Source organism: Nicotiana tabacum, chromosome 6 (assembly GCF_000715075.1).
Source record: "Nicotiana tabacum cultivar K326 chromosome 6, ASM71507v2, whole genome shotgun sequence".
Classification (NCBI taxonomy): domain Eukaryota; kingdom Viridiplantae; phylum Streptophyta; class Magnoliopsida; order Solanales; family Solanaceae; genus Nicotiana; species Nicotiana tabacum.
Window position 1 is genome coordinate 217,478,151 of NC_134085.1, and position 144,179 is coordinate 217,622,329.

A 144,179-nucleotide genomic window follows, 5' to 3' on the forward strand; every position below is an offset into this window, starting at 1 on the left:
GATTTTGTAAGATATGCTCCGAGCCTGTGTCATTGACTTTGGAGGTTCGTGGGATCAGTTTTTGCCTTTAGCAGAGTTTGCCTACAACAACAGTTACCAGTCGAGTATCCAGATGGCTCCTTATGAGGCTTTACATTGCAGGTGGTGTCGATCTCCAGTTGGATGGTTTGAGCCGGGAGAGGCTCGATTGTTAGGTACGGATCTGGTTCAGGAGGCTTTGGACAAGGTCAAGATTATTCAGGATAGGCTTCGTACAGCTCAGTCCAGGCAAAAGAGTTATGCAGACCGCAAGGTTTGAGATGTGGCTTTTATGGTTGGAGAGCGGGTATTGCTCCGAGTGTCGCCTATGAAGGGCGTGATGAGATTTGGGAAAAAGGGCAAGCTTAGCCCTAGGTTCATCAGTCCGTTTGAGATTCTTGATCGAGTGGGAGATGTGGCTTATAGACTTACATCGCCGCCGAGCTTATCAACCGTGCATCCAGTGTTTCATGTGTCTATGCTCCGGAAATATCACGGCGATCCATCCCACGTGTTAGATTTCAGCACTATCCAGTTGGACAAGGACTTGTCTTATGAAGAGGAGCCTGTAGCTATTCTAGACCGGCAGGTTCGTCAGTTGAGGTCGAAGAGTTTTCCTTCTGTTCGTGTTCAGTGGAGAGATCAGCCTCCTGAGGCATCGACCTGGGAATCCGAGTCTGATATACGGAGCCGTTATCCCCATCTTTTCTCCGACTCAGGTACTTCCTTCTTCTGTCCGTTCGAGGACGAACTGTTGTTTTAGAGGTGGAGAATGTGATGTGTTTTAAAACAAAATTCCGTATTCTGAGGCCTTGAAAACCTCATTTAGAGTCACCTCGATTTACGTGCGCAGTCCGAGCGCGTAGCCGGAAAGCTTAAATATGATAATCTGTGAAAAATAATAAGTTTTGATTATAAAATGAGCTAATTTGACTTCGGTCAACGTTTTGGGTAAACGGACCCGGACCCATAATTTGACGGTCCCGGAGGGTCGTAGGAAAATATGGGACTTGGGCGTATGCCCGGAATCGAATTCCGACGTCCCAAGCCCGAGGAATGAATTTTCAAAGGAAATTATTTTCTGAAATTGTTTAAAGAAATTAGAAATGAAATTTGATTAGAACATGATGGTATCGAGCCCGTATTTTAGTTCCGGAGCCCGGTACAAGTCTTATATATGATTTAAGACGTTTCTGTGGAATTTGGTGAAAAATGGATGTCATTTGACGTGATTCAGACTTAAATTGCAAAATTGATGTTTAAAGAAGTTTTGAGAACATTTCATTGATCTCGAGGTTTAATTTGATGTTCATGATGTTATTTTGATGATTTGATTACACGAATAAGTCCGTAGGATGTTTTTGAGGTTTTGTGTATACTTGGTTTGGAGTTCCGAGGGCTCGGGTGAGTTTTGGGTAGGTTCCGGGATGTCTTAGGCTTAAAAACATAGGTGTTGCAGGTTCAGAGAGGTGGAAGGCCTCTGAACCGACCAGTGCAATCCGCACAAAAAGGAATGCTGCCGCGGAGGGGCTTGTGCAGCCGCACTGGATTTTGTACGGACCGCAGTGAGGGCCTGTGCGGCCGCACTAGTTTTGGTGCGGTCCGCGGTGAAGAGCAATTCACTGGTCCGACTTTGGAAGCCTATATCTTTTGATCTACAAACAAGTTTGAGATGATTTAAAAATAAACGTTGTAGCCCTTCGTGTCTAGTTTCCAGAAAGGTAAAGAAATCATAATTTGGACATCAGTAGATAAAGTTATGGCCAAAATACTAAGACCTGTCAATGCAGAACACAGGAAGCCTGTGCGGCCGCGGTTGATTTTGGGCGGTCCGCACAGGGCATCTGAGGGCAGTATATTTAGACGGGATTTTCAGTTATTTTTCATTTTTTAAGACCCCAAAAATATAAGAGGCAATTTTTCAAATAACATTTCTTCTCCAAATCAATTGTAAGTCGTTTTTAACTAGTTTTCTTCAATCATTAACATCTTTTAACATGATTTCAACTTCAAATCAATGATTTTCATGGGGGAAATTGGGTGTTTTGGGTAGAACCTATGCTTTTCAAAAATTGGGGATTTGGACCTCGATTTGAGGTCCGATTTCAAAACAAATTACATATTTGAGCTCGTGGGGGAATGGGTAATCGGATTTTGGTTCGAACCTCGGGTTTTGACCATGTGGGCTCAAGGGCGATTTTGACTTTTTGGGTAAAACTTTGGAAAATCCATTTCCATGCATTCAAATTGATTCATTTAGCGTTTATTAATGTAATTAAGTAACTTGTGACTAGATACGAGCGAATTGGTGGTTGAATTAAGGGGTAAAACTATAATTGAATCGCGAATTGTGTTCGTGGCATCGAGGTAAGTGTTTGGTCTAACCTTAGCTTGAGGGATTAGGAGTTGTGTACTATTTTCTATTTGCTTCTTGTTGAGTACGACGTATAGGCATGGTGACGAGTATCTATACATTGGTGTTAAGCATGACCGTGGGTCTTATATTGTGATTTTCATGACTTCGTTGTATTATTCATGCCTTGGTGAAGATTTCTATTTGTTGTGTAAAGTTGTGGAAGAGAATTGTGACCTATGAACATTGAGGAACGTTGGCTACAGTTGTATAACGAATTGTGAAAGTATAAGTGATAATTGAAACTCTAAAATATTGGTTCGAGTTGTGAAGTGAATTGTGAAGTAAAAGTGAGAAAGAGAAGAGATCATTATGTTGCCCCCTTGCCGAGCTATTGTTGAGTTGTGGTTCCCTTGCATTGTATTCTTAATTGATATTACGGATGTTTAGGTTGATGATTCTTGTGTTAGGTGGTAACAAGCTTAGTTATAGCTGAGGTAGTTAGGTGTCGTAACAAGTTTGGTTATAACTGAGGTAGTTAGGTGTCGTAACAAGTTTGGTTATAGCTGAGGTAGTTAGGTGTCGTAACAAGTTTGGTTATAGCTGAAGTAGTTAGGTGTCGTAACAAGTTTGGTTATAGCTGAGGTAGTTAGGTGTCGTAACAAGTTTGGTTATAGATGAGGTAGTTAGATGTTTTAACAAGTTTGGTTATAGCTGAGGTAGTTAGATGTTGTAACGAGTTTGGTTATAGCTATTTCTCCCTTGCTGGGATATTGTTTGTTGATATTATTGTTCCCTTGCCGGGATTCCTTGTGATTATTATTGGCTTGTACATGAGAGCGGGTGGTACGCCTACCACAAGATATAATAAAATGGGAGCGGATGGTACGCCTACCACAAGACATAATAAAATGGGAGCGGGTGGTACGCCTACCACAAGATATAATGAAATGAGAGCGGGTGGTACGCCTACCACAAAACATAACGAAATGGGAGCGGGTGGTATGCCTACCACAAGATATAATGAAATGGGAGCGGGTGGTATGCCTACCACAAGAAATAATGAAATGGGAGTGGGTGGCACACTTGCCACAAGATATAATGAAATGGGAGCGGGTGGAACGCCTGCCACGAGATACAGGAAATGGGATCGGGTTGCACGCCTACAACAAGATATGAAAAGAAATTGAAATCCGCCTTTGTTTTCCTTATTCTTGTTAGTGGTTGGATTTTGATTCCTTATAGTTCTCTTGATATTCTGTTTTTACCTGTTATTCCCCGAAGCATGTTCCCCCCTCCCATCTTTACTTATTTATTTCCGTATTCCTTTTCCACTATATATATTCGAAATACACAGGTTTATCTGGAGTCTGGTCCTAGCCTCGTCACTACCTCGTCGGGGTTAGGTCAGGCACTTACCAGCACATGGGGTCGGTTGTGCTGATACTATACTCTGCACTTTTTGTGCAGACCTCAGTGTTGTAGACTTTGGACCGTAGTGAGATTGCTGATTTTTGTTCATCAGGCGACCCGAGGTAGCCCTGCACGCGTCCGTAGGCCTTGGCGTCTCCTTCCATCTACTTTCCTATTTCTTACATGTATTTCCAGAGACAATGTTGTATTTAATTCTTTCAAACCTTTATTTCTAGTATTCTTAGACCGTCTATGAAACTGTGACACCAGTTCTGGGTAGTCGAGACTTAAACAGTTGTATTAGACATTCATGTTCAGATGGCTTATTGTTTTCGTCTGCTTATATTATATTCCGTTGTTTAAATGTTATTTCTTTGTAATTGTTAAGAGAATAAAATTGGTAAAAAGATAGATGGTTCAATAATTGGCTTGCCTAGCTCACATTAGTAGGCGCCATCACGACCCCCGAGGTGGGAAATCCGGGTCGTGACACGCTTGGCGATGACTGGGGGTCGCATGGGTGTGAATTCGAACAAGGTCGAATTGTGACCTATGATAAGTTCGAGCGAGGTCAAACGTTGATTTGTTAATTCGAACGAGGTTGAATTTTACTTTTACTTGGCGATGGCCTGGGCCCACATGGGTGTTAATTCCAACGAGGTCGAATTGTGACCCATGATAAGTTCGAGCGAGGTCGAACATTGATTTGTTAATTCAAACAAGGTCGAATTTTACTTTTGCTTGGCGATGGCCGGGGGCCGCATGGGTGTAAATTCGATTGAGGTCGAATTGTGACCCACGATAAGTTCGAGCGAGGTCGAACGTTAATTTGTTAATTCGAACGAGGTCAAATTTTACTTTCGCTTGGCGATGTGCGGGCTCGGTAGAGTGGTAAGAATGTTGCATACTACCTTGCTTCTATTGGATAATATTACTTGTTGATGCACAATTAATCTATGCGTCGGGGTGAGTCCCAGTTTATCTAGTCCCTTCATTATTCGGCATGGAGAGACCGTTGATGGGACGGGCGATGAATTTATTTCCTGGGCTTCTGGGCACCTTGGGACTTGATTAATTCGAACGAAGTTCAGACGTGATTCATAATACTTAGTCGACGGAATTGTAATAGGATTTCCATGGAGAGCATACGTGTAAACTCTTCGTGTTCATGTTCTACCTGTGTTGGAGAGACTGTATGTTCTATGGGCTCATAGCCCAGTCCCAAGTTGTAGAGATTATTTCTTAATAATGCCAGCTTGTTCTGTTATTTGCAGTATGGTATAGTGTGGGGGTTTTTCTCGACCGTTGCCTGCGTGATGATATGGTGCGGAACGTTTTCCTGGTGTGTCGTTTTGGTAGCATTTGTTCCTTGTTCGCGCACCTGGGAGAAGGCTCATGTTTCTATCCCAATCCAAAAAAGAAAAATAACAAGTTAAACCCAAACGAAATCGTTTGTTACCTTGGCCTGATTGGTTGGCGAGGGGGGAGGGGCGTTGTAGAATGACTCATTTCGTCCCGTACTCGAATGACGGCTTCAGGTTTGATAGCCTCGTGTTTAGCTTCGCCGTTAGTCGCGTCTAGGCTTCTTATGGGCTGACAACTTAATTTGCCTGTTGGAATCTCGAGCTCGAGTCCCGGTCCGATCCCGTCCTAGGTGCACAAAAAGAAGGGAAACAGAAGTTATACTCCGTACATAAGTTATACTCTGTACATACGGGTACAAAAATAAGGCAGGACAAGCTTCTTATTTCAAAGAATCACACAATAGGCTATAATCCCTTCCTAAGAGAGAGGGGGTGATGTGCACGAAGTATAGATCGGTATCTAAAGTTAGTATAGCAAATATGATTGCGGACGTGCTCAGTGCGTAGTGGCCATAATGCCGCTTTGACAACTCATACTCGCTACGTACCAAATCTATCGCTACAACAAGATGTGGATTTTGTATAGATATCAGACATAATTTCGATTTTATGCAAAGATCTGACCTTGGTTGGTTCGGTTATTTCAAAATCTTGCCTACAACTTTCTTAAGTTGGTGTTTATAATAAGAGGGTGAGGCTACAACAACTGGGCAGTGAAACTCTGGTTGATTTTAGATCTAGAGGAAACTAAAATTTTGGCTAGAAAATCCCCACAGACGGTGCCAATTGTTTTACCAAAAAAGTGTTAAACCCTTTCGTAAACGAATTAATAAGAAAATAGAAGATAAATCCTAGTCAAGGATAATTAGCTCTAGATCAAAGAATATTAATTAGGAAAAATAGGATATGATTAAACTCATGAACCCTTTAAGATTATAAAAGATATCAAATGTAGATGACAGGCTTGCATTCTTGATGTTGCTATTCCGTAATGTAAAATAAGGAAGAAAAATAAGGTGCACCATTAACAACTGCGGGATCTATCTTTATTGATTCCATATTGATGATTACAAAGATCTGCAACCAAGTTCTAAACCTTCTCTTGTTTTTCCTCAGAAACATTCTCCCGTTCTTCTGTTGTTAAGAGAGGAAGAAAAGTGCTCCTTTACCTTCTCTTACCTAGTATATGTATAATAGGTATTATCCTTTACCGAACAATCCTAAGCCAGGTTACCCTAATCTGCCAACTGCACTTTAGGTCGACTTCCCTAAGTGTGACTTCCCTAAGTGCCATGGCGTGTACTTCGCCATACAGGCTTTCTGATGGTTCGACCTCAACCGTGGCCGAGATGCTCGTCGTCATGGTGCCTTATGAATACAACCATAGCTTAATTGATCCCTCGCCGTTCCTTTTTATGCTGATTCTCGTGTGATCAGATTTCGACCCATACAAGCCCTCCACAAACTAATCGTTTTGGCATTGGTTGGTCTATCTCATTTTTCAGGACGGCAAAGGTATGGTGGTGACAACATCACCGACGATCTTCTTTAGCCAGTTGAGACGATGAAATTAATTGAAACTTTTAGGGGTGGAAGTAATAGGTGCTTAAGGAGGTTTGTTAATTTTTATTTTGACGAGTGTCGTCGTAATGCTATTCTTTCGAGGGAAACCTTGTCGGATTGGTTTTGATATTTTTTGAGAAGATCTGATGGCTTGTTTGGACTAATTTCTAGACTGGGATTTGGTTAAGATATGTACTAAGATATGAATTGATCAGATTTGAATTTTTACTATTGGAAAGAGTGGCTGGGCGAGGGAAGGTTTTGGCGCAGCTATGGTGAAGTAGAAAGGAAAAAGAAGAAATATTAAAAATTTGGTAAATTGGTTTTAAAAAAGATGGGACCCAAAAATTACAAATGTCAAATAATAAATGGTCTTAGTATCTGATGTGGTATTCATGTCAGGCAATTGAGATACACGCTCTAAGGGATGAGTTTATTATAAGTAATCGGTTGAGTTGAGGTGCTAAAATGAGAAAAATCGAAAGTTCATATAATGGCTTTGAAATCCAGTGCAAGTTTAGGTGGCCCAGAGGCCATTTTGGCTAATATACTTGGGGATATTCAAGGAAAAAAATAATTGCGGATATTTTGTTTTAATAACGCAGAAGATCAGTCATTTTACTTTTATTTAAATTGTAAGTGAGCATAAAAATTATTTTCATATATATAATCATCTATAAATAAAAATAGTATTTTAGTAGTATGAAAGAAATTACGACAATTTCCTATTATAACATATTAAAATAATTGATAGTATAAAAATCATATACATTATCAATATATAAATATAATCAGAGGAAATATCCATTAAGCCCGGTAAACGTGTTAAGCTTCCGTGGCTCAAGATGCCACAATTGATCCCTATTAATGTGGAAACATGTCTCATCTATTCCCAAACAATTAACAAATGATGCTTGTGGGTAAACGAATCAAATAATCACTTTTTGTATGCATTGGAATATCCTTTCTTTGTTCTATAAAAATACAACAACAACAACCCAGTATAATCCCACTTAGTAGGGTCTGGGGAGGGTAGTGTGTACGCAGACCTTACCCCTACCCTGGAGTAGAGAAGCTGTTTCCAAATAGACCCTCGGCATCCTTCCCTCCAAGAACTTCCAAATAATCCAAGTCTTATATAAATAGAATTTACATAATGAGAACAATTATATACTGAAACTAAGGAAAAAACGTTTTCACTCCATAATAAGTTACCCCAAGGATCGAAACTTTGTTACATGTATTCTGATCAACAAGTACCCAAAGGCTATAGCTTTGGCGAGCGTAAGTGACGGAGAGTTGTTGCTCCGGAGATTCAATGGCACAAAAGAAATGTTGCATAGAATGGGGTCTTGTTTTTCTGTTTCTACATGAAGTTTAACTCAACCTCATTAATAACACTAACTTAGCTAATACACACTAATTATGTTTAACTTCAAAGTCAAGTAGTTACCAGTCAATATAAATTGATAAACGACAACCAAACTACTGTTATAGTAGTACTACTAATTATTCTGTAGTCATCTGACCGTCAGACTAATTTTGTGTGTTAGGTTACAGTCTTGTAGTCGGTGGATTGGAGATTGAATCAAAAATAGAAACGAGAATAATGTACAATTTATTTGGGAAATTTGAACATGTAGTTTTGTTTGCACATTTTCACTCATGGAACCTAGTTGACAAGTTATACCTTCACTCCTCCCATTGATGTCAAATGGACGGAGAATACTGTTGGATATTTGGACTACAAATTCTTGGGAAGGGAAGGGACGGTCTAGGATATAGAATATTATTCTCATTTCACTTAGCTGAAATACTAACGGATTTTACTTCTAGTTATTTGGCATGGTTGGAAGAAGAGTAAAAGTAATACTCCTATATTCATTCTCTACTACTAGGGGTGGCAAATAGGCGGGCTGAGCTGAATTTGGGCAGGTCAAAATGGGTTAGATCAATAAATGGATTATTGTTCAACCCAGCCTAAAGTGTACTTGGACTAAGATGGACTGGGTCAAGATGGACTAAACAGGTCATAGCTCAACCCGCCCAACTTGACCCATGTTTTAAAATCATGCTCATCTTACATAAAGAAGCCTTTTATCTTAAAATGTGTAAGTTGAAAAATATTTTTCGGGTGAGGGTGGGTAGGTGGTGCATAAAAACGAAAAAACAAAAACAGAAAATTGAAAATAAAAAAAAAGTAAAAAAAAAAAATTGAGAGGGTTTGCGCGGGGGAGGTGGGTAGGGGGTAGGGTGGGTGAGTGATGCAGAAAAACAAAAAAAACAGAAAATTAAAAATACAAAAAAAAAAAGTAAAATTGGGGTAACTAAGTAAATTTCTATATAAGTTAGGTGCAAAAAAATAGAAAATTAAAAATACAAAAATAAAAGTAAAATTTTTTTTTGAGGGGGTTAGCACGGGGAAGGAGGTAGGGGGTAGGGTGGATGGGTGGTGCAAGAAAAAAAACAGAAAAATAAAAATAAAGGAAATCTTTTTAAGGGGTTTTTGCAGGGTGAGGGTGGGGGTAGGGGTAGGGTGGGTGATGCAGAAAAAAAAATAGAAAATTAAAAATAAAAAAAATAAAAAAGTTAAGAAAAATTTGGGGGTTAGCGGGTTGAGGGATGGGTGATGCAAAAAAATAAAAAAATAGAAAATTAGAAATACAAAAAAAAAAAAAAGTAAAATTGGGACAACTAAGTAAATTTTTAGATAAGTTGGATTGAGATCCCTATGTTTTGGGTGAGTTTCATGGGTTATATTTGGGTTGCTTAATGAGTCAAAATGAGCTATAAAAAATAATGGACTAACTTGGTCTCAGCCCAAATAGACCTATGAGCTAAAATATTTGTCGCTCAACCCATTAATCTTTGGGCGGGTTGGGCAGATTAGGCGAGTTTGAGCTCAAATTGCCACCCCTGCTACCTACGACTAGTTCTAGAAAGATTGAAAGTCGACTTGAAGAAGTATCCAACTCCTTAAAGTAAACTCCTTTACTATATATCTTACATCCTTTGTACTTCCCTAACTTAAAACAACCTTTATCCCTCCATATTTAATTCCACTCTTGGAACTTCTCTTTACGCTCAACAAAACGAAGTTTTACATAGAACAACATACAATGCTGAGAAGCACCAAGGGGATTCCAGCTTGCGATACCAAGCACCTAAAATCAATGACTGATTCCTCTCTGTACAACAACAATGTACGAGGTCCGGGGCAAATTTTTTTTGACTACCACAGATGACAGAACTGACCCTTGGAATTCCAGCTTCATGTCGCTCATCGTTTTTAAGAACTGAAATTCCAAGCTGAACTTAAGTTCCAAAACATCTTCTGAACTTAAGAAGCAAACACCATTTGCTATTAAAACAGAAGCCAAATTACAGAATAAGGAATATGCTTCTGCCTTATCTGTACATCTGAACAATTTGGGAGGCATAAAAGCAGGTTAAAGTGACTCCATCCTTGTATCATCTATCAGGAGAAACCATCTTTAAAATGGTGAGAGTGCCTCTTCTCCAATCATTCTATCTCCCTTACAATCATTGTTGGAACTAACTTAAAGCACATTGTGGTAATTTGTGAAGTGCTATCCTATAGAAAAACCTTGAGTTATCAACAAAAAGAACCTGAGTCAAGGGACAACTGTGTTTTAGAATCCCATGTACCCATAGAGAAACAACGCTACTATTCCTCTAGGGAAATATGCGAGATAATGGCTTCCGTAAGAGGGAGAGGTCATTCCGTCATGCAATAGTATTCATCTAACTTGTCCTTCCTTCTCGTGTGCTAGATGATGGAGGCAGGAGTTCCTTTTGGTCATGGTACTAGGAAATAGAATCCTAAAGAGTTTCTTGCTGAGCTACCTCAATTTACTCTTAACCCTCTCTTCAGTTGCTGAAGCACCAAATCTTCTCAGGTATTAACCAACTCAACTTGTTCCCTTTAGTCATATCTATCCTCACTATAGCTCTTACGGCTTGGAAAGCATATCACCAACAGCGAAGTTATAGCTTTTACCTCCTATTTCAATCTGACTGCAGCCAATTTCTTTTTGCAAGCCCAACTCCTTCATCTTTTGCCTCAATTGTCTAACAGAATCCCAGTCCCCATATCTAGCAAAAGTTGGACACCAAAACATATATTTCTGCTCTTTTTGGCTCTAATTCCAGCAACTTCTCAGCACATTTCTTCCCAAGATTTAATTGGACATGAACCATACATGAACTGAGCAACGAGCTCCAAATTGTCGACCTTCTTCAATGAGCCCGGCATGGTTACATGCCATTAAAATAGAGACATATGTCAAGCTCGTAGGCGTGAAGCCCGATTTTTGCATTTCCAGAAATAGCTTGATGACCTCCATTCCAAGTCCATGAACTGCATATCCTGTAATCATAGCTGTCCATGCTGCTATATCTTTGACCGGAATATGGTCAAAGACATACTTGGACATCCCTATGAATCCAGATTTAGCATACATGTCTATGATTGAGCAATGAACAAAAGTATCCTCTATAAGGTGAGTTTTTAGTGCAAAGCAGTGAACTTCTTTCCCCAGCTTGACAGCAGACAATGTTGAACAAGCCCCCAAGACACTTATAACAAAAATTTCTTCAGGTTGTCATGGTATTCAAGACCATTTCTAAGCGAGTAGTCATGCAGTTCTTTCACTATCAACTGCTCTGATTCTGTTAAGCACACATGCAAAACATTCAACAGAGTGACATCATTGCCTTCACATATTCACTGGCACTTTGCATCCTTCACACAAGATGAAATGTTCCTCTAACATCTCCTTCTCCTGAATAACCCTCGATAATGGAATTCCAAGAGACCACATTTTTGCTCTCATTTTTCTCAAACAGAATTGGGGCATCAGCAAAGTACCCAACTTTGCAATACATATCCACTAAAGAATTAGTCAATGTTAACTCGTTCGCCAGTTCTAGCTTTTCAGTTAAACCATGAATAATCTTTCCCAACCCCACTTCCTCTTTTGCTGCACATAATGGCAGCATAATAACCATGGTAGTTGCGTCTGGAACAACTACCGATCCGGGCAGGAGCTACAATCAACGAAATTTTGATTGAAACTACTTTTTCATAGTACCACTCCCAACAACGGTAGTAGTAGAGCCATCAGCAAATTTTAGCTCACCCAATGATGTTGATGGGTTAAGTGAAAGGAGCACTTAATATGCAGTTCATGACCCAATGGAGCATCATATAGACAAGACGTCTCCTCTTTCCAGTCATTTAAATTTGAATTTGGTCGATCAGTGCTTGCAAATTAGGTGTAGTACAAGCCTAGCAAATGTCAAGAGATTGAAGTTGTATGTTAAATAGTTACAAGTTCAGCTCCACAAGGAGACGAGGAAAGAAAAACCTAATCAGTAAGAGAAGGAAAGAATCCTTGTTTGGATCTAAGTTATTATTTTTATTTCATGAGCCCCTAAATTGATAAAAATTCAGGCACCAAAAGTTACAGTATCGCTATCATTTTCTTTGTTTTGTTTCCTGGTCTCTCAGGCATAGAAAGATATTTTCCAAACTCCAATGATTGCGATGATATTTTATTTTGAAGGACTTTAAGAAAAAAAATTAAAATTTGTAATCTTAAACATGTTATAACATTTGTGTAGCTATAATTTTTTTAAAATTCATGGTATTATACATGAGATAATATTTATGTGATAAAATAAAAGTGTAAAGTTAATTGTTTCTAATTTAAAGTGTGTCATTCTATTTAAAACGAATTTAAAAGTAAAATATGTTGTATAAACTGAAAGAGAGTTGCACAAAAACTTTCTTCACTGGTTTACACTTGAAGTGCAATAACAAGTAAACCTGTACTCATCGGCCATCGCTAACTTTGTCTGGGAACACGGTAGCAAGATGAAATTCCTCTCAAGTAAGGAGATATTCATCTTTAACTACCCTTTTCGCTCCCTTGACTTGTAGGAGATCTCGGATTCACATTTCCTCCCAATCTCCTGGCCGTGCGTTGGAGGGCTGCTAGTTTCTGGCGTTGCCTATGGCTTTTCCTTTGACTGCATAGTAAAAGTAAATTTACATTGATGAAGATGATGATCACTCTAATGGGCTAAGAATCATTCCACATGATTGTACAGCTGGAACTTGGAAAGTAACAACATTCTAAGACTACATGCCACACCAGAGAGTTCATGAAGCTTCAAATAAGATTCTCTTTATTTTATAATTACTAAAAGAGAGTGGCTTCACCTGGTAAATAGAAGTCCTGCTGTAAGAACCATGCCTCCTACTGCCCAAGATATTCTCTCTTTAAATGTCATGTCCTCCACCCATTGTTTGAAATCTTCAATGAATCCAGAACTGTCCGTTTTTTCTTGCACCTTGGATTGTGAAGCCCTCCATGAATCAGCAATAAAATCCACACTAGATTTTCCACCATAGCAAGAAACTTCTTCTGGATCATCAGACAAAGACTTCACAGAAAAACCTGCAACGCGGCAGAGCTCTGTCCCATTAGAGATCCATTGGGATGCTCTACCACAAACAAAGTCGCTTACACCACAGGGTGCTAGAACCTGACATGTAATTTCTAATCAGATGTGAGATATGTCAATAACTGATTCAATACAAACATGATGAGAAAATAATTGAGGCTGTTGGCATTGAGCTCAACCAAAGGGGCCAAAAGCATCTTCATTGAGACACACAGACTATACGATCCAAAATACAAATCATAACATCCAATGCAAGCTTATTGTTTGCTGAATTTTGATACACCATTGCTGAATAACTCATCTGAAAAATCTGTTAACAAACTGAACTCAAACAAACCTGTGTCTTAGCATCCATGGAGAAGTACGCGTTGGAGCAAGCTTGGTATACTTTGTTACAGAAAGAGGTGCATAAAACAGGGGGTCCCGCCTGCACACCAACACGTGGATCACAGATTGAACATTCTAACATTTCCCATAAGTGCAAGCACTCTTGACTTGCCTCTCCAGTTGAAGCAAGCTTCCTAATGGATAGCAAAGCAGGATGCGTCTGCGTTACATCGCAGCAAGTTTTTCCGCGAAATATCCTGCAGAGGTTCAAATCTCTTGGGCCCTTTTTCACTTTTTTTGGAGGTTTTCCTTCATTTGAAAATCGAGGAAAGCGACCACCAGGTGAAATGCAAACTCCATTATCTTTACCTGTATTTAAATGATTTGGTGACTCATTAGTAGAAAAGTAGATGTTAGAGCACAATGCCTTGAGCACCCCATTATCAAAGAAATTATAATCTTTTCACGAATCTACAATCAATCAAAAATTTGACGATATCCTTATTCCCTACAACTATGCTTCAATCTCAAACTAGTTGGGGTCGGCTATACAACAACAACAACCACCCAGTTAATTTCCACAAGTGGGGTCTGGGGAGGGTAGGATGTACACAACCTTACTCCTACACCGGGGTCACTATACAAATCCTCATTATTCATCTCGCTCCATTTAGACCTGTCTCAATCCATATTTTATAACTTAGACTTTCTACATTTGCTATTGACATTTTATTGCTCTAAAAGAAAATAAAAAAGACTCCTCGCCAACATCTGCTTTAAAGTAAGTATTTTTTAAAAAACTTAATTCAAATTAATTGGCATTGCTATATGGATCTTTTTCTTCGATTGTGCATATTTCCAGCTAAGCCTGCATGGGTTACATAGGAGTCAGCTATGAAACTTAACAGAGCAGATTTTCAACAAGGTCCAAATATTCTTCTAGCTCATAGCCATAAAATGCTGCCTAGACTAACTATATCATCAATTCATAAATGTATAGAAGAGTTCAGAGAGGAATTAACAAATTATGCATGCTTTTCTCCTATGTTATAACTAATAGTCTCATAAGGAAGTTGCTACAACAACTGACCTTTATCGTCAAAGAATGTTCTCATATCTGGGTGAGGAAACGAGTAACTTCATATCAAGGTGAGGAAAGGAGTAACTTCAAGAGTCTTTGAGTCCTTTCTTTTGTGACCTCATAGAGAGTCTTAAAGTCCTTAATAAGCAGTTTTTTCCTATATATTTTTATATTTCTATTGAGGTCCAAATAAATTATTTCGAATTCAAACTCGAATGACTAATTTTAGAATGAAGAAGTATTATTAGTCTACCACGATCAGAAAAGGTGCATAAGCTTTACATCCCACAAGGCAAAAATTACAGTAACTTGGCTTTTCTTGAGTTGAGTCTAACAGCCTTTCTATCTTTACAATGTAGGAATAAAGTCTGTGTATACACTAATCTCCTCAGATCCCATTTATATTATTACACTGGGCAGGTTGTTGTTAAGGCAAAAATCTTTGTTTTAGTAGCTTTTTAATGTCTAAAAACACTTCTTTTTTCTTTTTTTCTTTTATGGAAGATTCCTTTATTTACATACCCGCAAAAGAACAAAAAATAGTAGTTGAATACTCTTCAAGGCTGGCTAGCTGGCTTTCTGGCTTTGCTCTAGACATTTTTTTCTTATATGATCATTTTAACGTTTTGTATTAGAAAAGGACAATAATCTGCTTCTTTAACTGTGAAGTTTCTCACGTGACTTCTAACTTTATAAGATATTTTAAAGTAAAAGAAAGTACACTATACATTGAATAATTGAGTCGAGGATGCTTTATGTTAATATTTCTTAAAATCTGTGGCTAACCCAGTGTTAGATTAAGTTTAGAAGTCTAAACTTTTTCCTCTAATCTCTGGTCTAAAATTCTGTGGATGATTTGTATTCCTAAGGCCTGACCATTGTTAAATTCAATAATACTCTCTCAGAGTAGTAATTGAATCATAATAGTGTGGTTTTCTTTTCCACGCGTATAATAAGTTCTTATAATCAATAGTTACCAATTCAAAAAAAATAAGTTCTTATAATCAAGTTACAAAATATATGTTGTGATATCTTTGCTCTTCAGGCTAGTCTGGTATTAAAAGTTTTTGTTGAAATCTCTTGGTAAACTGGAAATTAGAAGGTTAAGAAAAGGAATTGAGCAAGTAGTGTTATAAGCTATGTTGCTCGAACTCTCCGAAAATGTAGCAGGATACGTGTCGGATCCTCCAAAAGTAGTGCATTTTTTAAGGATCCGACACGGGTGCGGCTACATTTTGGAGAATCCGCACAACATAGGTTATAAGCATCATCCCAGTAAAAATAAAGAACCATTTTGGAGGCTAAAAATCAATTTTTGATGTTTCGATAGCTCAGTACAAAACAAATACCTAGATCTTCAGATGATAACAGCAATCTTTTGAGGAACGAGCATATTCATGCCCACGCTCACCCACACCCTTTTCCCAAACCAAATGTGGTTCTAGCAACTTACATAACCCACTAGTGCTTCTTTGAGGACAGCTGAATTGCAGCACTTATATTAAATAAGTTTGGTGATGCTGATATGTTAGCCCCAAATTCCTGCCCAAAAAACCTCCTTATTATCCATTATACAAGATGTGAGGGCATCTCTTAAAATGCACATATATTTTTGGTATCCTTTTCAACAAAAGGTCTTGAATATTTCCTTTGCAAAGCTAAGCACTGTCTTTATTGATGCTTATAACAAGCATCTTACCTAAAAACAGGACATGCGATTCAAATTTCACGTAAATTCTCACTTAAAAGCAATCCAGTTAGCTGAAAATATAACTTCTAACTCGTAGAATGCATTTGCAACCCCTCTCCTCTACCCAACATTTCTGGACATTGTCACAACTACCATTACCCATCTGACCCCAGCATGATGGGAAATTCCCCCTTTATGTGATGCCTTGATCAGGTTTCTACAAGACTTCTTTAACGCCATTAATGAATTATCACATGATCTAGGACCACGATAACAACCACAAAACACTTCCAAACACTAGGCATTTCTTTCTAATTCGCTAATAATAATATGAATGGCATCTAAAGCTTGAATCTTGTGAGTTTGGTGGTTTTGTAGATCACTATAGCGGTATGTCACTTGAGAAAAGAATTTACTATGTTAGCATTCTGATTTGTTTGCTAATGTTCAGACATGTACTTTTTATTTGACTATCATATTCACATGCTAAACCAAATCAAGCTCACACAGTTAAACTATAGATTGAATTTGAGCAAGATACACTATGGGAGGCTCATCCAAGCTTGAGCCCCATATTCCAAGTTCATTCTAGCCCCCGGGCACTTATTAGAGGTGTAATATGAACAGCTAAACACCTGCATCCCTAGTAAACACAAATATACTAGAACGATGAACAACGGAAAAGGAAAAAGGAGTTTCTTTTGGAAAGGAAAAGAGAAGCATTTAATATTTTATTCTATCGAAAAGAAAAGAGAAACATTTATCGAAAAGAAAAGAGTAAAACAGTGATTCAGGGGCGGAAAAGGAGAATCAGTGATAAGAGCGTCAAGATCAGGGGCAGAGTTACCCTTTCCCTGGGGGAGTCAACTGACACACCTTAGCTGAAAAAATAAACTATGTAGATAGGTCAAATTTTGTTTGTGTATATATTATATATTGAATCCCCTTGGCTTCTTTGTGTGTATACTTCTTTATATTTTGGATTCTCTTTGTGAAAATCCTGACTTTGCTACTCGTGAAGATCTTCTTTTCGAGAAACATTCGCACTCTACACTCTACTCAGTTAATACACTTTTACTGACTGATCCACCGCTGTAAACCGGAAGTAAATATATCCAAAATTTTATTAGATTATCTAATGAATCACAACCCAATATAGTTCAATCGGCGAATTAGCTACCTAATTGCTAAAAGAATAAGATTCGCTTGCCACAATCATTCATTTATCTCAGGTTTTCTTAGAGAGTAGAGAACATTAATTCAACAAAATAATCTGAACAAGATTAAATAAAAGGTGAATTTAGGATTTTACATAAAATCATCAATAAGGGGTTTGTTTACAATTTGCACCTAGGGCTAGACTTAATGGTTGTGCACGAGCTAGAAAGAACAGAGGGATGGTACCTGAGACGTACGGTAGTTGAAGGTAAACGGAGGTTGTGAGCAGCAGCATCAACGAGAAACGCCATTTCAATTCCATCCTTCATTCCACTTTTCTCACTTCTCCAATCTTTCCTGTTAAACAGAAGTAAGTCAGTAATTAAGCCAGCGTTTGGCCAAACCGTAAAAAATTGTTTATTTTGAAAAGGAATTTTGTTCAAAAGTATTTTTTGAAAAGTACTTTTATAAAATTGTAGTTTGTGCTTGTCTAATTCGTTTGAATAGTGCTTTTTGTAAGCTCATTGTATTTGGCCAATATTTTAAAAATGTACTTTTATGAATTAAATTACGAAAAAAGACAGTAAAAGTTTAATTTGCGATTAATATTATTTTAAAAAGAAAAATAAATTTAAACATTTATTATAAAAGAATTTACTTAAAATATAAAACGTAAAGTAAACATATAAATTAAAAAACCAAATCAATATAAAATATAGGTTATCCAAAGCAATAACATTGAGTGTTGAGTATTACTAATTATTTATATGATAATTTAAATATATTAAAATACATCATTGAATATAAATTTAAAAATATACTCGTAGAGGAGAAAGAGAATAAAAATATACCAAAAAAAGTAAAGAAATGTATAGTAGAAATAAAAAGAAAGAGAAAAAGGAAAAAAATATTAAATTAATGAGGGATAGTATGAAAAATATAAATTTATTGTAAGGTTATTTTTGTCTTGAATAAATTAATTTTCTGCTTATGTTTCTGCTTCTTAGAAGAAGCTAGAATTTGTAGCTTCTCCCCAAAAGCAGAAAATTGCTTCTGCTACTGCTTGAAAGTACTTTTTCATTTTGGCCAAACACCTTAAATTTTTCGAAAAGTTTGACCTCCCAAAAGCTTGGTCAAACAGGCTCTAAGATCCGGAACTAGTAATACTAACTGGGTTTAACTTGAAACCGTATTAGCTTATTTAACAGATAAGTTGATATAATTGGGGGTATTCAAAGAAAAAATAATTGCGGATATTTTGTTTTACTAACGTATAAGATCTTGCGTTGCTGGTGTTATATCTTTCTGGATTCCTTTGTTGTTACTGATACACTATCTCTTTCCTTCTTGTATCGAGGATCTACCAGAAACAGCCTCTCCACTCCTTCAGAGTAGGGGTAAGGTCTGCGTACACACTACCCTCCCCAGGCTCCACTTGTAAAATCTCACTGGGCTGTTGTTGTTGTTGTTGTAACGCATACGATCAATCATTTTCTTTTTTTTAAATGGTAAGTGAGCATACAAATTATTTTCCTATGCATAATCATCTATAAATAAAATTAGTAATATGAAAAGAAAAATAAGACAGTTACCTATTACTATAACATATATATATATATATATATATATATATATTAAAATAAATGATAGTGTAAAGATCTGATAGCCAAAGTTTCAATATATATAAGTTAGAGGAAATATTTAAGCCCGGTAAACGTGTTAAGCTTTCGCGGCTCAAGACGCCACAATTGATCCCTATTAATGTGGAAACATGTCTCATCTATTTGTATGCATTGGAAGACCCTTTCTTAGTCTTATAGAAATAAAATTTACATAGTCATAAAATAGCTACTAGTATATATTGAAACTTAGGAAAAAACGTTGTCACTCTCTAATATGTTACCCCAAGGATCAAGACCACTGTCAGAAACTTTGTTACATGTATTCTGATCAACAAGTACCCAAAGTCTGTAGCTTTGGCTGGCGGAAATGCTGCATAGATTGGGTCGCGTTTTTCTGTTTCTGCACGAAGTTAAACTCAACCTCATTAATAACATATCAACTTAGCTAATACACATTAATTATGTTTAGGTTTAAATAATCAATTAGTGACCAGTCAATATAAAGTGATAAACAACATCCAAACTACTGTTAAAGTAGTACTATTAATTATTAGTCATATGACCGTCAGACTAATTTCTTACTTGGACTCAAGTTACTTGGTATGGATGGAAGAAGAGTAAAAGTAATGTATAATTCATTCTCTACGTCTAGTTTTAGAAAGACTGAAAGTCGGCATGAAGAAGTATCCAACTCCTTTACTATACATGTTACATCCTTTGTATTCCCTAACTAAAAACAACCCTTATCCCTCCATATTTAATTCCACTCTTAGAACTTCTCTTTACACTCAACAAAACGAAGCTTTACATATAACGACATACAATGCTGTGAAGCACCAAGGGGATTCCAGCAAGTACCTAAATCAATGACTGATTCCTCTCCCTACGACAGAAATGTACAAGGTCAGGCGCAAATTTTCTTAGACTGCCGCAGAATTGACCCTTGGGACTTCCAGCCTCATGTCGCTCATCATTTTTAGGAACTGAAATTCCATGCTGAACTAAAGTTTCAAAACATCTTCTGCCACACTGCTCTTCAAATTTTGAAAAGTAAAACATCTTCATGGAGTGAATCGTTCTTGATAGCAAACACCGTTTGCTTTTAAAACAGAAGCCAAACTACATAGTAAGGAATATGATTCTGACTAATATGTACATCTGAACAATTTGGGAGGCTAAACAAAAGCAGGTCAAATTGACTCCATCCTTGTATCATTCATCAGGAGAACCATCTTTAAAAATTGTGAGAGGGCCACTAATTTAAAGCAAATTGCGGTAATTAGTGAACTGCTTTCCTTGAGGAAAACCTTGAGAAGAACGTTAGTCAAGTGATTAATCGTGTTTTGTAATCGCAATGTCATCTGCCAGTAGGGAAACTCCAGGGAACATGATGAGCGAGATAACAACTTCCATAAGAGGGAGATGTCATTCTGTCATTGCAACAGTGTGCATCTGACTTGTCCTTCCTTCTCTTGTGCTGGACGATGGACGCAGCAGTTGATTTTGGTCATGGTATTAAGAAATAGAATCCAAAAGGTCTCTTGCTGACCTACCTCAATTTATCCTTTACCCTCTCTGTTCAAATGCTGAAGCACCAAATCATCTTAGGTACTAACCAGCTCAATTCTTTCCCTTGGTCACATTTACCCTCACTATAGCTCTTACGGTTTGGAAAGCAAATTGCCAACGGCGAAGTTATAGCTTTTTCCTCCTATTTCAATCCGACTGCAACCAATTTCTTTTTGCAAGCCTAACTCCTTCATCTTTTGCCTCAATTGTCTAACAGAATCCCAGTCCCCATATCTAGCAAAAAAATTGGATACTAAAACATATATTTCTGCTCTTTTTGGCTCTAATTCCAGTAACTTCTCAGCACATTTCTTCCCAAGATTTAAGTGGGCATGAACCATAGATGACCTGAGCAACGAGCTCCAAATTTGAGTATCTGGCAGCATAGGCATCTCAGCCATAAGATTTAAGGCATCATCAAACTGTCCAGCACGACCCAGCATGTCAATTACACATGCATAATGTTCCAATTCAGGTTTTAGACCATGGACCTGCATCTCTCTAACATATTGTCGACCTTCTTCAATGAGCCCGGCATGGTTACATGCCACTAAAATAGAGACGTATGTCAAGCTCGTCGGCGTGAAGCCCGATTTTTGCATTTCCTGAAATAGCTTGATGGCCTCCATTCCAAGTCCATGAACTGCATATCCTGTAATCATAGCTGTCCATGATGCTATATCTTTGACCGGAATATGGTCAAAGACATACTTGGACATCCCTATGAATCCAGATTTAGCATACATGTCTATGATTGAGCAATGGACAAAAGTATCCTCTATAAGGTGAGTTTTTAGTGCAAAGCAGTGAACTTCTTTCCCCAGCTTGACAGCAGACAATGTTGAACAAGCCCCCAAGACACTTGTAACAGAAATTTCTTCAGGTTGGAATCTAAGAGATACCATATCACGAAACAAAAATAAGGCTTTATCCGGTAGTGCATTCTGCAAGTAACCAGCTATCATCACATTCCAGGATACAATATTTTTGTCTTCTATCCTGTCAAATAGAAGTTGTGCCAGTTCAGGTTTTCCACAATTCATGTAAAATGAAACTAGGGAAACCCCTGTAGACATATCTGTTTCTAGACCATTTCTAAGCACAAAACCATGAATTTGTGTACCACACAGTAGCTGTTTTAAGTGGGAACAAGCAAAAAGAAGGCTACCGATAGTGAACCAGTCAGGAAGCAAACCAGAACCCATAATTTCAGAGGACAGAGTCAAAGCCTTGGATGGATCATCGCTCTGAGCATAGCCACTTATCAGTGCATTCCAAGAGCTTACTGTCTTATTTTCCACTCCACAGAATACAAGCTCAGCATATCTGAGCAATCCACACTTTGCATAGGCGGCTATAAAAGCATTTGTTAATAACTCATGGTATTCAAGACCATTTCTAAGCGAGTAGCCATGCAGTTCTTTCACTATCAACTGCTCTGATTCTGTTAAGCACACAGGCAAAACATTCAACAGAGTGACCTCATTTGCCTTCACATATTCACTGGCACTTTGCATCCTTCTCATAAGATGAAATGTTCCTCTAACATCTCCTTCTCCTGAATAACCCCCGATAATTGAATTCCAAGAAACCACATTTTTGCTCTCATTTTTCTCAAACAGAATTTGGGCATCAGCAAAGTACCCAACTTTGCAATACATATCCACTAAAGAATTATTCACCGTTAACTCGTTCGCCAGTCCTAGCTTTACAGTTAAACCATGAATAATCTTCCCCAACTCCACTTCCTCTTTTGCTGCACATATTGGCAGCATAATAACCATGGTAGTTGTGTCTGGAACAAGAACTTCATCTCCTGTAAATATATTTCCGAAAAGATCAAAACTCTGTTCAATATACCCATTTGAAGAGAATCCAGAAATCATTGAATTCCACGAAACCAAGTTCCTCTCAGGCATATGATCAAACACTTTCATAGCTTCTTCAATAAGACCAAATTTCCCATACATAGCAATTAACGCATTGTTTACAAATACATCCCTAACTAAACCCATTTTTGATGCCATCCCATGAATGGATTCCCCTAAACCAACATCAACAAGCCCTCCACAACCCTTAATAACACAAGGAAATGTAAAATTATCGGGCCTATCCTGGGATGAAGTCATCAGCTCGATGAACAAAAAAATAACATCAAACCAAAGTTCATTCTTTGTGTATCCACTCATAAGAGCATTCCATTGGTACAGGTTTTTGGTTCGCAGCTGATCAAAAACGGAGCGAGACGCAGAAGGATACCCACACATAGAGTACATTGTGATGAGCCGCGTACAGAGTACAAAGTCATCTTTGAATTGGGTCAATGAACAAACCAACTCGTGGACCTTACGGCCCGTTTCAATGTCCTTTTGGTTACCACAGGCCTGTAAGAGTACGCCTAAGGCCTCGGCTTTTTCAGACGAGTGGTAAAAGCCACTGTTTAGGTAATCTTGAAATGTAGGTAAAACTTCCGACAAGGTTTTGGATTCGGAGAGTTGCGCAATCTCTTCGGACAGTGTTAATGGATTCTTAATCTGATTCTCTAAAAGGTGTGTTATAGTTATAGAACCTTCATCAGGTGTTGGAGTACAAACCGAACCTGCCGATTTTGGAAGAGAGGTAGTTGCAAAAGTGCCTTTGTTGATTTTTGGACGGAAAATGACGGTCTGAAAATGGGGCTGTCGATGGCGTTGGTGGCGACAGCATGAGATCGGCGACGGCGGCGCCAGAGCCATGGGGAAGCTCGCCAGTGTGAACATCAAACGCGCATAGTAAGGCTAAGTCTTCGCATCCCTTATCCTATTCCAATTTAATTTTATAGCAGGAATAGTAAGTATATGGGCATTGTAGTTTCTATAAATTCAATCTTATTCAGTAAAATCTTATCCAAACTTATATAGTCTCATAGGTAAAAAAAAAAAAGTTTTTGATTTCCCACTCGGAATTCGGTATTCATAGAATTCGACTATTTCTGGATTCACGCCGAATAGGGCCTCATTCGAGGTAGCGCTCCCTCCCAAGAATTTTTTCATACCAGAGCTCGAACTCGAGACGTCTGGTTAACGGATTAGCAACCCCGTCCATTACACCACATCCTTTGGTGGTATAGGTAAAAATTAAATAAATAAAAAAAATACGTATTGTCACGTAACAGAAAGTCAACTTTCAGTCAATTCTCGTACTACTTCATAGAAAAGAACTTTTTATTGCAAATGAACCCAAAATTTTCCGGCTAGCCGGCCGAATTGACTTTGCCTTAGCAGTAAACTAGTAGGGGAAGCCCGTGCTACGCCCGGGCCCAACATAATATTATGCCAAATAAAGTAAAATTATAGAGAATCGTTAATGTTCAAACTAAATACAGCACCTGTATCAAATCTAACAAATTGCAAAGAAACATGATATGAAGAGCTAATTTACACAAAGATTTAACAGTTTTGAGGTTACACCTGCAGTAAAAGTAACAGTTTAAAAGTCAGAAAACATAAGAAAACTTATGGCGGAATATCTGGCAGTTTTTTAACAATATGGGTAAAAGCACGTCAGAAGAGTTTATTCAGAGGAAGATTTATCAATTAGATTGACTTTATTTGAATGTTCTTATAGGATGGTTGAATTTTGAAAGGCAAATGGCGAAAAATTAATTTGATTGAGCATATATCAATTCAAAACCTCAGTTAGAATCCCTCTAGCTAGCAAATAATTCATATAGATATACAATATGCATGCATTTATCGGATAGAATAAGATCAATTCAGTTCAGCACACCAATAAAACTTGAGGAGCATCTGGGAATATATACAAAATCAATTTTCCAATGCAGAGGTTTTTCTATAGTGTGACATATGGATTCACGTGAATTCGATAGCATATATATACACACTAAATACAATCTTGATCAGAGCAAGTTTACAGAATCTTATTCATCTTACTTAATATGTACTCAATGCCTTCCTGTTATTTCAGAAATATTTGGACAAAAGGAGCATTACACAACACTTTTGCATTAAGAATTTAATGATTAACTTGTTAGCATAAGTACACACCTTTGGGAGTAATTCATTTTCAGTAGTGAAGATTCCATGTTTCTCGAGTTACTTCACAATATAGTTGGTAGTGAACTGTATTTTTAGCCAGAAGATCAATAGTCAGTAAAAATCGCTAACATGACGCACACAACTCTTTTGGCCTTTTAGTTAAAGATGTCCATCAACCAAGAGAGGCGCTTTCATGAAATAGTTCAAGTCCATTTATTTCTAGTTAGTTATTTTCATCGGATAACGTTAACAATTACTTGCTTAAGTTACCTTATTACCCACATTAAGCATCCAAGTTGATTGAGCACAAGATATAGTAGCAAACTTTAATATATTTATACCATGTGCAGAAGGCACAAATATATTATCTGCTAAAACCATCTTCAAGTAGTAGACACATAGTACCCCAAAATATAAACATTGTTTGTATCTTTAAGTACAGCACAAGCATATCCTCACCTATCTTCAGTAATGAGATAGAGTTAAACTCCCAAGCCTAGTAGTCATTTTTTTGCATTCCAAAAATCATAGCATAGGGAGATTTTGATGTACTCTGAAATAGAAGATAAATAACAGTCAATTAAAGAAACTGGAGTTGAGAGAAGTAGAAAAATAAAATCAAAGCTCATAGCAAGATCTTTAGCGAGGATAGACACCCACAGGTATAGCAAGATCTTTAGGAGGATAGACACCCGCAGGTATCTTGAAATTCAGTTCCTTCAACAGAGTGTTAGTCCGTATACAAAAGAGCAGTGCATACATAGAGTTGGCGAAAATTTAGGAAAACACATATCTAAAATATTGCCATTTGCATAAATTTGGCTGGAGATTGCCAAAGTAGTACAGTTGACATTTGTGGAGGTTAATGGTATACTATATGACAGGGTTTTTTCTAAGACCTACAAAGTATCACACTTTGGTGAAAATTCACGGAGTTATGCTAAACATAAGTACAGTAACAAAGAAAAACATTGGAAGAAATCGAAAGGTGCATGCAATACAGTTGATGGATGTCGCAGTTAGAATTTGTTAATTGATCTAAGTGGGAGAATTATTTATCTAGACTCCAAATGGCTTAGGAAATTAGCATGCTCTAAAATCACATATTTCAAACAATCAAGAACATATATGTCTTGTGGTAAAACAAAACTACAAAAGAACATATGGGAATCTTCTTTGGTAAAATATTTGTGCAGAAAATTGTAGAAGAGGATAAACTTTTTAAAGACTTCCTAAATGCTTGAAGTATCAGTGTAATGAAAGCACAAAAAAATGACAGTTGATTTAGCATATCTACTAAAGATTTCATCTTTCTTCATTTTAAAAGGTGGCATGGAATAATCTGCGTGATCTTAGGAACATGTTGCAGTAGTTCCTTTACCAAATTCCAGAATATGAAGTACACATCAGTGTAACCCAAATCAACATTGCATTCACACGTAATAGCAGAGGCCGAAAGATAAAACACATTATCGAAATAACACTCTCATCTACCATAACGACACTTCAAATACTAACATTTTATAAATCTCAGAACTCATAGAAATAAGAAACGTCAAATTTAAGTAGATGAAAATATCTACTTAGATCAATTAATCTTATGTGGTTAAGGCGAAAGTTATTTATAGGAATTTATCGGAAAGTGGTAAATTGTTCTATCTGTAAATCTGGAACATTGAGGCAGCAAAACCAGTGCATGATCGTTCACCACTATCCAGGGAGACAATACCATTCATATCAGGATGCCAAAAAGTATTTTGTGCAGTAACGCAAAAGCCCAAATCCCAAAATAAGTTGCTACTTCCTATTAGGAGCGGATTTACCCTTGTCGAAGCGGTGTCTATATATAAGTAATATGCAAAAGAAAAAAGGCGTACAAGTAAAATAAAATGACAAAACTTAGTCAAAGCAACATAGTTAGTTCACTAGTAAATTCCCTAAAATTTAAGGCAGTGGTCATCGGTTCAAGGCTTTTGCAACTTCATTTTTGAGCAATATGGTTTCCGTTTTTCCAAAAGCATCACATTTTACTAATTAGAGAATAGATGTCATGGTCGATCTTCGCTTTCAGTTTTAGAATTGCATTGTGATGTCCGAGATCATGATAAAAGTTTTTCAAGTCTTAGGGAACTTGGTAATCTTTCCATAAAACTAGTGGAGACAAAAAAGCATGTGACTTTTCTTCTTTGTTTTTCAACTAAAAAAATTTGCTTTGCTTTTGCCAATTACTACCGCTACAGAGAGCTTTTTCGGCAATGAAGTTGATTAAGACCGATTTGCAGAGTTGAATGGATGATGAGTTTTTCAGTAGCTGTTTGGTGCCTTACATAGAAAATGATGTATTTAGTCTTATTCCTAATGAGGTTATGAATACCTTTCAAAATATATAACTCATCTAGGAGAGTTATAGTAAGGTACTTTTAAAAAAATAAATGATGTCGTTACTATATTTGTTTCTTTGTCTACTTCTTTAAATGTCGACACCACTTATGAAAAATCCTGCGTATGCCCCTACTTCCTATTCGCAGGTAGAAGTGGGAGGAAATAAGCAAATGTAAGCAACATTATGTTTGAATCAAAGAAATTTAGAATCTATGAGAAAGAATCAAATCTCAAGTACAGATATGCAACGCAACGAGACATGCCTTTTACTTTCTTTTTGATGGTGTGGATGGTTCTAATTTCAGCTCGACATGGGAATAGTCAGATTCCACAACTGTTGTTTCCGTTTCTATTTCAGTTTACCCGAGAGGTTTAACCTTCTTTTTGTTCCTCTCACCAATGCTGGGTTGAAAGATGTGCTCTTTTTCGACATAGGATAAAACGGATAGACTTGCATGCATGCTGCTATAACCATTCCAGGATGATTTTCTCAAATTCTGTCTGAAAGCATGTTTTGGACATGCTTAATGGGCAAGAGTTGCCTCTGGAAGTAGAAGAAGTCAATCCTTAGGTCTAAATTTTAGTTATTACTTCATCACTCATAGCTTTTGGTTCGATTTCCAAAATTTTCATTTACTTTTTCTTTTCACCTCTTCCGTACCTGTGATTTAGGGTTAATTTTTTCGTTTTTCTTTATTTGTTCTTTTTATTGCACTAATTCCTTGGCGATGAATTTTGATGGATATCTGCTAATTAGTTTTTCTCTTATTTTAAAAAATTATGGTTCATGTTTTACGTGCATATCACTATTTTTACCTCTTTTCTTCACATAGATGTATGAAAATAAATACTTAGGTGCATGGTGTGTTATGTCAATTAGACTCAGAGACACACTCATCCATAAATATAAAAATAGACAAACTTTTTGAGTTTTTTCCTTCGATTGTATCTGCAAAGAATTAGTACAATCTTTATTGCATGACTTAGTACTAAGCAAAACTTTGTAGCTCTAAAATGTAATGTTTAATAAAGCTCATACCAGAGACAATATGGAACTTACAAGTTACAACTGAGAAATTTACAAGTTTAAAAAGAAATCCCGAACTAAAGTTAAATCTTGACTGAGACTGCCAACTTCAAAAGAAGAGAGAAAGCAAGCCGGAAACTTCTAACTCCATTATCGGACAGAATGCCTTCCTCTGATTCCTGGAATGAGAGTGCCAGACTATAAGGACAAACAATCAACAAGAAGTAGAGAACCTGGGTGGGGTTATTTGTCAGAAAGAATCCGTTTTTCCTCCTTAACAGGCTATGCCGGTTGTATCCTCAGATTTAGTAGCTTCTACAAATAGTGAGGACTGAAGAAAGCAAGACACAGAGCAGTTCGTAGAAGCAACTATCAAAAGATATACAAATACTAACCTGCATGTAAAAGATCCAACAGGAAAAATTCAAAATATGAAAAAAAACCAAATCAGATCTATCAAAATCATATCATCAAAAAAATGATTGCAAGAAAGAAAGAAGGAGAGTGAAGTAAAATCTAGCAGAAATTTACAAGTACAATAGTTAGCTTATACAGTTTCACAATTTAAAAGATTGAAGAACAAAAAAAGCAGAAGAGGGTTGAGAGACTCACTGAAAGATGATCTGCAAGTTGTGAAGTACAGCTATAGATTATAATAAATATAAGTGTAATATACATCATTTGCTAAAAGTAGGTGCCACACGTGTCCCTCTTAGCAGACATGCAATTTATACTTAATTTACATCTAAGCTCTAAAGTGGCAGACGCTCTAAGTCTAAAGTGGCAGACACTCACAAATAAAGAGGGTCTTCTAATTGTAAATTGTGAAGTAATGCCATAGATTTATAGTTAAATAACTGTAAGTGCAGTACATATCATTTGCTTAAAGTAGGTGGCACACGTGTTTCTCCTAGAAGACATGCAGAATTATCTATTTATACTTAATTTACACTTAACCTCTAAAGTGCCATTTCTAAATACGTAGTGAAGAAAATCCTAAATGTATCCGAAGTCCGAACAACGTTCGTACACCTAAAGTGTCGTTTCTAAATAGTAGTAAAACCTTGGAGAAGTATGTAGAAGTTGTAGTTTGTGTATGGACAATTTTTAAGGACTGGTTCGGCCATAGATTTTGCCAAAATTTATTTGGGTTTGTTTTTTGGTAAATACATATTTGTTCATAAAATTTATCCATATTTTGGCAAATTCCCAAAACCCAAAGAGTTGGTTTTGGCCCAAAATATTACTATTATATTTTTTAAAAAATTATCCCAAACTTTTATATTTTATAAAAGAGCCCACGATTTATTATTTTATAATAATATTGTTTAGTCTTCTCGGTCATCTGATAGTGTATTATGTAGTTCAGTATAAAAATGATAATTTTGTACCAAATTTATTTATGTTCAGGACTATGGTTTGCGATAATATAATGAATGTTATTGATGAAGGTACGGTTGGGTATTTGTGATAGTTTTTAGAACTTGTGGGTATACATCATGTTTTATGTTTTTTCAAACAAAAAAGTGAAATATGTTTTGAAAACTGATATCCAAACACATTTTCATCTTCAAATCAAACTTCATCCAAATTAAATTTTTCAAAACAAATTTGAAAATTTATAGCCAAACGCTAGCTTAGTATTCCTAAAATACTTACAATCTTCTTCTTAATTCAACTCTATGTTAATTCAATTTACCAAGTAGCTATGAGTTTAAACTATGTAATGTCGTAGAGTGGAGGGCCAAATAACGGTAAATTTAAGCTTTGTAAGTTTAATATTCTTTATATGGGATCTATACAGCCTTGGTAATAGATGCACTGACACACCATATTCAAGGGGATGTGCCATGGTGTATGTTATTTGTTGATGACATAGTCCTAATTGATGAGACGAGGGTCAGTGTTAACGAGAGGTTGGAAGTTTGAAGACAGACCCTCGAGTCTAAGGGTTTCAAATTGAGCAGGTCTAAGACGGAGTACCTGAAGTGCAAGTTTAGCGTTGAGTCGAGGGAAGTAGGCAGGGACGTGATGCTTGGATCACAGGTCATCCCCAAGATAGATAGCTTCAAGTACCTTGGGTCGATAATTTAGGGAGACGGAGAGATCGACGAGGACGTCACTCACCGTATAGGAGCGGGCTGGATAAAATGGAGGCTTGCATCTGGAGTCTTGTGTGACAAGAAAGTGCCACCGATACTCAAAGGTAAGTTTTATAGAGTTGTGGTTAGACCGACCATGTTGTATGGGCTAGAGTGTTGGCCGGTTAACAACTCCCATATCTAGAGGATGAAGGTAGTAGAGATAAGGGTGTTGAGGTGGATGTACGGGCACATTAGGATAGACAACATTAGGAATGAAGATATTCGGAGAAAGGTGGGCATGACACATGTAGATGACAAGATGCGGAAAGCGAGACTCAGATGATTTGGGCACGTGCGGAGGAGAATCCTTGATGCTCCGGTGAGGAGGTGTGAGCGGTTGGCCGTGATGGGTACGAGAAGAGGTAGAGGGAGGCCTAAGAAGTATTAGGGAGAGGTGATTAGGCAGGATATGGTACGATTGTAGATTTTCGAGGACATGACCCTTGTAAGGAAGGTCTGGAGGTTAAGCATTAGGGTTGTAGGTTAGGGGGTAGTAGAGTTTACCTTACTTCATACCCGGGGTGAGGCGGGGTTGGATTAAGGTTGATCTTAGATGGCTTGCAGTTTATGTTGAGCCCTCACTATCCTTGTTGTTTATCTTAGCCCTAGGTCTTGGATATTGGTTACTGTTGTTGCACGTCATTTATCTTTTGGTTGTTATGCTTCTGTTACTATTACGATTTCTACTGGAGTTACTAATGAATTGTCTTTTCTTGTTTTATTTTCGTCTTTCTGAGCCGAGGGTCTATCGAAAATAGTCTCTCTACCCTATCGGGGTAAGGGTAAGGTCTGCGTACACATTACCCTCCCAAATCCCACAAAACTAGGTAGTTGTTGTTGTTGTTGTTGTTGTTGTTATATGGGATCTATACACAAATAGCTATTTGGATTCATCATTTACTTTTTCTAATCAGTATATATAAATTATGAATTGATTATACATGATTATACAAATATTATATATGAATTATACATATATTATATATCCTTCTGTTATTTTTAGTTTAAGTGGATGATTAAGCGGCTAGTTGGGTTAATTTTTCTCTTTAATATATTTATATGTAGAAGTGAAGTTCAAGAATCTTTATAAGTACAAAACAAAAGGTAACTAATTTTTAGTTCAAGAAAGTAGTAGTTAGTAAAATTTATAAAAGAGCGTAGTCCTTGAGGCCATCTCCAACCTTACCCTATTTTCTCATAATGGGGGCAATTTTTGAGTAATGAAGTTTCAACCTTCCCCCATTTTGCCTCCAAAATGGGGGATGAATAGTGTTCCCTCAAATATGGGGTACACTATTCATCTCTCCCATTACTATTCATGTATATTTTATTATTATTTTATTATTTAATCTTTTAATTTATCTCTTTATATATACCTAATTATGTTTATGTAATATCTTTATAATATTAATTTTACATTTTAACTTTGGCGTATAATTTTGATAAATTAATTTTCGTGCATTTATTATTTTTATGTAAAATTGTAAGTTAATTTTATTATAAGTTATAATTGTACAAAAAATATATAATCATCTCAAAAAATGAATGGTACAAATATAAAATATTAGATGTCGCTAAAATTGAAATTAAAGGTGCGAATATAAAATATTAGATGTTGCTAAAATTAAAAAGTGAAAATTGAAAATACATTAAATGAAAATACACTAAAATTGGAAATACATGACATTTGAAAATACATTAAATTAAAATACATAAAAATTGAAACTACGGTAAATAGCATAATAAAAATTGAAAATCAATGATTTCAAGAATTTTTAGCTCTACATAGAAGAATTAAGGACAAAGATGCTTATTTTGCACTTCGTAATGCATTAATAGATCATTTATGGGAGAATACTAGAGGTTGAAGTTGAATATTTATGTAGTATTTCGAATGAATTTTATCGTTATGTAATATGTATTTAATTAATCTTGTATAGCAATGATTTCACTTTTATTTGAATTATTAGTTAATCTATAATAATTGCTTACAAATTATAAAATTTTATGAAATTGTTTTAATGGAAATTATAAATTAATGAAAAAATAAAAGATGAAATTTGTTTAATGAAAATTAAAAAATAAAATTGAAATAAAAAATAATAATATAATATAAAAGAGAGAGAAGAATATAAAAAAATTTGGGAAAAAAAATGGGGGAATGGTTGGAATAAGTTGTCTCCCCACTGGGGAACCAAAAATGGGGTAAAGGTTGAGATGGCTAAAGCATTAGACAATTCCTGAAAACATATATATTAACCTTTGTCGTCTTCTCAGGGAAGAAGGAGAGCAGGCCCTAGGTGGTGATTGTGGTTTTCTCCCTTTTTTTTTCCTTCAACGTGAAGCGGGGAGATGGGAAGATGGTTATCTTTCGTCATGCTATGAAAGCTTTCTAGCTTCTATTAATTCACAAAGATGTGCTTGAATTGGTACCCAACTTGTTATACCATAAAACCGAGCTCTACCTGTATGCATAAAGCTTGGGCCTTATTGAAGCAACAATAGTTTCGGTTATGATGGGGTTTTCTTGGCGATGTACGCATTGACGAGACACATTCAAGGTGAGGTGTCATGGTGTATGTTATTTCCTGATGACATAGTTTTAATTGACGAGATGCGAGGTGATGTTAACAAGAGGCTGGAGGTTTGGAGGCAAACCTAGAGTCTTGAGGGTTTCAAGTTGAGCATGACAAGACGGAATACTTGGAGTACAAGTTCAGCAAACGGTACCCAAGAAGGAGATATGAAGGTGAGACTTGATACGCAAGTCATCCCCAAGAGAGGTAGTTTCAAGTATCTTGGATCTATAATACAAGGTAAAGGGAAATTGATAAAGATGTCACGCATCGTATCGGAGCAGGATGCATGAATTGGAGGTTCGCTTTCGGTGTATATTGTGATAAGAATGTGCCACTGAGACTTAAAGGTAAGTTCTAAAAGGTTGTAATTAGACCGACTATATTGTATGGAGCAGAGTGTTGGTCAGTCAAGAACTCTCGTACCCAGAAGCTAAAAGAAGAACTCTCATACCCCAGAAGCTAAAAGTAGCTGAGATGAGGATGTTGAAGTAGATGTGTGGGCATAACTGGTTGGATAAGATTAGGAATGAAGTTATTCGGGAAAAGGTAGTAGTGGCCTCTGTGGAGGATAAGATGCAAGAGGCAAGGTTGAGATGGTTCGGGCATGTTAAAAGGAGAAGTATAGAAGCCCCAGTTAGAAGGTGTGAGCGGTTAGCCTCGATAGGTAGCAGAAGGGGGTAGAGGTAGGGCTAAGAAGTCTTGGGGAGAGGTTATTATGCGGGACATGGCGCAACTAGAGTTGACTGAGGACATGGCCCTAGACAGGAGGGTGTGGAGGTCAAAGATTAGGGTAGAAGGTTCGTAGTAGCGAGCGTTTCTCTTTGTCTTAATCAGTTCGCTAGCATTAGTGTTTATATGATATCTTTTATTTATAGATGGTTAGTACTGTCTAGAATTTAACTGCATTCTTGGATTCGATCTTATTTTATCTTGTTGTTATTCCTAGTTGTTGCAATTACCTTTTTTTCCGTCGTTCTCTAACTGAGGGTATATCGAAAACAACCTTTCTGCCCTCCCATGAATAAGGGTAAGGTTGCGTACATCATACCCTCCCAGACCCGCTTGTGGGAAACTACTGGGTATGTTGTTATTGTTATTGTAATAGTTCGCATCCCAAAAGAAAGAGTTGGAAAAAGAGATAATGAGAATAATCCACTACTAAAATCGTAATACATCTGTATTTTACACATGGCCGTTGGCACCCCATGGATCTGTCTGTACGGAGATGATGAATCATACGGAACAGGAATTACAAAGTGGAACCTTTTCGAAGTTACAGTAGTTATAACAGAATGTCAAGATACCAATTCGAGTGGTATCTCCATACCCTTATATGTGATAATGAATTTGAAAGTTGATACCAAGAAACTGCTCAACCTGAATTCAAATCAGCAAGAGCTCATATATTTGAACCTGCAATCACTGTAACTTTTAGTAAATAAATCAAATATTAATTTTTTACAAGAATCAAATACTCCTATTTTACCACTATCGACTTTAAGGAAGCAATTTCTTTTGAGGAAATTCAATCTATTTTTTACCACCTATCCATTTGTTTTACTTTCTCACAAACCCAAAACCTAAAACTAAAACAAATCGAAAGTTCTATACTAAATACAAGGAAAAGAGGCAATTACCTGATCTTTTACTTTCTGAAAGGAAGCAGAGAACTAATGTTCCCAAATTCCGCATCCCCAACAAAAAGTAAGATCCATGTATGAATGTTTTGCTCCAGCAAATAATAAAATGAGATATTTCTGATGCAACAGTGTGCATCATTTTGACTTTATAAGGAACTGAGGCAATCTTTTATCAACATAAACAAAGGATTGGTGTAAGCGGCTCCTCCTAGTTTCTCAAACATGACCCCGTCCATACGGGCTTGGATTCCATCAGATGATGCCACATCATTTAGCAACTCTTTTAAAGTTCTATCTGCTCCGGCTAAAGAGCTCCCTATGCCGCTTAAAACTTCCGGTAAGGATGCGGATGGCCTTGACAGCTCAACAACAGAAACCTGCAGTTTTAACAACTTATTAGGAAGACTAAGAAATTCATCTCCATTACATCAAAGTGATAGAGAAAGAGACGACAGTACAAATAAAAAAGGAGGAAATTAACTCACGAGATAGTTTCTACTCTTCAAAAAACATTTTTGCTTTTCCAGTCAAAGTTTCTCACCTCTTACTACATTTTCAGTTACTAATAGTAGAAAGCAGCTTCCAAGCTTTGTTAGGTATTAGTAACATTAAGTTAGTTGGCCATCAAACATCATCATGTATTTCTTTTTATTTTATTTTATAAGTGAGCATTTTATAAACAAAAGAAGCAGAAAGAATGTGCAGTGGTCACATCATGATCCTTACAAGTATTTCAAATTCCATATCCAGGAATCTTCCAAAAACTCAGTTCCTACATCATCATGTATTTCTTTTTTCTGAATAAAACACAAAGGGATGAGTACCATACATGGTTCACATCTGACTAATGAAAACAATAACTATTGTTTAGATTTCCAAAAAATGCTATCATTAAACCCATTATAATTTGGCAACAATGAAAGGTGGCTCAGAGTGCACAAAAACAAAGCTAAATCTGCTGCTTGACAGCAGCACACATTAAAGTATCTTGCAAGAAAGTCAGAGCAGACCGCGTCTACGATGTAGTGAGCCTTTGTCAAGCTATTCCCTTTTGCTACAATTTGACTTCTTTTTATCTCAAAGTTGTGGCAATTATTGATGAAAGAAGCAACTGAGATGATCTAGAACCCGGTTTTGGCAGGAAAATTCACCAGCTCTCTATTAGAAGATCAAGAGATTCAGATCCTGAGGTTCCCAAGAGAGTTCCAGAATTTAACTAGAATGACAGTTGACAAAGATCCAAGCATAAACTGAAATATAGACTTGAGAATCATGCTTCAGAAAGCACAGCACTACAATCTATGTGCTCAAACTTGAAATAGCTGTTTTTAACAGCAAAATAAGATTTGCTTATGCCGCACCTGTTTTTCCTGAGGTATATTGGCCTTCTGTTTTGCAATTGCGACAGCACGAGAGAGACCACCGATAGCATCAACTAGACCTCGTGAAAGAGCATCATTTCCAGTCCAGACTCTCCCTTGTGCAACCTCCTCCATTTTCTCCACCTAAAATGCAGTGCTTCGTATTTTCAATCAACTGATAAGTAAAGTAATGACTGTTCCATTCTAAGCTGTACTCTTCACCAGTAGCATACCGTCATTGATCTTGAAAGGGCAGCCTTGTCCCGGAATTGGGTATATGCATGCTGTGCAGATTTGGCAAACAGCTCTGCTTCCTCAGGCCTGCAGATGAAATTCTATCTGATAATATACTAAATCAAAATACAAGACAGAATTGGGTATATGCATGCTGTGCAGATTTGGCAAACAGCTCTGCTTCCTCAGGCCTGCAGATGAAATTCTATCTGATAATATACTAAATCAAAATACAAGACAATAGTTGGATTTCCACTTGTAGGCATTTAAAACAGCAGCTAAGCTCAAAATCCACTAAGTACAGAAGTGGAAGTTCTGATTTTGGTGTTCTGCGTAAGTACAGAAGCTATCCTACTTTTTACGAGCAAACTTCAGCTGGCTTATAGAGGCCCCAAAAACGGAGCAGTAAGAACAGAATGATGTAACGTGAAATTCACGACTTAAGGTTATGTTCTTATAAAATGGGGTTCAAGGTGTAATGGACCACCCAGTGACATGTATAACCTCAAGGAAGACGGAAAAATTTCACCTGAATGGTCGTTGTTCAGCCGCAGTAAGCTCTGCATATCTTCCCCTTGATATTATCTCCTTATTGAAGCCAATTTTTTCATATAAGTTTCCCAAGTTGAATTTTCCTGCCAAAAACATGTAATTTTAACATATTGAATCTGATTAAAATATTTGCACGGGGATATATGTGAAATGGGAGTCCTAGCTCATAAAGCCAATTCCACTATGGAAGACCTCGTACAAGTACATTTTGTGAATATTAAGGACCAACGAAACTAAATACAAGGGGGCATGAAATGGCAGAACGAAAGACTTCCAGAACAGCATGGATATCAAAGGAAAACCCAGAGGAACCAAGGAACGGAAAAATTGAAACTATAAAGGATTGACACTCGTGTGGAAGCAAATACATGGACCGGCATAATTGCCTCTCCCACAGGCCAAAATCTTGGAGGTTTCATCAAGACACACATCAACTCGACCCAATCTCCACTACTTGCAGGCACACCCACCCACCCACCTGCACACACACACACACCAAAGAGAGTTGTCATCCCAATTTTACTACTATCAGTTCAAGCTCAAATTGTCAGTGTTCTAAAGAATTGGGAGCAACGGGTGGGTGAATGACCGAGTTGGGATAAGGGAAGGGGAGGGCCTAGTGAAGAGATAGAATGCAAGGGCTCTAGCCTCTACCTGTGAACTACCATCTCTAACTACATAACCTATCTGTAAGATACAATTTATCCTCCGTCTTATATTTTGGTTATTCATGTTATTTTGTGGAAAAAATCATTAATTTCCACATCAGGCTTGTTATATGGACAAAGCACTAACATAGCCTCAACCCGAAAGATATTCAATTCTATAGTTGGACTTAACTCCAAATACTTTCTCCAAATAAAAGCTTGGAAAAAATTCGGCTATTCCATTCAATATAGAACTGTCTAGTTACACTTCAATATATTCTGAGATGGTAAGTAATGGAACTAAATTTGGTATACATTGTGAAAGACAGACTGTTGGGACAATTAAAGGAACCTTGCCCCCTCACAATCCAGTTCTATGGACTAATCTGGAGGGCATAAAAAGAATATCTGTACAATCAACCTTGTAAGAGCACCAAATGCGATACAAGAACATACAGTTCAGGCATGTGCGCTGAGTTTTCGTAGTAGTTGGGACTGATTACTCCTATGGACGGCATTCAAAGAGAGACATTTTGATTTTGATTTATCCTCTGGTGAAGATGGTATAAGAAAGAGCTTGGAATTAGACAAGATCCGCTTATGCAAGGAATCATTGACCAATCATGCATTCTAGCAAAGCAGCACAAAGGCTTCAAACAAGTTGTACCACACAAGGAAAAACACCTGGCATTCAAGATCGAGATTTTCCCCCCTCAATATCTTCCTTTAAAAGGTAAAAGAGTGTGGAAAGTTCAACTGGGTCTAACATGAGTAGAAACCTTCATCAATTTGGAGATATAAATAAATCTGGTCAATCAATTACCAATCCATGCTTCTGCACCTTAAGTGTATCCCTCAGCTCACAGACAGGTGAACGTTTTACTTTTTACTTTTTTTCTTTTGATAACGTAAAAGTTTATTAGGTAACCTACAGGCAAACTAAAAGCAGTCGGACCAACTAACGATGAATAATTCAACAAACATAAAATTATAAGGCCAAAGGATTACGGACAAACAAAAGCAATATTGATTGCATAGTAACCACTTGGGTTTTATGATTTTTCTTCTAAAACAACTAGGATTAAGGAGTTTCTGAAGAGCACAGGTCATTCCAACTTAAGTAAAAACACTGTCTAACCATCACAAGGAACATAGTTCACCTGCATGGTGATGCTTTCAAGCGGTTGGGAGCTATTTCTAATTCTTAAAGGTGGATGGTAAATTTACCTACATTTCGGTTCCTGAATTATGTTTGGATCAAGATATGCAACAGTAACTGCAATTCAAGATATCTCTTAATCAGTTACAAACTTTTGGGAGCTGATAACACCTGCACAGAAATTATCTTGCTAGTGCAAATTACAAGTCCTAAAACACAATACACACACTTGTGAAGCACAAGGTTCTGCGGAAAATTATTCCAGCTCTGACATTAGCCCCAAATTTAGTGTACCACTCAATCACAGTTTGTAAGGAGCTAGAATTTATTCTAGTAGCTAGATTTACCTGTCACCACACCTATTGAACCTGTCAGTGTAAGGTTCTCCGCCACAATAGCTTGTGTAGCCATTGCCATATAATATCCTCCACTGGCTGCCACATCAGCCATGGATGCTATAACAGGCTTAGTTTCTGCCAGCAGTCTGATTTCTCTCCACATTCTGTGGAGAAAAGCATCCTAATCAATCAACAGAGAACTTGGTTTGAAAAAAATAAAATAATGTTCGTCAGAGTCTATTACAGAAGCTTTTATATGTGGAAAATATATTGACTGCTTTGAAGACAAGGAAAGAACAATATCACATTCTATTTTACAAGTGATTTAGCTGAAGTATCATCGAAGAACTCAAAACAGGAGATTAAATGAAAATAAAGAGTTGAGATTTCCATTGTACAAGACAATCAAATAAGCAGTTAGGATTTTGTGTTACTTTACCTATAAAAAACATGGAAGAATGTAAATGCAACATTATAGAAGTTAAAAGGAAAAAATTCAGACAGCCAAGTGGCTCCTAACATAGTGCATACAAAGGAAAGAGCCACCATATAACAGGACTTACAGATCAGAAGCAAGAGCGTCACCTCCAGGACTATCAATTCGAAGGACGACAGCTTTATACCTTTTCGACTCTGCATAGCATAGCCACACATGAAATACAAAAGAAAGAAGAAAATTTCACAACCACAAGAAAGAAGCCAAAATAAGCACGCAATCACCTAAACCTATCAAGCTTTTTCCTCCATTCATCTTAAATCAGCACATATGAAGCATCCAAATCTGCTGCAATTTAGAGTGTACAACACATGCAACAACAACACCAACAATATACCCAATATAATCCCACAAGTGGGGTCAGTATGTACACAACCTTACCTCTACCTTGTGCAGGCAGAGAGGTTGTTTCCGATAGACCCTCGGCTCAAAGCAAGCATTCATACAATTTACAACACATGCAGGAGCCTTAAAGGACATCTTCATTGACTTCCTACTGGTTACCTGAAAATTTTACATACCGTTCTTCTAAAATAACTTTCATAGCTGATAGCAACTTCATGCATTACATGAAAAAATAAGCCTGCAACTAACAATAACCAAGCTGGCCTTACCATCTTTTAGGTTCACTATTAAAGTCTGAAAAAGAAGAAACATTGAATATGAGTGTAGCACTTTGATTATTCAAGTACACCACTAGCAACGTAACACTAACACAGTCCTAGCAAGAATTTTTCTCCTTCATACTTAGCAAACGCTTTTCAAAAATACAAATCTCTCCAGAATCTAAGTTGGAAAGAGAGGAAAGAGCACTAAGCAAATTGGAAAAGAAAAAAAAAGGTAGCCAGAACTGTACAGAGTGGATAATGCCTTGTTTCTGCAAAATGTCTTTTTGAAACTAAAAACTTGGTATTCATGATTTATGGCTAATCAAGATTCACTGTGTAACGACCAACTGTTTTCACATATCTTGACCACTTAATGAATCATTCACGAATTGTGCACATACAAGTACAGTTCATACCTCGTACACTACGAATTTTCTCAATTAACTGCTCTGCTACAATTCCTGAACTGGATGAACTAAATCGACCGCGTGTGCGACTAATGCTCCCAGAGGCTCGAATCACAGCTATCTGTTCTTTATAACCTGTCAGACCGAGAGTCCATCTCCTAACTCTTGAATACTTCCTGCGTCAGAATATAATAACCACAAAATGATTTTAAATACAAAAGGAAAATAGTGCATAACAGATGAAACAAAGAAATTTGGAGAGAGGACACTAAAATACAAGACAATTGATGGTTGACAAAATCCCAAGTCAAACTGAAAAAAGTTATGACACATTCCCTGTTTCGCAGTAGCCACCCGGGATATTTTGCAGAATTACACAAAATAATATTTTTTTCCCTTAGTTTTGATACTCTCTGAAAATTCAAGGGCCATAGATTAGTCCAAAAACAACAGTAAAGTGCAAGGCCAAATTCCAAAATATTGCATCTTCACTTCAATTAATAAAGATCATCAGTTGATCTCATGAAAAGAAACGTACAAAATATTGGTGCAAAAAAGCAATCCTGAGAAAAACATATCCAGGTGACTTGAAATTCAAAAAGAAAAAACCTGTAATCAACTGCAGGGAGATTTTTGTCCTTCGGAATTTCCAAACGCTCTTTCAACATTGACATTACCTGAGTGTTGAACAATCAGTGATCCCTTCATTAACCATGGGAAAAAAAGTGATTTTTAAGTTCTTATGAACATGTCAAGTTCATGAAGCAAGTTAAACATTTTTATGCAGAGTGACTAAATTCAGATGGCCAGATGCATAAATGACACAGCCTCTATCAGCTTAGTACAATAAAAGAGATTACAGTGTGTGCCACTCTTGTTTTCTAGGCAACAATGCTAGCATACAACTTAGTTGCTCTCCTTATAATCACACATAGACCTGCAATGCGTATGTCATCTGATGAATACGGACTGTTTACTTATTATAATAATTTTTTAACTAGAAGTCAACGAAACTGATCTACAACTTAGTTGCTCTCCTTATAATCACATATAGATAGACCTGCTATACGTATGTCGTTTGATGAACACTGACTGTTTACTTATTAAATGAATTTTTAACTAGAAGTCAATGAAACTGATTTCCAAGATTTCATCAATGGCATAAGCTAACGGGTAAAGTTGCTGCCACGTGACCAGGAGGTCACAGGTTCGAGCCGTGGAATCAGCCTCCGGCAGAGATGTAGGGTAAGACTGCGTATAATAGACTCTTGCGGTCCGGCCCTTCCCCGGATCCCACGCATTGCTGGCGCTTAGTGCACTGGGCTGCCCCTTTTTTTTTCTTTTCATAAGCTAAAAATATATAAGAAAAGGGTGAAAACATTGGATACTGAGGTCTGCTCATCATAAGACTGTAAAAGAGTACAGAGATTATGATAACCTGTGCAGCTATAAAATTTGTATATAAAGTTCAGTCCTCATAAAAGTTTGGTATGCATCCCAGATTAGAAGACCTGCTTTTGCGAGGTCCCTTCGGGTACACCCGATAAAGTTGAAATCATAGAGAGGCCTAGTTTGGCAAGCAAAGAGATCAGACACAATGTTGAAGAAGTGTAATAGATTACTCCCTCCGTTACAAAAAGAGTGAAGGGCTCAGAGTATGAGAGTCAAAATGTCAAATCTCAATTCGGACATTGATTTCTTAATCTTTTTAAGCTAAAATTTGCAACAAATGTAAATTAGATAAAGAAATACTATAGTTACAACTTTTTTTATAAATAAAAACATTTCAAAAATATATGAAACATTTGTGGTCAAAGAAAAAAATGTTTGATCACATAAAAAATAAGTGTCATCTAAACCGGAATAGAGGGAGTATTATTTAATATGAGAATATCTCAACATTCCATGAACAAAACATTTATATCATATATATAAAGATGAATTCTTGATTTAATTTCTAATGCAGAGAGAGGTAAATCATCCTAGAATCACCTACACCAGAATGGTCAATTAAATGGCACATACTAGTAGTTGACTACATTTTTTTCCCTTCATGATATCTTAAGAATCGACTTTCCGTGGAAAAGAAGTAAATCCATTACCATTCCCAATTTATTTGAAAAGAACCCCCCGACCCCACCCACAAAAAAATAAAAGGAAAAAACTCAGCCATTAAATCAGTTGAACTTACAAATAATCACAGAACTGTTTCTATCAAGTAATGCCTCAAGACACCTAGCAACTTACTGTACCTCATCATCGTACTTTATATCTGTTATCCAGCTCTCTTCCTTTAGCCTTTCAACTTGGTAAACTCCGTCATTGACGAAATGTTCAATGTCTTCTTTTTTCTTCCCTAAGTAAGAAAATCAGATCATGAAAATCCCCACTGGAATAGCTTTATATCTCCACTTATGAACTTCAAATCTGAAGTCACCTTTAGTGAGAGCAACTTTTTCGAGCCAATTTCCATAGATATTATCAAGTAATGCAGTTAGCATCTCTCGATTTTCATCAGATATACTTTTACGCATTAGTTGATCTCCAGCACTCTTATATCTACCAATTCTTTCCACTTGTGGCTCAATTCCAACTTTCTCAAAGACACCTGCAGAGCAACATATTTGCTGCAGTTAAGGGGTGATCGTAAGCAATTTAAGATCACATTTGCACTTTTGTTAAACAATTGAGGCTGCATTCACCCACTCACTGAAACCCCAATAACACTGGCCAGCAAATTCCAGTAACTCTGGAGTGAAATAGGTTTATACTTTTTGCACTTTTGCATAAATTGGAATATAGAAAAAAGTATTATTGCAATGATGACTAACTCAATATTCCGAAAATGAAGCTCAGCCAGCATTCCATACATCCAAGGATCAGTAAGAATTTAGCACTTCCGGGATAGTTAAGGGAAACTTGTCTCGCCAAGATTCTATTTGTATCAGCTGGGAGCTAAAGAACTAACCTCCCAAAAATGATGCTTGAACTGATAGACCATACAAGGCAAAGTAAGCACTTGGAGGGGCATAAAGCTCTTGACAAGCACAGCCGATGTAATACTCCTTTTCACCACAAGCAGGTGCATAGCCAACTATGAATTTACCTGAAAAATAACAAAGATTAATGCTCTTCTTTACTTTCTTTTTCCTAATTCCAGAAAAAGTATCTTATATTGAACTCTTTCAACATGAGAAGCTTAATTAATCCAAGTAATTTTTCAGTCTATGCAACATTATACTCATTTTAAATTCAGACTTGTTGCGCAATCAGTTACCTCAGATGCTACTATGAAGGAAAATACTTCTACATAATGATCAAAAATAAAGAGATGTACGTATAATTCTAAGACTTTATAAGGAAGTAATATTGCTATTCTTTTAGCATTTTTTTTTTACTGGAAAGGTAAGAAAGATATATTTTTCTAGCATTGCTTCTTAATCAGTCAAGCATTGATAATATTTTCTCTTCAAAATTGTCTTGAAAGTTTAGATTTCTTATAAGATAGTTTCTAGTCTAATATTCATCTCACCTGAGACATGGCATTACTCCAATTTCATAACATAGGAAGCACTGAAATACGCACATACTTCAAGATGCCGGACATACTTGAAAACTTCATCACATATGAGACGTACAGAATGAGCACAAGAATTTTCCATTCATTTGCATTGAGGAATTGGGACTAGTAGGCACACAGATAAGATGGGGAAAGCAGCGACCACTTCTTGTAGTCAATCGTAGTGAACGTGGAAAATGTTGTGACTCTATTGTTCTTCAAAGCGATAAACAAAGACAGAAGGGCGTACTTGCCTTAGAGTCTAGTATGGTGGATCTTACATAATTCTGATAATGTCCAGATAAAACAACTCCCAGGGACCTTGAAATTTCCATCACCTCTCAAATTAGTTCACAACAACTTTTGACATTGATCTCCAATAGTCACTTATCTTATTTTGTGGTCTTGGTCCAAGAGGGCAAAGAATATTTCCTCCCTTCCAGTCCCTCAACCTAAAAGTTCCTATAGTACTAAAGGCTTATATATATGAATGCCTTCATCTATTCATTATGTCCTAGATTTTTTTTGTTCCTACTTGGATTAAAATATTTCTCTTCCTTGGTTCAAATTCAACCCTTACAAGCTTACAGCGACAGATATAACAAAATGTCATCTTTTTCCTCTTTCCCAAGTAAGTTACATAATCAAGTGACAAGCACATGAACATTTTACAGCTTTCAACATTCCACAAAAGTATAAAGATGAAACCTTGCCTGATTTCCTGAAGTCCAGTATATGCCTCCGAATTTCTTCAACTTTGCCCCAGCCACAACTCAAAGGTTCAATGTGGAGAAAAACACCAGAGATTCGAGGATCATACGCGGCCTTTATGAAGTTCTCACAAATTTGAGGTAGAGATAATCCTGAAGAGAAACGGCTCTGTAACTGATCAGATATCTGACATGACAAACAGTACAAGAGTTTCAACTACTTCAACTAAACAGAAAAGAAATAACTAAATAAGCATTAGCAAAATAAAAGTATTCTATGTTATTCAATCTGTATTACTATAATAAATAACAAAACAGTAAACTTTCTGAAACAGAAACAGAAAGTTAGCAGCAACAGAATGTCGAAATAATATATGAAAAAATAATTTCGGAATAAATCGAGTCCATTGAATGCACAGTGTGTCCTTAAGGAAATTATTCCCCTCAAGTACCCGAGGTGCTGGAATATTATCCTCCAGGATAGAACGATTTAACTCACCGGTGTATTGGTAACCAAAAACCACAGTGTCAGCGAACCACTCAATGGTAGTAAATCACAATGGAATAGATTTGTGCAGAAGAAGAAAAAGTCTTGAAGTTCAGAAAATTCGTAAGGAAAAATATGAGGAATCAAACGAATTTATAGCCAATGGAAGTACTGTTTCTGAAAGTTTACAACCCTTCAGAACAATCACTTAAAAACGGGAGAGAAATTTAAATAAAAATCCGGGAAGAAAATGAATCGGGTGGCGCACGGATCCGGTTCGGGTTGGATATTTGGCTAATTTAATTAATATTTTATTACATAATTAAAGAAAGTTTGTCCAAAAAGATTAATCAATCAATCTTTGACCGAAGCCGAGCAATGACTGCGCGAGGCTTGCTTCTTCTTAACTCTTTAAGAGCTAGAAGAAGAGCAATTATATATATACCAATCAAAAGTCTTTTCCAATATGGGACAATGTCCCTTTGTCAAGGTGATGCAGCCGTAATGGAACAGTAAAAGAAAGGCAAAGGATAAGCAAAAAGGAAATAAAATTAGGGTAAAGAAATATTCTCTTGATTGATTTCCTCAGCTGCAAAGGTACAGAAATATATATAACTCACTATCATTAAAGGACAAAACTAGATAACCACTGTAAGGGACCCAAAGTCCTACTAAGGCCTAATTACAGGGGTCCAATTGCAACCTATGAAAGTATGAAATAAACTATAAGGGAGGACTTAAGTGTCACTACCCAAAACATATAAATTCCCGTCTATTAATTGACTCCAACGGCTAGGTACCATTGCGCAAACTCAACGTACAACTCCACTAAGCTTCTTCATTTTAACTGTGCATCAGTTCTCCCCTGTTGAAGTCTTCCTTGTCCTCAAGGAAGAAAAGATAGAAAACATATCTTCAATGCTGAATAGTCTTCCCATGTTGCTAATTCTGATGGAAGCTCCTTCCACTTAACCAACACTTGAGCCACTGCCTTGTTTCCTTTTTGAATCAGCCTTCTCTCCACTATTTCCTTTGGTTGTGGACAATAAGGGCTAGATAGCTCGATAACAGGAGGATGGGTTATAGTAGAAGGTAACTCATGGCAAGCCTTAAGCTGAGAAACATGAAAAGTTGGGTGCAATAAGAGCTGGGCTGGGAGTGACAACTTGTATGCCACTGATCTTATTTTCTGCAGCACTTGGTAAGGGCCATAGTACCTTGCTGAGAGCTTAGTAAAATGTCTGCCTGACATGGATAGCTGCATGTATAGCTGGATTTTAAGGTAAACCCAATCTCCCTCCTTGAACTGCCTATCAGATCTGTGTTTGTTGGCTTGTTCTTCCATCATTTGTTGAGCTCTCTTGAGATGATATTTCAACAATTGTGTCTTAAATTCTCTAGTCAATGGGCTTCTGTCAACTTCCTCCACTTGAGAATCCCCAGCCATGTAGGGTAGGTGTAATGGAGGTGGTTGTCCATACAAGGCCTCATATGGTGTGCTTTGTATAGAGGTGTGGAAGGTTGTGTTGTACCACCACTCTGCAGCTGCTAAGAACTGTGACCAGTCTGCTTGGGAGTCTGAGCAGAAACACCTTAGATATGTCTCCAAACACCTGTTCACTACCTCTGTCTGTCCATAGTTTGAGGGTGATCGGCAGTAGAGGTGTTGAGGGTTACTCTCATCATAGAGAACAGTTCTTGCCAAACCTTACTTGTAAAAATGGGATCCCTATCACTGATGATATTCTCAGGCACTCCATGTAGCTTGTATATGTTTTCCATAAAGAGTTTGGCAACATCATGGGCAGAGTAAGGATGGGAAAAGGCTAGAAAGTGAGCATACTTGGTTAGTCTGTCCACCACTACCCAGATCACTATTTTTCCTTTAGATTTAGGCAGCCCATCTATGAAATCCATGCTGATACTGCTCCAAGCTGCCACTGGTATTTTGAGTGGCTGCAGTAATCCAGGATAAGGGGCATTGTCATACTTGTGCCTCTGGCAAACATCACATGCCTTAACCAATTCTTGAACTTCCCGTTTCATGTTCTCCTACTGTTGAGCTATGCCACAATTTCAGTATATCCTTCCTAAGTTGAAGATCAGGTCCAACTACGAGCTTCTCCTTCTTCCTGAGTTGGCCATGTATAAAAGTGTACCCCTTTGTATTATCTCCTCCTTGTTGTATTGACGGAATGATGGTTTTCAATTCTTCATCAAGCTCCTAGCTTTGCATAATCATTTCAAGCAAGTCAGTCCTCACAGTGGATAGGGTCATAGAAGCAAATTGGATCAGTGGAATTCTAGATAAGGCATCTGCTGCTTTGTTTTCCTTTCCCTTTTTATATTCTATTTCAAAGTCATATTGCATTAGTTTGGTGATCCATTTGAGCTGAGTACCAGTGTGAAGCTTGTGCTCTAGTAGAAACTTTAGGGCCCTCTGATCTGTTTTAACAATGAAAGGCCTCATTGTCAAATACTGAGACCATTTGTTGACTGCCATTACTAGTGCCAACAATTCCTTGTCATAGACAGATAAAGACTGATGTTGTGTGGATAATCCCTTGCTGAGAAAGGCAATAGGGTGTCCCTTCTGCATCAAAACAGCTCCAATGCCTACATTACAGGCATCAGTTTCAACTACAAAAGCCAATGAGAAGTCAGGAAGGGCTAAGACAGGTGTTGTGGTGAGTGAAGTTTAAGTTGACTGAAAGCTCTTCTAGCCCCTTCAGTCCATGTGAACCCATCTTTTTTTAGCAAGTGAGAGGTTTGCTGATCACTCCATACCCTCTTATGAACCTCCTATAATACCCTGTTAACCCCAAGAATCCTCTTAATTGTGTCACAGACTGAGGCTCAGGCCATGATTGAACAGCTTCAATCTTTCTTGGATCAGTTGATACCCCTTGAGCTGAGATGTAATGACCCAAGTATTCCACCCTTTGTGCAGCAAAGACACATTTGTTCTTCTTTGCTAAGAGCTGGTGTTGGAGTAACAAGCCAAAGACCATTCTTAAGTGTTGCAGATGCTCTTCCAAATTTCTGCTGTAGACTAGGATATCATCAAAGAAGACTAAGATGAATTTCCAGAGATGCTCTTGGAAAATGTGGTTCATCAGACTCTGAAAAATGGATGGTGCATTGGTCAACTCAAAGGGCATGACCAGGTATTCATAGTGCCCAGAATGAGTTTTGAATGCTGTCTTATGAACATCATTTGGTGCCATTCTAATCTGATGGCACCCCGCTTTGAGATCTATCTTGGAGTAAATCTGTGACCCTCCCAGCTCATCTAGGAGTTCTTCAATGATGGGTATAGGAAATTTGTCCTTAATTGTCACCTTGTTGAGGGCTCTGTAGTCAACACAAAGCCTCCAGGACCCATCCTTTTTGCTTACTAGCACCACTGGAGAGGCATAGGGGCTGGAACTGTACTGTATGATGCCTTGGTTCATCATTTCCCTCACCATTGTCTCAATGACATCCTTCTGCACTGGTGAGTATCTGTAAGGTCTGGAGTTGACTGGCAAACTGCCCTCCTTCAAAGGGATATGATGATCAAACACCCCTCTTGAAGGAGGTAACTGTGTTGGCTCTTCAAATATTCCTGCATACTCAGCAAGAACCACTTTAAGTTCCTCTGATTACTCACCTTTTTCAGGTTCTGTCACATTAACTTCCTTGCATTCAGCCTCTCTTACCTTAACCATGAAGAACTGTTATCCTTCAATGGTCATTTTGCTGATAGCTTTTGGTTGAACTGTTTTGAATCTTGGCTGAATCCCTTGCAAGGTGAGCAATTGCCCTTTATACTCAAATTCCATCATAAGCTTTCTGAAAGTGAACTTGATATCATCTAGAGGGTAGAGCCATTGTATTCCCAGTACCATATCACTTTTGCCAATTGGGAATACTAAGAAGTCATCCTGGAACACAGCCCCTTGCATTAACCATTTGAACCCCTTACAGATACTATCTGTAGGCACTTCTCTGCCATCAGCAACCTGTACTAACTTAGGCTTAGTCTTGCTTATTTGGCATCCCAACCTTGTTGTTGTTCCTTCATCTATGAAATTATGTGTAGAGCCACAGTCAATGAAGATTTCCAAAGGCTTTTGTTCTGTGAACCCTCTTAACCTCAAGGTTTGGTAGCCTAAGGTTCCATTTAAAGCCTGCAGGGATATAGCACAATTCTCAGGAAGCTCTGTAGCTATCTCCTCTCCTTCCTCTTCTATTTGCTCCTCTTCCTCCTCTTCTATTGGTACCTCACCTACTTCCGGCTCTAGTGAGAACAATTGCCTCTTGGCCTGGCATTTGTGGCCAGGTACAAACTTCTCATCACAAAAGAAACACAATCCTTAAGCCCTCTTTTTCTCCATCTCTGCTAAACTCAACCTCCTCCTTCTGTTATTGTCAAACTTAGCTGTAGCTGGTTTCTTGAATGTATTCAAGTTGTTCCTGGGCCAATTGTTTTGACCCTGACTTATGTGCCATTCATCTTTCGGTTTTTATGTGTATGTTACTATTACGGTTTTTATTGGAGTTACTAATGAATTCTCTCCTCTTGTTTTTTTTTACTTTATTTTCGTCTTTCTGAGCCAAGGGTCTATCGGAAACAGCCTCTCGACCCTTATCGGGGCAGGGGTAAGGTCTGCGTACACATTACCCTCCCTAGACCCCACTAGGTGGGATTTTACTGGGTAGTTGTTGTTGTTATGTTCCCCCTATGCACAGCTGACATTGAGTTGCCCACCTTTATGGCCTTACTCAGGGCTGCAAAGCTGGCTTCATGCAGTCTAGCCAAGTAGAAGGCCTGGGGTAGTGTGCAAGGGTTGCCAATCGTTACAGCATTGCTGAGCTCTGGTTTTAGGTTGTTTAAGAATATGCTGATGGCATGCTCTACAGCTATGTTGAGTCTAGTCATAACATTAGTAAAGGATCTTTAATAATCCTTTACTGTCCCTGTATGCTTAATGTTCATGATCTCAGTTATTTCCGCCATTAATCTACAGAGCGAGGTCGTGCCCTGATACCAAATGATGCAGCCGCAATGGAACAGTAAAAGAAAGGCAAAAGATAAGCAAAAAGGAAATAAAATTAGGGTAAAGAAATATTCTCTTGATTGATTTCCTCAGCTGCAAAGGTACAGAAATATATATACCCCACTATCATTACAGGATAAAACTAGATAACCACTGTAAGGGACCCAAAGTCCTACTAAGGCCTAATTACCGGGGTCCAATTGCAACCTATGAAAGTATGAAATAAACTATAAGGGAGGACTTAAGTATCACTACCCAAAACATATAAATTCCCGTCTATTAACGGACTCCAACGGCTAGGTACCATTGCACAAACTCAACGTACAACTCCACTAAGCTTCTTCATTTTAACTGTGATCACAACGAGGGAAATTCAAATATTTCATTTTTCCTCCGTTTCCCATTCACTCTTTATTTTAAGCTAACCAAGCTTAAACCTAACATTCTATACCAATCAATAAATGTGTGACTTCCCCACCCTTCGTCTCTCTACTTAGCTACATTTAGAAGTTGATTCACTTCCCACAAACTCTATATCCAATTGAACTCCAGAACTAATCAGGAAAATACTTTTCTTCGAAAAAAATGTTACTTATGATTACTATGACCAAATCGGGTGGACATTGTCAATATGATTAATCAAAATTTCGAAGTTAACCTGGCCGCGCAATTTCATAGTGAGAACACTGCCTTTGCGGACGCGCTCCCAAGGAAATGCAAAGAGCATTCTGAACTTCACTAATAAGCTCTTCCAAGCACCGTACTCCTCCAATTCAAATTCTCCGCTCGGATATTGATCCTCCTTGGTAGAATTACTTTTCGCACTATCATCATCGCCGTTGATTTCAGAACCAAGCTCTTCCTTGGTTCCATCTTTGGAAGACGACGATACGTCGTCGTTTTTTGTATCGAAGGCTGAAACGGAGAAATTCCGGTGAATGCGGCAACGATTATCAGCAGAGGGAAGGTTGAGGAGACGAGTAGTGTAGTGAAGAGAGATGAGAGAACGAGCGGGAGAAGTGTGAATTGGAGAAGAAGAAGGTTTAGAGAGAGTGGAAGTGACTGTGCGGAGGTGAATGGAGGTGAGACGAGGTGTGGATAAAAGCTTCGCCATTCTCTCTCTCTATCTATTTTCCCACGCTTTCGGGCTGAAGTGGAGAAATCAAGACTCAAGAAAAGAAGAAATGCCCGAGTCTTGGAACGCGGTTCCCTAAGTGCCACGTCGTCGGCAACGTTACAACACAAGTACCCCCCGCCTCCTCCCCCCCCCCCCCCTCCCTTCTATCTATTCCAACGGAAAACGAAAATCTTTTTTTTTTTATCATCAAACATTAATTCAACTAATTTAAATTCGGTTCTTATAGGTCACGTTTGGACATAAATGTTGATTGAAAATGAAAAAAAAAATTGAAAATTAGTGAAAAACAATCTTTAAAAGTTATAAGTTGTGTTTAGACATGTATTTTACTTGAAAATATATTAAAATTTGGTGAGTAGAAAAAAATCGTAAAATTGCACGGGGCGCCTTATTTGGTCGCCCCCATTTAACCTATACCCATTTTTTAAAAAAGTTTTAATTTGTACCCACTTTTAAAACAACTCCAACTCCCTTTCTCTTCCTCGTTCGTTTTCTTCTTCTTCTTCTTTCTTCTATTGTTGTTGGTGCTGCTAAAGCAACTGTACAATTGTAATTGTGAACTTTCTGGCGGATGGAAGCTTAAGTTTTGATAACTTCGTGTAGCATCATTGGAAATTTATTTTTCTGCTTTAGCCATGTGTGTACTTGTCTTTATCACAGTTCCCTTTTTGGATATGTCCTGGTGCATCGGAACTCAAAAACAATTCATCAGGATCACAGGCAAAGCAAAACAAAACTATTTAAAGGACACGGTTCCTCTGTACGTTGGTTAATTTTGATTCCAAAAGTTGAATTCTTGATTGTTCCTCACAACTCGTTGGCTATTGAAATTTTTTTTGATGTAAAAACTGGTTAATGTTATACTTGTCCATATCAATGCAATTTGTGCTTTTAAAATGGATACAAAACTTCAGCTTTTAGTGCTGAAGTTTTTAGAAATGAACTAAATAACTTCAGCATCTTCTGCTGAAGTTTTTGAAAAAGCTTATCCAGGACAAAAAAACTTCAACTTATTTAGTGCTAAAGTTTTTATAAATGAACTAAATAACTTCAGCATCTTCTGCTGAAGTTTTTGAAAAAGCTTAATGACAAAACTAATGAATCCAGACCAAAAAACTTCAGCTTATTTAGTGCAATTACAAACAAAAACTTCAACAAATAGAGAACAAAACTTCAGCTACTATGCTTAAGTTCAGCAATTACAAACAAAAACTTCAGTAAATAGAGAACAAAACTTCAACTACTATGCTTAAGTTCAACAATTACAAGCAAAAACTTCAGCACACTTGCTACTTCAGGCCCGTCTACTAGAATGCTGAAGTTTTGTGTGATTGTCTTTGCTACTTCAACCCCGTATGCTAAAGTTACGCGAAAAAGTGGGTACGTTTGCAATTTTTATTGCAAAGAGGGCACAAATTAAAACGTGACCCAAAAAGCGGGTATAGATGCAGATGCCCCAAAAAAATCACCCCAAAACTGGCCCAAATAAGTTCTGAAACTTAATTTTTATCAATTTTTTCAAAAGTTGATCAAATTTTATGAATAAATAATATTTTTTTAATTCTCTTTTTAAATTAAATAGTTTAAATCTGTATCGAAACTGGAGTAAAATATTTGAGCTAGAGGCTGGAGTAATAACTTCAGAGTTTTTAAAATCTTCTTGCATAAGTGAGTGTTCGCAACAAATTTTTGTAATACAAAAAATAAACTGCAATAAAAATAATATAAAGAAAAAGTGATTTTATTGATTAATATTTGTGAGTACAATTCTATGTATCCCTTGATTCTCCTCTCTAAAATTCTCCGTGATTCGATGGCTTGAGAAGCATATTTCTTGAATGTAGGATGATGCAGACCTCCATGTGATGTATTTAATCGCCGAGAACGTCGAGCAGCACTTTTTTGTTACGGGTTAATCTCCGGGAATAACTCTGTTGATCACTCCTTTGTTAAAGAACTAAGCACTTAATGATTGATCTCTCTGTTTGTGGATGTTCACCAATTGCGGAGTGTTCTTCTCCAACTCTGAATGTCCCCTGAGAGTTATGTAACCCCTCCATTTATAGGTGTAAGGGATGGAAAGTCTAGCTACATATAAACTCTCTTGTTTGATTCTGATTGGCCCATGTCATTTTTGCCATTTGGCGACCTGTGGTTAGTTCTTACTTTTTGACTTGGACTGCCACATCATTTAACACGTGACATTATCTTGTTAGCTTTGGATTTGACTGGATATGTCATGTCACTTGACACATGATACGAGTGTGGGCCTTAAGATGAAGAGAACATTGGGCTAGAAAATAATAAAATAGACTAATTTAACTTGTAAAGCCCAAATTAGTTATTTAACCCAATTGAATTTAAACCATATTTTGTATTGATTAAACCCAATAAATTTTATATGTCTACAGATGCCCCCTACTTCAAGATTTGTCGAGGTGTAGACTTGATGGGCCTTAGCGACGAGGCTTGAAGTACCAGTGAAGACAATAATTTTCTTAGTCTCCTAACAATAAAACTTGCTCATGCACTTTGGTTGAGCAATATGTGAAACCACATAATTATAGTGTCAAGCAGATTCTAGTTAAATAACTGGTGTTGCATCTTTAATTTGGACACAAAGTTTCGTAGCTTTTCCTTGTCAGACAGTTTGGACTTAGTCAAAGAGAATCAACTTTACAACATGTAAAAATATGCCGCGTAGGACAATATATCAAATTTGGTAATAATCTTAGCCCACTTGAGTTATTACTCCAATCAAATTTCCTTCATCTAATTTGACATACACCACTAGCCCTTACCAAAATTAGTTCACCCAATACAATGTTTTATTGGATTCAAATACGTCTCGGAATCCTTTTCTTCAAAGAATAAGAGACTTTGTAATTAACTAAAAATTCTCTTTTTATTTAATAAGGAAGTCGTGTACACCAAGTAAGACACCACCGTCTCATAAGCTCTATAAATAGTACAAGAGTTGGACCTCAGACACATAAGAGTACAAACTTGCAATTCGAGAAGTTCGGCTAACCATGAGAGAAGATACACAAAACCCTTCCCATTTATAATTCCTTTCTCTCGCATATCTTTTTTCCTATATTCCTTATCACGTTTTTTTTCTTCAGGAATTGGCATCACCAAGAAAAGAAGTTCGAATCTGCAAACCTTCAACAATTTAGATGGATGTTTTGATATTAAACTTGGCTATTGTTTCAAGCTTCATGTCGTTGGCACCGATGTGCTTGCTGCTGAATCGGGAGCTTCGTGCAATTGGCACTGATCCCCGTAGAACCAAGAAGCTTCGTGCAATTAGCACTGTGATCTCCGTTCTCTATCATCTTTTTGTTTTATTTTTGTAGCATTGGCAAGAGAACTTTATGGAGAACCTCATCTTCTTGTTGTTTGACGAGCAAACACATGGACCATCTCCTTCTTATACTTGGCCAAAGACGTACCATATAAATTTTCAGTTCCAGTTTTATTGAAGAAGTGACGAAACACTCCATTCTTGCAATTTGTCAAAGAAGGCTAGGTGAAGCGTTTCCTGCTTGAGGCTTGGTGAGAAAGAGGCTTGCGGCGACCGTACTTCATCCTTGACAAGCGAGCACGTGGCACATCTCATCCTTGCGGATTGGCACAGAAGAGGCATATGAAGTGTCCTTTCAACCTTGGAGACAAAATTCCTACTCTTGGAGGCTTGGAGAGACAATATTTCATCATTGGCAAGCCAACATGTACCACATTGCATCATTGCAGGTTGACGAGGAAGACAACTAGAGTAGGCATTTCCAACTTTGGCGAGCAAGCACTTAGTGCGTCTCTGCAAAAATATTTATTTCTCGATGCAGGATCGATGAAATCCAAAGCCGCTTCTTCCTAAATAATCATAACTCGAGAGGCTGGAACACATAAAAAATTTAGCACCAAATTCCTTGAGGATTAGCCGCAATATATTTTGAAGCTGATAAACGTGTCCAGCATTTTAACTTTACAGCATTGCACAGTCTCGCCAAAAGATTGATATCTCGAGCTAGGAGTGTCTGAATCGCGATCCGTTTTTGCCATTGTAAAGAAAGCTCTGACACCTATCACACCTGAAAATTTCATGGCAGGAATCCCGTCATAATGGCTGCAATAATATTCTAAAATTGCTCATGATATCTGTCGTACTTGCAATCCATCTTTGTGCACCCCTGTCGAAAAAAATCATATCTCGAGCTAGGAGGCTCCAAATTGCAATCTGTTTGCGCGGTTAGAAAGTAGAATCATAGAGCTGCAACATATGAATTTTATGCCAGAACTCCTTTCGAGATGGGAATAGAAAATTCTCAAAATCTACCTAGCTGCAGTAACTTTCAGATTTGTATAGTTCCGGCAAAAGAAATAGTATCTTGAGCTAGAGGCCTCCAAATTGCAAATGGTTGTTGGAAAATAGACATCCAAATCTACAACATACAAAATGTTATGGGCATAACATCTTCGAAATGGACCGTAGTAGTTTTTTCAAAGTTGATCATGTTGTTGGTTGAGCTCGCTTTCCATCTTTATGCTCTCTGAGTTATCCAGCGAATATTTATTTTTCTTGAAATTGACTTTAAAATCTTGGATGTAGTAACTTTGACTATCACACTTCACAAATCTTATCTCTTCGTTTCCTTTTGTAGACTCGCAAAGGAGCTTAAAGGGTCGAGATATCAGACTCAGGTGTCATAGTGCCGAAGACATATATCAGACTAAGCCACCCCTTTACCAACTGGTGTACTTGATTTGTTGATAGTCTTAAAGTTCACCAAGGCGGCTCCCATGGTGATTGAAGGTTTTTTTCAAGAGAGATGATTTCTCATATGTGGGACCTTCAACCAACACTTTCACGAGAGAAGCAAATTATCATGCTCGAGGCCTAACAAGATATGTGGTCAAGAGATCATCACAACTATTGAACACCAGAGACATACATCGAGAATGGCATTAAATGTGGAGACGTCATACAGACTCAGAAAAGCATTTAAAATGCGTCAGTAACAAAGCCTAGTTTACGATCATTTTCATGACTTAGGCTTTTGTATAGGAAAACGTCTAATTCCTTTTGTCTCTACATTTTTTTTATGTATCAACTTTTGTACTATTGAAGCAATAAGACATCTTTTATACTTTAAAGTAAATCGTCTCTTTTCCTCATAGATATGTGCCTTTACACTTGAAAAATTAATGTAATGATCCGATGACGCCAAACTTTTATTTTCTTTTAAAACTCATGCGACTGAACTTAGAATAAAACTCTAAGCTGCCTACGTACCTTGGTGAAGAGGATCAAGTCATAACGTAGTTCAGAGGGGTGATTTTTTTTTGCCTAGGCCGCCTCTTTCGAGGTTTTCAACTTAGCAGATATTTTTTGGGGCCGTACACAATTTAGACTCATGCAGGCCAGGAGTGTAGCAATGTTCAGTTTAGGCTCATTCATCAAGGAGCATCATGGCTTGCAGTTTAGGCTCGTACATCGAGCGTAGGTGACTTTCATGGGAAGTATTGCTTCAGAAATTTTCCGTTGATCGAACCAACTTTGAGACCATCCTTATCAATGATTTTGTATGTGCCACTTGAATATGCTTCTTTCACAACATATGACCCATCCCATTTTAAGGTAAACTTGTCGCCTACGCGTTTGTTGAGGATTATGGGTCGTCGAACAGCTAGGATTAAGTCTCCCGCTTGGAATAATCATGGCCGCACTTTCTTGTTGAATGCTCTAGCTAGTCGAGCTTGATAGCACTCCAATTTTTGTTGCGCTTCCAATCTTTTCTCATCCAATACCTCTAACTCTTCTAGGCGAAGTTGAGCATTCTCTTCAGACGTGAGTCCTTCTTGGATTGCGATGCGCAATGATGGAATTTATTGCTCCAACGGAAGGATTGCTTCCACGCCATATACCAAAGAGTAAGGAGTTGCTTGTGTAGCAATTCTGAAGGTTGTCTGGTATGCCCACAAAGCTTCACCAATTTTCTCATGCTAGTCTCTCTTGTTCTTTGCAACAACTTTCTTCAAAAGGATACCAAGCGTCTTGTTAAAAGCTTCAACAAGGCCGTTGGCGGGTGCATTATAAATTGAAGACTTATGTTGTTTGAAACCGAACTTATCGCACAAACTCTTCATGAGCTTGTTGTCAAATGGCGTTCCATTATCAGTGATTATGTATCTTGGTATCCCGTACCTAAAAATTATATATGACTTGATAAAATCAACAACGGTTTCCTTTTTCACCTCATTGAGTGGAACAACTTTAGCCCATTTAGAGAAATAGTCTGTAGCGGCCAATATGTACATTTGTCCCTTTGATGACTTTGGAAGTGGTCCAACAATGTCAAGTCCCCATGCATCAAAAGGCCATGAAGCTACAGTTTGGTGAAGAAGCTTTGGAGGTTGGTGGATGTAGTTGGCATAAAATTGACACGCTTGACATTTTTTGGCATGATCCATGCAATCCTTAACCATTGTCGCCCAGTAGTAGCCCATCCTCTTGATGCGAAAATAGAGCTTGGGACCAGATTGGTGTGCTCCACATGAGCCAGAATGTGCTTCCTCCATCGCTTGGTGGGCTTCTTCTTTGTCATGACATCACAAGAATAGTCCTTCAAAAGAGCGGCGAAACAATATCCCCTTATAGAAGATGAATGGTGGTGCTTTTCATTTGATGTCTGTTCCTTGTTGCGGATCTTCAGGTAACTTTCCATGTTTAAGGTACTCTATCAGTGGTTGCCTCCAATCTTCTTCTTCAATCACTTGAACAGACGTATGATGGCTTTCGTTGATTTGAAGATCTAGAAGTCTAGGAATAACCCATCGATGACACACATATACCTTTGTTGACTCATTCTCTCCAAGTGCCATCGTCATGGCCAAGATAGCCAAAGCATCAGCCTTGCGATTTTCTCCTCTTGGGATGTGGTTTAAGAACACTTGGTCAAATTTTTCAAGTAAACCAGAAGCGTATTGATAGTATGGCAATAGATCTTCCTTCTTTACCTTGTAACTCTCCCAAAGTTGGTTGATGATCAGCTTAGAGTTGCCGTAGATCTCCAACTGTAGAATCTTCATTTCTAATGGCATTTAGAGACCAATGATCAAATCTTGGTACTCTGCGGCATTGTTGGAGCATGTTTCACCTAAAACAAAGGAGAATGGCAAGACTTGTCTTTTTTGAGAGATCAACACAACACCTGCCCCCGCACTGTTACGACGTGCAGATCCATCAAAGAACATTGTCCATGGTGGAAACTCTTTGATGAACAAAATGTCTTAATCTGGAAACTCATCCGAAAGCTCCCATTCCACCGGAATAGGGTAATCAGCCAGAAAATTGGCTAGTGCTTGTCCTTTCACAGCTTTTTGAGGTGTGTATGTGATCTCATATTGGTTAAACAATATGGACCATCTTGCTAGGCGTCCAGAAAGAACAGGTTGAGTCATCACGAACTTCACGAGATCTGCTCAAGAGATGAGTTTGATGGTGTATGCTTCAAAAGAATGCCTTAGCTTCTTTATCGCATAAAGTAACGCTAAGCATATTTTCTCAACAGGCGTGTAGTTCATCTCAGCTCCTATTAGAGTTCGACTAAGGTAGTACAAGGCTTGTTCCTTTCCTTCCTCATTCTCTTGAGCAAGTAGTGCTCCAAGTGAATGTTCATGTATCGAGATGTAGAGTATCAATGGCTTCCCAAGCATTGGCGCCCCTAACACAGGTGGATTCAGCAAGTATTTTTTGATGCTTTCAAAAGCATTTTGACATGACTGATCCCAATGAAAAGGGATATCCTTCCTCAATAGATGATTGAAGGGTTGACACCATCCAACTAGATTAGAGATGAACCTCCGGATGAATCTAAGTTTCCTTGGAGACTTCGAAGCTCTCTCAAGTTCTTTGGCTTGGGCATTTTCTGAATGACGTCAATCTTTGCAGGATCAACTTTAATTCCACGATGATGCACAATGAAGCCAAAAAACTTTCTTGAGGTAACTCCAAATGCACACTTGAGTGGATTCATCTTCAGGTCGAATTTTCTTAACCTTTCAAAAACAATTCGAAGGTTTTCAAGGTGGTAACGCCTACTCTTCGTCTTCACCACCAAGTCATCGATGTAGAATTCAACCCTCTTATGAAGCATGTCATCAAAGATATTTTGCATCGCGTTTTGGTAGGTGGCACCGGCATTCTTCAGACCGAAGGGCATCACTTTGTAGCAATATATCCCTTTTGAGTTCGGAATGCAGTACACTCTTCATCTTTTGGAGACATTCTGATTTGATTGTATTTGGAGGACCCATCCATGAATGACATAGCTTCATACCCTATTTTAGCATCAACCATGAGTTCAATAATTGGTAGCGGGAAGTCATCGTTTGGACATGCCTTGTTTAGGTCTCGAAAGTCAACACAAACATGTATTTGACTATTCTTCTTCTTCACGGGTACAATATTCGATATCCATGATGGGTATTTCACCTCTCGAACAAATCCTGCCTCGATGAGCTTGTTGACTTCGACTTCAATTTATGATACAAGCTCGGGTCGAACACATGCGTTGTGACTGCTTCATAGGGCGTGCTCCATTTTTGATCCCTAAATGATGAACAACTACCTTAGAAATAAGATCAGGCATTTCTTTATACGACCAAGCGAAGACATCTTTGTACTTGGTCAACAACTTGGAGTATTCCTCCTCCTCTTGAGGCGTAATAAGCGCACTAATGAAGGTGAGGTGTGGATCTTTCGGAGTACCTAAAATGAGTTCCTTAAGCTCATCCACAGTTGATTGTCTGTCATATTCTAGTTGAGGGGGAGCCTCATGTACTTCATCATCAATGTTAAGGCATGGGCTATCTTCCACAGTTATGTGACCGGATGTTTTCACAAAACCTGACTTTTCTCTTTAACTTCCTTGGATGGTCGGCATGGCTTCTTTCTCTTTCTTTGATTCTTTATGAGGCTGGCAAGTGTAAACAATGGTTCTCCTTTGCACCTTCAGCGGACCATATGTGGATATTGACAAAATAGACTTCCTCTTCATACGTGATGGGAAATCACTACAGATTTCTTTGTCAGCAACAACTTCAAAATGATCCCGCTCCTCATGGACTTGCTCCTTATGTTTTGACAGTATCTTTCTAGATGGCGACTTCCTTCTGGTCCCCAGGCGACAAAAGATAGAGGTCTTTGAGGTAGTGGAAACTTCTTTTAGATATTTGGAAGATACACGTTCGCCTTTGTGACTTAGCCTTTCAAACACCGAGACTAGAGAGGTTGAGCCTCTAATGCGATCAAATACTGAAGCCCGTTATTTTATTTTCTTGCCCTTAACTTTCTTCATATCCTCTACCAAGGTGTATTGTGATGAAGCTATCTCTTTGCTTCTTTTTGATGAAATTTGAAGAGGCTCTACCAAGCTGAACCCCAACCCAAACTTTGGAGTGGCGACGTAGTGCCCTTGCTTTCTCAACTTCATTTGGGACTCATTGAGCCCATGTATCTTTTCACGAGTGACTTTGTATTTGAGTTCTCCTAGTTGTGATGGATTGGAGAAGTCATAACCAGACTTTTCAAGCAGTATGAAGGCCTTAGGATCATAGTGCCCTTTTATTTTATCAGCTTGGAGATTGCTTTTAGCAGACTCACAAGTCACGGATGGGATTTGTGCAACTAGGACAGTCATATGCTCCTTCAAATGCTGGATATCTTTGTGACTCATTTGCTTCTTTGGAGTACATTGCTATAGCAAAGGTTTCCCTTTCTTTCGATGCTCATGTGGAACATAGCGAAAAACCAGATGCTCCTCAGTCTTTGTCTGTATGTCACCTTGAGATGATGATAGCTTAATAGAGACTTCTTCCGTTCCCTTCTTAGACAGCTTGGTGGTATTCCATTGAGACTCATTTTCCTCTTCTGACTTGACATCATCTTTGTCATCTGATGATGGTTTCTCCACTTTCGGTTCACAAGAATCTCGGTAGAATTTTGCGTCTGCAGAGTATGAAGTTCACAAGAATTGATGTCTGTATCAATTTTGACTATGTCACATCTCTTATGTACTTTAGACATTGATGCAAAGTAGATGATACCACCCCATTCACATGAATCCAAGGACGTCCAAGCAACAAGTTGTATGATATTTTAGCATCTATGACGTGAATCAGGGTGTTTGAATTCATCTCACCAATGGATAATCCTATGCAGATCATACCTATGGCTCGTTGTCCTCCTTGGTTGAAACCTTGGATTGTTAGGTTGCTTTTGGATAGCTCATCGATAGAGATCCCAAGATTTTTTAGCACCATCTTTAGCATGATGTTGACAACCGAACCATCATCAACAAGTATGCGATTAAGATGTTGTTCTTGAATGGACCCTACAACAAATAAAGGTTTGTTATGTGGCTTAGACCCCAGCAACAAGTCATTATCTGTGAATGAAATTATTGCATAACATGTGACAACTTTTCCGTTATCATGATGTTCATGTATTTTCATTGGAGTAGGCTCATCGTTGCTTTCCGTTGTTTCGTCAATACTAGAAACTACATGAGTTGCACCAACGTGACCTCCATGAAGGAATTTTCCAGGAAAGAATTCATGCAATGTGATGGGCTTCCGGAACTTCGACGATAATGCACTGTTAATCTTCTTGCTAGTAGAAAATTTGATATTTCTTGGTGATTGTAGCCTATATGCATTGCTCATCATCGCTCTTGAATTAGGAATTCGTAGCCTCAAAACTGCCTGATGTTTTCGCTTCTTGTGAGTGACTAGAATCCAACCCTCATCGTCTTTGTCTTTAGAGTGATTGTCTAGCTCTAGTGAACCTTCAAGAGTTTTCCTTGGAAGATCAACTTCAACTGGCTCGAAACTTTCAAATTGTAAGAAGGCAGTGCTTGACACGTTATGCAACTTTGAACACGTCTTTTCCTTGAGCCGTGATACTTGCATGATTTGCTTCTGCTGCTTCATCCATGTCTATGATGATTTTCTCCTTCAAGACGAAGCATTTCTCTGTAGGGTGGCTAATGGAATGATGAAACTTGCAGTATTTCGGATCGCCTACTTTGCCAATTTCCTTTGGCCTTCTTGATTCAGGGAGATCGATGACTTTCCTGTCCATCAGTTCATCAAGGATTGTGGGTACGTCTGAATCTGGAAATGGATAAACCTTCGCCTCTAATTCTTTCAAGGTGGGATGACGCTTCTCCTCTTTGGGATAATGACTCAGGGTCTTATCCTCCTTCACTTTTTGCTTAGTAGTAACCTTCACAGAAGTTGCTTTCACTGCTATTGATTCTTTGGTTTGGTTATTTGATGCAACATTTTTCTTGAACTCCTTTTGATCAGCAAATGGAGATGCTTTTCCATGACTTGCGATGCTTAACTTCATGTCGTGCGCTCGTGTTGCAAGTTCTTCAAAAGTTTACGGTTTGATCCCTTGTAGGATGTACAAAAGGCCCTAGTGCATTCCTTGAATGCACATTTCCGCAGCAGATATTTCTGAAAGGCGATCTTTGCAGTCCAAACTTAATGCCCTCCAACGATTAATGTAATCTACCACGGGCTTGTCCTTCATTTGCTTGGTACCTGCCAACTCTATCATGCTTAAAATTCTTCGGGTACTGTGAAAACGATTGAGGAATTCCTTCTCAAGTTGCTCCCAGCTATCAATAGACTCAGGCTCCAAGTCAATATACCAGTCAAATGCATTCCCTTTTAGAGAACGAACAAATTGTTTTGCCAAAAGGTCACCATGCATTCCAGCATAGCTGCAAGTCTCGACAAAGTGGGCAATATGTTGCCTTGGGTTCCCTTTGCCATCAAATTGATGCAGCTTTGGTGATTGATAATTGGTTGTCATGGTTAAACAATCAATCCTCTTAGTATAAGGCTTAGAGTAGTATAACGAACTTTGCAATGGTCCGCCATATTGAGCTCTGATTGTGTTTGTTACCATGTCTTGCAATTGTTGGACATATAATGCCACAACTGAAGTGGATTGCTTTTCCTTTTGAATGTTTAACTTTGCAAATGATTCCTCAACATCTGTTTTTTTGGGAGGTGAAGACAAGTGAACGAGGAGAGACATGGCTCGACTCTCCAGGTGCATAGGCCTCCAATTTGTTCATGAGTTGAGTGATTTGAAGGTCTTTGTCTTCAACGGATTTCTTCAAGATCTCTATGGTCTGTTCCATCATGGCAAACTTTTCATCCACGTTAGTTGCGTCAGTCATCAAGGCATTGACTTTCGTTGAAACTGAAGAATCCACCAAATTCTCAAATTCGCCAAGGTTTGAGGTTGTTTGAGAAAGTTCGTCAAACAACGAGAATGGGGTGTTGCCCCCAGAGATTGCTATTGCGAACGTCATATGAGATCTGCTCTTCTTTGCCATCTCCAAGGATGGGAAGTATTCGGATCCATCCAAGCCACTACCCTTGAACTTGCTTCGAGTGATTGGGCCAACATGACTGAGCTCAGCGGATATGGCAACAGTAGCATCTTTGCATGAAATATCACACTTGCAGAAGGCCATTGTAGCAGTAGATCTGAAGTTTGTAGTATTCAACTTGCAAGAAAGAGAGATGAAGGGCAGAATTGGTCCCACTGGGCATGCCAAAATTTGTTCACAATAAATTTTCGTAGTACGAAAAATAAACTGCAACAAAAATAATATAAAGAAAAAGTGATTTTATTGATAAATATTTGTGAGTATAATTCTATGTATCTCTTGATTCTCCTCTCTAAAATTCTCCGTGATTCGAGGGCTTTAGAAACGTCTTTCTCGAATGTAGGATGATGCAGACCTCCTTGTGATGTATTTAATCGCCAAGAACGTCGAGCGACACTTTGTTGTTACGGGTTGATCTCCGGGAAGACCTCCATTGGTCACTCCTTTGTTGAAGAACTAAGCACTTGATGATTGATCTCTCTATTTGTGGATGACTTCACCAATTGCAGAGTATTTTTCTCCAACTCTGAATGTCCCTTGAGAGTTATATAACTCCTCTATTTATAGTTGTAGGGGGTGGACAGTCCAGCTACATATGAATTCTCTTGCTTGATTCTGATTGGCCTATGTCATTTGGCAACCTGTGGTTGGTTCTTACTTTTTGATTTGGACTGCCGCATCATTTAACACGTGGCATCACCTTGCTAGCTTTGGATTTGACTGGACATGCCATGTCACTTAACACATGGTACGAGTTTAGGCCTTAAGATGAAGAGAACCTTGTGCTCGAAAATAATAAAATGGACTAATTTAATTTGTAAAGCCCAAATTAATTATTTAACCCAATTGAATTTAATTTAGATTTTGTAGGGATTAGACCAATAAATTTTATATGTCTACGGTGAGTTTGCAAAACATGCTACTTAAATATCTCAAATACACTAAGCAAATCAAAATTGCTTTTCCATTTCTTTTAAACAAATAGCACCTTAAATATTTGGTTGAATTTTGACACATATTATATTTATCAAACAAACAATTTTTACAATACTATCTAAAATCAAAATTTTCTCTAATATTTTGTGGAGTTGAAATATATTGAGATAGCTTCATTTAAACAAAAACATACGGGCCTAAAATACACTTTTTTCACAAGAAAAGAGAACGGAAAAATTTATCATCTCAGATCCCCCGCGCAGCGCCATATAGAAGTCAATGTTGGGGACGATGAAACCCACAAACTCAATCGCAAAAGCAGTATCTCATAAACTCAAGAATATCAGCAGAACCCCATTATCCTCATCATCAATTCCAAAGGAGAAGGTGGATTGTTTGGTAATAGGGGCTGGTGTAGTGGGCATAGCAGTGGCTAAAGAACTTAGCGTAAAGCATGGTAGAGAAGTTTTGGTGGTTGATTCTGCCCCAACTTTTGGGACTGGTACTAGTTCTCGCAATAGTGAAGTTATTCATGCTGGCATTTATTACCCTCCTAATTCTCTCAAGGTTCTTCTCCCCATTAATTTTTTAACGCGAATTTTTTTTCTCTATGCATACCCCATTAAGCATTAACTTAAAGATTTGAATGATAAAGTCGATCAATCGAGTTTTTTGTTTTTCTTATACTGTAATCTTCTTTTTAAATACTCCCAATTAAGCATGAATTTGAAGTTTGAATTTTGATACTGCTAATCAGTCCACTTTGTTGTCTTCTTTTCTACTGTAACATTGTTTTGAGCATTCCCCTATTAAGCATGAACTAGTAGTTTGAATTTTGATACTGCTAATCAGTGAGTTTATCGTCTTTTTTCTAGAACTATCCACCATTAAGCATGAACTAGAAGGTTGAATTTTGATACTGCTAGTGAATTGGCTTTTTTTTTTTTTTTTTTTTTTTTTTACTTTAATCTTTTCTCTACACATTGCCAGTTAAGCTGAGAGTTCGAATTTTGATACTGCTAATTGATCCAGTTTCTCGTATTCTTGTTATGTAATCTTGTTTCTAAACATTCCCAATTAAGCATGGACTGGAAGTTTGGATTTGATTCTGCTAATCATTTATGTCTCTTCTCTTCTGCTGCAATCTTGTTTCTAAACATCATTCATTAAGCATGAAGAGAAGTTGAATTTTGATAAAGCTAATCAGTCAAATGAGTGTTCCTATTTATTTGGAAGAGGATAAGTTAGTGGCATCTGTTAAGCTTTGGTGGTAAAAGTTGAGTGTCCAACTAACTGGTTATGCATTGCTCCTCCTCTTTTACATCTACAACTGGGAATACAATTGGATGCAGCATGGAGAAACTAGTTCTCTTAACGTGATTATAGTTAATCTATCTGGTGTCTGAATTTCAATTTGAGTTCAAGCTTGATCTTATAGTTGATTATCATGACTGCAAATCGAGTGCTATATTTAGAGCTAACCCTGAAAATTATTTTGAATACTCGATGTACAATACTCATATTTGCACATATGCTGTATGGATATTAGATGCACAATACTATGCAAATTAGTGCTAGTTGGCTTGACAATAGTCATTCTTATCTTTTCTCAGTTCAATGCAAACTATTATCTTACTCGTGCTGATCTCTTGTCTTGAAAGCTGTAATGGAGTGAGCGCCATTATTGGAATGTGGAATGTAATAGTTCTGTAAATTTCATAACACTATCATATGCAGCTCTACTGTGTGGAGCTCCCACGCATGAGCTTTAACTTTCAAACTGCATCTCAGGCATTTTTCTGTGTTAGAGGGAAAGAATTGCTCAACAAGTATTGCAAAGATCATGAAGTTCCATACAAGCAGATAGGCAAGCTTATAGTTGCTAATGGTTTATCAGAGATTCCAAAGTTGAGTGCTCTCATGACTCGAGGAATTCAGAACGGGGTTGAGGGTCTGAGGATGATGGAGGGTTATGAAGCTATGACACTGGAGCCTGAATTGCAGTGTCTTAAAGCCTTATGGTCACCTTCCTCAGGAATAGTTGATAGCCATTCATTGATGCTATCATTGGTGGTATTGCTTCTCGCCATTCAGTCTCCAATTATGTTGTCATATTGTCTGCTAGCTAATCAACATTCGAAGAGCTAATCCTTTAGAACTTAGGAAGAGAAGTTTTCTCCTTACTTAGAAGAGATCGATTTACATTATTTGTTTACCTTTTAGAATCATTGATATGACATTGACAGGACTATGACCATACCGTGGGTTTAGGGCGAAGCTGAAAGTCACGGCACGACTTTCTCCTACAATACTGCGGTTATTGGTGGTCATATTGAAGGAAATCAAATTCAAATTCATGTTTCGGGGAGCAATGCTATTGCAAACTGGAATGGGAGGTCCGAATTGGACTCTGAACTAGTTCTTATTCCCAAGCTTGTAGTGAATTCTGCAGGCTTAAGCGCTCCAGCTATTGCAAAACGAATGAAGGGCCTACCTGACAGTATTATTCCTGCTTCTCACTATGCTCGTGGTTGCTACTTCACCTTGTCAAACACCAAATCCCCTTTCAAGCACTTGATTTATCCTATACCTGAGGTTGGTGGCCTTGGAGTGCATGTGACCTTGGATTTGAATGGCCAAGTGAAATTTGGTCCTGATGTTGAATGGATAGGAGGAATTGATGATATTCCGAGCTTCCTCAACATGTAAGTCCTCATTGAACCCACATAATAATAACTCATATAAGTTTTTAAGACAGTTTTATGTGGATAAATTTGACTATGATGGTTTCTAAACTAGCTTATTCTATTATCAGTTGTTATAACGAGGAAATATTTTACTTTGCACTTCCTAAATATAGAATGGTCAATATATGAAAATTTCTTACTTTAGGTTGTGTTAATATTGGCAATGAAGTTCCATGGTGTTGCTATATGTAACACTTAATATTATTTTGACGAGTTGTTAGTAAATATAGTATATAATTAAGTTTTGGGTTTCCAACCTTTTGTATTTATCTAAGAATATTTAGTAATCGGGGAACCATTTTATTTCATATCTGTCCATAAACTCCCTATTCTTCTACTCTTCAGAAACAAAGAAGAATAACTATCTACCTCTCTCTCTTTCTATCTCTATCTTTCTATCTCTATCTCTCTATCTCTATCTCTCTCTCCTCCGTAGGAACAAGAAGCTGAAGTTTCATCAAAAAAAAAAAAAACCATGGATTTCTACTAAATCAACTCACAAAATTCGTTTTTGGTGAAGATCAAGTTGCTCCTCTTGGTAAGTTTCTAAACTCGTTTTTATACTAGACAACTACTAGTATTTTTTACATATCTTTTTGTACAGAGCTCCGATTTAAGTGATCCAGGACTTTCTGGAAAGGTATTTCATAAATCTATAATTTTTATGAAGGAACCAAAATCTAGTTTTGTTGGTATTTACCTGAAAAAGGATCAGAAAGTACAGGGCAGGTGCTGTCCAGATTTCCAGTTTTAGAAATACTCCATGTACTGCTGTTAGTAATTTTAGCATAACTTTTTGTTCAAAATTGATATGGAGGTGATTCAAGATGTTCTGAAACGGTAAGACATAGGTCTACAACTTTTGTGAAGACCAGAAAGTCTAGTTTGTCCGTGTAGATCTTCAAAACTGAGTCACAACTCGGAACAGTGATACTGTCCAGAATTTCTGTTTCAAACGTTTTTGGGTAATTTTCACCAATATCATGTTTAGTTGACTTGTTAAATCACTGAACTTATTTAGATATTTGATTATGTATTTAAGGTATATAAACCCTTGAAAAACATCAAAGGGGAAGTGTTTGAGGAAGTGGACAGATTTGGTTTGTTTACGGCGTAGACGATTCGAACGTCCCCAAGTTGTGATTGAACTGTTTTGTGGTAAAACACCAAGGTTTGTGTATAAACTTGTACTCTTTTTGCTTGCTGGAAATATGTTGAAATAACCTGATATTTTATTTTTCTTGTCTTCGAATTATATTGTTATATTCGTATTATATCAAGTCTTGTAAGAAATTTGCTAAATCGCCCATTCGTACGGATTGTTTGATCATTTTGCATTCTTGTTGGGACTTTGTCCTTCTTGTGGCAGTGACTTGGTCACTCACTTGGCATGCCTCTTGATTTGGATCTTTTGCCATCTTGACTTTGGATTTGTAGTTCGTCTTGAATTATGGAACTTGTCCGTGTTAAGTACGAACTAGGAAGCCATTTTTAATATGGTTCTTGATTCTCTTGTCTATTGGGTTTTGACCCTACTTGATTTGGGGCTTCGGTCCATCTTGATATATGATTATGCTTAGTGTGATGGCGTGACGTACATATTGGGCGAAAAATGGATATTTGGTATACTCTCTTAAATTGATAGTATACACTTTCTAGACTCTTGAACATTGTTATTGATATTTGGAAACGCTTCAAAGTTTGACATTGATATATTTGTTCACTTGTTTTAAATTATGTTAAATTGAGCTAACTATGACTGAAAAGGGGAAATTGGAGAATTTAATGACTCCAAGCCTAAAGTTTATACACCACTAAGCTTTATGCTTAGCGATAGTTGTTTTCTATCGTAGGAAATGTTCGGGATGAAATCTGAAGATGGCCAGGGTGAAGTATTTGATAATACCTTCTTCAAATCTTCTGCATTTGTCTCTTTCACCATCAATAATACCTTTAGCATAGCGAGAAAGCCTGAGAAAGTTTTGTTGATGCTCTGCAATAGACATACTCCCTTGTCTTAAATTCAGAAACTCTTTTCTTTTTAGCATCACAATAGACAGGGGGAACATATTTTGCACGAAATGATTTCACAAAGTCATCCCAAGTCAGCACCGGAGGTTTCGCTTTTGCATTTGGCACACTTACCCACCAATCATAGACATCTTTTTGTAAAAGAGAGATAGCATACTTAAATTTGGAAGCATTAGTACACTCCAGTTGTTCAAAGACCCTCTCCATGCGCTCGAGCCATTGTTCAACTACCGTGGGATCTGTAGTGCCTTCAAATTCAACTCCGCCCATTTTTCTCATCTTCTCAAAATTCATTTCACTAGGTTCTGACATTGTCCCAGCTAAGTGACGAAAGAATTCAGCCATATGCTGGAATGAGGGAGTCATAAATGGAGTATTATGACTCATTGCTCTTGGATTACTGCTCATTTCATTTCCACTAACACGAGGATGATTTAGGTCAGGCAAGAGTTCCTCATTTCCTCCCTGAAGGTGAGGCATGGCATTATACTGGGCCTAACTTTCATCAACGGATTCAACAGCTCTATTAGAAGAAGAGGTCATATTAAAAATCCTATAAAAGATAAGATCACACTGCATTAGGGACATGTACATGATGCATATGCATACAAAATACAATAAATTAAATTAAACAAGTATGCAAAAATTTATAAACTCCAAGTCATTTTAAAGAAAGGAAACAACAAATACTAGGTACTATCACAACAAAACAAATCCTAGAATCATAAACTATGGCTCTGATACCAAAACTTGTAGCAACCCCTTTGGGGGGGTACTTCTTAGGAAAACAAATCTAATTTCCTACTTACAAAATATTAAAAGAGATATTAATAAAAATATTTAGAATAATTTTAGTAGCGGAAGTAGGCCTATGCGAAAAGGTTCAAAGTGCAATATATATATATATTTTGAAAATACACCATAATTTTATTTTAAATGAAATACAATATCAAAATATTAACATATGGTGATATAACCCTTCTGGATTAATCAACAGATTAACGCAACTTCCTAACAGACTTATACAATCATTCAAAATCACTACAAGTTTATATTGTACATAAATTTCAAACTATCGGGTATATATAAAAACAAAGGAAACTATTTTTCTCCTTTTCTACATATTTACAAAATAAAGTGTAAATTCAACATATTACAAGACTTGAGTTATTAAAACACCCTAATACAATAAAATAGGTTACAAATTCAAGCTATAAGATTTTGGTCTTTAAAATCCAACAAGCCTCCAAATAACATAAGTGTGACATATATATATGTATATATCCTGTATATCCTGTATATCCTGTATATCCTATATATCATGCATATCATGTACATGTCCCAAAACTATGCAAACCAAGGTGCATATGCAAATGTGATCTCCATAAATTCTCCCAAAGAGACTACTTCACCCTGGCCATCTTCAGATTTCATCCCGAACATTTCCTACGATAGAAAACAACTATCGCTAAGCATAAAGCTTAGTGGTGTATAAACTTTAGGCTTGAAGTCATTAAATTCTCCAATTTACCCTTTTCAGTCATAGTTAGCTCAATTTAACATAATTTAAAACAAGTGAACAAATATATCAATGTCAAACTTTGAAGTGTTTCCAAATATCAATAACAATGTTCAAGAGTCTAGAAAGTGTATACTATCAATTTAAGAGAGTATACCAAATATCCATTTTTCGCCCAATATGTACGTCACGCCATCACACTAAGCATAATCAGATATCAAGATGGACCGAAGCCCCAAATCAAGTAGGGTCAAAACCCAATAGACAAGAGAATCAAGAACCATATTAAAAATGGCTTCCTAGTTCGTACTTAACACGGACAAGTTCCATAATTCAAGACGAATTACAAATCCAAAGTCAAGATGACAAAAGATCCAAATCAAGAGGCATGCCAAGTGAGTGACCAAGTCACTGCCACAAGAAGGACAAAGTCCCAACAAGAATGCAAAATGATCAAACAATCCGTACGAATGGGCGATTTAGCAAATTTCTTACAAGACTTGATATAATACGAATATAACAATATAATTCGAAGACAAGAAAAATAAAATATCAGGTTATTTCAACATATTTCCAGCAAGCAAAAAGAGTACAAGTTTATACACAAACCTTGGTGTTTTACCACAAAACAGTTCAATCACAACTTGGGGACGTTCGAATCGTCTACGCCGTAAACAAACCAAATCTGTCCACTTCCTCAAACACTTCCCCTTTGATTTTTTTCAAGGGTTTATATACCTTAAATACATAATCAAATATCTAAATAAGTTCAGTGATTTAACAAGTCAACTAAACATGATATTGGTGAAAATTACCCAAAAACGTTTGAAACAGAAATTCTGGACAGTATCACTGTTCCGAGTTGTGACTCAGTTTTGAAGATCTACACGGACAAACTAGACTTTCTGGTCTTCACAAAAGTTGTAGACCTATGTCTTACCGTTTCAGAACATCTTGAATCACCTCCATATCAATTTTGAACAAAAAGTTATGCTAAAATTACTAACAGCAGTACATGGAGTATTTCTAAAACTGGAAATCTGGACAGCACCTGCCCTGTACTTTCTGATCCTTTTTCAGGTAAATACCAACAAAACTAGATTTTGGTTCCTTCATAAAAATTATAGATTTATGAAATACCTTTCCAGAAAGTCCTGGATCACTTAAATCGGAGCTCTGTACAAAAAGATATGTAGAAAATACTAGTAGGTGTCTAGTATAAAAACGAGTTTAGAAACTTACCAAGAGGAGCAACTTGATCTTCACCAAAAACGAATTTTGTGCGTTGATTTATTAGAAATCCATGTTTTTTTTTTTGATGAAACTTCAGCTTCTTGTTCTTACGGAGGAGAGAGAGATAGAGATAGAGATAGAGAGATAGAGATAGAAAGAGAGAGAGGTAGAGAGTTATTCTTCTTTGTTTCTGAAGAGTAGAAGAATAGGGAGTTTATGGACAGATATGAAATAAAATGGTTTCCCGACTACTAAATATTCTTAGATAAATACAAAAGGTTGGAAACCCAAAACTTAATTATATACTATATTTACTAACAACTCGTCAAAATAATATTAAGTGTTACATATAGCAACACCATGGAACTTCATTGTCAATATTAACACAACCTAAAGTAAGAAATTTTCATATATTGACCATTCTATATTTACGAAGTGCAAAGTAAAATATTTCTTCGTTATAAAAAATAATGCTCAATCAAGAATGCAAATATTGTAAAATTTTTTGGGGTGTTACAACTCTCTCTCCCTTAAAAAAAATTTCGTCTCGAAATTTACCTTGTACTTGTCCTGAAACAAATGTGGATATTAAACTCGCATATCTTCTTCTCGCTCCCAGGTAGCTTCTTCGCCTGAATGATTTCTCCAAAGAACCTTCACTAATGGGATTCTCTTATTTCTAAGCTCTTTTATCTCATGCGCTAAGATTTGGATTGGTTCTTCTTCATATGTCAAATCATGATTAACCTCAATAGACTCAATAGGAAGAACATGAGATGGATCTGAGCGGTATTTTCGAAGCATAGAAACATAAAAGACGTTGTGGATCTTACCTAATTCAGGTGGCAAAGCTAGCTTATATGCAACCGGACCAATTCTTTCAAGTATTTCATAAGGTCCAATGAATCGAGGACTAAGTTTACCTTTTTGGCCAAATCTCATAATCTTCTTCCATGGATAAACCTTTAAAAATACCTTATCGCCCACCTGATGCTCAATTTCACGCCTTTTAAGATCAGCATAGGACTTTTGTCTGTCTGAAGAAATTTTCAAACGATCCTTGATGATTTTTACCTTATCTTCAGTTTGTTGCACAATCTCAGGACCCACAAATTTTCTTTCACCAACCTCATTCCAACAAAGAGGTGTTCTACATTTTCTCCCATATAAAGCTTCATAAGGAGGCATGCCTATACTTGATTGGTAGCTATTATTGTAAGCAAATTCTATTAGGGCTAAGTGTTTGTCCCAACTACCCTTAAACTCGATAATGCAGGCTCGAAGCATATCCTCCAAGATTTGTATTACCCTTTCAGACTGGCCGTCCGTTTGTGGATGGAAAGCGGTACTAAAATTCAACCTGGAACCCAAAGCTTCTTGCAAGCTAGACCAAAATCTAGATGTAAACCTCGGATCTCTATCAGACACAATAGAAACAGGGATTCCATGCAGCTTCACAATCTCATTAATGTACAATTCTGCTAAACGTTCAAGTGAGTAGTCCATTCTGATTGCCAAGAAATGAGCACTCTTAGTTAGTCTATCTACAATGACCCAAATTGCATCATGATTTCTTTGAGTGCGTGGAAGTCCAGAAACAAAGTCCATCGTTATTCTTTCCCATTTCCATTCAGGTATTGACAAAGGTTGCAGTAGACCAGCTGGGACTTGATGTTCGGCTTTTATTTGTTGACATACCAAGAATTTAGAAATGAACTCTGCAATGTCTTTCTTCATACCACTCCACCAATAGTGCTCCTTAATTGTCCGATACATTTTAGTACCTCCAGGATGCATTGCATAAGGTGAACTATGTGCTTCGATTAAGATCTGCTTTCTCAATTCATCATCATTAGGAACACACAACCTATTTTTATAAAATAAGGTACCATCTTTCCTTAATGAAAAATTTGATTCTCTTCCATTTTGGACTTCTTCAACCCGTTTCACAAGCTTCTCATCTAACTTTTGTGCTTCTTGGACTTGCTCAAGTAAGACTGGCTTGACTTGCAAATTAGCAATGATAGAACCATTAGAATTAAATGAAAGGCAAACATTCATGGCTCTTAATTCAAGAAGCAAAGGCAATGTACTTAGAGTTAAACTTGCAAGGGAATTACGACTCAACGCATCTGCAACCACATTGGCTTTACCAGGATGATAATCAATCGTGCAATCATAATCTTTGATGAGTTCAAGCCATCTACGTTGTCGCAAGTTTAACTCTTTTTGTGTACCCAAGTACTTCAAACTCTTGTGATCAGTAAATATGTGACACTTCTCTCCGTATAAGTAATGCCTCCAAATTTTTAAGGCAAAAACAATGGCAGCAAGTTCAAGATCGTGAGTGGGACAATTCAACTCATGTGATTTCAACTTTCGAGAGGCATAAGCAATTACGTTCCCTTCTTGCATCAAAACACAACCCAAGCCACGATGAGATGCATCACTGTATACCACATAATCTTTTCCTTCAGCTGGCAAAGAAAGTATTAGCTCTCTTGACACTTGTTATCCCATACAAATTTGGCGTCTTTCCCCAAAAGTTTGGTCAAGGGAGAAGCTATAATAGAGAAGCCCTTCACAAACCTTCTGTAGTATCCTGCTAATCCCAAGAAACTTCTTATCTCAGTTGGAGTTTTAGGGAGTTTCCAATCAACAATAGCTTGAATTTTACTAGGATCAACCTTCACACCTTCAGATGATACAATGTGCCCTAAAAAAGCCACTTCATTCAGCCAGAATTCACATTTGGAAATCTTCGCGTAGAGTTGTCTCTCTTTCAGAATTTGCATGACAATTCGGATATGCTTATCATGATCTTCTCTATTCTTGGAATAGACTAAAATGTCATCAATAAACACCACCACAAATTGATCGAGATAAGGCTTGAATACACGGTTCATTAGATCCATAAATGCAGCAGGAGCATTTGTCAAACCAAATGGCATTACCAAAAATTCATAATGGCCATACCTGGTCCTAAAAGCAGTTTTAGGAACATCTTGCTCCCTCACACGCAACTGATAATATCCAGACCTCAAGTCAATTTTTGAGAATAAGCTGGCACCCTTCAGTTGGTCAAACAAGTCATCGATTCTAGGCAGTGGGTATTTGTTCTTGATTGTTACCTTGTTCAGCTGTCGGTAATCAATACAAAGCCTAAGAGTGCCATCTTTCTTTTTCACAAATAAAACAGGAGCTCCCCAAGGTGAAATACTGGGACGGATGAAACCTTTCTCAAGAAGTTCTTGCAATTGAGCCTTCAACTCTTTTAATTCAGCTGGAGCCATTCTATAAGGAGCGATAGAAATAGGAGTAGTTCCAGGGACAAGATCTATAGGAAATTCAATCTCCCTTTCTGGAGGCAACCCAGGAAGATCATCAGGAAATACATCAGGAAAGTCGCACACAGTTGGTATGTCCTTAAGACTTGGACTCCCCAATCGTGTATCGACTATATGAGCAAGATAGGCATCACAACCTTGACAAATCATCTTCCTTGCCAAGACCGCAGAAATAATATTAAATGTCAATGATCTTTTTCCTTGAACTACTATGTGTGAATGTGCAGGAGTTCTAAATGTCACTTGCTTCAACCTACAATCAACCAATGCATGGTGCCTATAGAGCCAATCCATGCCAACAATAACATCATAGTCTCGGAAGGGCATTTCAAGCAAGTCGACAGGGAATACCAGATTTTGAATCATGAATGGACAATCTCGGTAAATCCTGTTAACAACGGCCTGATGACCTAATGGACTCGTGACCAGCACATCAAAGTCAAGTCTCACAGATTTAACAGTATCGGGAAATGCAAGTGATGAGCAAACATAAGAGTGCGAAGATCCAGGATCAAATAGTGTAACAATAGATATGCCAAATAAGTGAAATTTACCAGCAACCACGTCTGGGCCATCCTAGTCATTCTTCTGTCTCATAGCATAAACTCGTGCAGTAGCTCTTGACCCACCAGCCTGATTAGCTCCACTCGAACCCGCTGCTTGCATATTTCGAGGTCTAGCACTGCTATTAGCTTGAGAATGAGTAGTGACAGGCTTTTGAACTGATCCCTCTGTATGGGTATAAGAAAGAGGATTAGGATTAGGACAATCCTTCACTTTATGATCCATACTTCCACAATTAAAACAAGCACCAGAAGCTCGTCTACATGCACCATAATGATTCTTCCCGCACTGTGCACAAGTAAGTGTATGAGTTTTGCCTTGGCCATAACTTGGAGTACTGGCAGTAGAAAAATTTGACTTATTCTGCTTATGATGTAATGATTTATGTGTACTCTCGGTCTTGGAATAGTCAAACTTTCCCTTTTTGGATGGACCGCCATATTCTGAATTACCCTTCCTAAACTTGTTTTCTCTCCTACTAGCTTCTTCCTTGTCAATTCTTTCCCAAGTAAGTGCAGCTGAAATCAGCTTGGAAAAATCATCAAGTTGTAAGATTGCCACTGATTTTCGAATGTAACCATTCAAACCTTCTTCAAATCTTCTGCACTTGTCTCTTTCACCATCAATAATACCTTTAGCATAGCGAGAAAGCCTGAGAAAGTTTTGTTGATACTCTGCAATAGACATACTCCCTTGTCTTAAATTCAGAAACTCTTTCTTTTTAGCATCACAATAGACAGGGGGAACATATTTTGCACGAAATGATTTCACAAAGTCATCCCAAGTCAACACCGGAGGTTTCGCTTTTGCATTTGGCACAATTACCCACCAATCATAGGCATCTTTTTGTAAAAGAGAGATAGCATACTTAAATTTGGCAGCATTAGTACACTCCAGTTGTTCAAAGACCCTCTCCATGCGCTCGAGCCATTGTTCAACTACCGTGGGATCTGTAGTGCCTTCAAATTCAACTCCGCCCATTTTTCTCATCTTCTCAAAATTCATTTCACTAGGTTCTGACATTGTCCCAGCTAAGTGACGAAAGAATTCAGCCATCTGCTGGAATGGGGGAGTCATAAATGGAGTATTATGACTCATTGCTCTTGGATTACTGCCCATTTCATTTCCACTAACACGAGGATGATTTAGGTCAGGCAAGGGTTCCTCATTTCCTCCCTGAAGGTGAGGCATGGCATTATACTGGGCCTGACTTTCATCAACGGATTCAACAGCTCTATTCGAAGAAGAGGCCATATTAAAAATCCTATAAAAGATAAGATCACACTGCATTAGGGACATGTACATGATGCATATGCATACAAAATACAATAAATTAAATTAAACAAGTATGCAAAAATTTATAAACTCCAAGTCATTTTAAAGAAAGGAAATAACAACAAATACTAGGTACTATCACAACAAAACAAATCCTAGAATCATAAACCGTGGCTCTGATACCAAAACTTGTAGCAACCCCTTTGGGAGGGTACTTCTTAGGAAAACAAATCTAATTTCCTACTTACAAAATATTAAAAGAGATATTAATAAAAATATTTAGAATAATTTTAGTAGCGGAAGTAGGCCTATGCGAAAAGGTTCAAAGTGCAATATATATATATATATTTTTTTGAAAATACACCATAATTTTATTTTAAATGAAATACAATGTCAAAATATTAACATATGGTGATATAACCCTTCTGGATTAAAGCAACTTCCTAACAAACTTATACAATCATTCAAAATTACTACAAGTTTATATTGTACATAAATTTCAAACTATCAGGTATATATAAAAAACAAAGGAAACTAGTTTTCTCCTTTTCTACATATTTACAAAACAAAGTGTAAATTTAGCATATTACAAGATTTGAGTTATTAAAATACCCTAATACATAAAATAGGTTACAAATTCAAGCTACAAGATTTTGGTCTTTAAAATCCAACAAGCCTCCAAATAACATAAGTGTGACATATATATATGTATATATCCTGTATATCCTGTATATCCTGTATATCCTATATATCATGCATATCATGTACATGTCCCAAAACTATGCAAACCAAGGTGCATATGCAAATGTGATCTCCATAAATTCTCCCAAAGAGACTACTTCACCCTGGCCATCTTCAGATTTCATCCCGAACATTTCCTACGATAGAAAACAACTATCGCTAAGCATAAAGCTTAGTGGTGTATAAACTTTAGGCTTGGAGTCATTAAATTCTCCAATTTCCCCTTTTCAGTCATAGGTAGCTCAATTTAACATAATTTAAAACAAGTGAACAAACATATCAAAATCAAACTTTGAAGTGTTTCCAAATATCAATAACAATGTTCAAGAGTCTAGAAAGTGTATACTATCAATTTAAGAGAGTATACCAAATATCCATTTTTCGCTCAATATGTACGTCATGCCATCACACTAAGCATAATCAGATATCAAGATGGACCGAAGCCCCAAATCAAGTAGGGTCAAAACCCAATAGACAAGAGAATCAAGAACCATATTAAAAATGGCTTCCTAGTTCGTACTTAACACGGACAAGTTCCATAATTCAAGACGAACTACAAATCCAAAGTCAAGATGACAAAAAATCCAAATCAAGAGGCATGCCAAGTGAGTGACCAAGTCACTGCCACAAGAAGGACAAAGTCCCAACAAGAATGCAAAATGATCAAACAATCCGTACGAATGAGCGATTTAGCAAATTTCTTACAAGACTTGATATAATACGAATATAACAATATAATTCGAAGACAAAAAAAATAAAATATCAGGTTATTTCAACATATTTCCAGCAAGCAAAAAGAGTACAAGTTTATACACAAACCTTGGTGTTTTACCACAAAACAGTTCAATCATAACTTGGGGGCGTTCGAATCGTCTACGCCGTAAACAAACCAAATCTGTCCACTTCCTCAAACACTTCCCCTTTGATTTTTTTCAAGGGTTTATATACCTTAAATACATAATCAAATACCTAAATAAGTTCAGTGATTTAACAAGTCAACCAAACATGATATTGGTGAAAATTACCCAAAAACGTTTGAAACAGAAATTCTGGACAATATCACTGTTCCGAGTTGTGACTCAGTTTTGAAGATCTACACAGACAAACTAGACTTTCTGGTCTTCACAAAAGTTGTAGATCTATGTCTTACCGTTTCAGAACATCTTGAATCACCTCCATATCAATTTTGAACAAAAAGTTATGCTAAAATTACTAACATCAGTACATGGAGTATTTCTAAAACTGGAAATCTGGACAGCACCTGCCCTGTACTTTCTGATCCTTTTTCAGGTAAATACCAACAAAACTAGATTTTGGTTCCTTCATAAAAATTATATATTTATGAAATACCTTTCCAGAAAGTTCTGGATCACTTAAATCGGAGCTCTGTACAAAAAGATATGTAGAAAATACTAGTAGGTGTCTAGTATAAAAACGAGTTTAGAAACTTACCAAGATGAGCAACTTGATCTTCACCGAAAAGGAATTTTGTGCGTTGATTTAGTAGAAATCCATGTTTTTTTTTTATGAAACTTCAGCTTCTTGTTCCTACGGAGGAGAGAAAGAGATAGAGATAGAAAGATAGAGATAGAAAGAGAGAGGTAGATAGTTATTCTTCTTTGTTTCTGAAGAGTAGAAGAATAGAGAGTTTATGGACAAATATGAAATAAAATGGTTCCCCGACTACTAAATATTCTTAGATAAATACAAAAGGTTAGAAACCCAAAACTTAATTATATACTATATTTACTAACAACTCGTCAAAATAATATTAAGTGTTACATATAGCAACACCATGGAACTTCATTGCCAATATTAACACAACCTAAAGTAAGAAATTTTCATATATTGACCATTCTATATTTAGGAAGTGCAAAGTAAAATATTTCCTCGTTATAAAAAAAATGCTCAATCAAGAATGCAAATATTGTAAATTTTTTTGGGGTGTTACACTTTGCACCTTTCTATGTTTAGATCCTTAAAAGTTCTCTATTTTCCCATGAATACCCAAATTTATTGTTCATGTTCAGACGAGTCACGAGTCTCAGAAGTAACCTGAATGCTGAACTAGTTTTAGTTTTAGCTCTGATAGTTCAAATTTATTTAGATTGCATCAAGATTTGTCTCAGAGATTGTATTTTTCAGTTAGGAGACTTGGGCGTTTAACATTTTAGAAGTTTTCAAGCTTCTTCAAAATGTTCCTTGATAACTTTATTCAGCAAGCATTCGGACATGATTCAGGAGGCAAGAGTTGTAATTAACTGTAGGAAGTTCTGTTATGTCTTTGTTATTTTCTCTGGATGGTGGTCTTCAAGCTATAGAATTGACAATTCATCTTTGTTTGTGCTGCCTGATGCTCAAAATTTTGCGGACTCCTTGTATTGTGAGATGCAACAAGGTCTTGAAAACAAAAGGTACCAACATTAAGTCAAAAGCTAACCGTTTCAAGAACTTGTAATTGTCTATGCGCAGCAATGATGAATTCGCGGACAGATAATTTTATCTGAAGCTAAGATGAATGTTTGGACAGATAACGTAAATATTTTAGTTCAGACTTCACCTTTTGAGTATTTCAACCAGTTACGTTCTTTACGCTTAATAAGGAAATAGGATTGCAGAACTGTCAAAATATCTGTTTAGTGCTGGAAATGGTTAGTCTTCTTGCATTGGAAGACAATTCTCCTTTATGATATATGCTTATGATATTCTAGGTTTGATTATTCTGTGCGTGAAGACCGTGCAAAGCAATTCTACCCAGAGATAAGAAAATACTACCCTGGTCTGAAGGATGGATCTTTGGAGCCAGGTTATGTAGGCATCAGACCAAAGCTTTCTGGTCCAGAAGAGGGGCCTACAGATTTTGTAGTTCAGGTAATATCGTACTTATTCTGGGATTTTAACCCAAATGCTCCCTGAAGTTTAGGAGCAGATATGTTTTCATCCCTATTATATTACTTTGATCACATATAGTTCTTTAAATTTGACAAAATTAAGCACATCTGGTCCAACTGATGAAATTTTAACGAATCCCTACAAATTTAATGGCATGCGTTTTTTCTGCATAACCAAGTTATTGAAAATACCCTGATTGGGTCTTCTTCCCATGCTTATCAGACAAGAATTCTCGGAACACCTGATGCAGTGACATTTTGGTTACCTTTCATGTTTCATCTTTTTTTGTTAGATTTCAATTTTAGTTCCATCTGCTAACTTTGACAGTCTCTAAAACACACATTTTACAGGGAGAGGACATTCATGGTATATCTGGTTTAGTTAACTTGTTTGGGATTGAATCACCAGGCCTAACTTCCAGTATGGCTATTGCGGAGAATGTTGCAGCTAAATTACTGAAATAATATGAGATTCCTGTTCTCACACTGAATTGGTATTTGAACATCCTGAAGTTTCAGGTTTGAATTGAAGAACTCTATGGTCATAGAAATGTTTTATCATTGTACGTTGCTAGTGACTTGAGGAACAAAGAGAATACATTAGTGTCTTTAGCTTGTCGGGCCGCGACACTGTATCATCTTATCAAGTTTCTTGACTTCTGTAGGAAAATCATGATCAATATTTCTATTGCAAACTTCATTATCAGCTAAACAAATCGCTTCGCTTTGTGTGTGTTTTCTCAAACAGAACCATAATCGTTTGGGCATAGCTTGTTTCAACTACGCATTTTGTTGTTTCACTGCTGTTCAAATGTTATCCGCCTCAAAGTATTAGGAACTGCAGGATCAGAAAATGGAATTCAGAAAACTGAGCTTAGTAGGAGAAAATTTCACATACCTGTACACGCCAGTTGCTAGAAGCAAATCCTGTAATTGTGAAGAAGCTATCATTCTCGCATTCAATTGCCATTTTACACACAGCCAAAGCCTCTTAAGCACCAATTGGAACTAAGATTAATATTAATATTTAAATGTTTGAGATGTTACAACGATACGATATAATAAACAACCATCCACTTTTGTTCCAGGAAGTGATGCATGAGTTCCATCTAAAGATTTCACCCAGACGGTAGCAACCAAAAAAATTGTAGAACTTCAATACCCAATGAAGCCAAGTAGGCAGCTGTTCTATTGACTTTCACTGAATTCTTGATATGACTATCCAAAACAATTTCTCGTACTTGTATTATAGTATCGAAATTCTCATCGTTTTCGTTCTTGTCTCCACTTGTAGACAGGTTTGGTTGTTGGGTTCACAAGCTCCTCTTCACGAAGCTTGCGTTTCCTTCCTGATTTCTGGTAACAAGAAAAGAGTTATTCTGGAGTCACAGTTCAAGATCTTGAATATGAAGAACATAAAAACTGAAATGTATAAGCACCTGTAATTCTTTCTGAATCGCCATATCCATATACAGTTTTTCTAGATCTCTCACTCTGCCCTTTCTTGCTTCCAACTCTCTATAGGAGGCAGCTGTCTTCCTGCGCAGGGGATTCCAACAATGAACAAGTTGACAAATTTTGCTCTCGTACCGGCAGAAATTAGTGTACACATTCAAGAATCTACCCTTACCCCAGCTTAAAGAAATACTAAAAAATAAAGGGTTAATGCAATTCTCTTATCAAATAAAGGATTGAAGGCATTAGTGATTTCCTTCAGAACCAAGAATAGAACTTGTAACAACTGATTTCCAAGAACAATTTGCAGAAGCCTCAACAAAACCAACCCTTAAACTATTAAAGTTCTTTTCAGGCATATCCCCAGTGGATACTTTTCTCTTTCAATTGCATTCCTTCCTCCCTGCAGTTACAAAAGTGCGCGATTGGGGTTGAATTGAAGGGAAAGGGAAGTAAGAAACAAACTATCCTCAGCTTCAAAAATAAACCTCGTCCAATTTTAACAGAAAAAACAAGCCATTTTATGATGTGACTGAACTTTTAGCTCCTCTCGAGTCTCGATTAGTGAGCCTACAATAACAAAATGTAGAAGACTGTTTTTCTGGTATAAAAAGGACTCAACCTTTTCAAAAATAAAATATCAGCTATAAGGAATAAGAAGACAATGTAAGTTTGGATTGCAATTGATCTATTCTTCTAGACATCACTAAACTAGTAAGTTCCTACATCCGGAAATGGTTGACAAAATCTAAATCAAATGCTAAAAGTTTAAACCTTAAACGAGTTCAAACATAATTGTGTTTTGATTATTAAAGAGTTCAAAACATGATATATTAATCTGCACTACAATATAAATGGAATAAACTGATAGTACCTTCTAATACTACTAGGCAAGTTCTCAGAAGCAGCAAAATTACTGCGTTCTGACGCTTTAGACGCTAGCTCTTCTGCCTCCTCCCTGTAAATAAGCAAAACAAAGAAAGTAAGGAATTTGAAAGGAAACTGCAGCACAAAGAAGATCTTTTAACAGAAGCGGCAAATTTAAAGGTGATATATACATAGAGGCAGAGGGAGGGAAAAAGAAAAGAAATGCTACAAAATATGCAACTCTCATAAGAATCCGCGGTCATAATCCAAGGATTAAAAGACACATAGCAACTATATTCAAATGGAAGCACCAAAAAACAAGGTATATGATAGATTAAGAGGGTGTTTGGATTGGCTTATAAAAAGAGTAGCATTTAAGCTAAAAAGCCAAAAGCCATAAGTTGGTAATACCCAACTTTTGGTAATACCCAACTTTTGGTAATACCCAACTTTTGGCTTATTTTTATACTTTTTATGCCTAGAAGTAAGTGCTTTTAAGCACTTTTTATCATTGCCAAACACCACACAAACTAAAAAAGTGCTTAAAAGCCAATAAGCACTTAAAATAAGTCAATCCAAACACCCTCTAAATCAAACACTTTTCTAGTGGTCCAAAACGATAGTAATAGATTCAAATAAAGCTCTTAGCAGTTCCTTATATGGCACCGCGTGATCCTTTTCTCGAAAAAATGTGGGGCATTAAGAAGAGAAGCCAAAAAATTGATAAAAGTTAAAAAGAAAATGGTATGCTTTGACTGTTTTTGGCTAATAAACTAACTTAAAAACGGGGAAAAAGGAAAAGATAATTAAAAATACAAGTCCTGAGAGGCGGAAACCCCGCTGCATGATTCAAGCTTGACACTGAGATCCTCTAACAGTTTCAGCTATCGAGTAATTCTTTTATTATTATTTTTGCTTTTTATTCTTTTTCAAAGAGCCCAAGTTGAGTTTAGTTGAGGGTACAACATTAATTCAGGCTCTTGAGTGGTTCATAGGTGAGTGCCACTAAATTTATTTAGAAAGACGCCTGCTATGGTTGTGTATAATTAGGACAAATGAAACCAGAAGCAAGTAATGTGAGGAGATTATTTGTAGATAAAGCTTGTGCATACATTAGAGATAACACTAATAAAACAGGAGGGAGTCGTAGTCCTCCATAGACATGGCTCAATTGTCATATGGTAAAAGTCAACCTAGATCAAGTCAAGTGATGAGGTTTCAACTCACGAAGAAAGCTAAACACTGAATGCAAGTTTGTCAGGTCAATAAGTAGATAACTCCAAATGAGTCATTTAGTCGTATGGTAAAAGTCAACCATTTTCTGAATAATGAGGTTCAACCCATGAAAAGAAAGCTAAATATTGAATGCAATTGGTCAGGTCAATGACAATCAAGTTGATATCTCCAAACGTGATTGTGTATTGAGTGCATAGGCAAATTAAAACAGGATTGTAAAGCTAAGTTATTTCAATGTATTCTATGGAATGTCTAAAGAGGGATACAGAATTCAAGAGAAGTCTTATTTCTAACCTGTCTTCGGCATAGTAGACACGTCTATTTGATGGCTGATTATCAAGAGAGTGCAGTGTGGCAGTTAACTTTTCAATTTTCTGCATAAGAGTTATTGACAAGCAGGAAGCATAAGAAGTTTCTCAATCGTTTGGCTCAAGAAGAGAGAGATAGAGAGAGAATAAAACATGAACCACATTATGCAAAACTAAACCTTTTTCTCAGTCTGAACTTTTTGTAAAATATAGCCTATATCCTGAGTCTTCATTAACATGAGTTCCTCTGGAGTGTATTTATTTACTTGACTCCTGGAAACATTGAAACGGTGTCCAGCAAGTCAGGTCAACCAAGAATGAGGAAGAAATTAGCTCAACCCAACATATTTGAATATTCATATCTTACTCCAATCTATGAACTCCATCCACAGTTTTTGTTTTAACCATCTTGAAGTAGAACTCATCTGGATTTCGAAATGCTGCTTTTTCCTTGAGTTTCTGTAAAGCAAATAATAAATATAATTCACATATCTGATCATATAAAATGTAAAAGATCAGACTCGACAGAGATACGGTACCACCACCAAAGAAAAATAAAGAACACTCAAGGATCCCTTCAAATTGACTAATTGCAAAACACAACCAATGGTTCTAAATTCTGATCCCTTTTTTTAATACCGGTGGCGTCCCTGCCCAGTAGCACTCACATCGACTATTTCACTGGGTACTTGCTGTTATGAATCAACCTCAACCCAATGTCACACAAATAGCTATTGGGCCGAGAACAATAGGCGCAGGTTACTTTGGGATCCAGGTTGAGTAGTAGATTGTAGGCTTAGGACGGTTATGTTAAAAAGGGTAGTGGATCTGAGTTGGAGGATATGCGAATTATGTTTGAAGCTTGTGGTAGTGTTGGATTTTGTGCACAACACTGACCGAGACAAAGCAGACGCAAAACAACTTTGAAAGTCGCCGGAAAAAAAGGGTTCTGGTGACTGATTTTACTTCCCGGAATCGCTAGAATTTATGCACAGCGATAAATCTCTCACGATAGCTCTGATACCATGTGAGAAGGCACGGGAGAAAATATGATATATTGATATTGTGTGTGATGCAATACAAGAGGTGCTATTTATAGCTACTCTATACAAAGGGGATACTACTCCTATTCCAATGTGGGACAATTACATAGCTATCTCTAACATTTACATAGCTATCTCTAACACTCCCCCTCAAGCCGGAGCATATAAATCATATGTACCGAGCTTGTTACATATATAATCAATGCGAGGACTAGTGAGGGACTTGGTGAAAATATCTGCAAGTTGATCATTCGATCTCACAAACTTCGTAGTAATATCTCCTGAGAGTATCTTTTCTATGACGAAATGACAATCAATCTCAATGTGTTTAGTTCTCTCATGAAACACCGGATTTGATACAATATGAAGTGCAGCTTGATTATCGCACACAAGTTCCATCCGACTGATTTCACCAAATTTCAACTCCTTGAGCAATTGTTTGGTCCAGACTAGTTCACATGTTGCCATAGCCATTGCTCGGTATTCTACTTCTGCACTAGACCGAGCAACTACATTCTGTTTCTTACTTTTCCAGGACACCAAATTTCCTCCTACTAAAACACAATATCCAGACGTAGAACGTCTATCAGAAGGTGATCCTGCCCAATCAGCATCCGAGTACCCAACGATCTGCTCATGACCTCGATCCTCAAACAGTAATCCTTTACCTGGAGCCGATTTTATATACCGGATAATGCGGACAACTGCATCCCAATGACTATCACAGGGAGAATTCATAAACTGACTTACAACACTCACAGGATAAGAAATGTCGGGCCTAGTCACTGTGAGATAATTTAATTTACCAACCAGCCGCCTATAGCTTGCAGGATCGCTAAGCGGCTCCCCCTGTCCAGGCAGAAGTTTAGAATTCGAATCCATCGGCGTGTCAACAGGTCTGCAACCTGTCATCCCTGTTTCCTCAAGAATGTCTAACACATATTTCCTTTGAGAAATAACAATACCTGAGCTAGATTGAGCAACCTCAATACCTAGAAAGTACTTCAATCTGCCTAGATCCTTAGTTTGAAAGTGCTGGAAGAGATGTTGCTTCAGATTAGTAATACCATCCTGATCATTGCCCGTAATAACAATATCATCAACATAGACTACCAGATAAATACATATACTTGAAGCAGAGTGGCAATAAAACACAGAGTGATCAGCTTCACTACGAGTCATGCCAAACTCCTGGATAACCGTGCTGAACTTACCAAACCAGGCTCGATGAGACTGCTTTAGACCATAAAGTGACCGACGCAAGCGACATACAAGGCCACGAGACTTCCCCTGAGCAATAAAACCAGGTGGTTGCTCCATATAAACCTCATCCTCAAGATCACCATGAAGAAAGACATTCTTAATGTCCAACTGATAGAGGGGCCAATGACGAACTGCAGCCATGGATAGAAAAAGGCGAACTGATGCCACTTTAGCCACTGGAGAGAAGGTATCACTGTAATCTAGCCTAAATATTTGAGTGTATCCTTTGGCAACAAGACGTGCCTTAAGTCGATCAATCTGGCCATCGGGACCAACTTTGACTGCATAAACCCAACGACAACCAACGGTAGATTTACCTGAAGGAAGAGGAACAAGCTCTCATGTACCACTTGTATGTAAAGCAGACATCTCGTCACTCATAGCCTGTCGCCATCCTGGATGAGACAATGTTTCACCTGTAGACTTAGGGATGGAAACCGAGGACAATGAAGATATAAAAGCATAATGGGGAGACGACAGACGATGATAACTCAAACCAACATAATGAGGATTAGGGTTTAGTGTGGTCCGTATACCTTTTCGAAGTGCAATCGGTGTACTAGGAGCAGGATCCGCAGTAGGAGCCGTGTCAGGTGCAGGACGAGAACCAGATGGGCCTGATGTAGGGCGCGAACGACGATGATAAGTCAAGAGTGGTGTTCCTGTGGCTGGGGAACTAGGAGGGATAACACTGGACTCCTCAAAAGTTGGTATGGGTGAAACCTCTGTGGTTGAAGGTGGAGGAGGATTACTAAACTCCTCAAAAGTCGGTATAGGTAAGACCTCAGATATGTCATGGTGGTCAGCAGAAGTGACATCAGTTGTGAAGAAAGGTTTAGACTCGAAAAATGTGACGTCAGCTGACATAAGGTACCTATGAAGATCAGGTGAATAACAACGATATCCCTTCTGAACACGAGAATAACCAAGGAAGACACACTTGAGAGCACGAGGAGCTAACTTATCTTTTCCCGGGGCTAAGTTATGAACAAAACATGTGCTCCCAAAAACCCGAGGTGGAAGAGGGTATAAGGCTGATTGGGGAAACAATATTGAATGTGGAATCTGACCCTTGATGGGAGATGAAGGCATCTTATTAATCAAATAACAAGCTGTGAGAACTGCATCGCCCCAAAAACGCAGCGGAACACGAGACTCAATTAGAAGTGTGCGAGCAGTCTCAATAAGGTGCCTATTCTTTCTTTCTGCAACCCCATTTTGCTGAGGGGTATAAGGACAAGATGTCTGAAGAATAATTCCATGAGAAGACATAAACTGCTGAAACTGAGAAGATACATATTCTAAGGCATTATCACTGCGAAAAATGCGGATAGAGACACCAAATTGGTTTTTGATTTCAGCACAAAAACTCTGGAATATAGAGAATAACTCAGAACGATCTTTCATTAAGAAAAGCCAAGTACATCTTGAGTAATCATCAATTAAGCTAACAAAATAACGAAATCCCAAGGTTGAACTGACTCTACTAGGACCCCATATATCAGAATGAACCAAGGAGAAAACAGACTGCATGACTCTCAACACTACGCGTAAAGGAAGCTCGGGTATGTTTCCCAAGCTGACACGACTCACAATCTAATCTAGACAAACTGGATAAACTAGGCACCATCTTTTGAAGTTTGGATAAACTCGGATGTCCTAAACGTCTGTGGATTAGATCTGGAGGATCTGTAACTAGACATGTTGTGGAAGGACTGAGCGAGTTAAGGTAGTAAAGACCTTCTGATTCACGACTTGTACCAATTGTCCGTCTCGTACTGCGGTCCTGCATAATAAAAGAATCATCAATAAAATATATACCACAATTGAGGGCACGAGTCAAACGACTAACAGATGCAAGACTAAAAGGACAACTACGAACATAAAGAACGGAATCTAGGGTGATAGAAGACAATGGGTTGGCTTGTCCAACTCCTTGTGCCTTAGTTTGACATCCATTGGCTAAAGTAACAGTAGGAAGAAACTGTGAATATACAATATTCGACAAAAGTGATTTATTACCAGAGATATGATCAGAAGCGCCTGAGCCCATGACCCATGGTCCAAGAGTACTAGACTGGGAAACACAAGCAAAAGAATTACCAGCAATAGGAGTGTCAGTCTGGGCAACTGAGGCTACTTGTGGAGATGTTTGCTTACTTGCTCGATACTGAAGGAGCTCATTATATTCTTCTTTAGATACAGAAAAGCCCTGGTTACCTGTAGTCTCGTTCTGAGCAACGTAGGCATTTTTGGGTGGACGACCATTTAAGGAATAACACATTTTGCGAGTGTGTCCAAGTTTGTGACAATAAGAACACTTGGGTCTAGATCTCCTAAAACGACCGCCTCCTCGTCTATTCTCCATAGCTTGAGATGCCCGAACATCCACTGTCTGGGATGCAAGAACAGAGTAATCAAGTATCTGTGATGAAATCACTGGGTGACTTGGTGCTGCAGCAAGGCGAAGTAATCGAGAGAATAATTCATCAACTGTAGGGACAGTCGGACTCGCCAAAATTTGGTCTCGTACTGAATCAAGATCATGAGGAAGTCCAGCGAGTGTAAGAACTAGAAACATTTTCTGTCGCTGCTCTTGTTGTTTTGACACACTAGCAGAAACTGACATCAATGTCTCAAATTCCTCCATGACTGCCTGTACTTGACCCAAGTAAGTAGACATATCTAATTCTTACTTCTTTAAGTTTGTCATCCGTGATATCACATCATAGAAGCGAGATATATCATTAGTGTATAACGTACCGGCCTTTGCCCAAACCAAATAACATGTCTGGAATGGCCGAAACAAAGGCATCAACTTAGAATCAATAGAACGCCACAAGATGCTACATAATTGAGCATCAATTTTTGCCCAAAGCGCTATCGCCTTTTCATCTCCTTCGATAGACTCTTTAATCAGATGATCTTGCACACATTGACCTTTACACCACAACTCGACAGATGAAGCCCAAGCTAAGTAGTTTGAACCTCCCATTAAAGGTTCCGAGGTAATCATAACATTAGAGTTTCCAGAACTCATGCTTTTAGACCCAAAAACATCAATTCCCAAAGACATCTTGTAAATTATTACCAAATAAGAGAAATAATCAACTGTAATCCACTGAAAATAGAGTAAGGAACACTGAACCAGAATAGTAAACTACTGTAACAGTTGGAAAGTTACTGTTGCAGCCGGAAAATATTCAAAGTGGTCGGAATGAAATAAAAACAGTAGGGGTAGGATCGGAATTACCAGAAGACCCAACTGTTCTGAAGGAACTTTTTCAAAAAATGGCCGGAAGTCAACTTTTTGAAATCATTATTCACGCCGGAAAAATAAAAAAGTGGTCGGAATTTGGTGTAACCTGGATGGGTAGGCTCGGAATTGCAAGGGAAACAATCTGTCTTGAAGAGTCGTCGCCAAAAAATGGCCGGAAGGTGTGCCACGCAACGTTGGAACTTCGCCGGAAAATTTTCTTTGGACAGCTACAGTACCGCCGGAGATTTTCACTGGGATTTGGTCGCCGGACAGTGACAACTCTTGTGGTAGTGTTGGATTTTGTGCACAACACTGACCGAGACAAAGCAGACGCAAAACAGCTTTGAAAGTCGCCGGAAAAAAAGGGTTCCGGTGACTGATTTTACTTCCCGGAATCGCTGGAATTTATGCACAGCGATAAATTTCTCACTATAGCTCTGATATCATGTGAGAAGGCACGGGAAAAAATATGATATATTGATATTGTGTGTGATGCAATACAAGAGGTGCTATTTATAGCTACTCTATACAAAGGGGATACTACTCCTATTCCAATGTGGGACATTTACATAGCTATCTCTAACAGTTACATTGGTGCTTTCATCGATTCGGATTCCAATGGATGTAGTGGTACTAGATAAATTCATTGGCGGCAACCCAGAGGGCTGGGTTTATCGGGCGGAGCGGTACTTCACATACCTTGGCTTCTCCGAGAAGGACTGGTTACCTCTTCCCTACTACTACCTTGATGGTGAAGCTCTTACTTGGTTTGATTGGTTGTTTCGAAGTGAGCAATTTTATGATAGGAATCATTTTAAGGAGAAACTGAAGCTGCATTTTCGGACACATACCTTCAAAAATTTAGTAAGTACAACAGAAACTTCACAAGCCTGTGTTGACTACGTGAGTTATGCTACGTTGGTTCCACCAATGACCTCTGTGTCTCCGATTGCAGCTCTGAGCCATCTCGCAAACTCATATGAGTTGGAATCTAATTTCAAACGTGGAAACTCAGAGGCGGCCAACGTGTTCGATAAAATGTCCAAAAGAGCAGACGAGCGTGATTCTATTGAATCGGTATCATCAGTTCCAGCTCTTGAAATTCAGGTTGGTTCAGACTCTATCGAAGTTGATGCCACATAGTATATTGATAGTGTCGCTAAAACTTTAGCAAATAATGAGGGCGAAATGCCTGACCAAATTTCACAAGGAACTAGCACTGTTTTGTGGAACCAATTTGCAGACAATATTTCGTTTCCTATTCCTTTTGATGACTCATCCTTGCTTCCATCCGGTGTTGAAAGTGTTGAACAACTAAATGCACATGTCTTGTTCCCTGAGATTGAATCTGCTTTAGAGGATAATACCACAAGCCATGTGAACCTGGTTTTTGCTAAAAGTCCTAAGCGAGATACCACTGAACAACTAAGTCAATTTGCCCCTATGCTTGTGGATTCTTTAACTAGCCTGGTCACAGGTGGTAACTTTCTTATTTGTCAAATACTCGCTTTGACTGTTAGTGTCAAATTGGATGATGGTCATATGCTTGATTCTTCTTATTGTTTTCATGTGAGGGCTTCGACATATGCCTACTATGTGCCTGAGTCAATAATAGGAGCTATCCTATTTGGTAGTTGTGTGGACAATTGGTTTGACACAGGGCAAGATTTTCAGGTTGATTCATGTGTGTTTTTATCCGTTGAATCTGAAGTTTTAACTCCAAATGAGGATTTTTCAAAGACAAAAGTCGTTACCTCTAACCTGGACAATTGGGAAGATAGACAAGCTGAAGGAAGTTTTCTCCTGTTAGGCTTTCACTGTGAATCAACTCTGAAGGTAGATTTTAAAAATATATTGTGGTTCTACCAAGATTTCAACGCCCATTTAGACTATTGGGGTGAAACTAGGCAGGAGCGCAATCTTTTTGGATTCTTGTTTGAATTAAGAGTGCATGCTAGGGAGGAGAAACTACAAGGAGTGCTCCAAGCAATTGTTGAAAGTTACTCAAAGCAGTCACCAAATATTTGGGTCAACAAAGCCGCTAGACTCTTGTTTGCTATGTTTGGTCTAGCAAGGTCTACTTTGCCGTATATTATTTTTGATCCTGGTGGGGTTAATACTTCCCTTTGTGCGCTGATCCAGCAATTGCTTTTTAGACTAGTGAAATACTTTACTACAGAAAATTATGATACCACACAACAGTACATGAAGATGCAGCCCGCAGCAAATATACTTACTGCCATGTTACAGGAGTGGAAAGCATTAAACTTGAGGAGTGGATATAAGGTACAGCACCAAGCAGTGGACGGAGCTGGTTATACATCTTCTGGTAGCAGTGAAAATTGTGTGGTTGCAGGGCATGTTATAATTGAACTCAACTTGGTTATGTTGAAAAGCTGTACTGTAAATATAAACGATCAGGGTTGTGATTGGTTGATCGCAGGTGTGATGGGATTAAGTGGAGAGCGGGCCTCTAAAATTGTTTTATCAGTACTTCATGGATAATTCTCGCATCGGCGGGTCTGAGCATGTTAAAGAGTGTTGCATGTATTATATTTCAAGTGATTTCAAAATAACTTTTGCTCGTAGCATCATTCCTGATGGATGTCTCGGTTGCCATTTATCCGACGCTATTTCCTACATTGTGGCCTATCATATCAATACTGCTTTTGATAAAGAAGGAAATGACTTTACTGTGACCACAATGAATTTCAGTTGGGACCCATTTCCAGTAGTGCAAGCAGACACAATTGATCTTTCCCTTCAATCAAGAAGTTCTGCTAAAGAAGAATGGACAGAATGGGGCATTGCTGATACTATTACCATTTTGATAGGTTATCTGAGGATGCTTGGTTATGCATGTATTACATTGACTGATAATCGGTGCTTCTCGTCTTGTAATTAGTTACTGTTAAATATTTGGACTGATTGGGAAGTTATAGTATGCTCGAAGGAAGAATTTCGAGTACCACAAAAATTCAGTTTCTCTTTAATCGAGTTCAGGCTTTTGTGGAGGTTCGCTACTGGAATGTTTGCATTGGGCCGCTCATTTACCTTATTGTTAATTGCTTCCAAAAGATGGCAAGCAAGGCCAGGTCGCTATGCAGGGCAGATTCTGATGGCATTCGAGTTAATAAATCTATTATTGTGTACTAAGAGCTGCAATGACCAAGGTGATTGGTCCATAACAGGTGCACCATATCCCATATTTTCCTCAAGACATAAACCATGTTTTGGTATTGAGCTAATTGATTGGGAGGTAGCGAGTATCATTGTTCTTGACTCGAACCTTGAGGACAAGGTTCTTATTGCGGATGGGAGTATTGTTATGAATCAGCCTCAACCCAATGTCACACAAATAGCTATTGGGCTGACACGAGCTATTGGGCCGAGAACAAACAATAGGCGCAGGTTAATTTGGGATCCAGGTTGAGTAGTAGATTGTAGGTTTAGGACGGTTATGTTAAAAAGGGTAGTGGATCTGAGTTGGAGGTTATGCGAATTATGTTTGAAGCTTCGGCTCTGTCTGTTCTTCTCATCTCCATCTTTCTAATGTCTGAAACTTCTCATCTCCTTCTGGTTATCCTTTCCTTGTTCCTTTAATTCTTAGTTAATTGTGGTATTTCCTATTTCAGCGTAACTTCGTTCAGTGATTATAATATACAAGTCTCTCTATTGTTGTGAATTGGGTTGTTACACTTGCTACCTCCCACCCGCACTGGGTACCACATAGTTCTGCCCCAACGCTAGGCAGATGGCAAGAAATCACCAAGTGTTATTTGCCTCTGCTGTAATTATGATCTTTTAATATAGATAAACTATAAAAGCCCCATTGCCGCAAGCTGACTTTCTTGCAGCAAATATCACACAACCCTAACTTATTCATGTCTCAATCACGCATTAAGCTACAAAATACTTCGATTTTTCATGGACTGCCAGGTCTAATTTAAGTAATTTCGTATCCAATACTATCTTCTAACTTCTAACTCTTTCAATTCCAAGTAGAATAAAACAAAAAGAAGAAAGAAAATTACCTGTAAAGCTTGCTCCTTTTTGTGGTATGCTGTCGCCCGCACCACATAATCTTTGTGTTTCTCGAGCAACCCAAATTTTTTCCTAGCTTGTCTGATATAATAGACAACAAAATCAAGAAACAAATTAACCTAAAGCAACTCAAAAACACAGAATTAATTTATGTAAGTAATATCACTTACGGCTGAGCTCGCTCCTTATGAGCTCGTCTAGGAATAGCATTCTTGAACGATGACATTTTACAATTGATTTAATGAAGTAACAACCACTATTCTGTCAAAGATTCACGAACAGAACTTACAGCGCCGAGAAACACAAACGAAAACGGCAGACCGAAACCTCAAGACGAGCAGCCAGCTGAGACGAGGGAAAGCAATTAAAGGAAAATGGCAAATATGATCCCTCAGGTTTGGGTAGATTTGAAAATGGTACCTTAGATATACTCATAAGTATTTCTAGTCCTCTGAATTTGTTAAAAATGAACGCTTTTGATCTTTGGTAAATATTTTTATTTTTAAAAAGGTCTTAATCACGTATTAACCTATAGATAGAACACAGAGACTTTTCATGGACTGTCGACTCTAAATTAACTACTCCCTCCATCTTATTTTACTGATATGATTGAGGCGCACAAATTTTAAGAAATTAAAAAAGAAAAAACTTATGATCTATATCAAGCAATAAATATTTAGGTGGTATAAATTATTTTATTAAGGATAAAATTAAATTATTTTAAATATGAAAAATAGTATTATTTTTTAAGGACAAACTAAAAAAAATTACATCACATAATTTTATTTTATTTTAGAAACAAAAAAAATGTTATGATGTAATATTTTTAGTTTGTCCTTAAAAATAAAAAATTCTTCTAACTTCTAACCCTTTCAATTCCTAGTACTGGAAGGGAAAGAAAAAGTTTTACAGAAAATTAAGACGTAAAATTTTTTATCAATTACTTATAAGAGATAAGAAAGATATGTAAGTTTGGATTGCACTTGATGTGTTCTTCTAGACATCAATTAACTAGTAAGTTCCAGTATCCAACAAAGAAATAGTGAACCATGTATGCTAATGACTATGGGTCAAGGAGACCTATGGAACCCATCAACATATTGTATGGGTCAAAATTAGATCAGAGAAATTCGGCACGCATAGACATAAGGTCGAGGTTGGACAGGTCAGGGTCAGACGATCATCAATAAGGTCTAGGTCGGGCAGTCCAAGGTCGGACGATCATCAATAAGGCCGAGGTCGAGCAGTCATTAATAAGGCCGAGGTCGGACAATCATCAATAAGGCCGAGGTTGGACGGGCCGAGGTCGGACAACCATCAATAAGGCCGAGGTCGGGCAGTGATGAAACAGCTAGTTTGTTTTGGAATCCTCAAAGAGAATATTCTACTTAATATTCCCTCTAATTGTATTTTTTTAGAATTTTCTATGGATACCCCTTATAAATAGAAAGAGAAGACTTCCCAAAAAGGGGGCTTCTCTCTTCCTCTCTCTAGAAAATATGTAAACATTCCTCTCTAAAGAGATTAGGGTATCGGTGATCCCAGACCTTCATGAGATCCAAAAAGGGTCTTAAGGTTCTTGTCTTTGTTTATCATTCATCTTTATCAAATGGAAGAGGATCTGTCTCACTCATGATTGGGTGAATCTTTTCCTTTATTTGCATTTTATTGCCTTTTAATATTACTTAATGCATCTTTCTTTGTGCTATTAAGTGTGGCCATAATCACCGTCAGCATTCATACTCAGCTCTGTTTTTCTATTCATATTATTCATCTGGGATCTAGAATTAATTATCTTTAACTAGGATTTACCCTCCATCTTCTTATTTAATTAGTTTAACAAAAAAAGTTTCATACCTTTTTTGGCCAAACAATTTGGCGCCGTCCGTGAAGATTTTCTAGTTAAAATTTTAGTTTTCTCTAGATCTAGAATTCAATTCTAGTTCCACGTTCTGTTCATAAGTATGATTTACCACGTATCTTGATTCATACTAGTTACGTGGTAAATCTTCATTCATGCTAGTTACGTTCTGTTCAAAATAAATTAAGGCAAGTCAAAACAAAATTGGAGTAACAGAATAACAACTACCCCTTTCTCGTTCCCTTGTTTCTACTTAAACAACTTCAGTTATATTATATGAAAACTCCAGCTTCTCATTCATTATTACACAAAGAATTACCAATGTAATTAAGTTCTTATTGGCATATATTGTTGTAACAAAAACACGAAAAAAGAGTTTCTTTTTGGCTCTTTGAGTAACAGGCACCGAAGACGAGACTAGAAGAATTTGATGAAAATCGAACCTCATACTTAATGAATAGAAGATTGTAGTAATAAAGGGCAAAAAAGCAAGCATCGTCGAGGACGGACGTGAGGATTTGGGACGACTATAAAGTAACGAGAACAAGGAGCGAGGTCTGTTATCCGAAAGTAAACATGTGTATGAAAATAGAGTAGTTGTGAAGAGAAGAAAAGATATCTCCGACATCGGAGAACATATGGGTCGTCGGAAAAGATCAAAACTTTCACCGGAGTTCACTGCTCAAAACTTTCACCGTAGACATAAAACTTTACTAAAGCAGACAGCCGCGCCAAATTGGTAGCGGCCATTGAAAGCAAAACTGGAGAAGGGAGCATGGTCACTCCTCTCCACTCGTCGACCGATCAAATTGAGGTAACAAAAGCTTTCATTTTATTTTAACTAACTATTTCTCTAAGTGTAATAGAAGCAGGAGCAATCACTCAGGAAACGCGTCGTACTCCCCAATGCAAGAAAAAATTAGCAAACTGGGACTCACACAGAGGACACCCGAAACTCTCCAAAAACTAGGACTCACGACGGGTTAACATTTCGACCAGCTCGAAAAATCACCCCTATGGCCAAGGGCCATCGCCAAAGAGAAGAGTTCGACTTCGTTCGAACCACGACGGGTAACATTTCGACCAGCTAGAAATAACACCTTTACGGCCAAGGGCCATGCCAAAAAGAAGAGTTTGACTTCGTTCGAACCACGACGGGTTAACATTTCGACCACTCGAAATAACATACCTACGGCCAAGGACCATCGCCAAAAAAGAAGAGTTTGACCTCGTTCGAACCACGACGGGTTAACATTTCGACCAGCTCAAAATAATACCCCTACGGCCAAGGGCCATTGCCAAAAAAGAAGAGTTCGACCTCGTTCGAACCACGACGAGTTAACATATCGACCAGCTCGAAATAACACCCCTACGGCCAAGGGCCGTCGCCAAAAAAGAAGAGTTCGACTTCGTTCGAACCACGACGGGTTGACATTTTGACCAGCTCGAAATAACACCCCTACGGCCAAGGGCCATCGTCAAAAAAAGAAGAGTTCGACTTCGTTCGAACCATGATGGATTAACATTTTGACTAGCTCGAAATAACACCCCTATGGCCAAGGGCCATCGCCCAAAAAGAAGAGTTCGACCTCGTTCGAACCACTGGGTTAACATTTCGACCAGCTCGAAATAACACCCCTACGGCCAATGGCCATCGCCAAAAAAGAAGATTTCGACCTCGTTCGAACCACGACGGGTTAACAATCGACCAGCTCGAAATAATACCCCTACGACCAAGGGCCATCACCAAAAAGAAGAGTTCGACCTCGTTCGAACCACGACGGGTTAACATTTTGGCCTTATCTCGAAATAACACCTCTATGGCCAAGGTCCATCGCCAAAAAGAAGAATTCGACCTCGCTCGAATTACAACCTCGACCTCGTCCGAATTACAACCTTTGGCCTCGTCCGAATCAACCTTCGGCCTCGTCCGAATCAACATTCGGCCTCGTTCGAATTACAACCTTCGGCCTCGTTAGAATCAACCTTCGGCCTCGTCCGAATCAACCTACGGCCTAGTCCGAATTACAACCTTTGGCCTTGTCCGAATTCACAGTAGGCGACCTCTTCCGAATTCGCATTCGGTGACCACGCCCGAATTCACAGTAGGCGACCTCGTCCGAATTCACATTCAGCGACCTCGTCTGTATTCACATTCGACGATCTCGCTCGAATTTACATTCGGCGACCTCTCCCGAATTCATATTCTTTTCCTCGCCCGAATTTACATTCGTCGACCTCGCCCGAATTTACATTCGTCGACCTCGCCCGAATTCAAATTCGGCGACCTCGCCCGAATTCACATTCGGTCTCCTCGCCCGAATTTTCATTCGTCGGCCTCGCCCGAATTCCCATTCGGCGACCTCGTCCGAATTCACATTCGTCCTCCTCACCCATCCAGATTCGAGGACGCGAATGACCTCCCCTGATGCCGCCATCCTTGCCAAAGCCGCCATCCTGGCCTCGGCGGCCTTCTCCATCTCTACCGTCTTCTCGATCGACTCATCACTCGAGTGAGTGGCCCTGATCGAACTCTGCTAAAGTTCAGCCCGCGGGGATACCACTTTGACCGAAAGATCGGCACCCTCAGCCGCGATCCACACTAGTCGACCTCCCCATCCGAATTTCTCGAACTACGATTAATAAAATCCGCTCACCAAGATAGACCAAAAAACGACCTCGATAAGCGGAGGGACTAACTGTATGTCACGACCCAAACTGGAGGGCCATGACTAGCACCCGACCATACTTGCCGAGCACCAACGTACATTTTATCTAACCTTTTTTTTATTATCTTTTAGGGTTGACGAGATCAATATAAATGGTAGACCTGGATCATGGACAACCAGCAATAAAATATGATGGCATGAACATACATAGTAGGGGATGACCAGACAATCAAGAAACTACATATAAGGTACGAGCTACCACGCTACCATGAAAGACTATACAACAAAAACCAGCCGACAAGGCATACCAAACTATACATGAGTCGACACTTGTCTATGAGCCTCTAAATGAACATAAGTGCTGCAACATAGCCGGAACAGGGCCCCGACATACCCATAATGTCTATAACAAAAATGCATACCAAGACCACGACAAGTCCGGAGAAGGGATCTCGCCAATCACTGCTGAACTGGACAACCTACTGTGGTGGAGGAGCTGCACCTGCCTGTCTATTAGGGCCTACAGCACGACATGCAGCGTCCACAAACAAAAGGACGTCAGTACGAATAAAGTACTGAGTATGTAAGGCAGGGAACCATAAATATGAACAATAATGTAAGCAGGGATAAAGAATATACAACCTGGAACATCTGAGTACCTCTGAGGGGTACTGACATGAAATGCATGATACATGTGTATGTATACATAAACTTTTAAAACATACGCCTTTGTGGGCATCATCATCATCATATCGTACCCAGCCATAATAGGCTTGGTAAAAATGTACCCGGTCGTCATAAGGCTCAGTAGAATCGTACCCGACCACATGGAGCTCGGTAAAACCCAACTGATCAGTGGTTGCACAATAGGTGTCGTACCCGGCCGACTATAGCGCGGCTCGGTAGAGTAAAATAGATACATATATATAATGCATGCTCGACTCATGGAATCACATTCTAAACCTTTCGGAGTGACATAAGGTCGGTATCCTCTGTACACGTTATTAGGACCAACTCTTCATTACGAACCTTATAAGAATCAGGAAGTACCAGCAACATTGATAACATAAGAATAAGAGAAGCAACATTAACATCAATCGTTCCATAAGAGGGAAAGCAATGTAAGTACTGCTAGCTTCTAAGAGTAGAGTATCTTTGGAAGCTCGTTCATTACATTATGTACAATCGGAGACGTGCAAAAGAAGAAAAGGGTTAGCCTCACATACCTTTTATATACTTCCCCAATCACAAGCTATGCAATCGTCACAACTCCTTAGTCTACAATAAGTGAAACGATACTATCGTTATCATTTTAAGCGTCATAACTATTATGTATCGACCACAACCTATTTTACGTTGAAACGGACATCACCCCCCCTATATATATGACTTCACACCATTCCAAACAATCACCAAACAGCCCAAACAACATCAATAATAAACATATTGAGCCTCCCAAAACAGTCCACGCACAACCTAATTACAACATACATACGACGACCACCGTAGTCGTGTCAAACGACCCGAAAATATTACGAATAACTATCAGCCCATAACCCTACATATATATGGTATTTCTCCACACCCTTCCACATCCAAAAATCCACAAAATAGTAGTAAAACACACAGCCCAATAGCAACACAAAACAGTCCGCTACAAGTGAATAACTCGAACTCATGGCTTCCGATCACCGTCCCGTGAGTTCTTACATGTATAGAACGAATTACATGAATTCACAACAGAGAAAAATGTATGAAATATGGCAGTAACTTACCTTACTTGTTGGATAACTCAGCCCTTCCCTTGGTTCTTCAAATTCTAGGTTTTACCTTCAAATAGAACTTGAAAGCAAGGGAAAATCGATTACGGTTTGTGTGGGATTTTTGGGGAGGAGTTGCAGGGGTTAACTTTGGTTTTGAGGGTCTGAAAAATGGATGAAATAACTGAGTTCATAACCCCTTAAAAGTCCTCTCTTGGCCGACTTAGGGTTTTTAATTTTGTCCTATCATTTTGGCAAGTAGGTGATGCACCTACTTGTCATCTACCAATCTGCGCAGGCTTGCGAAAATATGAATATATCTATACTACGAGATCGTATTGACAAACAGTTTAATGTGCTGGAAACTAGACTCATAGATATTTAATTTTGTGGGTAGATCACCCCATAATTCCTTGTAAATTAGGAGAAAAACGTAGAAACATTTAACCTAATGTTTAAGTAAAATTATGAACCTAAGTTGCGACAACGTTTGTCGACTTTTGTTTCATAACTCGTTTGACTTCAAGACTTATGATACGGATATTATATGATTCAAATACTTTAATACATGACCTTGAGTGTATTAAGAACCTATAGGTTTACCTGAAAGTACGAGTTACAACATCCTTGATTCGTTTAACTTCTAATACTTGTTAATCACCCTTGTATCACTTAAGACCAATAGGATTAACTTCTTATCATCTCAAAGGTAATTCATTCTTGAATTTATGTTAACTTATATATGACATGAACTAATGCGTATGGATATGGGTTGTAACACCCTTCCCCCCTTAGGAATATTCGTCCTCGAATGTAAGGGTTCATGGGGAGTTTAAATCATCGTGGATTCCGGCCAAGTTTCTCCCATAAATAGAGGACAAACTTGCAAGCGGTTAACTCAACGTATGGCCTTACAAGAGTATGCAAAGCATTATGGACATGTACATTATCTGCATATCGCCATTTTGTATTAAGGAAGAGTTTTCTCATGTTATTGCTTACCTCATAGAGCCATTTCACCTTCCAATGTATCATGTGTTCCACCAACATCCTTGTTATCTTCGTTCTGGAATAGGTACGGGTATTTAGACTTCATCTCCTCTTCTCCTTCCCATGTTATTTCTTCTATATTCTTGTTCCTCCAAAATACTTTGATGGAAGCTACATCTTTTGTTCTCAGCTTGCGGACTTGTCGATCTAATATAGCCACTGGCACTTCTTCATATGATAGGTCCTCTGTAACCTGTACATCTTTGATAGGGACGACTCGAGAAGGGTCTCCAATACATTTCCTCAACATAGATACATGGAATACCGGGTGGACAAATTCCAATTCGGATGGCAATTCTAACTCATAAGCAACCTGTCCAATCCGTCGAAGAATTTTATACGGCCCGATATACCTTGGACTCAGCTTACCTTTCTTCCCAAAACGCATAATACCCTTTATTGGTGAGATCCTCAGGAAAACCCAATCACCAACCTCAAACTCTAGATCACGACGTCGGACATCAGAATAAGATTTTTGCCTGCTTTGTGCCGTCCTCAATCGCTCCTGTATCACTTTCACCTTCTCAATAGCTTGGTGAATCAAATCTGGCCCATATAATTCTGTTTCACCGACTTCGAACCATCCAACTAGTGATCTACATCTTCTCCCGTGTAGTGCCTCGTATGGGGCCATTTTAATACTGGAATGGTAGCTATTATTGTAGGTGAATTCTATGAGTGGAAGATGGTCATCCCAATTTCCCTTAAAATCTAGAACACATGCTCGTAGCATATCTTCCAGTGTCTGAATGGTACGTTCAACCTGTCCGTCAGTCTGCGGATGAAATGCAGTGTTGAGATTCACTTGTGTGCCTAAACCCTTCTGAAAAGACCTCCAAAAGTTAGCTGTAAATTGAGCTCCTCGGTCTGATATAATAGATACTGGCACACCATGAAGCCTAACAATCTCCTTGATATACAACTTCGCATAATCTTCAGCCGTGTAAGTTGTCTTAACTGGCAGAAAATGGGCACATTTTATAAGTCGATCAATTATCACCCAGATGGAGTCAAACTTATGATAAGAGCGAGGTAATCCAATAATGAAGCCCATATTAATCACCTCCCATTTCCAGGTCGGAATCTCTATATTCTGAAGCAATCCACCAGGTTTCTGATGTTCTATCTTTACTTGTTGACAATTGGGACACTGGGCTACAAATTCTGCAATAGACTTCTTCATGTTATCCCACGAATACTGCTCCTTGACATCATGATACATCTTTGTCGAGCCGGGATGGATGGAATATCGGGATTGATGAATCTCATTCATAATCTTCTCTCGCAACCTTGCCACATTATGCACACATAATCGGCCTGGTATCTCAGTGCCCCATCTCTTCCGATCTCAAAAGCTATACTTTTACACTGCTGAATGCTCTCTCTTAATCGTACTAAGATAGGATCTTCATATTGTCGTGCTTTTACCTCGGCTACCAAAGATGATTATGATGTATTCTGTACAGTAACACCTCCGTCATCAGAGTCTAACAGTCTGATTCTCATATTGGCTAGCTGATGAAGCTCTTTAGTCAACCCCCATCTACCTGCCTCAATATGTACTAAGCTTTATATTGATTTACGACTGAGAGCGTCTGCCACAACATTGGCTTTACCGGGATGATACAATATCTCGACGTCGTAGTCTTTCAGTAATTCAAGCCACCTACGCTGCCTCAAATTCAACTCTTTCTGCTTGAAGATGTATTGTAAACTCTTGTGATCTGTGTAGATGTCAACATAGACGCCGTATAAGTAGTGCCTCCATATCTTCAAAGCATATATTACTGCAGCCAATTCCAAATCATGGGTTGGATAATTCTTTTCATGCTTCTTCAATTGTCTTGATGCATAAACAATCACCTTCCCACACTGCATCAATACGCACCCCAAACCTATACATGAGGCATCACAATATTCCACATAACCTTTTGTTCCTTCATGGAGAGTGAGCACTGGTGCGGATGTCAATCGATTCTTCAGCTCCTGAAAAATACGTTCATAAGTGTCATACCACTGGAACTTGGTAGCTTTCTGAGTTAACTTAGTCAATGGTGATGACATAGAGGAAAACCCTTCTACAAACCACCTATAATATCCTGCTAGCCCTAGGAAGCTGCGAACTTTTGATGGTGTTGTAGGTCTTGGTCAATTCTTTACTGCATCGATCTTCTGAGTGTCGACACTAATACCCTCGTCAGATATCACATGGCCAAGGAACGCTACTGAGTTCAGCCAAAATTCACATTTGGAGAGCTTAGCATATAACTTACGATCCTGAAGCGTCTGTAATACTATCCGCAAGTGGCCCGCATGTTCCGCCTCCGAACGAGAATACACTAGAATGTCATCAATGAATACAATCACGAACACATCAAGATAGGGCCTAAATATAGTATTCATGAGATCCATAAAAGCTGCTGGGGCATTTGTTAGCCCGAACGACATCACCAAGAACTCAAAGTGCCCGTATCTTGTCCGGAAGGCCGTCTTTGGAATATCCTTCTCCTTAACCCTCACCTGATGATACCCTGAACGTAAATCAATCTTGGAGAAATACTTGGCACCCTGGAGTTGGTCAAATAGGTCATCAATTCTTGGAAGTGGATACTTGTTCTTTATAGTAGACTTATTCAACTGTCGATAGTCGATACACATCCGTAACGACCCGTCTTTCTTCCGCACGAATAGGACTGGTGCACCCCAAGGTGAAGTGCTAGGCCTAATAAAGCCCTTATCCAGCAAGTCCTTCAACTGCACCTTCAACTCTCGCAACTCTGCCGGGGCCATTCTGTATGGAGGAATAGAGATCGGTTGAGTGTCAGGCAACACATCAATGCTAAACTCAATCTCCTTTTCTAAAGTAGGCGGTTTCACCTCCGCATCACTAACGTGAACGAAATGATAAATGTAACCTTTTGAGATCATTTTCCTTGCTTAAGATAGGAAATAAACCTACCTTTTGGTGTAGCAATATTCCCTTTCCATTCAATGATGGATTCACCAGGAAATTGAAACCTAACCATCTTCGTACGACAATCAACATTTGCATAGCATGAGGCCAACAATCCATTCCCATTATCACATCAAAATCAACAATTTCTAACTCAAATAAATTTGCCGAGGTTTGACGACTACAAATCATCACAGTGCAACCTCTATATACCCTTCTAGCAATCACAGAATCTCCTATCGGAGTAGATAGCGCAAGGGGTTTACTTATCAATTCAGGTTCAATGCCAAACTTATTAGCCACAAAGGGTGTAACATATGATAATGTAGATCCCGGATCAATCAGCGCATATACATCATAAGAAAACACAGATAATATACTTGTAACAACATCTGGAGACGACTCGAGATCCTATCGACCTATTAGAGCATAGGTTCGATTTTGACCACCCCTCAAACTTGGCACTGCACCTCTACCTCTACCACGACCTGTCGACTGCTGAAAACCCTGTGTTAGAGGTCGAACTGATGAGGAAGAAGCAGGCACAGATCCAGTCGGCTAAGCCATACCATCACCTCCCCTGTTAGGACAATCCCGCATCATATGGCCAGGCTGTCCGCAAGAATAACATGCATCAGAACCTCTATGGCACAGTCCAAAGTGGGCCTTGCCGCACTGATCACAACGTGGTGTTGTGGGTCTCGTCTGACTAGTATCCCTGTGATGTTGCGAGCCTGATGCCTGCGAACTCTGACCTGGACCAGAATGGGTAAATCGATCATATTAAGGCCTCTGAAACTATGGGGGAGCACTAGCTATAGGTGGTGCCGAACTCCTCGAAGACTGGGGCCTGAAGCTGCCTCTGAAGTCATTAGAATACCTTACAAATCTCGCCCTCTTATGCTGGCCCCTATCCTACTCCCTATCTGCCCTCTGCTGGCGCTTACGATCCTCTAAGGTCTGGGCATAAGCCTAAATACGGGAAATATCCATGCCCTCCACCAAGGAGGCTGTCGTGCACTCATTTATCAGATGTGGTCCCAATCCGTTCACGAACAAATGCACCCTATCACTCATCTCGGCCACCATATGGGGAGCATACCTTGCTAAAGAATCGAACTGCATACTGTACTCTCGCACACTCATATTACCTTGTCTAAGGTTCAAGAACTTATCAGCTCTAGCTCGTCGTATCTCAACTGGCAAGTAGTGACGAAGAAAGGCCTCAGAAAATTCCTTCCACACAGCTGGAGGAGCGTTCGAACCCCTGGATCTCTCCCAACTATCATACCAGAGAACCGCTAAATCCCGTAGCCGATAAGAAGCCAACTCTACTGCCTCTGTATCACTAACATGCATAACCCGAAATGTACGATGAACCTGGTCAATAAAAGTCTGCGGGTCCTTCTTGGGGTCTGATCCGGTAACACTGGAGGGTCTATATTAATAAAATCACGAACTCTCGTACTAACTGGTTTCTCATCAGCACCTGTATTCTGCCTCTAAGCCTGAGCAGCTACCAAGCTAGTTGATAACTGCAAAGCACTCCGCATATCCTAGTCTGTAGCGCCAGACGGAGGAACTAGAGGTGTTGGGTGCCTCCTAATATCCTCAGGAGGAGACGGAGTAGCTGAGGTATGAGACGACATCTCACTCTGAGCCTCACTTTGGCCTGCTCTGGCTTGGGGCACCTGACTGGTACCCTCTCCCGCAGCTATATCAAGCCGTTTACTAATTATTTACTTCCTAGTCGAAGGCATCGCTGAAAGAAAACAAGGTGAATATTAGAGACAAACACTTACGACTCAACTCTACGCACGATCTAGATTCAGGAAGAAAGTAACAACCCTAGATGTCATGTAGCCTCCTGATTATAAATGTGGCGCGCTACACATCCATAATCAAGACTCTACTAGACACGGCTCATAGACAATCCCTAGGATAGATTTGCTCCGATACCAAGTTTGTCACGACCCAAACTGGAGGGCCATGACTAGCACCCGACCATACTTGCCGAGCACCAACATACATTTTATCTAACCTTTTTTATTATCTTTTAGGGTTGACGAGATCAATATAAATGGTAGACCTGGATCATGGACAACCAGCAATAAAATATGATGGCATGAACATACATAGCAGGAGATGACCAGACAATCAAGAAACTACATATAAGGTACGAGCTACCACGCTACCATAAAAGACTATACAACAAAAACCAGCCGACAAGGCATACCAAACTATACATGAGTCGACACTTGTCTATGAGCCTTTATAGGAACATAAGTACTGCAACATAGCCGGAACAGGGCCCCGACATACCCATAATGTCTATAACAAAAATGCATACCAAGACCACGGCAAGTCCGGAGAAGGGATCTCGCCAATCACTACTGAACTGGACAACCTACTGTGGTGGGGGAGCTGCACCTGCCTGTCTATTAGGGCCTGTAGCACCGACATGCAGCGTCCACAAATAAAAGGACGTCAGTACGAATAAAGTACTAAGTATGTAAGGCAGGGAACCATAAATATGAACAGTAATGTAAGCAGGGATAGAGAATATACAACCTGGAACATCTGAGTACCTCTGAGGGCTACTGACATGAAATGCATGATACATATGTATGTATACATAAACTTTTAAAACATACGCCTCTGTGGGCATCATCATCATCATATTGTACCCAGCCATAATAGGCTTGGTAAAAACGTACCCGACCATCATAAGGCTCGGTAGAATCGTACCCGACCACGTGGAGCTCGGTAAAACCCAACTGATCATTGGTTGCATAATAGGTGTCGTACCCAGCGGACTATTGCGCGGCTCGGTAGAGTAAAATAGATATATATATATATATATATATAATGCATGCTCGACTCATGGAATCACATTCTAAACCTTTCGGAGTGACGTAAGGTCGGTATCCTCTGTACACGTTATTAGGACCAACTCTTCATTACAAACCTTATAAGAATCAGGAAGTACCAGCAACATTGATAACATAAGAATAAGAGAAGCAACATTAACATCAATCGTTCCATAAGAGGGAAAGCAATGTAAGTACTGCTAGCTTCTAAGAGTAGAGTATCTTTGGAAGCTCGTTCATTACATTATGTACAATCGGAGTCGTGCAAAAGAAGAAAAGGGATAGCCTCACATACCTTGTATATACTTCCCCAATCACAAGCTATGCAATTGTCACAACTCCTTAGTCTACAATAAGAGAAACGATACTATCATTATCATTTAAGCGTCATAACTATTATGTATCGACCACAACTTATTTTACGTTGAAACGGACAACACCTCCCCTATATATATGACTTCACAACATTCCAAACAATCACCAAACATCCCAAACAACATCAATAATAAACATATTGAGCCTCCCAAAATAGTCCACGCACAACCTAATTACAACATACATACGACCACCACCGTAGTCGTGTCAAACGACCCGGAAATGTTATGAATAACTATCAGCCCACAACCCTACATATATATGGTATTTCTCCGCACACTTCCACATCCAAAACTCCACAAAATAGTAGTAAAATATGCAGCCCAATAGCAACACAAAACAGTCCGCTACAAGTGAATAACTCGAACTCACGGCTTCCGATCACCGTCCCGTGAGTTCTTACATGTATAGAACGTATTACCATGAATTCATAGCAGAGAAAAATGTATGAAAGATGGCAGTAACTTACCTTACTTGTTGGATAACTCAACCCTTCCCTTGGTTCTTCAAACTCTAGGTTTTACCTTCAAATAGAACTTGAAAGAGAAGGAAAATCGATTACGGTTTGTGTGGGATTTTTGGGGAGGAGTTGCAGGGGTTAACTTTGGTTTTGAGGGTCTGAAAAATGGATGAAATAACGGAGTTCATAACCCCTTAAAAGTCCTCTCTTGGCCGACTTAGGGCTTTTAATTTTGTCCTATCATTTTGGCAAGTAGGTGATGTACCTACTTGTCATCTACCAATCTGCGCAGGCTTGCGAAAATATGAATATCTCTATACTCCGAGATCGTATTGATAAACGGTTTAATGCGTTGGAAACTAGACTCATAGATCTTTAATTTGGTGGGTAGATCACCCCGTAATTCCTTGTAAATTAGGAGAAAAATGTAGAAATATTTAACCTAATGTTTAAGTAAAATTATGAACCTAAGTTGCGACAACGTTTGTCGACTTTTGTTTCATAACTCGTTTGACTTCAAGACTTATGATACAGATATTATATGATTCAAACACTTTAATACATGACCTTGAGTGTATTAAGAACCTCTAGGTTTACCTGAAAATACGAGTTACAACATCCTTGATTCGTTTAACTTCTAATACTTGTTAATCACCCTTGTATCACTTAAGACCAATAGAATTAACTTCTTATCATCTCAAAGGTAATTCCTTCTTGAATTTATGTTAACTAGTATATGGAATGAACTAACGCGTATGGATATGGGTTGTAACACTGTATGGGTCAAAATTAGATCAGAGAAATTCGGCACGCGGAGACATAAGGCCGAGATCGGACGGTCATCAATAAGGTCGAGGTCAGGCAGTCCAAGATCGAATGATCATCAATAAGGCCGAGGTCGGGTAGTCATCAATAAGGCCGAGGTCGGACAATCATCAATAAGGCCGATGTCGGATAGTCCGAGGACGGACATCCATGAATAAGGCCGAGGTCGGGCAGCGATGAAACAACTAGTTTGCTTAGGAATTCTCAAAGGGAATATTCAGAATATTCTACTGAATATTCCCTCTAATTGTACCTTTTTAGGATTTTCTATGGATACCCCTTACAAATAGGAAGAGAGGACTTCCCAAAAAGGGGGAGCTCTCTCTCTAGAAAATATGTAAACACTCCTCTCTAAAGAGATTAGGGGATCGGTGATCCCAGACCTTCATGAGATCCAAAAAGGGTCCTAAGGTTCTTGTCTTTGTTTATCATTCATCTTTATCAAATGGAAGAGGATCCGTCTCACTCAAGATTGAGTGAATCTTTTCCTTTATTAGCATTTTATTGTCATTTAATATTATTTAATGCATCTTTCTTTATACTCTTAAGTCTGGCCATAATCACCGTCAGCATTCATACTCAGCTCTATTTTTCTATTCATATTATTAATCTCGGATCTAGGATTAATTATCTTTAATTAGAATTTACCCTCCATCTTCTTATTTAATTAGTTTAACAAAAAAGGTTTCATACTTTTTTTTTTATCAAACACATATATTTTCTTTCTTAATGTTTAAGTATATCAATTTTGAGAGATATAGTGGATTGTCGAAAAATAGTGCGCATCTTAAAAGAGATCAGTTTGTTCTTTATTGTATATTGGATTGGGTTGTAAAAAACAAGTAAAAAGAATTAGGCTCGCGCATATAAGATTTGAGCCGCAACCCAAGTTAATTTCCCCTAACGTGCCATTAAATTATTCATATGCCTTAAGCTTCGTTCTATTGTTTTATTTTATTTTGAGTTTTTTTTTTTTTTTTGTGATTTTATTCTAACACATTACACTTTCCTATTTCAAAGGGTCTTACAAGAATAATTGAGCTTTAGAGGAAATTAATGATATACAATCACACTCAAGATAATACACTCACAATTAGTGGTCCATGAAAAAAAAAAACTAGAGAAAATTAATAAAATGAAAGCAAGATGAATAACAAATTAAGGTTTGAAAGATATTGATAATTAATGAGTGCTAACTTCCAAATCGTTGCCAAGAAGAACCATGAACCGTTGGAACGGGTCCGAGGTGGGTACAGTAGACACAAGGGATGTTGTGACACAAATAGGTGAAGTCATTCTCAACAGGGAACATGGATTCCAATAGCTCATAATGCCCAAACGGGGTTTCACAATCTGTGTCCCCTGCCAACCCCAGTGCCACTCTCCCCCACTATCCACTAACTCTGAGCCAATGAATAATAATGTGATGAGAAAAGAGACTAGGAAAAAGACTATAAATAGCCGGTGGCGAATGCACCATATAATTAACAGATTCAACTGAACCGAATATTTTTAATATGAAATATAGATATACATGTAAAAAATCATAATTTTTTAAAAAATATTAAATTTTAAATTCATAATTTCAAAAATCAGTTCAACAGCATGAACTTAAAGGATGAAACCGTCAAATTTAAATTCTAGATCCATCTCTCGTCAAAGAGCCGGCCAACATCCAGCATAATGATATATGAACAAAGTAAGCTCACATGCAAGGCAAGTAGGAAAGTACTCGATCGGCGGCCCTTTCCTAGTTTTTGTCCAATAATACTGTTGAGTTGTGAGTGAATGAACAATTAAGATCTGTCCCATGACATGGAGTGTTGCAGTCACTGCTCCTTTCCAGGTTCTTCTGGCATTTATAATTAATTGAGTTTCGCTGCTGACTGCATATGGTGCAGGTCCTCTTCTACGCTGGTCTGATTGTTACTGCACCTTCTTATTTTTTTTAGCAGATATTCTGCTCTTTGTCGTTTCTAACTCTAAATAATAATACTATCACTTCCGATTACGCCTCAATTTCAAACAATTACGTCTAAATAATACTACGACTATTTTACAAAGTAGCAAATGTATGTGTCAAAATCCGACTAAAGAAAATTCGGCATCAAGAAGTGATCAAGTGTGAGAACCGTGGCTCATCATGAGCGAATAGGTCGAGGTCGACCAGGGGTTGACAATAATGAGTCGTTGAGTAAGCCATTATAACCGAGGTTGAACGGTAGGAAAAGAAGTAACAACTAGTATAGCTTTGGAACTTTCAATAAGAATATTCCATTGAATATTTCCTTCTATTGTACTTTTTTAGGGTTTTTGGGAATATCCCACATAAATAGTAGGAGAAAGAAGGCAAAAGAAATATAATATTCTATAAGATAAATTTTCTCATGAAAAGTTGACTCTCAAGTAAATTACAAATATTGTCTTTACATAAAGATTCGATTTGTTGATTCATCCCACTGTCTCGCATTAGATCCGAGAAAGCTTCCTATATTCCCGGGTTTGTTTACCTTACATCATTGTCAGAGGTAGAATCATCCACCTCACTCAATATTTGGGTGAATAATTCCCTCTATTTACATTTATTGCTAGTTAATATATTTATGGCTTATCATTATTCTCCCACACACTCATAACAGTACCATTTAACACCCCCTATGCATTAAATTGGTTAAAATGCAATTATACATTATTTGTATCAACCAATTTCAGATCTAGGATTTATTATGTTTAACTAGGATTTACCCTCTATCTTCTCATCTAATTAGTTTAACTAAAAGGCTTAATACTTTTTGGTCAAACAACAACCTAACTAGATCAAATTAACTTACTACAATTCTCGATATATAATACACGCGGCTTAATTAGCAGTGACTTCATTTTTTGCCCCTTTCCTTTCCACGTTGATTTAACCTTAAATTTCTGGCTTTTGTTGTTGTTACGGATCTTTTGTCTCTGAGTCGAGGGTTTCTCGGAAATATCCTTTTTATCCCTCCGGGATAAGGGTAAGGTCTGCACACACTCTATTCTCCCCAAACCTCACTAGTGGGATTCTACTGGATTGTTGTTGTTGATTTAACCTTAATAACCTTTTGTCTTTTTTTCTTCATCAAGAGTTGCATTGTCCATTGGTAGTTGACTATAGTTGGTATATATCTTTGAGAAACATGTATAGTTTTTCCTATATTGTGAATTTTAAAAGGTCAATCGTCTTTCAAGGCCGACTGTAGGTGCAACATATATGGTCAAGCCGCCATGCTTATAAAATGTGAGTGGGAAGGAGGATTTTGAGTTCATTAATAATGTGACACATAAATAGTTGAGAGTAATAATATTTTTTACAATTCCAATACTATTTAACTAATCATAGCATAATAAGTATTACTCTATTTTATAGGTTATTGTCATGCTTGCTATAAAAAGTCACCAACCCCAACCAGTGGCGGAGCCAAGATTTCCATTAAAGAAATTCAAAAAAATAAAAGTTAAAAAATATTGTAACTAGTGGGAATTGAACTAATAACCTTACAAAATTTTTGAAACTCCTTGACCACTAAGCGATGATTTTGGGTTGTACAAGAGAATTCAAAACATAATATATAGAGATAACAAACAGATTTTGTCTTATATATACAATGTAATTTTTCGATGAAGGGGGTTCGCATGAATCCCTTCCGCCCCTCTAAATCCGCCCCTGACCCCAACTAAACCTAATGGTAGACATTATCGTTGCATAAAACTTGTATTTTTTTAAATATTGTATTAGTATTAAGTTTTTACTTTTTTTTTGCATGATTTAAAACTACGGACTCTTATAACATGTGAGGGGAAGTATATTGCCAGCTTAACTTCTTGTCATCGTGACACGTATTATTATGCGTTTGGAAGAGTATAGGATGGTTCCTTTGGCAATTTTATTTATAAAAACCGTCTAAAAAGAGGATAATAATAAATTTTTGTAAAAGAAACAGCTACATACAATGTACGTATAAACTACCAAATAGAAAGCTAGAGAGCGAAAGCCACGTGATATGGTGCAGTGGATGACACTGTTCCTCCCTTAATCAGACATTTCGGGTTCGAACCCTGAGTATAGAAAAATTCTTTGTAGGGAGCGCTTCCCGAATGGGGCCGTATGCGACGCGAATTCAAATATAATTGGGCTCCAATGCAAATACCGAATAGCGAGTGGGAAACCAAAAATAAAAAAAGAGAGCGAAAGCCAACAGAAACATCATGTTTGGAAAAACAAAGAAGTGAGTACGTTAATTGTTTCTTCCTTTGGCCACGTACACAAATGACACACACGTTATCCAGTCTGTTGACAGGTTGGGGGGCTCCGTTGGGAATCGTTTGAAATGTAACGTTCAATTGAAAAGCTCTTTACATTTAATTTTTACATTTCAAATCAGACGCATGCGGGACGACGTTAATTTGTTGTACCTGCTAAAAATCCCCATGTGTATTCCTGCACTCACCGTCTCACTCTCTCAACTTCCCAACACCTTCTCCCTTTAATATTTTTCTCGGAAGTCTTCAGAATGAATGTAATCTTATTATATAAATATATATATATATATAATTTGTATATATACTTTTTCTTTCGAGTTAAAAGCAATTGATCTATAAAAAACAACCTAATACACCTCAAACTTGCTATAAACGAAGCTACACTCCTGTAAGAATGGTCCTGTTGTCGAAAAATTACACTAGATAAAATATTAGGTTTTAATTTAGAGGTATATAATATATATATTGAACACCCTTTGTCGGAATTTTTTTTACTTATTTCAAGTTTGAACACCATTGAAAAAATTTCTGGTTTCGCCACGGTACATGACGTGTACTCTGAACCACTCCTATATTCATGTTTCACATATACTTTGTGTATAGAGAGGATTATATAATGCTTTTTCTGCCAACTAAATAAGAATAATATACTACAGTATATATGTAGCCATGTGGCTATATATTTCATTGACTTGCTGCTCTTTATTTTGCATGCGCCAGTGACTAGAATTTCATGTACTCCCATATACTTTAGTTTATTAAGGAAGACCTTTCGCGGATCTTGTGTCTGTTGGACTGATTAAAATTTTTGATATATATATACTTTATTCATCACTTAAGTTATGTGATGAAAATTCTGACAAAGTATTATTTTTAGCAGTTTCCTTTGTTTGAGCAGTTCAGCAACCGATGCAACCTCTCCAATAAAGCAATTAGAGGCATTGTTAATGTTTATACTTTAGTCTTATTTGTGGTACGTGCATATACCATTAAACTTATGACATAAAGATAATTGTTCAGAACATGTTTTATAGAGATCAGCGGATATACTTTGGGAGAATTATTGAAGAATGTACAAGTTATTATGCAGGTGGTTGCCTTATTAGTTACTGGTCCCTTACTGCCTAGGTGAACTTGTCCCAATAAAGCATAATAATTCTAGTTGATCAAATAACGGTGTACCATATAAGAAACATTACCGTACGTGTCTAAATATTGATGCTTCATTTTCTTGGCATTGATTAGTTTTAATTAAGTATTAGGCATGCAGATGTCTCGAATTCGAGCCTTAGGAACGAAAGCGAATCCGAATTAGTCGGGACTCCAAATTAAAGAAAGGTATCAAATAGTGCATGAACCAAAAAATACTAGTCACATGTTTTTTTTGTTAGTACTTAGACATGACATTTTTTTTGTTAGTACTTAGGCATGACACGTATTAGGAGATTTATGAAGCTGCTATATAACTGAATACATGTCTTGATAATGGACCCTCTTACATTTGATGTATCAAATTGAGACCCTCTTACATTCATTTTTTGTCTCGAACAAAAAATTGATTCATTTCTAATCGCAAAACATCCTTAGTCAAAGTTTAACATGCACTAATAATTACTAACACAAGAGATATAAATTAATAGTAGTAACATAACAAGAGAGGAAATATAGTACGCTAGTAATTTTTACAGTATTATTTTCCTTTGCCCTTCCAAATACTTTTCCTTACCTTTCCACCATTGGAGGGAACTTTAGCTCCTTTTGCAGAAAACACAGACTCTCCCTTGTCTTGATTCTTAATACCATTCTTTGTGTTGGCTTTGTTGTTAGAGCAACCTTTTCCATTATTACCCTTTTCCTTTGGATTCACATAACGAGCACCAGTAGTAATCTTTGCATTTCTAACAAAGATATGACTTGGACCAGAAGAGGCATCAGACGCCATAGAATCATCAGTGTCATCATCTTCTTCTTCTTGATTTCTTTCATTCTTTTGATCTCTTACATCATCTTCTTCCACAAAATCCACTACGTTCAGCTTATCATCTTCAGTACCATTCGAAGGAGATCCAATGTACATTGTCCAGCCAGATTCACTGCTGTGACATTCTTCCTCCTCATTAAAAGTTTGAGAAGCTGGCTTCATTATACGCCACTCTAAAAGAGCAGAATTAATATTGAAATGATGTAAAAGACAGAAAAGTGGAGTTTGGTTATATGTTAATAGGCAAAAGAAAGCTGAATCAAAACACCTATATGCGTTTCTTTTCTGCTCTGGACCAATACAGCTCTCTCACGCACAAAGAACAAATATGCCCAAACTTATAGTACTTCTGAAAGCAACCCCAAAACCCGATATTTATTTCTCTATATTCTCCTTTATTTGTTTTGAAAATCTTGGATTAAATTTCACCACCTGGATATGTACATCGCCATAACTTTACATTGACAGAGGGACAGGTAGAAGCTGTCAAAGATGATAGAGAAACTTGATTTTTTTTACAAAAGGCACAAAATACGACCCTTGAGTAAATACCAAAGGACAGTATTTGGTTTGCTCTATCACTTAGGTTCGAAAATGCATATCTTTACTTCTCTCTGTATTCTGAACGTGCCTCAGCTGCGCGCTTTGAATGCAATATGCAGAAGAGAAGTTGTGCACAGCCTATATGCTATATACTCTTAAAAATATATACTACTACTGCTTACTACTTTTTGTTCTTAATGAGGCTAGCTAGAAAAGGACCTCTCTCATTTATTTTCCACTACTTGATTTCTGTGTCATGTCAAATAAAAACAAGAGGTTGGGAGTAAATAAATTATGCAGCTTTTTCTTCTGTGAAAAAATGAAGGTAAGCCAACTGGAGTTGTCTTGTAGTAGTAGTCTTCTCAAGCAGTTAAGTTCATCTTTTATTATTGCTTTTTCCCCCTGTTTTTCTGGATAGTATATATATAAGTATACGAGATATACCCATTGTTCCCCTACAACCTTTTAAACATTTGGTATTCGAAATTTAATAGCCGGACTAATCCAGATTCACATCGTGTAGGGCATACTAAAGGGTCGTTTGGTACAATGGTGGGATATCCCATGGGGTGAGATATCACACGGGATTAGTTATCCCGCCTTTTATATGAGATAATTAATCTATCACTTGGAAATAAGTTATCCCAGGATTAGTTATCCCACCCTTTCATATATAGGGATAAAAATAATACTATAATTTTGAGATAACTAATACCGAGATTAGTTATACCGCAATTTTATTTCAACCAAATGTGGGATAAACTCATCTCAAATTTAATCCCGGGATTAATTATCCCTTATTCCTCACACCAAACGAGCCCTTAGAGTAAAAGTTGTCTCAGGATTAACTAATACCCCAAATCAAAAATAAAATAAAGTTAATCTCAAATTCTATCCCGGAATTATTATCCTTATCCCATGTACAACAGTTTCTCCATTCGTAAGGTGCCAATATAATCCGATTATTTAAGAATGGAAGATTCCTATTCATCCCACTACAACCTATGGTCCTACCATCTTTCACTCATGATTAGTAATTGTGAAGCTAAAAACCTTTTACTTTCCATTTTGTCATACAACTACTATATACTAATAATAGTACTGTCATTGTCAAATTATGATATAGAATATAGTTAGATCCAGAATTTAAGATAGTTACTAGTTATGACAGTTTTGTAAGCATTCATGTTAGAATTCTAGGCTTATTGGTGGGGGTCATTTTTCCTAGATTTTAAGGGAAGGAGCAGAAGAGTTTTAACCAATTGAAGATATATGGGACATGCCTTGCTTTTAAATGACTTTTTAGTTGTTCCTCACTTTGTAATCCTAAGGCATGGCTTATTATAAGGAAATGCTAGACAGGCAAGGTCCATGTATTATTCTTGCTGTTTGTCCTTTTGGGAGATCATATCCTTGTATTGCACTTGTCTTGGGCTCCATGTGATGAAGTGAAGATGTTCTTTTCTAAATTCTTTTTGATAATAGGACAAATTTCCCAAGGCTGGAAAGATCCAATCTAATTAGACACTTCTCCCTTCTTTTTGCCTTTGCATTTAAATGTTGTGTTGAGTGCCAGAGTATAATTTCGAATAATAAGATAATTCTTTGTATGTATTCAAGTCAAACTTAGATATGACAAATCTTTGTCGTTCACATTAGAAAATTTATTTAGTTCTCTAATTTACTCTTTTGATATATCCTTTATCATTCGAGTCTATCGGAAACAGCCTCTCTGCCCTATCGGGGTAGGGGTAGGGTCTGTGTACACGTTACCCTCCCCAGACCCCATTTTGTAAGATTTTACTGGGTAGTTGTTGTTGATATATACTTTATCATAGTTGTATTTTATTATCTTGGTTTTAGGTTCGACCACCATGAAGTAGGGAATTATCATCGAAGGCGGAGCCAGGATTTCATGTTTATGGGTTTGGAATTTTAATCGTTTTAAGTTATTGAGTTCTAAATTAATAATTTATAGTATATGTTTAATGGGGTTTTTAAGACAAATACATAGTTCAAATCAAAGCTATTGGGTTTGGCCGAACTCGCTCCAACACTCTATAGCTCCACCCCTGATTATCATCACAGAATTACAGTTTCTCTGATAGAGATCAAAACTGTTTCATGAACAAACAACAACAACACTCAGTGAATTCTCACGAGTGGGGTATCAGAAAGGTAGGATGTACGCAACCTTACTCCTATCCTGAAAGGGCAGAGAGGCGGTTTCCGATGAAAACTGTTTCAAGAGCGTCAGCTTAATTTGTGCTAATTTCTTGAACTCTTAATTAATGCATTCATTGATCACATGCATAGTTGTAAAGTGCACTGAAATTTGGCATATCATAAAAAAAAAAACCATTTATAACTGTACACCTCATTGGCTAATTATCAGAAAGTAACATGTTACAAGGAGAAAAAGAAAGAAAAAAACAACCCGATGTTGTGCTCCAATGGAGAACTTCTTGGTAGGAAACGTTTTACCCCTTAGTCGACCTACTAATCGAGCCAGCAGGATTCTTTAACCAAAAAACCAAAAAAAAAGAACTAAAAGAGGAATAGCTGCTATACTAGACTTGTTGTGCAGCATGTGGAGAATAAGTAATAGGCTTTGCAAAATACAAAATTTTATCATTTCCAGAAAAGACTACCACAATTTTAGGCTCTGGATCTAGAGGATGTAGTGAATGCCTTTTCTTTTCCTCATTATTATCTGTGTCTATAAAATGCTCTGATGAATTGGAATTTTGGCGACAGCAAAAGAGATAGATTAATGCAAAAGCGATGGTACCGAAAACGATTCCAAAACCACAATACAGGTATGGAACTGGTGAATTCCATTGCCAATATTCAGCAGAAGTTCCTGTTGTATTCATTCTTGCCTTTGTTTTTGTGTGTTATGTTTGCTTATGTTTTGCATGAAATCAGGTGGAGTAAATGAAAGGCTTTTATAGACACACTTGACGACTAACTAATTGTGGATATTGCACTTATTTGGATGATATGATTCTGCCCCTGATATATTCCTCCAATCTCGCAAGATTTAACTGTCATCAGAAAAAAGAAGAATCATATTTAAATTTCAATTTTAAATTATTTAAAAATACTTCTTTTGGAAATATTGAAAGGGAAGATATCTTATTGGAAAGTTACATATTGCTCAAATGATTCTGTTATCAGCCTCTGGTGAAGTTAACGGATTAGGTTCCGATTCACTAACATAGCTATAGGGAAAAATATGCGCATCACTAAAAAGGAAAAAAAGATTCTATTATTTGGAAACAAATAATGAATCTATGTATGAAAAACTATGGTGCCTAATATTCTCATGCCGTTTAATATATAGTTCTATGAGAATTTTAATATTCTCTTTACTATTATTTAACCCTGAGAATTTTCTAGTTCCTTTAATGACTACTATTGTCTTATCAAATACTGTACTAATTAGTTACACTGTTTTCATTCATACTTTTGTTGAACTTATCCATTAGAGAGTATATTTAAATCCATACAGTGTGCTTACAAGTTGAGGAATAGAAAATTCCTGCAATTTAATATCTCATTTTATAAAGCAAAATGTATAGACTTCGTTCTGAAAAAGTAAAGGAAATGGAGAACAGAATCCGCAAATAGCGTCTTACTTTCACATTAATTATGTTATTTATGTACCAGTAATGTGAAGGCAGTAATGATCAGGTTATAAAAACATAGCAATGAGAATCAAAGACAAATGATATGACTAATGATTTTAGTGCTAATTATTAATTATCTACAAGAGAAAAAAAATAAGAGCATGAGATTAGAAAAACCGTGCTTATCCTTCTTGAGTCGTAACCAGAACAATAATAATAATAACACTAAAAATTTAAAAAAAACTTTTCGGATATATATATATATATATATATATATATATATATATATATATATCCTCACTATTATGTCGCTCAATATTCTGTATAGTCAGGACTCGTGATAATTTGACTAGTTTTGCACTACATGTCAACCTACTGTTATCCTCCTCCTTTATTCTAGCTGGGGACTGATAAAGTAAGATCTAAAAATGAGTCACACTTCATCAGTATGATGGGGTGAAGACATGGCAGGCATTGCTAAGCAGGTCGGAGTTCGGTTCCCAGGCATGATCACAACCATACTATGATCCTGTTGATCAGCTGGTATAGTTGATGGCTGTTCAGGCTTTTCTGTGCTTTGCCTTGGTAAATCTGGTGAAAATTCTTCCCGTTTAGAGCAGCAGCATTTAAGCAGGCATACAAAAACCATGAACCCGAAGAAAACCAAAAGGCAACCATTGGCAATGTGGGCTGTTTTGGTATTTGGTGCAGAGGTAATTTCTTCAGTATAGGCCATAGGTATATGTTAAAATTGTTTGTTGAATTCTGTTAAGTGTAAGCAAGGACTATTAACTTTTTAAGTAGCTGATTTAAATGCCAAAAAATGCTGAAAAAATAGCAGATGTTATAGAATCTTGTAATGTTGAAGTGCAAGTTTAATTTGGAAAGGAAAAGACAATGGGACTTTTCCAAAAGGGTGGAATCCTGGAATTATTAGGCAGAATCAAATCATGTGGGAAACAAAAACAGGAACTCTTTCCTTTTTCTGTTGAATTTTGACAGTGACTCTCTTGCTTGTTTGTGCTACTCCGTGATATCCTGTTTAAGAAATACCAAAAAGAAATAAGGAACAAATTAAATTAACAATATAAAGTTTCTCATTTTGGTATTGTACGTTATGGAAATTGATATACAATTTTAAGTTAACAAAAACCTTCAAAGAAATTGAATAAATAACATAAACTTAGATCTGTTTGAAATAAAAAGAGTACTAATTGTTGAACTAGTATAAGAAGTAAGAACCTTAGTCCTTCAACGTTTTGAGAAGCTACAACATAATGATGGTGGCAACCTGAAGCTCAATCTAGAAGCTAAGTCTGCTCAGGCCCCAGGTTTGATGCTTGGAGATTTGCAGTCAGCTGAAGAAGTAAGAAAGGCGAAGATTGAAACGAAAATGAATTAATTCGGGTCACTTAGTGTGGCCACGTACTAGAGTACGCGGACAAGTGTACTTGTTAATAGTTATGCGTGTGAGTTCTTCCTTATTTCTAACGAAAAAACTTTTCTTCAATAATAAAGATGAGTTTTGACGTGTATCTCAGGGCTAAGTCATTAGTTACCTTACTTAATTTAGATTTAGTGAGGACGCGTACCTTGACCATACAGACAAGTGTACTTGTTAAGAGTTATGCGTGTGAGTCTTTTTTATTTTTATCGAAAGCACTTCTTTTAGATTTTAAATAAAGACGAGTTTTGACGTGTATCTCAGGGTTAAGTCATTAGTTACCTTACTTAATTTCTATTTTAGTGAGGACACGTACCTTGACCATGGAGACAAGTGTACTTGTTAAGAGCTACGCGTGTGAGTCTCTCTTATTTTTATCGAAAGCACTTCTTTTAGATTTTCAATAAAGACGAGCTTTGACGTGTAGCGTTAAGTCATTTAGTTAGCCTAAGTAATTTAGATTTGGTGTCCAAAATTGTTAGGAAGAACTACAAACTAAATCATGAAACTAAGGGGTCGTTTGGTAAGGTGCATAAGAATAATGTTGAATATGGTATATTAGTAATGCTGGTATTAGTTATGCTTGCATTAGTTATGTTGACATATTTCTTATTCATTGTTTGGTTTGATGTATTAAAACATGGGAAATTTTTATAAAGTACTATATTTTAGTAGTAATTAGCCATCTATAGATATCATTTGCTATATTACGGATTATAGATACCTTTTCAGTGGTTATAAGATGCATTTGATGTATTTAAGCTATTGTATTCATGAATACAGTAGCAAAAATAGGCGTGAATCAGGGAAGTCCAGCTAATCAGTTGTTGTATTCGAGTGTATTCGACTGTATTCATGGAGTGAAACATGGGATTACAGCTGGACAGATTATTGTATTCGACTGTATTCACGGCGTGAAATAGGGGATTACACTATTTTTAAAACGGAAAGTGAATCAATTAACATAATAGACTCCTAATATAACTCAACAAACTCAATTATAACACACAAATTTTGTATTTTTCAGTTACAAAAAAGATTCTCAATCGCAAAATACAATGAACTAGATAGAATACAAAGGGGTACATTGAAATACAATGAGAAAAAAAGACATATGAATACATTCATGGCATATAGCGAGACAGTGAATACAATGAAATACATAGAATACAACGGGATACATTGAAATACAATGAGAAAAAAAGATAGTGAATACAATGAAATACATGGAATACAACGAGATATATTGAATTACAATGGAAAAAAAACAATGAATACAATGAAATATATCAAAATACAGCGTGATACGTTGAAAATACATTGAAATATATTAACAGAAAATCAAGTTGCTCAGCCCCAAAATCCGTCGTCTTTGTTCAAGAACAAACCCTAAATTCCGACGAATCCGCCGTCGAGCAAAAATCCTGAATCTCACTGTTTCCACGTATCTACATTGCTTCTGACACATCTGGCAGTACCATCGTAGCTTGATGGTGGGTTGAGCTGTGCAAACTATTTTTACAAAGGAAAGTTTGATGTCATATCAAAATGCATTGACTGGCCTCAGAGACAGTTTGCCGTTTAGGCAACTACTCGGAGATTTCTAATCATTGGCTGAGTTAGATGCAATTATCCAGTGAAGACCATATAATTTAAAATCTCTGCCTTTGAGCTTAACAAATCGTTTTCCCCATTTTTGAATTTGGGAATTGAAATAACCAAGTTCAAATCCGATAGAAAATATAGGAGATGAAAGGAGACAGAGAGAGAGCCGTACAATTGGATTTCGCCGGAGAGGAGGAGGTTCCCAAATCCCAGCCAAGAGAACTGGTGGTCGGTCAATGAATCCGGTATTATTTGGAAGAGAGAATGACATGTATCAAATTAGAGAGAGAAAGAAAATAGTGTAACTGAATAGCGTATTTAGTGGCTTAGGGGTAGAAGGTACCAAAATTAGATATTTTGCTATAAACAGTAAAAGGTATTTATATAATATAATTTTTTTTAAATGGTATTTATTTAAAATAAATACGGTGTTAACCTTTGCTACAGGAGGTAAAAATTCCTTAAAACATTGCATAATTTCTAAAAAAATTGTTTGTTTACAAATACCCTCATAATCAGCCCATCACTTTATCTTTTTAAAAGAAACATATATTGAGGAATGTTTTTATATGAAAAAGGTTTTAAAAAAATTATTTGATTTTTTATGTAATAAAGGCGAAGGGCAAAAGGAAAATGAATTAGTTGGAGTCACTTAGTGAGGCCTCGTACCTTGATCATGCGGACAAGTATAGTTGTTAATAGCTACGCGTGTGAGTTCTTTCTTATTTCTAACGAAAAAGACTTTTCTTCGATTTTCAATAAAGACGTGAGTTTTGACGAATCTTAACATTAACTCATTTAGTTTCCTTATTTTAGATTTTCGTGAGGCCACATACCTTGAGCACCTAGACACTGTACTTACTAATAGTTACATGTGTGATTTCTTTTTTATTTCTATCGAAAGAGCTTTTCTTCGATTTTCAATAAAAGCGAGTTTTGAGGTGTAGCATTAAGTCACTTAGTTAGCTTAAATAATTTAGATTTGGTGTCCAAATTTGTTAGTTTGTTAGAAAGGACTACAAAAACCAATTCTTGAAGCTAAGTACGATTAGGTCAGACTTGATGTTTGGAGATTTGCAGTCAAGCTAAAGAAATAAGAAGGGCTAAGGGCAAAATAAAAATGAATTAATTGGGGTAATTAGCAAAGCTACATGCCTTGAGCATATGGGCAATTGTACTTATTAATGACTACGCGTGTGAGTTTAATGAAAAGGATTTTTTGTTTGATTTTAAAAATTTTTATTATAGTTGGGTAACTATTTATTTTATTTCCTCATTGTTATTTCTTTTACTATTTTTTGGGCACATACATTGCACGTGCGTTGCACGTGTATTCCAAGTTATTTTTTTTTATATAGATTTTGAATAATTACTTGAGATTGTTGAAATATGTTTTTGAATAACAAATAAACCAAAGGACTTCTTATAGCTGATGAAATTAAATATTTTCTTATTAATATTTAACAAAATACAATAAATACGCTAGAAATAAGATTAACCTCCAATTAAGAAAATAAGGATAAAAGGTTTATAAAGAAGAGAGAAAAGATAAATTACTTGGCCTAGGAGAGGTGTCACATCACCTATATATATATATGTACAAGACATTAAAGCATTTAATATCAACACATTCTCAATAATCGTTGGAGTATATGTTCTCTGCAAAAACTTTATTCTCAAAAAATGTTGTCAATATGATCAAACTTATAAGTTGGTAGGAAATTATGAATTGACTCCTTACAGGGCTAGCTTTTCGGTAAGGAATTTTTACATTCCTATGTCACACAGGAAACCTTATTAACCTTAATGTTTAAGGTTTGACTTAATTACACTTAGTATACCAAATTACCAATTATATACCATAGTGTATTTTAAGGGTACAATTAATGCAACGTATATCCCTCCTTAATTCAAGGTACTGTATATCCCACCCCTCCCACGTTTCTCTCTCCCAAAACTTCATCCTCACCCACGTTTATGTACTGATACTAGGCACCACTGGTTCAAGGGGTGAAGAGCCTTCCAGATTTTGCCTCATAACATCATGTGACGAATCCTTTATAGCCTTCTGAGACAAAACATCATCTGCCTGCATACGACGATTCAATTCCTCCAATTTAGCAAGAGCTTTGGCTTTCGGTTGTTTACTTCGTTCTTCCTCTTCTTTCTGTAGCTGTAAGGCACGCTGCCTGGCTAACTCTTTCATCTTTGCACGCTAATGAAAGCAAGTAGCATACATTAGATTAGATAAAAGGAATAAACAAGTAACTGCGGGATCATGGATAAGTTAAGAGTAAAAGGTAAACATACTACCTGCGCCGTGAAAACAGAGCATCTACAATCAAAATACAAATAATCTACAATTTATCTACAAAATATCTACAAACTGGGTACATTGAATTTTAATATCCCAATTCTCATTCAATTGTAGCTTAACTGGTATTTTCGACATAATTGCGTTTTTTGCAGAAGATTTTGTAGAAGTTTTAGTCGTTTTGGATTTGTGAAAACAGAAAACAATGCATCTACAATCAGAATACAAATAATCTATAATTTATCTACAAACTGGGTACATTGAATTTTTATATCCCAATTTCCATTCAATTGTAGCATAATTGGGATTTTTGACATAATTGCGTTTTTTCAGAAGATTTGTAGAAGTTTTAGCCGTTTTTTATTTGTGAAAACAGAAAATAAAACATCTACAATCAGAATACAAATAATATACAATTTCTGCAATATGTCTTCTTCTTCTTCTTCTTCTTCTTCTTCTTCTTCTTCTTCTTCTTCTTCTTCTTCTTCTTCTTCTTCTTCTTCTTCTTCTTCTTCTTCTTCTTCTTCTTCTTCAATCTGAAATTCAGTCAAAATCAAGTCTAATCTTCACCAAAACCCCTCAAAATTGAGATATAAACTCCAAACCATATTCCCGATTATTTTCAACAACACCCAATCCAAACAAATAATGATTTTTGAAAACCCAAATTTGAATTCAAAGCTTTCAAGCTTTTTAATGGCTGTCAATGGTGGAATTGCTGCTCTCTTTTCATTTGCTTTGTATTACTGAAATTTGCGATTAAAAAATAGAGAGAGATGTAGAGAGAATTTCGACGAACTAATCTTTTGCAGAACTGATTTCTACAATTTGATTCGAATTTGTTGACGATTTTGTCTTTTTTTGATTTGTGGCTTAAGAAAAAATATCGAAGAACAGAGTTTTTGCAGAAAAGAGTCTATGTAATTTGATTTTAAATTGAAGATATAGGATTTGCGTTTCAAATTTAATCCTAAGGTCGCTAAATCAATTAGAATATTCTGTTCCTAATTTGTAGCGGGCCTAATTAGGAAGGAATTAGCTCATAATAATTAATATTTAATGAATGGTATAATAATTGTAGAAAATCTGTGAACATGGCGGGTAAATATGAAACTATGCACATTTTTGATAATAAGGTTTCATATATGGTATAGAAAGGAAAAAGTCTCTTTGGGCAAAACCACTGAAGCCCAAGCTTTAGACCCCAATTTCGGGGGGGGGAGGGCCCACTTTTTAATTTTATCCTATAATATTTTTTTTTACTCAAGTATTTTTATTCATATTATATTTTTTGGTAAAAATTGAAAAGGAAAGATATGTCTGTTCCTTAAAAATAGGCTCCTAAAATGTAAATACAAAATTTATGGAATAAATAAAGTAATTATTCTTTTTCCCGTTAAATATTATATAAACCTTTCTACTTTCTTTCTTAGTTTCCATAATATTCAATTTTCTTTTTTAATCTTTCTCACTTCTCACCAAACATTACTACTATTATATTTTTTTTATGTATCCAAAAGATCCTATTGTCGTGCATTTTTCTTCTATCAAGCTAAAGCTATAAGAAGTATATTGAACGCAACAAATATTTATTTTCACATAAAGTTAATGAATCATGTTCCTCCATTCCAACTTTTTAGTATTAGTTTTCATCTAATATTTGTTTTTCTTGATATTTTCAATATGTAGGCATATATTATCGTTTTAGTATTTATTGAAATTTTAATATATCAACTAGAAAGTATGAGTCGGTTATTCAAAATATAAGAAAAAAAGTTGAATCTTTGATACAATCCCAAAAAGCAAAGATGACAAACTAGAAATTTGAAAGAAGTATTTTAAAATTAAAATTAATAAAATCTTACTTAAGATCAACCACGCGTAAGAGTGATTGAATGATTTAGCTATATTATTAATTGAAAAAGAATTATTTGAAGAAATTGATTATAAAATAATTATTCATAATTTTGCATCTCGAAAAACTAGAAAATTATGTATATATATAGGTTTTTTAGGAAAAAAAGTTAAGGGCCTCTTGTGAAAATTTGGCTTTAGGCCCCCAATAGTATTGAGCCGCCCTTGACTCTTTAGCTCGCTATAGGCCTTGTATTATATATATGATATATGATATGATGATTAGATTAGGCCTCAATAGTATTGAGACGCCCCTAACTCCTTAGCTCGCTATAGGCCTTGTATTATATATATGATATATGATATATGATATATGATATATGATATGATGATTAGAGAACTGAATAATTAATATATTATTATTATACTTATATGATAATACTTCTTAGCTACGCTCTTCAATATTGGATTGGGAAATTTCGACCAAAAAATAAAATAAAATATTGGATTGGGAATCAACTTGTTGAATTGATCTCTTTTAGTAGCTTATTTTATCTTATTACTTTGACGGCTTAAATTCGACTCAATCCATTAAACATGCTTATATCACTCATGACTCATCCAATCCGTCACACTTAAGGTATTTGGACAGATCGTGTAAATTTAGACCAACTTTGACACCACTAGAATGAGATTCTCTTATTAGTAGAAACTTCTTTAAATCACTAACAGGGAAACACGAGGAACCTACGTTGAATACGATAATCAAACCTAAACTTTCATCTATTGAAGAGATGCATTTTAGTCAAGTCAATGTTAATTAGACATAAAATCATGGAGAAAAGAATGATGGTGAAATTGTTCCATCAACCTGTTGCGGAAGCCAAATGTATAGAGTGTGAATAAGTCACAACTACTATACCAAAAATTATGACAGCCACCAAATAATAAATAAGACAATAAAGCAATAATAAAGGGAACACCAGAATTTACGAGGTTCGGCTAATTTTGCCTACTCCTCGGACACAACCAATATTTTATTCCACTCAAAAATACAAGTGAAATAATACTAAAGAGAGAAGATACAAACGCCTTAAACAGATGAGAAAACAAATGAGAGGTGTGTTTCAATCCTAAACATTAGGCCTTCTTTTATAGGGGAAAAATCCCCCCCAAACTTAACTCCCAACCAATGTGGGACTTTGGCATTTTGCCAAACTTCAACAAATCTCCACCTTGGCAAAATTCCACATTTTCAATTCTCTCTCAATAACAAATTTTGGTTGTGTCTTCATCTTCAATCTTCAGTGTTCAACAATGTTGATCAAATCCAAACAATGTTGAAACTTGACCGCAGTCACCACCTTTGTCAGCATATCAGCAGGATTCTCTGTAGTATGAATTTTCTTCACCGTGACTCCACCTTCTTCTATGATTTCTCGTACGAAATGATACCGAACATCAATGTGCTTCGTCCTTGCATGATAAACTTGGTTCTTCGCTAATTGAATAGCACTTTGACTATCACAAAAAATTGTGATACCTTTTTGTTCAACACCAAGCTCCTTTAGCAATCCTTGAAGCCAAATTGCCTCTTTCACAGCATCTGTAATAGCCATGTACTCTGCCTCTGTTGTAGACAAAGCAACTGTTGACTGCAAAGTAGACTTCCAACTAACTGGTGCCTTTGCAAAAGTAAACACATAACCAGTAGTTGATCTTCGTTTGTCCATATCACCCGCAAAATCTGAGTCACAATATCCAACTACAAACTGATTGTCTTCCTGCTCAAAAACTAACCCGACATCTACAGTATTATGAATATACCGTAGAATCCACTTCACAGCTTGCCAATGCTCCTTCCCTGGATTGTGCATATATCTGCTAATAACTCCAACAGCTTGTGAAATGTCAGGCCTTGTGCAAACCATTGCATACATCAAGCTACCAACAGCATTTGCGTATGGTACCTTTGACATATACTCTCGTTCAGCTTCATCCATTGGCGACATAGTAGTACTTAGCTTAAAATGGGAAGCAAGTGGAGTACTAACTGGCTTAGTCTTGTCATCTATGCCAAAACGTTGAAGTACTCTCTTCAAATATTCCTTTTGAGATAAACAGAGTTTCTTTGAACGTCTATCTCTAATTATCTCCATGCCAAGAATTTTCTTTGCCTCACCCAAATCCTTCATCTCGAACTCCTTCTTCAGTTGAATCTTCAACTTATCAATTTCTTCCGAATTCTTGGAAGCAATCAACATATCATCAACATATAAGGAGAAGATATACAAAGGAACCATCTTTAAGCTTGTGCAAATACACACAATGATCGTATTTGCTTCTCTTGTACCCTTGCTGCAACATAAACTCGTCAAATCGCTTGTACCATTGTCTAGAAGATTGTTTCAATCCGTACAACGATTTTTCAAGTTTGCACACCATATTTTCTTTTCCAGCAACTTTGAATCCTTCTGGCTGAGTCATGTAGATTTCCTCCTCCAAGTTTCCATGTAAAAACGCAGTTTTTACATCCATCTGAACTAGTTCCAAATCCAATTGTGCTACCAAAGCCAACATAATTCTAATGGAGGAATGTTTTACAACTGGAGAAAACACTTCATTGTAATCAATTCCCTCCTTTTGAGCATATCCTTTGGCCACCAATCTTGCTTTGTAGCGAACATCTACTTGGTTAGGAAATCCTTCCTTCTTTGCAAATACCCATTTGCACCCAATTGCTTTCTTTCCCTTCGGGAGATTGGCCAATCTCCATGTATGATTCTGATGAAGGGACTGTATCTCATCATTCATGGCAATCCTCCACTTATCTTCTTCTGAACTTTGAACAGCGTCTTTATAAGTAGTAGGAACATCATCAGCTACAATTGAGGTTGCACAAGCAACCGTCTCTATGAGACGAACAGGTTTCGTTATTGTTCTTTTTGGCCTGCTGGTTGCTATTGATTCAAGTTGTTGTTGAGATTCCTGAGTTGGAATCTCCTCTACTGGCTCTCCTTCCAGAGGGTAATCTTCATTTGTTTCCTCCTCTGCTTCTTGTGTAGGAAAAATAAATTTTCCCTCAAACTCCACCTGCTTAGAAGCACCTTCATCTTGTTTGGTATCTTCTGTTACCTTATTTACCATAGCAAATTCATCAAAGGTAACATCTCTGCTGAATATTACTTTCTTTGTCATAGGACACCATAAGCGATATCCTTTGACTCCAGAAGTAATTCCCATAAAAATAGCCTTCTTTGCCCTTGGATCCAATTTTGACTCCGTCACATGATAATATGCAGTTGAGCCAAACACGTGCAAAGAGTTATAATCTACAGCAGGTTTTCCATACCATTTTTCAAATGGTGTTTTGCCATCAATAGCAGCAGATGGTAGACGATTAATGAGGTGGCATGCATATGTAATTGCCTCAGCCCAAAATTCTTTGCCCAAGCCAGCATTGGACAACATACACCGTACCTTCTCCAGCAAGGTCCGGTTCATACGTTCTGCCACTCCATTCTGTTGTGGTGTATGTCTAACAGTGAAGTGTCGGACGATGCCATCATTTTCACAGACCTTATTGAAATGATCATTTTTGTATTCACCTCCATTGTCTGTGCGAATACACTTGATCCTCCTGCCTGTTTGATTCTCCACCATCGTCTTCCATTTGAGAAAAATTCCCAGCACTTCATCTTTGTTTTTCATTGTATACACCCACACTCTTCGAGAAAAATCATCAACAAAGGTTACAAAATAGTGCTTCCCACCCAATGAAGGTGTTTTGGAAGGACCCCAAACATCAGAGTGTACATAATCCAAAATGCCTTTAGTATTATGGATCGCTGTACCAAATTTAACCCTTGTCTGTTTCCCTTTAACACAATGCTCACAAAACTCCAAGTTGCAAGCCTTTACTCCTTTTAACAATCCTTGATCTGATAGAGTTTTCAAGGATTTTCCTCCAGCATGTCCCAAGCGCATGTGCCATAGCTTGGTTGCTTCTGCCTCTTTGTCGTCACTGGATGTTACTGTCGCTGTCCCAATAACTGTACTGCCACGATAGCGGTACATATTATTATTCTTCCGATTAGCCTTCATTACCACTAGTGCACCGGAGCATACTCTCATCACTCCATTTTCTGCAATGATTTTGAACCCTTTTGATTCTAGGGCTCCCACAGAGATGGGATTCTTCTTCAAATCCGGTACATATCGAACATCTATCAATGTTCTGATCATTCCATCATGGTTCCTTAATCGTATTGAACCAATGCCATATGAGGTAAGAGGGCTGTTATCCGCTGTGTGGATGACTCCATATTCTCCTTCTTGAAATTCCACGAACCAGTCCCTGTTGGGACACATATGATAGCTACAAGCCGAGTCCATCAACCATATGTCTGATGATGTTGATGACTCTATTGTAACTAATGAGAAGTCTGAATCATCACAATCAGCTACATTTGAATCCATAATAGCCTTTCCATTGTTATGTTTGGCCTTATTCTTCAACTTCGGACAGTCTTTCTTCCAGTGCCCTTTTTCTCGACAAAAGGCACATTCATCTTTGCTGGGTCTGGATCTTGACTTGGATCTTCCCTTCTTTGTCCTCGTTTGATTTTGAGGATGACCCCTCACAAATAGTGCTTCTCCTTCTCCGCCCTTCTGTTTTTCTCGCTTTCTTTGTTCATAGCTGTACAAAGCCGAACAAACTTCTCTGAGAGAAACTTCGTCATTTCCATGGAGTAGAGTAGTTTCAAGGTGCTCGTACTCATCAGGAAGTGACGCCAACAACATCAAGGCCAAGTCACCATCATCATAAGTTGTATCCATATTTTGCAAATCTGTAACCAACTTATTGAAACTGGTGATATGTTCATTCATCGTGGTACCAGGAACATAGGTGAAGTGAAACAGTCTCTTCTTCATGTACAATTTATTTTGACTGTTTTTCTTCAAAAATTTATCCTCCAGTGCTTTCCATAATTTACTTGCAGAAGTTTCCTTTGTGTATGGATATTTCTGCTCTCTAGCAAGGTAGGATCGAATGGTACCGCAAGCAACACGGTTAATAATTCTCCAATCTTCTTCTCCAATAACATCTGGTTTCTTTTCTTCAATGGCCAGATCTAGCCCTTGTTGAAAAAGGACATCTAGAACCTCGCCTTGCCACATCCCAAAATGTCCGGACCCGTCAAATATTTCGACCGCAAATTTCGCATTTGACACAATTCTTGTCATAAGCGAAGATGCCAATGATGACGTATTGTTGACACTTGATGTAGATTCTTCTTGTTTATTGTCTCCCATCTTTGACACAAATATTATTTAATAGCTGACGACACAAATCAAGATTATTTCCTTTCTGGTGTGGAAGATCAGACTAAGCTGCAACCACAGAGCATACTCAGACAGAACCTTGACTCAGTTACCAAGATAAATCTTTTCTGATGTGGAAGATCAGACTATGCTGCAACCACAGAGCATACTTAGACAGTACCTTGGCTCTGATACCAATTGTTGCGGAAGCCAAATGTATAGAGTGTGAATAAGTCACAACTACTATACCAAAAATTATGACAACCACCAAATAATAAATAAGACAATAAAGCAATAATAAAGGGAACACCAGAATTTACGAGGTTCGGCTAATTTTGCCTACTCCTCGGACACAACCAATATTTTATTCCACTCAAAAATACAAGTGAAATAATACTAAAGAGAGAAGATACAAATGCCTTAAACAGATGAGAAGACAAATGAGAGGTGTGTTTCAATCCTAAACATTAGGCCTTCTTTTATAGGGGAAAAATCCCCCCCAAACTTAACTCCCAACCAATGTGGGACTTTGGCATTTTGCCAAACTTCAACACAACCACTGCGTAGCAAAGACGAATTCAAAATTTAAAGTTTATGAGTTACTACCGTAATCTCAAACTAATATGTAATAATAACTGGGTTCATAGATATTTATAAATATTTCGTAATTTTTTAATTTAAATACAAGAGCTACACAAAAATTACTATGTTTTCCATGTATAATGCTCTAGATCTGCCATTGTCGTGCAGCCACGCTTGAGATTTAAGGCTTTTTTACCACGAAGCCTACCACGAAACTTCTAATATGTATTGCCTTAAGTTAAAAAGAAAGAGTAAAAAGAAATTACTGATTTTGCATTTCTTGCATAGGAAATTTTATTATTTTTCTGTATTTCAAATGGAAAGAAATGTTTGTCAGCTTTTGATTCTTATCTTATCGATGATGTCGGGGTTCTTGTCTTTTCCACCCAATTGGGACTAAAAGTTACACTCTTTTAATCATAGAGTCGACCCGTCAGATTTTGATTTTTCAACTAAAATTCCTCAGCGAAATTTCCAGGACATATCACAATGAGAATATGACTTTGCTACTACTAATTAACTACTCTAGCATTTTTGGTAACTCATTCTAACAAACACAAGAGGGGTTGTGAGTTCGAGTCTCACCAAGAGCAAGGTGGGAAGTTCTTGGAGGGAAGGATGCCGGGGCTCTATTTGGAAACAGTCTATCTGCCCTAGGGTAGGGGTAAGGTCTGCGTACACACTATCCTCCCCAGACCCCACTAAGTGGGATTATACTGAGTTGTTGTTGTTGTTGTATTCTAACAAACACAAAGTTCATTTCCTTTTTTGGTCGAACATGATATACTAATATATAAGGTAAACTAATTAGTGTCTGTTACACAGTTAGTTTCCATTAATTCGAAGAGAAGCCCGAGATGAAGAAATTGTATCAAGCTGCTGCTTCAGTTGATTGGGAGAAAGAGTCTTACCCTGAGTACAAAGATTTGAATTTTCTTATCATTTTCGCTCTATTCTTCCCCATCGTTCGATTCATACTCGACAGATTTGTTTTCGAGGTAATTAAACAAATATCTGCGTTTTTTTTCTCTTGAAAATCTGAGATTGATTTGGTCCGGCCAATATATATTAATTTTTTTACCGTGATGCTAGGCATTGGCTAAGCGCATGATTTTTGGAAATGAGCAAAAGTTGGTAAATATCAATGGCAGTAGAAGGAGGAGGAGGAGGAGGAGGAGGAGGATCAACAAATTCAAAGAGTCAGCATGGAAATTAGTATATTTTTTATCTGCTGAGATATTGGCACTTGTTGTTACTTGTAATGAGCCTTGGTTCACAAATACTCGATATTTTTGGTCAGGACCTGGGGATCTGGTTTGGCCTGATTTAAAAATGAAGTGAGATTCTTAACATCTTCTAAGATTTTTTAATCATATCTGAATCAGGAACATAATGTTTATTTTATAACCTGGTTAATTTAATTATGGCAGATTAAAGCTGAAAGGGTTGTACATGTATGCTGGAGGATTCTACTTATACTCCATATTTGCATTGCTCTACTGGGAAACAAGACGCAAAGATTTTGCTGCCCAAATGGTTCATCACATAACAACAGTGTCACTCATTGTGCTGTCTTACATTTTCGGGTATAATTATAATCACCTTTTTCGAGTACTACTACTCCCTCAATTTTAATTTAGATAAGATAGTTTGACTCGCAATAGAAATGTGTGGACTAATAAGAAAATTGTGTCGTCTAAATTGAAACGGAGAGAGTATTATTTAGCAAAAAACCGTTCGTGTGAGTTCTGAGCATTCTGTTTTTGTAGGTTAACCCGTGTTGGATCAGTGATTCTAGCAATTCATGACGGAAGTGATGTATTTATGGAGATTGCTAAGATGTCAAGATACAGTGGCTTCCAAAGGATTGCTGATATTTTCTTCATTATTTTCGCAGTGGCTTTTGCATCACTTCGTATTATCTGCTTTCCTTTCTGGGTACTCCGAAGCACATGGTAAGTTCACTACAGTTAATTAACCATTACCACTATGCTCATAGTAACATACTACTTCCTCTGCCTCAATTTATTTGTCATACTATGCCGAAGCACAAGGAGTAGTATTCAAAGGCAGATCTAGGATTTGGAGCTTCCGTATGCCACGTAGTTGTGAATGTCCATGTGTCGCTATTTATACATTGAGAGAGTAAATATTTTGTCGGTTTGAGCAACTTTGGACTTTGGTTCGGTTACTTATTTTTTTTTGGTATATAATATAAATCGATTGAACGGAAAAATATAGTAATATAATTATGATAGAGCGAAGATTTACAAAAGAAAATGTTATTTTAACTTTGTGTGAAAAAAGCAAATATTTATCAAATAACAGACACGAAAAGTCAAAAGTGAAAAAATAAAGATCGTTAACAATAATTACGAAAGAAGAAAAAAGAGAACGAAAGGTTAAAAAATTGTTGCCATTGGGGTTCAATCTTTCACAACCAAGGTGGAATCTCCTACCCTTTGTCATTGGCACCTTTGTCCAAGTGGCGTTTTAAATGCATATACGATTTCTTATAAATATATAGAGAGAGTTTCGACCGAAGCTTGCGGGTGGCGTGATCCACCCCTGGTAATATTTATTTAGCAGTAAAGAAAATTAGCCCAAAGTTTATTTATAATTGAGCTTGTTGTTTTCTGTTAGTTCAGTTTCTCTGTACCATACCATGAAATCAGCATTTTTTTGAACTCTGCAGCTACGAAATTCTTTTCATAGTGGACACAGAGAAGAACCGGACTGAAGGAACCATACTGTACTTTTTGTTCAATTCACTGCTGGTGTGTTTGCTTGTTCTTCACATCTTTTGGATGAGACTCATATTACGAATGGTTAACGATCTCATAACAAAAGGCCACATTACTGATGATGTCCGATCAGGTAAATAACCTTTGCTTCATTTATCGTGTATACTTCCAGCATGACAGCTTGTGATTTTACACTGCATTTCTAAAAATGATTTGCAGATTCTGAATCCGATGATGAGCACAAAGACTAATCCTTCAATAACAAGATTATAAAATAACATGGATTATAGGCGTTGCTGATGTGGATGAACAATTAAACTAGGAAAATTACAGCCAAACCCTTTATTCGGAGTTCCAATCATGTGTATTTTGCCTATATGTATAAAACGAGTTTCATTATTGGAATTATGAGCTCTACGGATGAACTTTCAATTTAATTTGTTTCAATTGTTTCCCCCGTAAATAGGAGGGGAGCCTTAATGTAACTGGTAAAGCTGTTGCCATGACCAGGAGGTCACGGGTTTTGAGCCGTGGAAACAGCCTCTTGCAGAAATGCAGGGTAAGATTGCATACAATAGACCCTTGTGGTTCGGCCCTTCTCCGAACCTAGCGCATAGCAAGAGCTTAGTGCACCAGACTGCCCTTCAACTGTTTCAACCGTAAACAGCTAAATTCGCTGCATATTTCAGCAACTCATCCAAAAAAAGAGAGGGATTTATGAAAATTTGAGAAAACAATATACATGAATTTTGCTCCCAGATTCGAATGTCGAACAACGAATGTAGCGAAGTAAAGGTGTACCAGTGCGTGGTCGTCGGAAAAGCTTCTGGAAAAATAGGCACCACAGATAGCTGAGATTTCAGTAACGAGAATAGCATAAAGGACGGCGCGGCAGAGGAAAGGGCTGGCAAAAACAAATGCAACCTGGCCATGTAAGGCAAAAGATTCTTTTGGCGTAAGAAATATAGAGTGTGGATGATTCACCATTCAACAATTATAAATAAAAACGTATGACTGCTAAAGCCTCTTGCCATGGAATGCAATCCAAACAATAACAAACTATTGCTGCTTCTCTCACATTTTAACAGGGAAAAGTCAAGAATAGTAACTTGCAGTAAGTTATGTAATAAGCTAAAAGACGTTATAAGATGATTCATCTGTAAACTAACCCAACAAATCTTGTCCTATCCTTTCAATGGGAAAACTTTGAGATCAATTTGTCAACATGAATTATGATATCATCTATGCGAGGTCGAACTGTCCCCTGAGGTTGAAGCATCCATGTCACAAATTGGTGAAGGGCTTCCGGATATGGAGGTTTAGGTCCGGCTGGCCATTTTATCTGTGCATTTACAATAGCCAACTGCAGACTTCCACCAGATTCCCCAAGTGCATACTCAAAGGGAGATACTCCATACCTGCAATAGAGATGATGAAAAGATTGGTTACTTCTTATTCATATACACACCGCATAGAAACCACTTTCATGGTCAAGAGATATCTCTATCCTCTGAAATGCCAAAGGTGGGAAACAACTCAATACTTTATCTAAAAAAAAGGGCATGAAAGCTAAACTTGGTATCTACCATAATGAGAAGTAATGGCATGATAAAGCAGTCTCAGTATAAAAAGTAGGGAGCTCTATTTGCAGTGTAAGACCAACCATATTTATTTAACAAAAGTACAAAACTCGTTAGCATTTAATATCTGATTTTCCCATTGATGCTACTTTGACCAGCTCCAAAGAAGAGCCATTTGCACAAGACTGCAACGTAGTACAAGCACCAAACTACTAATGCTACGTACATGTGCAGCAGGTGCAACAAATAGAATAGTTGAGCCAACTTTTGGACAATCTTGTTGCAACTATACGGGACATAGGATTTCACTCTCTCTTGCACGGAGAGAGCTTCAGGTATTAGAAAGTGTTGAGAGGATTCTTACATTATTGCATATAATGTACAACCTAATGACCAGATATCAGTTCTTTCGTCAATATCACATTGGCTTGGGCAATCCCATAATTCAGGTGCTCGGAAGGGTGCGGAAACGTGCTCAGATGCCCATTCCTACATTATCAGCACCACAAAAGACAGCACATTAAGGAAAATGCAACAGTTAAGGTGTAATATGTAAGAAATGGGTGTCAACCAAGAACACAATATGAATTAACTACTACTTGCAATTTGCATATAAAGGTAGCAGTATTGGTGAAAACATTCAGCCCAAACTTGTTCAAAAGAAGGAACCTATTAGAAATTTACAGGCATATAAACAGCAGAAAATATGTATACATTTAAAAAAGGAAATGAAAGTACCTGCAGCTGCAAGGCCTCAGAACGAGAGCGGATTTGCCTTCTTGCAGGACGTGTACTTCCAAAATCCATTAATACAGCAAGAGGTGGCTGTCCTTTCCTATGAGTTAAAAGGACATTACCAGGTTTGACATCATTATGTGCATAAGGAGGATCAAAGCTATGCATATGCTTGAGTCCTGCACAAAGCTGGATAATAATGTTTCTTAAAATACATTCTAGGCTCCAAAATTGATGATGTCCTCCTCTTATATTCTCACAAATTAAATGCACATTTGCAAAAATACAGATCCTTAGTTCACCTGGCGAAATATTTGAAGAACATCCGAAGTGGAAAAGAATTCTTTCTTAGCTTTCATGGCTGTGGCATTATCCAGTAATGTCCCATCCAAATGTACCGGAAACAACAAGTAAGCTTCATGCTTCCAGGACTGATCTGGTGCGGCCTATCCAACAGAGTAAGATATTTATATAGAATATAATGAAAATGGAACATATAGTAGAGGAAAGGGTACAAGGAATACACATATCAGCAGGCACATAGTGTGGAGTACAGCTATGACATATTAACATGATTATAACTTGCCGTTTCATAAATGTCAACTGAGAGTTGCCCAAACTCCATGCCAAATAAGCAGAGAATGTTGGAATAGCAATACCTCTTCACTTTATATGATTGTTTGCCATCCCCCCCCCCCCCCTCCACCCACACACACAAAAAAAAAAACCACCCCAAAAAAAAAAAGAGCTGGGTTCTCAAAGAAAAGTACTACAGAGAAAACATGTTTGACACTCCACATGATCGATAGAATTTTGTATTATTTTGGACTTCAACCATCATTTTAAGACTGAAGAGTGAGCAGTACATCTTTAGAGAATTCAGCTCCTCGGAGTACATCTAAGAGTTCCTGGAACGGCATAAGCTAATCTATTATGGATGATACTGCAAACTCAATTTAATTTTTCCACCACCTAATTGTGCAAAGCCTTCTTGTTCACATAAAGTCTTGACATGGACATCAGTGTATTACTAACAAAAGAGATCAAAATACAGAGTTGGTTTCTTTTTTGGGGGGGTTGGGGGTGGGGCGCACAGTGCCTGCAGAAATTACCTTGACTGCGATGATAGCATGATCAAGGAGAGGAAGCAGATTGCGATGAGTAAATAGAGATGAAACACGAATCTCCTCTTTCACCAACTCCAACTGTTCAGTGTTCTGAATAAGAACCTTCTTCATAGCATAAGTTCCATCATCTGCACATTAAGAGAGTTTTTCAATTGTTTTGTTACAGAATAAAAGAACATGAATACAATAACTGCACACCAAGGTTCAAAGACAAAGCTTAATCTTTGCACTTCCCTTTCCAAAGAGAAAGATTTCATGAATCAGAGTAAACTGGGCCAATAACTACTGAAGTCTGACCTACTAACTGCTAAAAGGAGTTGAAGAACTACTTCTAGTGAAAATATCATTAGGAAAGAAAGCCAATCAGAGAAAGAAAAAGAAAGAATAAGAAACCCAAAAGCTCCTAATGTTCATTCCTGATGCTTAAAAACATGTATAATAGAGTTCATTTTTCTTGGTATTTTACTTCTTCTCTGAATGGAAAAGTTGGGGTAGAGAGGAATATCTACAAAACCTACAGAACTTAGGTCAGGTCAATGCAGCAATCAATATAACTACAGGTACACAGGGAAGAAGCACATTTTGGAGTAAAATACGCCTCTAGTAAATAGAGAATTTGAGCAATATTTGCCAAACCACTCTAACATCATTTTTTTTAGATATCTAAACCACAGAAACATCAGTGAATCAAAAAACAAAAATCCAAATTTGAAGATGATCAACCTATATATATATACACACACACACTCTGATTCAAGAAATAGAAAAGCATGGAGGTTGGGGTACAGAGCATTAGAGCAATCACCTCAATCCCAGTTCCTCATCGCCAAGTGCAACCATAAGAACGTTTGGAAAGATCATATAAGCAATTGATATTGACTTGCAGTAGTAACTATTAGTAACGAAAACCAAAGCAAATCGCATACAATTGGAGAAAAGGAACAAAACCCATTATGCACTAAGCTGACCCAATTGTCAGACCACAAGTAAAGTATGAATTTTTAGCTATAAAAATAGAGAGAGAGTGTGTGTATGTGCGTACCGGAGAGGTGAGAAGAGTCCTTGAATTTGTTTGAAAGACCAGGGTTAGAAGTGTCAGAGATGACCTCCTTCACGAGGAAAACGTACGCGAAGCCGCCCTCCCCGAGCTGCCGGACGATTCTAAAGCGATTCTCATTGATCCAAACATCCCCACCACCATTAACGGCGTCGTATAAAGCATTCAACCCCGAGAACGAGCACCCCATCTCTTTTCCGATCAACTGCCTGAGTTATGGGTCAGCTCCCTCTCTCTCTCTCTCTTCCTAGATCTCACACTCTCCCTTTCTCTCTCTTCTTTTTTTCTTTACTTCCGTTTTCGTCTCTCTCGGATCCACCACCTGTATGCGTATCGATTGAGTTCTAATTACTCTACTAGTTGACTTTACCCGGTTGACTTGCTGCTTGCTCAGGGTGCAGTGGTGCATTCCCATTGGCGTTTGGTCGAGGGTAAAACGGTCATTTCGAAGGTCAGGTCAAGTTATGGTTGAATTCGTAACAGTACGCAATTAAATAGTACTGCCTCCGTTCCAATTTACGTGAACCTGTTTGACTGGGCACGGAGTTTAAGAAAAAAATTTTTTTGAAATTTGTGGTCCTAAACAAGTCCAAATGGGGCCAGAGTATTTGTGTGGTTATAAAAGCTTCTCATTAAGGGTAAAGTTGTAACTTTAAGCTAAATTGTTACCAAATTTAGAAAGGATCGAACCAAAAAGGAAATAGGTTCACATAAACTGGAACGGAGGTAGTATTGGATTATGAACGAAGATTAAAATGCACAATAGATAATGTAATTTTGGTAGTATATTCTGTAATTAGCCATTCAAATGGTTGTTGATATTTCCAGGTATTGTAGTTTTTGTTATGTAAAATCACCTTTTACGGTTAACTCTATAATGCTAAGAAGATTATACTGAAAATATTTAGAATTTAGGTTCGGCTTATTTAATACATATTTAGAAACAGAATGTACTATTTGTATAAGTTCATAAGCTTTAGAGGGAATAGTTTTTTTTTCTCTATATAAAGAAATTGATCTTCTCTTCAAACTCAATTAAATCAAATAACGTTACGTTACCGAGTCCTCCTTTGCAACCTTCTGTAAAATACTTTTCCTTCTCCAATTTTCTATTCTAAAGATCAAGTTCCATAGTCCTTGCTTTCCAATAGAATTTCTCCACTGTTTACTTAGTCTTGAAATTCGTAGGCTTATCGTATCCACTAAAGCTATTTGCCAATAGTTTCATAGCAATCTTGCAGAGGAAATGGTGCAAATATCACTTTTAGGAAAGCGTTTCGTACGTGTTTCAAGCCTCCAATCCTGTGATCATGATTTATATTTTATAACAATCTAAAAAGATATTTCTATTCTGGTTTTTGGGTGGTATTGGACAGTTTTACTTTGTTGAAGTTTGGTGATGTTCTTATCTTCTGAAGTAAAAGAAATTTTCGCTGCCTTGTTTACAATTTTGGCTTCACTAGATTTAATTTAATCTCCAGTTTGTTGATCAAGATCTCTTGGTTCTCTTTTGGTTTCGCTGGTTAGATTTTGAATCTACAATTCTGCTTTTTATTATTTTTCTTTGCGGCAGTTACTCACCAAACCCAAGTTTAGTGATGTTTGGCTACAATCCATGTTTTTGCAAGTAATTTTTACAATCCATGCTTTTGCAAGTTTAGTGATGTTTGGCTACAATCCATGTTTTGAATCTACAATCCATGTGTCACGACCCCGATTCACCCTCCGTGAACCATCGTGACGGCACCTAGCCTCTATGATTAGGTAAGCCTAAAATGCGGAAGATAAATCAATTTGCGGAAGAAAACAATTCAAAACATAAATAGAATGATATAACAGCGTTTAAAAGTGTCGCTCGGCATACACAATATAAATCCTCAAAACTAATACATTTTCCCAAAACTCGGAAACCCATGAATCCACAAGCCTTGGAATGTCTACCAGTGTCTAACTCCAGAATATCTAACAAGGAAAAGGAAATACATAAGGGCTAATACAATAGGGAGAGTAGAAAAGGACTCCTCGATCTGCGGACGCGGCAGATATACCTCGAAGTCTCTGAAACAGTCGCCTCAAGGGTGATAGGACTGAGTCAAGGTACCTGGATCTGCACATGAAAAACATGCGCAGAAGGGGCATGAGTACACCACAGCGGTACTCAGTAAGTGTCAAGCCTAACCTCGGTCGGGTAGTGACGAGGAAGGTCAGGGCCCTACTGAGGTTAAATAAAATATAAAATTTAACAGTGTAGAACATAACAGTATAAATAAGTACGACATTAAAAGTAACACAAGATAATAAGGGCAACAACACCTATTATAGAGACAAGGTAAACACAGAAAGAAATACATTTCAGCACCAAAATAACAATCGGGGATCTCCCAAGATACCATCTTGTAGTCCCAAATATACATATCCAATGGATCTTTCGGGATCCCGTCCCGTAGTCCAACTCATAGTGCGAGGGGATCTACCGGAATCCCCTTCTGTAGTACCAAATGTAAATACCCAGTAAGATACCATCTTGTAGTCCCAAATATACATATCCAATGGATCTTTCGGGATCCCGTCCCGTAGTCCAACTCATAGTGCGAGGGGATCTACCGGAATCCCCTTCCGTAGTACCAAATGTAAATACCCAGTACTGGGAAAATCTACCAGGTGCATTCCCGTAGTTCCATATAACTGTGTAGAGGGATCTACCAGAATCCCACGTCCGTAGTCCCAAAATAAACAAACAAGGGGGAGCTATCGGAATCACACATCCGTAGTCCCAATGTAAATACACAGCAGCAATAGGAAAATATTCAGAAATGACAAATTTCATATTAAGGCAAACGAGTAATTCTAGCCTAGCATGCTGCACAGAATTCAGGTAAGGCAGTTTTAGCAAGTAAAGCAATTAAGTCACTTAGACATGCTTTCCTAAGCTAACAACAGGCTTAATAGTGCAAGTAATGAAAATAGGAAAGGAAACATACTAGTAATTACTTATGAAAACCGGATTTTCAATATTTAGCACAAGTATGCACTCGTCACCTCACGTACAAGGTATTTCAATTACCAAATATACCAAATCCTAAGGGGAAAGTCCCCCCACAAGGTTAGACAAGCCACTTACCTCGAACCAGCTCAAAATCAACTCGAAATCACGTCCTTGCCACGAGTATTCGACTCCAAATGGCCCAAATCTATTTAATTCAATTGCATAATGTAAATAACACTTCAAGTAACTGATTCTACCATTAAATTCTGAGTTAATACGCGAAATTAAGTAAAATGACCAAAACGCCCCTCGGGCCCACGTCTCGGAATCGAGTAAAATTTATATTTTCAGAATCCTCACACTCTCACGAGTTCATGCATACCAAAATTATCCAAATCTAATGTCAAATTCCCAATCAAAAGTCGAATTCTAAGTCTAAGAACTTTCTTCCAACTTTTCCCCAATTTTCACCTCCAATCCGAAATTAAATGGTGAAACTAACTATAGATTGATGGAATATAACTAGAAGGGTTAAAGAATTGTTACCCAATGACCTCTTCTTCAATTTCCTTTCAAAATCGCCCTCTCCCGAGCTCCAAATCGAATTTCCAACTTTTGAAACTAAATCCTCGAAATTTCATATTTTTGCCCAGCTATTACCGCATCCGCAGATTTTGCACAACAATAGTCGCACCTGCGACCTTTCACTTAAGACCCACTTCCGCATCTGCGACTCCCCATCCGCAAATGCGGTACCGTTTCTGCAAAAATTCTACCGCTTCTGCGGCTCCTGCTGAACCTCCCCATTTCCGCTTTTGCGACCACAGAGCCGCTTCTGCGGCGCCGCACCTGCGGTCCCACACTCACAGGTGCAGTTAAGACAGAAAACCAGCAGCTGAAGCTGCAACTCCAAACTCCAAAATCCTTCCGTCAACCATCTGAAATCATCCCGAGGCCCCTGGGACCTTAACCAAAAACACCAACAAGTCTAATACCACTGTCCAAACTTATATCAATCCTTAAAACACCTAAAATAGCATCGAAACGACGAATCAACCACGGATTCAAGCCTAAGAACTCCAAAACTCTAGAAATACGCTTTTGATCAAAAAGTCTATCAAACCT

At 37.6% G+C, this 144,179-nt stretch overlaps 10 protein-coding genes and 2 long non-coding RNA genes across 19 annotated transcripts; 2 read left to right on the forward strand and 10 right to left on the reverse strand.

Moving 5' to 3' along the window:
• Positions 1–9,764: 9,764 nt before the first annotated feature.
• LOC142182338 (pentatricopeptide repeat-containing protein At1g18485-like) lies at positions 9,765–11,742 on the reverse strand. The gene is made up of 5 exons (XM_075256607.1): positions 11,506–11,742; positions 10,924–11,273; positions 10,690–10,827; positions 9,948–10,131; positions 9,765–9,833 (listed from the first exon to the last, which is right to left on the reverse strand). Exons 1-5 carry the CDS (start codon positions 11,740–11,742, stop codon positions 9,765–9,767), a joined length of 978 nt encoding a protein of 325 aa, XP_075112708.1.
• A 658-nt stretch (positions 11,743–12,400) lies between these two features.
• LOC107819018 (folate-binding protein 1) lies at positions 12,401–17,862 on the reverse strand. 2 transcript variants are annotated; one of them, XM_016645092.2, is made up of 5 exons: positions 17,706–17,862; positions 13,703–13,899; positions 13,541–13,630; positions 12,959–13,284; positions 12,401–12,765 (listed from the first exon to the last, which is right to left on the reverse strand). In XM_016645092.2, the coding sequence occupies exons 1-5, from the start codon at positions 17,779–17,781 to the stop codon at positions 12,645–12,647; spliced, it is 810 nt and encodes a 269-aa protein (XP_016500578.1). In that variant the 5' UTR covers positions 17,782–17,862; the 3' UTR covers positions 12,401–12,644. The 2 variants fall into 2 exon arrangements, with proteins under 2 accessions (XP_016500578.1, XP_016500577.1); XM_016645091.2 differs by having other exon boundaries at positions 13,541–13,899.
• A 1,889-nt stretch (positions 17,863–19,751) lies between these two features.
• On the reverse strand, positions 19,752–23,499 carry LOC107819016 (pentatricopeptide repeat-containing protein At1g18485-like). Its single transcript, XM_016645090.2, has one exon. It carries the CDS (start codon positions 23,407–23,409, stop codon positions 20,743–20,745), a length of 2,667 nt encoding a protein of 888 aa, XP_016500576.2. The 5' UTR covers positions 23,410–23,499; the 3' UTR covers positions 19,752–20,742.
• A 4,483-nt stretch (positions 23,500–27,982) lies between these two features.
• LOC107819021 (uncharacterized) lies at positions 27,983–28,895 on the reverse strand. Its single transcript, XR_001655584.2, has 2 exons — positions 28,709–28,895; positions 27,983–28,491 (listed from the first exon to the last, which is right to left on the reverse strand). It is a non-coding gene; the product is annotated as an uncharacterized LOC107819021 (long non-coding RNA).
• A 5,063-nt stretch (positions 28,896–33,958) lies between these two features.
• On the reverse strand, positions 33,959–51,346 carry LOC107819019 (serine protease SPPA, chloroplastic). 6 transcript variants are annotated; one of them, XM_075256710.1, is made up of 15 exons: positions 50,718–51,338; positions 44,534–44,717; positions 43,230–43,367; positions 42,699–42,869; positions 42,514–42,617; positions 40,871–40,938; positions 40,271–40,437; positions 39,314–39,383; positions 38,760–38,914; positions 36,584–36,689; positions 36,054–36,141; positions 35,821–35,964; positions 35,470–35,644; positions 34,457–34,836; positions 33,959–34,232 (listed from the first exon to the last, which is right to left on the reverse strand). In XM_075256710.1, exons 1-13 carry the CDS (start codon positions 51,171–51,173, stop codon positions 35,621–35,623), a joined length of 1,875 nt encoding a protein of 624 aa, XP_075112811.1. In that variant the 5' UTR covers positions 51,174–51,338; the 3' UTR covers positions 33,959–34,232; positions 34,457–34,836; positions 35,470–35,620. The 6 variants fall into 6 exon arrangements, with proteins under 6 accessions (XP_075112811.1, XP_075112812.1, XP_075112809.1 ...); XM_075256711.1 differs by having other exon boundaries at positions 33,959–34,241; XM_075256708.1 differs by lacking the exon at positions 35,470–35,644 and having other exon boundaries at positions 50,718–51,346.
• A 6,532-nt stretch (positions 51,347–57,878) lies between these two features.
• Positions 57,879–58,289, reverse strand: LOC142182339 (uncharacterized). Its single transcript, XM_075256608.1, has one exon. The coding sequence runs from the start codon at positions 58,287–58,289 to the stop codon at positions 57,879–57,881; it is 411 nt and encodes a 136-aa protein (XP_075112709.1).
• Positions 58,290–64,807: 6,518 nt separating this feature from the next.
• On the forward strand, positions 64,808–81,673 carry LOC107819020 (L-2-hydroxyglutarate dehydrogenase, mitochondrial-like). The gene is made up of 5 exons (XM_075256714.1): positions 64,808–65,176; positions 66,401–66,682; positions 66,881–67,314; positions 80,778–80,937; positions 81,309–81,673. The coding sequence occupies exons 1-5, from the start codon at positions 64,889–64,891 to the stop codon at positions 81,420–81,422; spliced, it is 1,278 nt and encodes a 425-aa protein (XP_075112815.1). The 5' UTR covers positions 64,808–64,888; the 3' UTR covers positions 81,423–81,673.
• Positions 81,674–81,948: 275 nt separating this feature from the next.
• Positions 81,949–94,826, reverse strand: LOC107760883 (putative U3 small nucleolar RNA-associated protein 11). Its single transcript, XM_075256715.1, has 8 exons — positions 94,603–94,826; positions 94,423–94,513; positions 85,191–85,282; positions 85,003–85,096; positions 84,810–84,889; positions 83,287–83,370; positions 82,397–82,496; positions 81,949–82,313 (listed from the first exon to the last, which is right to left on the reverse strand). Exons 1-8 carry the CDS (start codon positions 94,656–94,658, stop codon positions 82,221–82,223), a joined length of 690 nt encoding a protein of 229 aa, XP_075112816.1. The 5' UTR covers positions 94,659–94,826; the 3' UTR covers positions 81,949–82,220.
• A 20,198-nt stretch (positions 94,827–115,024) lies between these two features.
• LOC107798949 (uncharacterized) lies at positions 115,025–116,359 on the reverse strand. Its single transcript, XM_016621979.2, has one exon. The coding sequence runs from the start codon at positions 115,686–115,688 to the stop codon at positions 115,236–115,238; it is 453 nt and encodes a 150-aa protein (XP_016477465.1). The 5' UTR covers positions 115,689–116,359; the 3' UTR covers positions 115,025–115,235.
• A 4,246-nt stretch (positions 116,360–120,605) lies between these two features.
• On the reverse strand, positions 120,606–121,266 carry LOC107798950 (uncharacterized). The gene is made up of 2 exons (XR_001651035.2): positions 120,944–121,266; positions 120,606–120,739 (listed from the first exon to the last, which is right to left on the reverse strand). It is a non-coding gene; the product is annotated as an uncharacterized LOC107798950 (long non-coding RNA).
• A 12,084-nt stretch (positions 121,267–133,350) lies between these two features.
• On the forward strand, positions 133,351–136,001 carry LOC107798952 (alternaria stem canker resistance protein 1). Of its 2 annotated transcripts, none has more exons than XM_016621981.2 (7): positions 133,351–133,489; positions 133,651–133,823; positions 133,918–134,162; positions 134,256–134,411; positions 134,595–134,780; positions 135,521–135,702; positions 135,789–136,001. In XM_016621981.2, exons 2-7 carry the CDS (start codon positions 133,683–133,685, stop codon positions 135,818–135,820), a joined length of 942 nt encoding a protein of 313 aa, XP_016477467.1. In that variant the 5' UTR covers positions 133,351–133,489; positions 133,651–133,682; the 3' UTR covers positions 135,821–136,001. The 2 variants fall into 2 exon arrangements, with proteins under 2 accessions (XP_016477467.1, XP_016477468.1); XM_016621982.2 differs by having other exon boundaries at positions 133,356–133,494.
• Positions 136,002–136,517: 516 nt separating this feature from the next.
• Positions 136,518–140,443, reverse strand: LOC107798951 (uncharacterized). Its single transcript, XM_016621980.2, has 6 exons — positions 140,054–140,443; positions 138,997–139,139; positions 138,187–138,330; positions 137,888–138,073; positions 137,514–137,638; positions 136,518–136,987 (listed from the first exon to the last, which is right to left on the reverse strand). The coding sequence occupies exons 1-6, from the start codon at positions 140,256–140,258 to the stop codon at positions 136,762–136,764; spliced, it is 1,029 nt and encodes a 342-aa protein (XP_016477466.1). The 5' UTR covers positions 140,259–140,443; the 3' UTR covers positions 136,518–136,761.
• Between the last annotated feature and the right edge of the window lie 3,736 nt (positions 140,444–144,179).

Bases quoted from the DNA above. Each gene is read 5' to 3' on its own strand.
- LOC142182338 (XM_075256607.1), bottom strand. From the start codon at position 11,742: ATGGTTATTATGCTGCCATTATGTGCAGCAAAAGAGGAAGTGGGGTTG. The intron at 10,828-10,923 runs GTCCAATTAAAT...AACTTTTGCTAG, and splicing joins TCAGTTCATGTATGGTTCAT to ATATGGGGACTGGGATTCTG. The intron at 9,834-9,947 runs GTAGTCAAAAAA...GGTGCTTCTCAG, and splicing joins GGTCAGTTCTGTCATCTGTG to CATTGTATGTTGTTCTATGT.
- LOC107819018 (XM_016645091.2), bottom strand. From the start codon at position 17,781: ATGGAATTGAAATGGCGTTTCTCGTTGATGCTGCTGCTCACAACCTCC. The intron at 13,900-17,705 runs GTACCATCCCTC...ATTTAAATACAG, and splicing joins TCAACTACCGTACGTCTCAG to GTAAAGATAATGGAGTTTGC. The intron at 13,285-13,540 runs GTTTGTTTGAGT...ATTACATGTCAG, and splicing joins CCATGGATGCTAAGACACAG to GTTCTAGCACCCTGTGGTGT.
- LOC107819016 (XM_016645090.2), bottom strand. From the start codon at position 23,409: ATGTTCACACTGGCGAGCTTCCCCATGGCTCTGGCGCCGCCGTCGCCG.
- LOC107819019 (XM_075256708.1), bottom strand. From the start codon at position 51,173: ATGGCGAAGCTTTTATCCACACCTCGTCTCACCTCCATTCACCTCCGC. The intron at 40,939-42,513 runs GTACAGTAAGTT...TTCAACACTCAG, and splicing joins ATATAAAGTACGATGATGAG to GTAATGTCAATGTTGAAAGA. The intron at 40,438-40,870 runs GTTTTTTCTTTT...ATTCTGACGCAG, and splicing joins CTCCCTGCAGTTGATTACAG to GAAGTATTCAAGAGTTAGGA.
- LOC142182339 (XM_075256608.1), bottom strand. From the start codon at position 58,289: ATGAAGATTCTACAGTTGGAGATCTACGGCAACTCTAAGCTGATCATC.
- LOC107819020 (XM_075256714.1), top strand. From the start codon at position 64,889: ATGTTGGGGACGATGAAACCCACAAACTCAATCGCAAAAGCAGTATCT. The intron at 65,177-66,400 runs GTTCTTCTCCCC...ACTGCATCTCAG, and splicing joins ACCCTCCTAATTCTCTCAAG to GCATTTTTCTGTGTTAGAGG. The intron at 80,938-81,308 runs GTAATATCGTAC...CACATTTTACAG, and splicing joins CTACAGATTTTGTAGTTCAG to GGAGAGGACATTCATGGTAT.
- LOC107760883 (XM_075256715.1), bottom strand. From the start codon at position 94,658: ATGTCATCGTTCAAGAATGCTATTCCTAGACGAGCTCATAAGGAGCGA. The intron at 85,283-94,422 runs GTAATTTTCTTT...TTTGCTTTACAG, and splicing joins AAAAGGAGCAAGCTTTACAG to AAACTCAAGGAAAAAGCAGC. The intron at 82,497-83,286 runs GTACTATCAGTT...TCCCCTGCGCAG, and splicing joins TTGCCTAGTAGTATTAGAAG to GAAGACAGCTGCCTCCTATA.
- LOC107798949 (XM_016621979.2), bottom strand. From the start codon at position 115,688: ATGAAGCCAGCTTCTCAAACTTTTAATGAGGAGGAAGAATGTCACAGC.
- LOC107798952 (XM_016621981.2), top strand. From the start codon at position 133,683: ATGAAGAAATTGTATCAAGCTGCTGCTTCAGTTGATTGGGAGAAAGAG. The intron at 134,412-134,594 runs GTATAATTATAA...CTGTTTTTGTAG, and splicing joins GTGCTGTCTTACATTTTCGG to GTTAACCCGTGTTGGATCAG. The intron at 135,703-135,788 runs GTAAATAACCTT...AATGATTTGCAG, and splicing joins TACTGATGATGTCCGATCAG to ATTCTGAATCCGATGATGAG.
- LOC107798951 (XM_016621980.2), bottom strand. From the start codon at position 140,258: ATGGGGTGCTCGTTCTCGGGGTTGAATGCTTTATACGACGCCGTTAAT. The intron at 139,140-140,053 runs GTACGCACATAC...CTTAATGTGCAG, and splicing joins GGACTCTTCTCACCTCTCCG to ATGATGGAACTTATGCTATG. The intron at 138,074-138,186 runs GTGAACTAAGGA...ATTATTATCCAG, and splicing joins TTCTTCAAATATTTCGCCAG to CTTTGTGCAGGACTCAAGCA.